Source organism: Mauremys mutica, chromosome 14 (genome assembly GCF_020497125.1).
Source record: "Mauremys mutica isolate MM-2020 ecotype Southern chromosome 14, ASM2049712v1, whole genome shotgun sequence".
NCBI lineage: Eukaryota > Metazoa > Chordata > Testudines > Geoemydidae > Mauremys > Mauremys mutica.
Genome location: NC_059085.1, coordinates 29131647 through 29253542, shown reverse-complemented (window position 1 = coordinate 29253542; position 121896 = coordinate 29131647). Strand labels below are relative to the sequence as shown.

The 121896-nt window shown below is 42.0% G+C and overlaps 2 protein-coding genes and 1 long non-coding RNA gene across 8 annotated transcripts in view; 1 reads left to right on the top strand and 2 right to left on the bottom strand.

The window, feature by feature from the left end:
* Positions 1-568: 568 nt before the first annotated feature.
* On the top strand, positions 569-91954 carry LOC123349272. 3 transcript variants are annotated; one of them, XR_006573450.1, is made up of 4 exons: positions 38264-38433; positions 50943-51119; positions 83504-83580; positions 91882-91954. It is a non-coding gene; the product is annotated as an uncharacterized LOC123349272 (long non-coding RNA). The 3 variants fall into 3 exon arrangements; XR_006573449.1 differs by lacking the exons at positions 38264-38433; positions 83504-83580; positions 91882-91954 and adding exons at positions 569-603; positions 54364-55595; XR_006573448.1 differs by lacking the exons at positions 83504-83580; positions 91882-91954 and adding an exon at positions 54364-55595.
* On the bottom strand, positions 48232-112190 carry CDH16 (cadherin 16). 4 transcript variants are annotated; one of them, XM_044987191.1, is made up of 18 exons: positions 112162-112190; positions 104088-104145; positions 100402-100500; positions 97281-97427; positions 95161-95299; positions 91262-91420; positions 87270-87466; positions 84782-84907; positions 83303-83381; positions 81492-81722; positions 79869-79945; positions 77308-77496; positions 69976-70223; positions 66288-66421; positions 62590-62829; positions 58847-58963; positions 49959-50075; positions 48232-49630 (listed from the first exon to the last, which is right to left on the bottom strand). In XM_044987191.1, exons 1-18 carry the CDS (start codon positions 112188-112190, stop codon positions 49536-49538), a joined length of 2481 nt encoding a protein of 826 aa, XP_044843126.1. In that variant the 3' UTR covers positions 48232-49535. The 4 variants fall into 4 exon arrangements, with proteins under 4 accessions (XP_044843126.1, XP_044843122.1, XP_044843123.1 ...); XM_044987187.1 differs by lacking the exon at positions 83303-83381 and adding an exon at positions 82541-82691; XM_044987188.1 differs by lacking the exon at positions 83303-83381 and adding an exon at positions 82541-82691 and having other exon boundaries at positions 97281-97421.
* Positions 112191-119747: 7557 nt separating this feature from the next.
* Positions 119748-121896, bottom strand: part of RRAD (RRAD, Ras related glycolysis inhibitor and calcium channel regulator) — a 5461-nt gene continuing 3312 nt past the window's right edge. The window contains exon 5 of the mRNA XM_044987194.1: positions 119748-120624. Coding sequence (XP_044843129.1) covers positions 120347-120624 — 278 coding nt within the window. The 3' untranslated portion in view covers positions 119748-120346. The remainder of the gene's footprint in view (positions 120625-121896) is intronic.

Here is a 121896-nt window from a genome sequence, read left to right as displayed (position 1 = left end):
GCTGTTTAGAAATGTTTTTCCCATTGTTGTTGTGTGTTACTAGAATACCTAGTTGTGGCTGTCCCATTGATCCCCGTTGTGGTATTCACTGTATAAACACAGAATGAGAGACAACCCTGCTTCAAAAAGCATACAATCTAAATAGATGAAACCAACAAAGGATGGGAAGGGAAACAGAAAGGTAGTGGCAGCACGAGGAATGGAAGCCAGGATCCCTGACTTGCTTTCTTCTGCTCCACCAAGCTGTGTCTAGGGGCCAGAGCTCTGGTCTGGGAAGTGGGCTGCTCTCTTCCTCCTGCCTGAAGGGTTTCTGTGGAAATCCTGTTTCATCATCCTGATCACAAACTAATGGCCTGTGTCTTTCGCATCAGAACAATGGAATATGATTTTTACAGCATAATCTGAAATGCAAATATTCACATATGTATCCTGTGTGGACACAATTCAATATTTTCTCATTTTAAACTTCTGCTAATTTTTTTTCTAGCTGTCAGGAAATTGATCCTCTGAGGGCACTATTTAAAGGAACTCTGTCCAGTTAGAAAACTGTTGCCAACACTGATCACTTTAAGGTTCAAAGAACAGATGCTGCAACTGCAAAAGGTAATAGCTCTCCACATTTTAAGAATATTGCCTAACACTTTCCATTGTAAGACCATGTTTTCAATTGCTTATGTAGTATTTGTACTGGATGCTGACCTGCATGCAGGGCCGGCTCTAACTTTTTTGCCGCCCCAAGCAAAAAAAAAAAAAGGCACCTCCCCGCCGAAACACCCCCCCCGAGCACCGCCCTGCCCCGCCAAAACAACTCCCCTGAGCGCCACCCCGCCCTGCCAAAACAACACCCCTCCCCTCCCCCCGAGCACCGCACTGCCCTGCCAAAACAAACAACCCCCGAGCGCCACCCGGCCGAAACAAACGAAAAAAAACCCCTTGAGCGCCGCCCCGCCACCCGAAGATTGGCCGCCCCTTACAAGGTGACGCCCCAAGCACATGCTTGGTCAGCTGGTGCCTGGAGCCAGCCCTGCCTGCATGATAGCAGATTAGATATTTACATCAGTGGCCCAATATAGCATGTTGTAACCTGGCTCCCCTCAGATTTAATTGGGTACCATGGGTGAGTGACTCATTTCAAATAAAATAAGAAACTGCTTAAATTTTTCACTGAACTGAACCTGAACTTTGATTTTTTCAAAATGTCTGGACTTTTAAAATCATTATTTTGTGCTTGCATACTTACTGGTTGAAGCAGATATACAAAGGGAAAGACTCTTGTAGTCTTGGACCTGACTAATACCAAGTAGTGCTGGGGCGGGGGCGGGGGGGGAACCTGATCTCGTAAGGTTTTCAAGTGGGTTTCAAAACCAAAACAAAATAACTTGGATAAGTTTGAGATAAATGGTAAGAACCAAACCTCCTAATTGTTTGGGGCTCACCCATGTGTGATATTGAAACTGTCAGCTCAGAGAAAACAAAGAATGAGGCTTTTGGGGAGTTCGTAACAATATTATATTGTATAGCAATGTATGTTGTGACTCATCTTCAAAACCTTTATGCACTAATGGGCCTCTGATTCATCACTGGTCATACTGGGAATAGATTTTATATGACAATATAATTGTTCACACTTTTTAAAGATTGTCTCATTATTTCTATTATTGATGTCTACTTTCAGTGGTTTATAACATGCCTGTAAAACTTGCTCTGTGCTTGAACTTGGCACAGAAGACCTAAATCTGGAAGTCAGTTAAAACAAAAGTGGCCATTTTTAATTTATGGGAAGATTTTTCTAGGAAAATAAATCAAGGTTTCAAAAGCAATGTTGTGCCCCATCTGTATAATAACTCAGAGACTTATTTGAAAGTGAAAGAGGTCATGGTCCATTAGATGAATAATGTTTTCCAAATTAGCCCACCTACCACAATGTGTTAACCAATTACATTCTGCAGCCCTATGCATCCACAATATTTAAAATGAGCCAATCATGAGGGCGTAATTCCACTGCAGCTGCGGTAGTCAAACCCAGGGTGAATTTTTCCTTACAAGTGGAGGTTTGTGCATCATGCCAGTCTTGCCAGGATGGAGCCTCAGCAAGCTTGCTGTCACGTAAGCCACTCTTGGCCAGGCACTGGAGAAGCAGACACCTCTTCATTTTGTTGTTGATGAATCCAGGTGGCATAGTGTCTGCTTCTCCAGTGCCTGGCCAAGAGAATGGGTTACATGATGCTGGCTGGCTGAGGAAAGCATCTAAGAGTGTGGTGAGGACTCTCTCCGCCCTCATGATGGAGGGAGTTTTCTCAGTCTTTGTCACTGAGGTGCTGCTGGAGTCCTTAGCTCTCCGGAAATACCTTTTCTCATCTGCTTGATGTGCAACAGTTCTTTCTGACATGGACCCTGTCACAGCCATCCGTTCCTTCGTGACTTACAGATTGGATTACTGTAATGCAGCTGGTCTTGAAAAACGATAGGGGCACGTCGACACCAGCCTCCCAGGGCAGGTAGACAGACTTTCGCTAGCAAGGCTTGAGACAGCACGCTAAAAATAGCAATGTGGATGTTGTAACTCAGACTCTCAAGCCCACCTGCATGTAAAAGCCCATCTGGCTTTTCCAAAAGGAAATTGGAGCAGTTATTTATGTTAATTGGATACATTCTGGCATTGTGGTTATTTTTAACTAACAGTGATTAATTCTATAATATTTTTATAATTTGTGCCCAGAGACAATTATGGTGGTATATTTTTAAAAACTGAAGAGGAAAAAATCAAATAGATAATATGGCATGTGTAATTAGGTTTACATTCATACTCACGCATACATGCTAGTAGACTGAAATATATGATTTAAAAGTGAAAACCATCTGGTGGCGCTCAACTGAGCGTGAAAACTGAATAAATGTAAAATGACGTGCATTTAAAAAAATTGTTTTCACATGAGGCATTCAGTAGTTGAGACACAGAAGCAAATGAAAAGAGCCTCAGAAAATGATCACCTTGACATGTTTCAACTCCGTCTTCAGGGTTTGCAGCCCAAGGAGATATGCAATATATGGGGTAGCGTTTGTGGCTACCTTCAAAATGCTGTACTGAAGTTAAGGTTGAGAATCACTGTCTATTCTAAGTTTCCCCCATCATTCAGTTGTTCATAACTTTCTCAAAAATCCTTTAGGCCTAAAAATTTCCATACTTGATCTCAGGTAAGAACAGTGTGTGAGTGCGTGTGTGTGATGGGGAGAGAGAGAGAGAAAGAGAGCGATGCAACTCTTTAAAAATAGTTTAAACTAAATCTTTTCAATTTTGGAGCCTGATCTACACGGCCAAATTTTTCACCAAAAACAGCAGAGGTGTACACACTGCAAAGTCACTTTTTGCGATGAAACTCCTCAGTTGCAGTGCTGTAATAAAACCACCTCGACGAGAGTGATAAGGCTTTTTTGCGCAAAGGTTTTATCACCAAAGTGCCGGTGTAAACACCTTCCTTGCTTTTATCGCTGTAATTCTCCAGAGGTGTCCCACAATGCCTGCTCTCTGCTCATTGTTATGAACTCAGCAGCCCTGCAGGCACACGCCCCGCCCCTTTCAAAGTTCTGCGTGCTGTGCTGCTCTGCTCTGGGAAAGAAAGAGCAAATCTATGGGTGGCAGGAGAATGCACCCTTCGGGGAGACTAGTCCCTGCCCAAGGTCCTGTCCTTCCCCTTCTCCCCCTCCCCCTCCCGCTGGAGCCCAGAGCACCCCCCACCCACTACCACCCCCCTCTTCTTACCCTCAGCCCCAGCTCACCGGGCGGGTGGCGCGGCTGGAGCGCCCTCAGCACCAGCGTGCTGGGCAGATGGCATGGCCAGAGTGCTCCCAGCCCCGGAATGCCAGGCGGGCGGCACGGCCGGAGAACCCCCAGCACTGGGTAGGCGGGTGGCATAGCTGGAGCGCCCCTAGCCCCAGCGCTGAGTGGGTAGATGGTGTGGCTGGAGCACCCCCAGCCCCAGAATGCCGGATGGGCGGCGCAGCCAGAGTGCCCCAGTGCTGGGTGGGCAGTGCGGTCCCAGCATTGGGCAGATGGGCAGAGCGGTGTCATGGCTCCAGCCCCCCAATCTTGTGTGCATGCCACCAGCCCCCCCAGTTTGCCTGCCCCAGCCTCTTGGCCACAGAAAAGGAGAAAGGGATGGGAATAGCAGGCAGGAGGGCTGGCCTGGGCATGAAGCATGGGCAAGGCCGCACCAGGCTGTTTGGGGGAGGCGCAGCCTTCCCCTGCCCATGCTACCCACCGCCCATGAGCAAATCATTCTCATGGAATGCTCCTGCTGTCTCCCACACTACGAACACAGAGGCAGGCACACTGTCTGTGTCTCCACCCCACCTCATACACATGCTCCCTGTCACACACTCTCCCACCACACACTTCAGTTGAAAAACGGCTGGCAATCTAGTATGCCCATGGAACAATGGGATTGAGAAACCTGCATCATGATGCTGGGCCTGTTCCATGAGGCTTTGCAAACCCTTTCCAAAGCACCCTGCTCCAGTTTCACAGTGGGATAGCTACCACAATGCACTGCTCTCTTTGTCGTCGCAAAAGCTGCTAGTATGGATGCGTTCCAGGAACACAAGGAGCACAGTGTGGACATGCAACAGTGATTTAATTAAAGTGCTTTAATAAAAGTGGTATAACTTTTAGCGAAAAAGCTTAGCAGTGTAGACATAGCTTGAGTTATACATGGGAGAAAAAATATTCTTCCAACTTGAAGAATATTTGTCCCAGTTTTTGTTTTGCCTGTCTTCATCTGGGGATCTCAGCCCTTTATAAACATTAATTAATGCTTATCAAACCTGCGAGGTAGATAAGTACTGTATTATGTCTGTTTTACAGAAGGTTGCTTGACTTGCCTTTCACACAGCAAGCTGGTGGCAAAACACAGGACAAGAACATAGGAATCCTTAGTTCTGTTTTCCCTGCTCTCACGACTACATTCCTTCTGTATGCTAAATTTCACATCCACAACTGCACTATAACAAAAATTCTGTAGTCTTATTCCCCTCCCCACCCCACATCAGAGTGAACTAATGACTGGTGTGCCAGCCCGAACATTTAAATTGCTTGGGTTTTTTGTAATGCAAACACTTTCTTTGAAAACATATAGAACAGCTGTTGTTTAAATGTTTTGGGTGCTTAATATCACCTGTGTAGTTACATATTGGCTCACATATTGGGGAATGGACTAAATGTTAGAAAGTTTTAATAATGAATTTGACTCTTATCACATGGCATAACAATCTGATCTGAATGCCACTAAACTTAATTCTGGATGTTTGTTTCATGGTGTATTGGAATTAGGCTCCAATTGTATCTTGTCCCACAGTTGGAACTGACTCATGTTACCTCCCACCCAGTGGAAACTTGGATCAAATCTTGTTGGAAACTCGTTCATATCAAGCCCCATTGTGAATACACACCAGTGTCTCTTCTTATATTAGAGACCATGGTCTGTTCTGTGCTGTTGCATAGTTTACTGCATTGTTTGAGGATTCCAGGAGCCTAACATACTGTTGGGGGAACTGACTAATTGCACCATATTGTGAACGTTCTTTGATGGCATCTCATATGATTAGGGAAACTGACTCATGGCAGGACACTCTTTTATTATGCGAACGTGACATTTCGTGTTTATTAGTCCTGTGACTCAGTCAAAAGAGGTCTGTTTTGATTTTGGGTGCTCTTTGGCAGCAGTAGTGCTTCATACTACTGTACCATGTTGAGAATCCATGCCTGGACTTGAGCTTGTTTACTAAGCTACTATGCTGGCAACTGCTCAGAGATGACTGTGTGGGGAGGGAGGAATTGGTGCCATGGCAATGCTGGATGTGGCAGGTATTGGAAGGTAAATAATCTGAAAAGCCTCACCCCATCCTCGCGACCAAGGAATCCGCCATGCTGTTACTGCTATTAGAAATATCGTCCTCTGAAAGATTCAGAGGAAGAGATCTACAGTCAGTGGGTGGAAATCAAATGTTAAAATTTGGGTTTTTCACGGAGACAGCAGTAAATCATTTGCCTTCTGATACCCAGTCTCCACAATCTGCATCTGGTCAGAGATGATAATTTCACTCAGGAAAGTTACATTGAGGGGTCAAGCCAGTAACCAGTGGAACCTATGCTGGGAGTGGATGGTGGCAGGGACTCTTCAAGCTGGATCACTTTTTGGCTTCCCAAATATTTCCTATTCTTCTGCTTATTCGTACCACATGTCTATTCCTACAGCAGGCTGATATTTCAACCACAACATTCAAGCACTCACTATAAGAGTGTATTGCTGAATCCTGCTATGGTTTTCATATAATTTGTTCCTCCCCTCCCTGTAAATATGCCATGATCTATTTTCTTACACTGAAGTATTGCAAAAGAAGAATTGCAGTGTAGCTGAAATAAAGTTGTTTGTGCATTTTCAGAATGTATTGTCTCCCATGTTGTGACCAGTGCAGAACTCCCAAAACCTTTATGAAGTCCAGTTCCCACAGCATATTTGTATAGTCTCTGACCTCTTACTCTTACCTCTATATGTCAGCATCTGGGAAATCTGGTGACAACTCAGTTTGGATTACATCATGCTTGTCGCTTATTTCCCATTGCTTCTTTCCTGCTGTCCTCCAACTTTCTTTAATGAGGCCATATCTACACTACAGACTTTGGTTGACACAAATTATGTTGGGGTAAAGATGCCAAAGTTAGTATATTGCTTGTGTGCATGCATGCTTGGCTCCTTGTGTCAGTGTTGCACATACTCACCAGGAGTGCTTGTGTCAATGCGCAGGGTGGTGCACCATGGGTAGGTATTCCAGTGTGCAACCCACCACCATTCAGTGCGCTGTCTTTTGGGAAGTCTTGGCAATACCTGATAGGACAGAAATCAGTCATGAAGGGTGACTGGGAGCAAGGGGTCAATTTCCCAGCGTGCAACTGTCCCCACCACAAACCCTGATGGCCCTTCTTGCTGTCTGCCATCTCAGACAGAAGAATGGAACCTGCATAGCTCTGCACTATTGTCATAATTGGCATTGGAGTTGTAGGGGTGGAGATGAGGCCCCTGATATCATGTGGAATGTTGAGGGGAGGAGTAGGGGGGTGATGTAATGGAGTTCTTAATGGACTGCAAGGGGAGGTGAACCCATGATTGTTGAACAAAAGTCTGCTGCATCTGTGTTTGCTGCTGGAGAAGCCCCATTATGTCCTGGTGCATCTCCCTTTTCTTTTCCTGCTGGGCTCCAAGGCCTTTCTCCTGTTTGTTTTTTCCTTCTCCAGGCTGTCTGCAGTGTTCACCCTCCCGGCCCTTTGCTTGCAGTCTGATGCAGCACTGGGTTGCAGGATCTTATTAAACACGTCATTCCAAGTCCTCTTCTTTCTCCTCCTTATCTGGCACAGCTATTCTGTGAGTCTGGAGAGGGAACCCCTCGAGGCTGCAGTGGCAGCAGCTGCAGATAAAACATACAGAGAGGTATGCTCACAAAGGAAAGTGGAAATTAAGATTCAAAACTCCCTTGCCGTGTTCCCCATAAATTTTAAACAAAAAAGACTTAGTGATGCTTCTGCTTTGGAGTGCTTGTGCACAGTACTAGTCACAGCTCCAGCCATGGTGAGCATGGCCTGCCAGGGGTAAGGGAAAGGAGGAGGAATTGCTTGGCTGCATGACATTATAAGTAACATAGGCACAGAGTGCACAGCTGCTGCTGGCGTCCCAAAGCTGCCTAGGCCCCTATGCTGCTAGTCGGTGTACTGCAATGGTGCTGCCAAAGTTATCGCTGATTGGTTTGGGGAAGTGTCCTACTGCAGAGGAAGAAATAAGACTGCCATCCCTCAAAACCTTCGGCAGAGAATTGCAGAGTATGTCCATGAAAATTTCATTGTGATCTCTCAGGAGAATTCAAGGGACATCCCTGTGTTCATGAACAAACCGCTCCACATGCCCCCCCCCAGCCCCTGCCTAACTCTACAGGGGAATGAAAGCAGATAATAATGCTACCTGTCTTTGTTGTACTGCTATCTCTTCTAGTATGAGTAAATTGATGAAAAGTCGATATCTGTGTCCTGTTAAATTGGGGGTGCCAACGGTACATCATTCTAATGGAAAATACAATTACACACTTTCCCGAGGTTCCTTCCCTTGCATCGGGCTCGCCCATGCTCGACTGCTGGGACTGACTGGACTGTGGTGGAATTTCAAACAGGTTGTGGCTAATGACACAGCGGGATCACCTGGTCGCATATCCCCTGTCCTCCTCCACTTCCTCCTCATCCTCACTCTTCATGCCAGAGGCCTGTGATTTGGGCTCCTTGGAGGTAGCCAAAGTGATCTCTGAGTTAGTAGTGGGGTCTCCACCAAATATGTTATGCAGGTCTGCAGTTCAGCTCTAGGTTGACTGTTTGCCTCCCTGGGCTTCTGTTGTGCCTGACACAGTTCTTTTGCTTGCATACAGCACTGCTGCTGTCTCTGTTGTACCCCTTCTTCTTCATCCCCCGTGCAATCTGCTTGTAGATGTCCATGTGTCTATGGCTGGTCCATAGCTGTGCCTGCACATCCTCTTCTCCCCTCCCCACATCCTCAGGCCCAGGAAATCCAATATCTTCTGTCTACTCCAAGCCAGAGCACGTTTGGAGTATGTAGCCGGCATGGTCAGCTGGGCAACTGTGCACAACAGTGTAGGGCTGCTAGATGTCCTCACCAAGCTGGGCAATCAGGAAAAGGCATTTAACAAAATCAAGGGCTTTAAAGAGGAGGGGGACTGTCAACTGCTAGGGTTCTTCTCCTAACTGGTGCCCTTCAATTCGTCTACCATTAGACAAGACTAGAACTTCTTATGTTGAATTTATCAGTCCTTAAATGCCAGGTTTTTCAGTGTCCTTTAGTTTCTCTGTCACGCCTTTCTGCCTCTGTTTCCTTTCCATCTCTGTTCTCCCTCCTTTATAACTGGGCTTTTCTTCTTTATTGGTCACAGCTGTGGGTGCATGTCTCCATGACTGGTAGTTCTGATGGCTGCACGGGCTACGTTCAGCCTGATTGCCTGTAGGCAGGGGAGATTCTCCTCTCCCTTCTGCCTATGCTCAGTATGGGGTTTCTGATGTCCATGGCCCCTGGGCAGTGAAGTTCACAACTGTGACCAGAGTGGTCAGTGTTGGGCATTGTGGGACAGCTGCTGGGGGACTATTATGTCAACATAAATAATGCAGTGTCTACATTTGCACAGTGTTGATCTTGGAACATTGACCTTGGCTTAGCGCCACTTGGGAAGGTGATGTCACTGCATCGCTGTAACGGGGCAGACAAATTGGTGGGAGACAAATTTAAGTGTAGACTGCACACATGGCAGCTTACATCAACCTAACTTTGGTGTGTAGACCAGTCCTGATCTTACCATCTAGGTTTCTCAAGGGGAAATTCCATATCATGTTAATATTCTTTGGGCTATAAAAACACTGAAAATAGGGATCAGATTTTTCTCTGTTACCCCTAGAAAGCTCCAATGACTGAAGTCAATATGGCTACATGGTATAACCATGGGCAGAAATCAGTTTAAGGGGTCTGAGGGCCCCTTAACATTGAAATTGCTACAGAGACTTTCATAAATACTGATTGGGCATTGCTGGGACCTTTATTGAAAATTGGCATTTTGTGGTACTGCAGTGTTGTTTGATTTTGATAGCTGTTATTAATATAATGTGTATGCCTATTTTGTTTAGGATATGAATTCCATGATTTTATAAAACCAATCTTTATTTTAAATTCAATAAATCTGAGAAATAAAAACTTGTATTGCTATTGTAGGTTTTCTATTTATTTTTCCATCTTTATATTATTACATTAACACCAATTATTGTTTCTGAAGACAGACAAAAGTCAAATCATGTCACATCAGGCGTATTAAAATGAACATACTTAAAATGTAGAGCACCTAGAACACAAACCAAGCAAAATAAAGTACACTCTTCATTTTAAGAACGAGATATATATAGATATATAAACACTCTGCTGGTATAGTTTTCTGTGAAGATCCCAGATCCTTTACAGACGTTAATAATGTTCAAAGATAGAAATATTTCAGGAGTTGTATAAAATGTGACATTTGTTTGAGTTAAAGGCCAGCTGGGAAATATGGAATGTGCCAGTTCCTAACTTTAGCATTGCACATTATGAGAAATTTGTTGCCATTAAAAACAGAATAAGTAATGTAGAATTATTTACACCCAATTGTCATTCTAGTGTAGTGTGCAGGTGATGACATATACTGCAAGAGCAAAGCTTGAGTAGTTGTCATTATTATTATTGTCGTTTATGGAGTTTCCAAGATGTGTTTGGCACATTCCAGCCACACAAGAAGGGATAGTTCTTGGCTAAAAGAGCTCCGTTGCCATTGGGACCCATTGGAACCACAGCCCTATTGATAACGAACATGATAATGAACACTTTTCTTTTTTTGCTAACATTTCCATCTCTCTCCTGCTGCTGCAATCATGACTTCTCCACTTCTGGTCTGTGTTGGTCTCTCTCTCCTTCCTTTGTAAACCAAACATGCTGTTGAGGTTTTTTTTTTTAGTCTAATGAATTTAAAAATATATTTATAACAAAGTTTGTAAAATCAGCAATCTGATAGCTCAGAGGACTAATACATTATGTTTCTGGGCAGTTAGTCTGTAGAAAGCTTTGCTGACACACCTAATCCAACCTCTTGGTATTAAGTTGAAGTAGTTATTTTATTACCAGAACCTCAGGTTCCAAGCCTTAGTGAACCTACGGGACCTTGTTTGTTTCCAGACCTCATAAACCAAAACTTGAAAGGTCAGTTGAGAAATGTATCATCTGACCTAGACAGTATTTTCTCAGTTCCAGACTGTCTTCTTGGAGAGAATGCAGGCATTAAATGGGCCCTGATGATCTGCAAAGGACAGTTATTAGCTATTTTGCTTTTCATTGTTACATCATGTTCTTGAGGCTGACATTCCTCCTCTTTATCAGAGAGAGAACAGCAGGAATGGCCAGATAATCAGATCATACAGGACATTGAAAAGGGCAGCGTAATAGGCTGTACTAAGGCCTCCTCTGACCAAGTGTACCAAGGATTTAAAACCTAACGTTTGTGACAAATATTGTAATGGGAACAGAAAAAGGCACAACATGAATCCAGTTTCAAGGCAACAACTGTAATAAGAACAGGGAAGTGGCAGAAAATGAACTCATGCTTTACAAGCAAGGGATAGGTTTTTAGCTAAGGGCACAACAAGTGGACTCATAAACAAACACAAACTCTAACTGTCCTTTAGCTACTATTCATATGCCTGGTTACTCAATCTACCTGTGCAAATGCTGTGTTGTGTGCAGTGCTGGGTTTTGCATGTTCAGAGAGGTAGCAATATGGGCCCACCTGTTGCAGTCATGACCGAAGAGCTATCCCAAGACTTTTAAGCATTTGTCTCTCTTGGATACCATAGAGCAGTGGCTCCCAAACTAGGGACGTCGCTTGTGCAGGGAAAGCCCCTGGTGGGCTGGTTTGTTTACCTGCCACATCCACAGGCTCGGCCAGTCGCAGCTCCCAGTGGCCGTGGTTCGCTGTTCTCCGCCCATGGAAGCTACAGGAAGTGGCGCGAGCTGAGATTTAGCCTCACCCCCATTCATTCATCTCTTATCTTAGTAAAATATGTCTGTTTGTTCCCCCCCCCCCGTCAAAATCCCCAATCTTGTTGATGGATATCTTAGTGCTAGTCTCTTTTAAAACAGAGATGACTTAAACAGAGTCTGTGCTTACGACAAACTATTTTTGGCATTTGTTTCTAATGACAGCAACAAAAACCCCAAACCCAAACTCCGATGTTTTTCAACAAGCTACACAAAAATTCTCTTGCAAAATGAGTGTGTACCAAGATTCAAACAGAAATGTGATTTATCTAAAACTATAAACTCCCCAAAACAAGGGGATGATCACAAAACCTCTACTGCTTTCTCCTTCACCATGGCTCAGATGCAATATCCTAATTCACTACAGATAGTACCAGTTTCATTCTCTAATAAAACATGGTGCAACCAGAATGCCAATACCCTTTAACTGATCTCACTGGGAATGGTAGTACCTTTTCACTGGCACCAGAGAAAATGATAATGCCTGTTAGCTGACATGACAATGTTTAACTAAGATCTGTGAATGTAATTCTGCCCTGTCATTGACGTGACTTTGAGGGAAAATTCAAAAACTATTCATGACTCATTGAAAACTTTTAAAGAAAAAAAATTACAAACAATTATGGAACTACATATGTGTATAAACACACAGACAGTGTATTACATTCTTCTTCAAGTGATGGTCCCCATATGTATTCAACACAGGGGTACGCATGTACACCATGACCCTGAGTTTGGGATTCTTTTTACAAACTGTGTCCATTGGCCTGCACGTGTGCTCTAGCTCTCCTCGTTCTCCGAAGCAAGGGCTGATGCCTCTCCAGTTCCTTCTTACTGCCGTATGGTCCAAGTTGGAATCTTCAGTGTCCCGAACTCCTTTCTTCTGCATCATTGCTGTAAAGACATTGTATACAGTTAGTTTTTGCAGTGTTGTTGTAGCTGTGTTGGTCCCAAGATATTAGAGAGACACAGTGGGTGAGGTAATATCTTTGATTGGACCAGCTACTGTTGGTGGGAGAGACCAGCTTTCGAGCTTAAATGAAGCCCTTCTTCAGGTCTGTGAAAGGTACTCAGAGGATATGTCTATACTGCAATTAAACACCCATGGCTGGCCCATGGCCGCTGACTTGGTCTCGTGGAGCTCAGGCTATGGGGCTGTTTAATTGTGTTGTAGACAGTCAGGCTGGGGGACGTCTACACCTCAATTAAACAGCCCAGTAGCCTGAGCCCCACAAGCCTGAATCAGCTGACACGGGCCAGCCATGGGTGTTTAATTGCAGTGTAGACATACCCAAAGTGTTGCAGCTAAATACAAGATGGAACAGATTGTTTAGCATAAGTAGTTAGCACACATTTCAAGAGACCATTCAAGGTGAAGTGGACAGTTAACAACTTTCAAGTCATAGGGGGGAAAGAAGATGGGGGGGAGCTGGGGTAGGGGTAGTGGGTTATAGATAGTCATAAAACGCCATACAGCCAATGTCTCTATTCAGTCTATGATTTTTAGTATCTAGCAAAGTTATGAATTTAAGCTCCCAGGGTTGTCTTTTTTGAAGGTGTTGTATAGGTTTCCTTTGAGGATAAGGGCTGATGGATCAACTATAGAGTGATCCCTTTGTGAAAAGGGTGATGTGTTGTTTTTTGTCTTTTGTCATTTTTCTGTGTATGTTTATTTGAGAGCATATTGATTGACTCTTTTTACCCACAGTTGTTATTGTTGCATTTAATGCACCGGATGAGCTACAGCTGCAGCTTTCTTTTCCCTTGTGTCATCTCAGTTCTGCTGGCCGGTGCATGGCAGAACAGAACCCAGATGTAACCCATTGGCTTACAGGGGTAGAACGAAGGGAGGCAGAAGTAGCCCTGCAAATTCTTCTTTCCTCTCTACCCTCATAGTCACTATCCAGAAAGGCTGCATAGGGGTGGGCTTTATGCACCTTCCTCCTCAGAACAGGTATCTATGGACAAGTGACAGCTTTGTCCTACATGAAATACTCCAAGGGCCTATGCTGGCTTTGTACCTGGTTTTCAGGTGCCCCATATGGTGTATATACACCCTTTGTTTTTGTAAGTTCCCTGTTGCAAGTTGGTTCTCCCTGAGAAGCTATAACTGAAATGGACTGCATTCAATATTAAAGTTACCTAACAGGAATCTTTGACAATCAAATTATGCTTTCATATCAGATTGTGGCTATGCACGTTTACTAAATCACCCAAAAGTTATTTGCTTGACTAAAATGCTGTAACAATGCATCAAAGAAGAAATTGAACAATTCTCTCCCAGTGGAGTGACTAGCATATGAAAACCCCATTAGCGGTGAATTTCATTATGACCTATGCTAACCGTGTTTGATGGCCTCTGTGCCCATTTCCCACATCTAATGTAGGTTTGTTCTCTTTGTTAAATGGACTGTACATCACATTAGGCCTAATCTGCCTTTATGAGCATGAATATGTTTTTCTTGTTTGCCATTCCACTCTCAAAAAACCAGCCCACTCTCAGTTTAATTCTTTGCAATTCTTTTGAGGGTTTGTTATACATATAAGTGGAAAACGGGTGAATTAAGGATAAAGGTCACCTGGAACAGTCACTTGGGCAGGACCCTAAACTCTTTGGGAGGAAAGGATCCTACTGGGAACAAATTCCACAATGTGTCTGGCTATGGGGTGACAGAAGGTTTCAGTCTGTTGCTGCTTTTTTGTTTTTTTAAAAGTCTGCTAGTCAGGGGTGTTGCTGGGGAAGGAAAAATGGGTTCCCCCTTCTCTGGGCATTGGTGTCCCGCTTCAGAACACAGAAAGCAGATAACTCATTCAAAGGATGGTGCTGAGCACTGTCAGCTCTAATGGTAAAAACATCATAGCTCTTCCTATAATAATGCTAATGAATCTGTTGTCAAAGGCTTGGGGAGTGGTGGGGGAGGGGAGGAGAGAATGATTTCTGGACATATTTCTGTTTAAGAAAATGTTAAAAATAATGCTCTGATTTACGACATTGCAGTCAGAATGCCCAAGCCTTCCCTTGCTTTCGGAGCAGAGTAATAGAACATCAAATATAGATGTGGATCACTAGGTGGATCCATTAAGTTGTGCATGAGTGGTACAAGGGGTCAGGGTCTGGGGAAGGAGCCCTAGTGATGACCATTGCTGAAAATGTATATTTAAAGTGCAGCTATTCCTTTTCTGTGAGAGGTCAGCGTCTCAAAATAGATGCTTTAAACTTCTGTAGTTCCTGGTTATGGAAACACTTGGAATATGCTAAGCTTACTCTGATTCCAACCCACATACCTCATGTATAGAATTTCTGGCAATATACTTTGTGTTGGCTTCTCCTAAGTGGTCTATTTGTGTCTCCTCCTGGACATGGGGAATTCTGCCTTTGTGAAATAATAAGGGTGAAACCATGTGACACCGTTAGCCTGGAGGAATCTCTGCAGGCTCCCATTGATAGTTGGCAGGTGCACATATTACACAGATGAATAGAGCTATTCAGTTCTGAGTAAAACACCTACTGACTACTTATCTGCCTGTTGCTTGCTAAATGTCAATTACAGCAATGTCTGTGTATGTATGGGGAGCGGGGGGAGATATCAAACTTAGTGCAAAACATGTACCTTATCAGTCATCTGTGCTGCTCTCAGCAGAGTTTTGTTCTCACCCATCTCCTCAAATGAGGGGGACAGGAAAAAGCCTTCCTAAAGGTTAGTCTCCTGTCAGTTTGCATTGTGTATCCTTTAATAGCAAGGTTCACCTTTGGCACCAGATTTTTAAAAAAGGTTCATAAATGAACTGATAACATGTGCATGAACAAACAGCATCACGACATTCAGCTGTACAGTTTTCATCATTAATGGTTATTTTAGTACCTTCCCAGCCAAGGGTAAGTTATAAGAGAGTTTCAGGTATTGGTTCTGATCTCCCTCACACTATGTGTAGTGTAGCTCCACTGACTTCACTGGAGTTACTTTCCATTTACACTGGAGTGAGGGGGCTTCAGCCTCCAGTCAGCCTCTGAAAATCAGTCTTTCAGTCTAGCCACTCACCTACCCTTGCAGAGTTGTGTGCAGCATGCTGCCAGTACACCATCACTTGACTGACACATACAAGGCAGCCCTAGGGTAACATTTATGATATTGGGGAAGATTTCTGTTCAAAACACACACGGAAACTGGAGGAGAGAGGCATGGATCCAGGATTTGATCTGTTACACTGGTCTGAATCCGGAGTCGCTCGGATGCCACTGGGGTTATTCAGGGTGCACACCAGTGTAAGGGAGATCTTAGTGTAAACTAGAGCCTTTTACAATTGATCACACAGCACTTCATAATAGTATGTAGCTACTTCCTGGTGTTTAAAGTGAGCACTCAAGCCTGCTAAGGGAAGGCTGTGTTGCTATAATAAGAGGAATAGAAGGTAGAATAAGTCCAAAGGGAACTCTGGGTTCTTCTAGTAAACTGTGGCAGAAAAGGTTTCTTCGTATGAAATAAATGTAAATGGTGGGTTAAATTCAAACCTGGTGTAAGAGGGTGCAACTCCATTGCAATGATCACTGTAGCTCCATTGAGCTCTAATACTTTCTTAGACTATTTCCGTTTTTTCATTGACAATTTTTCGAAGCATGAGTGATTGATTTATTTTTAGATGAAGCCTAGAAAAATTCCTCACATCCCTTTGAGACCTTGAACAAGTCACTTCATCTCCTTTTGCCCACCTACCTATTGTCTGACACGTCTCATTAGACTGTAAGCTCTGCAGGCTGGTGATTTTCTTTTGATCTGTGTTTATATATCACCTAGCACCATGGGGCTCCAACTCAGGAAAGAATTCTTCCCCCGCCATGGCTAGATATTTTTCTGTACTTCAAATTCTGGTTGGCTTAATATATTCTGACTTGCTAGTTATCTTTGTCTAGCTCCCCCACCCCCTCTGAGATCTGTACAAATGAATTACTTGGTGAAAGATGCACTGCAGAAAGATGTAGGTAATAAAACCTACAATAAAACCAATCCTCCAAGATTCCATTCAGGCAAACCTTTACACCAGAACAGAGTCCTAGTTAAGTCAAGGGGCTATTCATGGGTGCAAGGGTGCAGCCACACACAACTGCTTGTAGGATCGAACCTTTATTTCTGTCCACTTAACTTTTGAAAGACTAGACTTTGCCACAATTCTTTGGGGTTGTTTTTTTTTCAATTCAGAGTTGATTTAGTCCAGGAACAGCTTTTAGAATTGGACAAATGTTAAAATGAAGGGAGATTTTGTACTGAGAAAAATAACTCATTCGCCTCCACCAATAAATCCACAGGACAAAGGACTGGGGAGAGGCATTTTATCTACAGGAGGATTTAATTAACTTAATGATCAATTGCATCTACATTATCATGCACCTAAAATAAATAGATATGTGAAGTTCTAAATTCAGCTGTTGCAATGGAGGACCTACGCTTAGAAGCTAATTAGGTCAGATTTCTAATCCTTTCAAAGTAATTGTGAATGAATTGCATTCAGCAGCTTTAGAATGTATACCCTGATGTCTGCTACAATAGCACTGGTTGGAATCATCCTACTCTCAGATAAGCAACCTTATCACACTGGTACTTAGGAAAACATGTATTTGCAAGAAGAAATTAGGGCCTATGAACTGACTTTATGTAAGTGTTGCTTTTAGAATGGTTTCTATTCCTGCCTGTGCTGATGACCTGCCATGAGATTTTGGGCAAGTCACTTCATCTCTCTTTGCTTTCCCAGCCATTTTCTGACATGTCTCATTAGACTGTAAACTCTTCAGGGCTGGTGACTTTCTTTTGCTCTGTGTTACACAGCACCTAGCATAATGATGTTGGATCTAGGTGTTACTTTAATACAATTCTTTAACAATTAGTAAACAGTTCCAATTCCTAGTATTACAGCTGCCTCATCTTACTGCAAGTTGAGAGAAAATTTGCAATATCTGAAGAACTCTGAACTGGAGTGGAAATGAGACCTAAGTGAGCTGAATGAGAAATATGGAAGAAAAATATTTGCTGAAAATCATAGTCATATAAGTAACAGTTTTAGCTCATGCGGGGACTAGACAGCTATGTACATTGATATGGGATATTGTTTTTTGACTTTTAAATCACTGTTTCAAATTCAGTTTAGTTCCAAAGAGGCCAGGTGTCCGTCTTCTGGTGTTTTAGATAAAATGACTTTGTAGTCTCAGTTCTGTTTCTAGCAGGCAGGTTGCAATTGTCATGAAAATTGCCATCCTTCTTGGTAATCTCAGCAGAGAGGTCATCCTCCATCCCCTATTGCAGGTCTCTCCAGATAACACCAAAGGCATGGTATGTTGTATCTCCATCAGCAAACTCAGCTTGTAGTAATAGGCTCCCTTGCATCCTGGCATTGACTACACTAGCAAATTTCATAGTCCTAATTCACCACTGGTGCATGCATTTCCACTGGTGGGGGCAGTGATGGAAGCTGTACTTCAGGCAGGGCCTCCAGCACGTTTCCTAACTTTACCGAGCTGACAGCTTCCACCTTTGCCATTCCATCGCTGCTGGAGCTGCATTAGTAGTGAATTATGTTTACAAAATGTGTAGCAATGACAGGGCCCTAATATGAGGAAGCCTGCAGCTGTCTATCTTATGGATAAACATGACTTTGGTCTCCAGAGCCGTGAATCTGGCAGCTGTCACTAGTACCATGTTCACTTATTTAAAAGATATTATACAAATAAATTGTCACCGTGTAGTTAACTCAGAAAACATCTTACGGCTGGGTGATAACCAGCCATGGAATGTAGCTGGGCAGTTCAATTCAAAGCTACGCTTTGGTGTTGCACTGAACCTCAAGCCGTTGGATAATTTAAAGCCTCTTGAAGTGACAAGTCCTTAATATTGCAGCAGTAAAGTAGAAAAGCACGTGTGTGAGAGCAGTCTCCATTTTCCAGGTCAACTGTTTCTCTAGTGCATATAAATGTCTGCTAGAATAAACATATTCCACTATCTTTAACAGAAGCCATAAGCTCTGTGACAGGGTCCAAGCTGTGCATGAAGCTAGTCACATGGGCCAAAGGTCCTGGAAAGTTTCTCCAAGTCTTTATGCCAAAAATAGCAAACGCTCAGTATCTAAAATCAAAGGGTTGCTATAAATAGACGCCTCTAAGCCTGCTGAATATCCATGTCATTTGTCAGGAAGGTTTATTTTTGTTGAGAGCGTTGACACCACCACTTGAAAATCGAGGCTGATAGAAAGACAGCGGGTGAACCTTGAGCTCCGAGAGTAACACTGTACAAAGAACAACGTGACTCTCACGTGAACTAAGCAGGGGAAGGCTATCACTCGTGAGCTTTATGTAGTTATCTGGTCTCTTCAGTAGTGTAACATGGACCTCCCCTCATTTTGGTTGGGTCCTCTAGCATCCCTGCATTTTCCTTCATTGAAAGGCCCTGCAGCGGAGTGACCCTCCCTCTACCCCAGAAGGGCTGGATGCTGCACTGTGTGTCGGCCACACGTTGTTAGATATTTGAGTGTCACCAGATACCATTCTACCAAGAGCTGAGTTTTCAGCTTCTGCATTATCCCAGCCCTTTCTGACCTGGAAACATTGAACTCTGACTCAGTGATCTGCTGCTAGACTCCCTGGCTCCCTATGTATCTTCTTCAGATGGTTGATGTCCAAAGCCATGCTTCAGGAAAAAGTCTGAATCAAAGGGGTCTTTATCTACTTGTAGATCCATCATCATGCTACTCATATGAGCACCTCACCATCTTTAATGTATTTATCTGCACAACACTCCTGTGAGGTAGAGCAGGGCTATTATCCCCATTTACAGATGGGGAACTGAGGCACAGAGCAGTTAATTGAGTTGTCCCAAGTCATACAAGAAGTCTGCGGCAGAGCAAGGACTTGAATCCAGGTTTCTCAAGTCTTAGGCTAGTTGCCTAACCACTAGACCATCCTTCTTCTCCCTGAGGAAAGGTGAGTTCCTCTCACATGCTGATGAGTTCAGTACAAGGTGGTACAGCAGAGTTGGAAAATTCTGTGAACTCTTTGAAAAAGGAAGCAGTCAGCTATTTTCTTTTTTCTGTATTCTGTGGATGTCGTAGATGTACATAGCGGTTTGCAACACAGATAAAGAGAGACTCCCTACCTTGAAGCTCTCACCAATCTAAAGAACATGGATGAGCACAGCAGGAACAGATGACACAGAGCAAGGGAGGATGAGAGAGAGGACAGTATAATGACTGGTCACTTGGGAAGCTCGGAGACAGGCCTTGAAAGTGACAAATAGGTTACATGAAGACTCCCCTCACCAGAGCAACCAAAGCTAGGACAGACACCATCTGGTATGTCCTCTGTGACAGGAATCCTTTGGGTGAAGGGCTTCATCCTGTGAGCCAGGCTGGGCTTCTGAACTCGAGCCACATCCACCCACTATCTTCTGGCTAGAGCCTGCTGCTGATGGCAGCACACACACTGTGCTGCGGTGGAGCAAGATTCGTCCCTTTGAGAGCGTGGTGTGTGGGATGGCAGCTTAGCTAGCTGAGCTGCCAGTGCATTGCTCTGTGCTGTTGATTCATCCTGCCTGACTGCTTGTGTGTGTGATGGGGAAGAGGGTTCCTGTGGCCTCTTGGCACATCGACTCTACAGAGGGCAGGACTAAGGCCTTAATTTCCTTCCAATTGATTAAAAATAATGAATTACCGCACTGGAAATTCCAATAAATCAGGCAATATTTCATGCCGATGTTGAATGAGAGCTCCATGGACCTGTCCTTCCTCTGCTTTCTTACCTCCTTATAATTTTTTTTTAAATCTCTTTTGAAACCAGACTCCTCTCCTCCCCTTTTCTCACTGCAGGAGGCAACATTTCTGATGAGCCAGGAAGCATGTTAAATATAGTGCAACTCTGTTGGAAGATACATAGCTCAGTCTGGCCTGGAAGTCTAGCAGCAGGGTTTCCAAGTTCCCTATGCCAGCAGTGCCAGTGTGGAGGCAGGATGCTCAGCCCTTGAAGTCAGAAAGAACTTCACATGGCCATGGAGCTTCCCACCAGCAGACATGCAGAGTGTGAGAATAGTGCAGGATGGGGTCTTTTTGGAGGGGTGATGGGGAAGTAATGGGCCAGAGGGGAAAGGCCACACCTATCCTACAAACTAATAGACGTAGATAAGTCTCTGAGTAAGTCTTTTATGCAAAAGTCTCTCCGTTTGGTTTTTGGGTTATGTAAAACAGATAAAATGTGGAGAAATCTGTGCATCCGATGCTTACATAAATGAGAGCCTGCCTTTGCCTCCAGCCTGAGAAACATCCTTACAACCATGCAGTCCACACAGTTTTGAATGTACTTTTTGCTGCTTATATGAAATGATGAAATCAGTTAAACTAAATCTCTTTTGTATGAACAAAGTCATGAGGCGTGATTCTTTTCTTTTTACACTGGTGTAAATCTGAAGGAACTCCACTAAAATCAATGGAATTAAACCATTACAAAACCAGTTCGCATGACAGCACAATCAGGCTTTATAGCCTACATTACCAGAGGGAACACAACTCCAGTTCTCCTTAGAGGCTCACAAATTCTTGTAACACTGGTTATGCAATTTTTTTCTCCATGAACATGGGAAAATTCAAACAAGTCTAAAAACAATACAATTGATTTGCCCCTGAGTTTTTGTAAAAGTGAAGCCCCTGCCAAGTTTCCAGGGAATGTGTTTGATAACGGCTGGGCATCCTTGTGACCTTACTAAATACTACCCTTAGTGTGGGAATATATCTTACACACCATGCTGAATAAGAATAGTAACAAACAGATAGCTAAAAACAGACTACTTCACACCTTGCGTAAATTATTCCAGTATCTGGTGGGCGACGTGCTAAAACCAATGTGTGAGACTGGAAGTTTGATTTAAAAATAAAGGAGTATAAAAAGAGTGAACTCAAATGGTAACTCTAGGGTAATTAAAATATTCTCTTACCTGGCTTCTTTCTGAAGCTAAAGTTACACATGCAGGCTTACATTGCAGTTCACCACATTAACTATGAATAATAGGATAGACACTGGGGAGCTCAAGTGTCCTTCTTTTCCATAGGTTGCTAATGGAAAAATAGCATTTCACAAATTAGAATGTCATGAAGTGAAACTAAAAGTATTGTGGTCACCACTAAAGAAAAACACAACAACATTTCCCTTCAGTATCACACCATGGCATCTGAAAACACCTGTTATTTCTCATGTTAAATATAGGGAAATAAGACAGTTTCTCAGATACTACAGTCTGGTGACTTAATAAATACTGACTTTTTAAATTATGACACCTGCCTGGCTTGGCATTTAATGAATAACTAGAATTTCATTCAGTACCAAAATGTGTACAGAGAGCATTGCCTGTATTTGACATAGTCTATCTTTCTCTGTTTCCCAATTCCACCTGCCAGTTTAATGTCCTCTCCTGCTGTGCAACAGTTAATATACAGTAACCAGGCCAAGTGAAAAGGTACATATAGGGGTTTGATGTTCATTTCAGTGTTTGTCAACTGTCTGCTTTATAGTGCACTAAAAGTCTCATGAGAAAGTTTACAGCAGAGATCAGGCTATATTGATAAATGTAATTCATTATTGACGATAAATTTACAGACTCTTTGTAAATATGTTTGATTGCCATACTGCCTAGTTCCCGTGGTAACAAGGCTTCGCCATTATGTAGTAAACTACAATAAAATATTACAAGAGTACAATTTGTTCTTATGTAGTGTTGACAGCCAACCAAACTGGTTAGCAGCATCTAGAATGATTCAACTAATCCAAAACGCATTAGCACACCCAATCAATGCATCAGGTTTTTTTCTCAGTCACGATTATGAAGAATGTCAAATTACACTGACACGGAAATGCTCTTTATTGTTTAAATGATCAATTAGGCTTCTCCCAAAGCAGTGCCTCTATTATGTTAACCAATGAAAACCTGTGCAGCTCAGCGGTAACAAACCTTTGAGATATAATTAGGAGTCTCATTATTTTTTTAATCAAATGTAGGTTTTTTGTTTTAAATTTCAACCGTCTCTTGCAGGAATACTCACAATTTATTCTTGTTTTATTCTATCTTAAATATCATTTTTTTCTAAGTAGCATTTTTTCTTGTCACACAGTTGACCTTCCAGCTAAAGCAACTAGTTTCAGCAGTATAAATAGACACAGGAGCGCCTTTCATTCTGGTTGTGAACAGGGCTGTGAGAACATACTATGATTAACATCACCATCCACTCTAGACTACTGGAAGCTGAGGCATCTGTCTGACAATAGAAGAAAAAGACCTTGATAGATTATTTGTATATTAGAGGTGATATAATTTAGTTCATCTTTCATAATCAGACCAGTATAATGCTTTCTTTTTTATAATCTTATTTTTAGATTCCAGTGATTTCCTCTCCGCCTCCCCCCCCCCCCCCCGCTTCTTCCATACACACCAAGTTTTCATGAAAGATGCTTTATAGTGAGCACAGAAGACCGCAAACCCTTCTCACTCTTATCATAGGACAGGTACAGCATGGACCAAGGAAACTGGCCAGATTTTCAGCAAAACTCAGCCGTACTTTCAAATGTGCTCAGCATTCATTACTCGGTTCAGATTTTCAGAAGTGCATGGCTCCTCTTTAGGCAACAAAATCAATTGTGGGTGATGAGCCCTTCTGAAAATTCTGTCTAATGTGCTGAAAACCGTAAACTATAGGGCCTAATCCTGTAAGATGCTCATCATCTTCTGAAAGTTGGTTAGTCATTGAAACCAATGAGTGATGAAGGAGCCTAGCAATTTGCAGGAATGGGCCATAAATTAGGCAGGTATCTACGTAAATAATGTGAGTAGGGAGTAAGTAAATTATGCAGAGAGAATACAGCCACTGGGAGAGCATTACTGGGTCCTAGTAGATGGTGTAAGATGCTTTGGTTTCTATAAAGTTATTGATAGACTATTAAAAGCTTCGACTCCAACGCTGGTTGAGACAGCGCCAGAATGGATATTAAGGGCCTGATTTAATGCCTTCTGAACTCAGTGGTAAGACTGACATCATTTAATTGGGCATTAGATTGGGTTTGAGCCCTAATTCAGGAAAGTTAACCAAAATAAATCAATTTTGAGGACGGATTATCCATACTAACCTTAGTATCTCTGCTTGGTCTGTTGAGATCCTTATATCAGTGCCAGCTGTGATTGTGCTTCTGGTGATGTGTGGATAACTAAGAAATGGACTGGCCCCACCAATTTCATAAACTATTAAGAAAGTCCGGTGATTTATTTGTTTTTCTTTTAAGAAAACCTGTACTGTTCTCCTTCACTCTTATTCCTCCTTAATCTTTCTAAAGCCTTGACAGTATCTTATGTGTCATTGCCTTTTTTATTTTTATTTTTTGTGTTATCGAGTTAAAAGCTCTTATTATTAGAGCTTTATTTTCAAATGCAGAAGTCAAATACATTATTGACATTTGTTAATGAAGCAAATTAAATATTGAAACTTTCTATCCCATGGCTGAGTGGGTTGCAGGATGTTTACTTCTGCACTTTTTTCTTTTTAGACAAAAGTGATGTTAAATTGTCTTTAAATTCTAACATTCACATTATTATAAAATGTGGCAGAAAAATCTCACTTTCCTATCATATGTTTAAGTATATGACTTTGCACTTTAAATGTTCCCATGTAATAGTTATTTTGCTCTTTAAATTATATTACAAGATGCAATGATTTACCATTCGGAATCAAGACAAAATAGACTGTACTGTCTGACAATAACTTTTCATATATTCCCCATTCGCTCCACCTGCGAGGCACCCTTTCTGATAACAATGGGTCTTTTAATATTATACTTTCTACTCCATCCTCTGCAGATATAACTTTCAACTGGAGACTGCAGTGTTCTGGGAATCCTTGCAGACTCTGGAATGTGCCATAAATAGAGCACGCACTCAGAGATAGGAAAGCATGACTTACTTTGTAACTATATACTTGCCACAGATCCAGCTTCCATCCAAAGTCAAATTGTTCTTGTCAGGGATGCCAAGTTGTCAGTCATGCAGAGAAAGCACTTGCAGTGTGCAAGGTGACTTCTCAGACCAGGGAATTGGAGAAGGGGGAGTGAGGTTTCCCTTTTGCTGAGTAACTGCTTTCAATCATTTCACCAGGCTTCGTTTGTTTTTAATTTGAGTTACCTTCCCAGGCTAAGATCAGACTGATTTTTGCCTGTTTTCAAGGAGGCTGCAGTACACTATTCTGAGGTGTGATCTCTGATGAGCCCATATTGGGAGCAGCGGTTCTGCTACTGAGAGGAAAGCGAACCCCTTGCCCTCTCTCCCGCCCTCCCCCGCGGAAGATGAGAATGTAATTGGACTAAAAAAATTAAGTTGCACAGAATTAAGAGGAACCTTCCTCTTAATTCTGTGCAACATTCTCAGCGGTTAATGTAGTAACCCTTCTAGCTCTTCTAGAGGAAGGAACCGATGTGGGGATAGCTGCTCCAGCACCTGACTACATAGGGCGTATATTCATATTCTAGTAGGGGGCTCCAACACCACAGGACTTCATTGAATTGCTGAGCAGCCAAAGCAGAGGCATAAGCGACATGCCCCAAAGTGCCCCTAATTAATAAGCATTGGTGCAGTTGAAATAGGGAGGAATGCCCCTCTTCACATTGAAGCTATGGAGAATACTGAAGAGTGGAATACTGGAAAAATCTCTTGTTTCTCTTGGGGGGGCAGAGGGGCAGAAGGGGGGAAGAAAGATTCCATTGAGTCCTATGTATTTTTTGTATAAACAAATGAAGAAAACATTCAGTACAAATGTTGGGGAATCATGTGACTTTATAGGGGCATGGTCTAGTCACTAGACTCTAGTGGTCAGAGCACAGGACTGGGATCCAGAAACCCCTAAAATTTAATACTAGCTCTGGCCTTAGACAAATCAATTGTCTTTGCTTTAGTTGCCCTACCTTTAAAATAGGAGCAATATTATCATCCCAGCTATCTCCTAAGAGTGTTGTGAGAACTGAATAATTAATATTTGTGAAGAGCTCCAAAGATGAAAATTGTTATGCAATATCTAGGCTAGAAGCTGTGGTACCTCCTGAATTACTGAATATCAGAAATATGTAAAGAGGCAACTCATAAGGGCTGCTACTTACCCAGCCTCATCCAAAAAGGGCAGGTCCAGTTCTCAAAGTGAAGCTTAGCAATAAAGGGAGCAGCAAACACAGAATAAATTGTCTCTGGGATCTGTTTTCTTGGTCTTTTGGAGGATGGGCAGTGGTTCCCCTTCACTTACTCAAGTCTGTGACTAAAAAGCTGTGGGATTCTGCTTTTACCTCAGGAAAGTACCTGGATTTCATTTGCTAGATATGAATCATTTGTTAACATCACCATTGGGGAAAATTATTATACACCAATCTGGTCCCGTGAGACTTTTTGTCTTTCTCCTCAATTTCTTCTGTGGGTGGGGGGGTGATTACCCTCCTCTATGCAGCTTTAGTATTGATATTGGCACTTCTGGCCTGTAAATACTCATTACTTAGCTCATCAAAGTAATTACTCCTGCCTTTACTCCTGATGAGCTGAAATGAAGAAATCAACCCTTCTTGTCTGATTTCAGAAAAACAGCAGGATCAAGAGACCCAGTCTCTCTGAAAGTAACTCAAATCAAGTTCGGGGAGATGGCAATCGTGTTCTGAGTTATTGCTTTCTGAAAGTGTCACCCATGTGATTCTGAATTTTGAGACAAAGATGGAGACAGGTCATTTATGGGTTTGTGTGGGCCCCACTAGTGCTAGTTTTGTCTTTAAAACACCAGCATCCTTTAAGGTGATTTAGCTAGCAGCCATACTAGAATCACCTCTGCCTAGGTGATCCTCCAATAGCATGGAGCAGGTATAACGGCTCCTACACCTCCCTTCACCCTTCTGCCAGGAAAGGAGGTGTGGGTGGGGAAGAGGATGTGATTGGGCTTCCCCCATGTCATAATGATTCCTGGTTTTAATATCAGCTCCTTGGGACTATTGGCAGTCAGTGTAACTCTAAGCAGCCTTCAGGCTGCTGTAACTTACACTGGGGGGAACTTGTCTGAAATGCATCCACAAGACCTCCTCTGCATCCCCCTCCTCATCTGAGCTAGATGTAGCTCAGGATCTGGGCCAATATTATAAGATGTGAGTAAGCTCCAAAAATATTTGGGACCATAGCTTCAAAGGGATTCCCAAAATGTGGCACATTTGAAATAAAAACTGTGCTGATGATGTGAGGGATTGTTAGTGGTAGCAAGAGCCAGGTATCACGCAAGTAGCTTTCCTTGCTGTTGAGCCAAGGTTCTCAGTCCTAGCCTGTCACAGCCTTGCTTTTCTAGCCCTGGCATCCTAATGATGCTGAATTATTGAAGCACTGAAACACAACATACCACCAACCCTCCTGTATATTTAAAAGCTTTTTCTATTATTCTTTTCTTGGTCATTCCATTGGTTCTAGTTAAAGCTTGGCCTGTCTCCTGAAGTAAGTCAGATGGGGCCTCTTTCCAGTCTAGTCAGCTTTTTGTCTTTTTTGCTAGTGGGAGGCACCATGAAAGTTTAGTTTGACAACTGTGGTTCTGCTACATGTTACTATAGTGCTCTGAGTTTGGTCCAAATGACAGAGGAAAATCTGAGGCACATAAAAGAATCTTTGGGTACATCTGTGGTAATAAAGCAATAATACGTATAGCCTCTGGCTGGACCCTGCAACTTCTTCACTTTTCATTGGCTTCTATGGGAGCTGAGAGGATCGGGCCCTTGCAGAGCATTTCATCCGATGAGCTCGAGGTATGTCACAGAAATCTTGAAACCCCCTCTGCCAGGCAGCAAAGTCTTATCCCCATGATACGGAAGGGCAGGATGAGTGCCAGAGAGGATAAGTAAGTTCCTGGCAGTCATACACTGAGTAAAATTCAGCTGTCCAGCCTCCCGCGCTAACCACAAGGTACATTAGAAAGTAGATAGGAAAGACTCAAGAGGAGAAACCCAGGCAAGGTGGGAGCATATTTCAGTGCAGCCACATCAGGAAATACAATCTCCTACTTAGGCTGAAGAGGAAGCTTTAAAACCAATTTGTCTTTTATTGTGAGTAACACATGGCTCAGGGACATCATTACCTTTCACCTAGAAGTCGTCGTAAAACCTACTAAAGAAAGAAAGCCACACTGACGACAATGGAGTTCTGTTGGGGTACATGACAATAAACCAGTAGGTAGAACTCAGATCTTAAAGAGACAGGGATATTCAAGGAAAAATTAACAGACACTTTGCCTGGGATTTTCAAAGGGACCAAAAGGAGTTAATTAATAGAAGTTCATTGAGAGTTGGGTGCCTAACTCCTGTAGGCTCCATTGAAAATCCCACCATGCAGACTTTTCTAAACTATTATCCATTCATAGGGGAACTTTTTTTGTGTTATCGGAGCACATGCACTATTTATTCTTTATTCACATATAGAAAGCAGCCAGTCAGGGTCTGAGTGCTGGACAAAAATTAAAAAGAACATGGCTTGGGTCAGAAACGCCCTAAACAGACCTCCCCACTGTCCACAATGAATCATTCTCTTTTGTTCTGCCTGTCAGCCTTTCCCAACTCCCTGTCCCCTCCCTCCCCCCCTCCCTCAGCTATGGAAAATAGAAACATCTTGCCGAGTGCTCTGGAGGTCAGCACACATGGGCTTTGCTGGACTAGTTTGGTAGAATTGCTGTCCTCTGGGACAGTGGTTGCAATCTCTGGATATTCTGAGCAGGGAGGAGAAGTGGGCTCACTGGTCCTCTCCCTAGGACTGTGCACAAGAGAAGCAATGAGCCAGATGAATTCCTGGTGCAACTCCATCTAACTCAGTGAAGTATCCATAATGGGGCAAATCCATCCCTAGTGTAATCTTCTCCATAAAACCCTAAAAAAAATACAAATTGGTGGGAACAGCTCTTCCTCCTGCCCCCAGTGTTCCCAGGGCATGGCCTTGCTTTGCTCCTTCTTTTCATAGAAATCCTGCTGTGCCTGTATTTATTTCTGGTTTGTTCTATTTCGATACAGCTACAGTAGATCCTTACTTGCTGGGAGGGTTACAGAGAGTTCAGCCTTATAGTTTCTTTGTATAAACAGCTCTAGCTTTAGAAAAACACTCCGAGCCTCCTTTTGGAAAAGGATTTTTTTCTTGAAAAGGGAGACCCCCTCTTTCCTAAGGGCACTATCCAAGGCTGACAGCGATTCTCTTTTTCCACTGCTTCAACTGAACTAGCCCTTAGAAGAAACCTGTGTAGTAAATACAGTCAGAGCTGCAGTGTGGTTTCATTTGAAAACATGCTCTTGGAGGTCTATAATCCCTGCGAATTACTGCACTGTAACATGAGAGCCAAACGCACATAGTTCTCATCACCTTTGTATGGCATTATGGCTCTGATTTGGCAAGGTACTTAAACGCATGGCTAACATGTCTGATTAGTCCCACTGAAGTCAGCACACACTTACATCAGTTGTTAATTAAGCACATGCTTCAATCAATGAATTGTGGGTGCAGTACTGGGTACACAAATTTAAAGGCTGACTTTTAAAAACATGGCCCTTTGTCCTCTAGGCAAACAGAAATGCCACAGAGCTGTCTGAATAAAAATAAAGTTACAGTGGGTTCTTACTAAGCAGCCATACTAAGCATCCACACAATAGATAGCAGGGAACACATTTGGACAAAGGGTAAATTAAAAGCTCTTTTTGAAAATCTGACTCAATGGTGTATTCTTAGTAATTTGGGACCTGATTCAGCAAGGTGCTTAGGCATGTTCTGACTTCAGTGAGGTTGTTCATGTGCTTAAAGCTAAGCACATGTTTAAGTACCTTGCTGAAACAGCCGTGATGCATACAAAGGAGTAGGTAAGATTCTGATCTTTTATGGACCAGCTACATGCCTGATTTGCTCTAGATTTAACTTGAACAACTTTTATAATACTGGTTTTTGTAATTTTTTTCTAAGATCTAGATAAAAATCTGAATCTTGTGTAGGGCTTAGAGACAGCCATATCCCTGCCTTACTCTCTAATTCACTTTAGACCGAAGTCAACTTCATTGTTCCAGTTACTGTATTTAAAATGTGGTGCCCAAAATAGCAGGAGGCTCACAACAGACCTCTATCTAAACAGAACATGTTTTCCATGTTATCATATATACGATTTGTAAAGAAGGATGCTGGGTTGCTGTAATGGGAGAAGAGATGTTACTGCCTCTGTCAGGGTGAAATAATAAAAAGGGGTTCAAAATAAGTGCTAAAAGGCAGTAGGAGAACCCACTGGTGTTAGTGAAACAAAATGAATTTTTAATAGTATCACAGTAAATAGGCAGCTTTGGGATTGTCACCCCCTCTGGTGCAGAGTGAATCTCATGGTACCAGAATGGCCCATTTCATTGTAGGGGAGGGGAGAGTCATCCTGGGGGTAGGAGTAGATTTAATCCTGCTGGAGGTAGGTGGGCTTTAGGAGCAGCGGCTGCAAAGACAATGCAGTGACACTACCTCCTTCTTGACTGGTGCCCTCCTTATGGGGGCTGTGCTGTCTGGCTGTGAGCCAGCCCCGCAGGCACCATGCAGCTCCCTTCCTGGCAGACATTCCAGCTGCAGGAGCCCCCCCGCCAAAGTTAGCACCGGCTCATACTGGCACAGACCCTGCATTAGGGACCCTGGCCCTTTAAATCAGTGCACTGTACAGGATTGTTAAAGAAAGCTGATTAAACTAAAATCAGAGCATCTCTGGGAGGGGCCAAGTTGTGGGGTGTCTTGGTTCAGACCCATCCCTGCTCTGTACTAGACGTGCAAATCTTTATTTTGAATGTACTCAGTGTGCTGTGATTCCAGCTCACTCTCACCCATTCATTGGTCGCTCAGATTTTGTTTGTGGCCACAAACCTTTGCCCAAGCCAGTCATGGCTCTGGGTTTCATTTGGAGATCCACAAACCTCCTGAAGATGCTGTTTGCTGGTGGATTTATTGTTTGAAGTATGTTAACTGGCAAAGGTGACCTGGGGAAAGTTTCATGGTTTTTCTCCTGGATGGATCAGCCTCTCCCATGTGACCAGATGATCAGCAGTAACATTTTGGTTTGGTTTCTCAGAAAGAGAAGCTGGATTTTAGCTGAGATCTCTGATCTAGATGGGAAAAGCAAGGGGGAATCCTAGCCCTGTAACTGACTCATTCAGGCAGCAGCCTGAATTTGCATATCATTGTTCTTTCTTCCATTAGTTGTTATTATTTATATCATACTTAGTACCGTCATAGTTTTGAAAGAGAAGAGTTCCCTGAGTGGCTACAGTTTGGATTTAAAACGTCAGCAGGGAATTGCCAAAACACTACTGTTTAATGTCATCCAACAGAAGGCAGCCATGGGCTAACATAAGGCAGACTCTGAGACATGTCAGGGTTGCGACTGATTATACCGGAATGCAAATCTCAGAGCCTGCTTTTTCACATTTGGCTTGTAAGTAGTGCGTGAGTCTTGGTTTGTGCATGTGTGGCAGGTTGGTGCACACAAATCTGCACTTCAGAAGACTGGTAGCTGAGCAGTCCATGTACCAGTGACAAAGGCCCTTGGAAACATGAACGTTCCCAGTATTGTATGGAAGGACAGTGAAACAAGGCTCAGAAAGCCTACGTGGGGGATTTAAAAACAAACTTAGTAGAAATGGACTGAATAATAAACCTTACATAGAAGCATAGTGGAATCTCTTCCTCTCCCTGAAAGATTTATCTCCTGTGGCCATAATATAAATATCAAAGTACTGTGGAAAAAAGGTCTAACTCCTGCCTTGATTTCAGTGAATCTCTGTTGGAGTTACTCTATGCCCAGACATCTATGGCCTGAGGTGCTTTATTACTTTCAGATTAATTGAAATCCTGCCCAGTGTGTCAGGTCTGAAATCTCAGAATCAGGGTACAATATATGTAGAATATTTCCCAGGCACTCCAATACCATGGTAATGAGTACAGTATAAATACCTTGATAGAAGCCATGAGAATGTGGAGATTTCTGGTTTGCTGGAATCTTTTATCCTTTTGAGAATATAACAGTGGAAAGAGTCAATTGAATTGCCTTGCTTTTCTAAGTCAGTGCTCCTTAGCAATGAAATGATTAGGATCTGAAATAAAAAAAAGCAGCATTAAATTGTTATATTGTCAACTCGTAGGTGTCACTGTGGTTACTGGAACAAATTCCTAAGTGGTAGGGAAGGAACAAAAGAAATCATTTATAGTATCTATCTGGTTAGCTAAATATTTAGTAGGTCCAGACTTAGCTCTGAGCATAATTTATTAATAGAAACTGTTTCACCTTGTTTATTTCTGGTGGGGTTTGTCAGGAAAGCTTCAGGAAGATGTTTTGAAACATGACAGTGTTGTTGTTTATATCTGTTCTGCAGTGACATAAGCAGAACTTGCCAACTTTGTCTTCAGGGAAACCTCTGCCACTTGGGGCTTGATCCGTTTATGAGATTATTCATTCAAGGAGAATCTATATAAAGTAAATTTACTCCAAGCAAAAATAAACACGTTGCAGTGTTTTCCTTCTGTATTGTTAACAAGGTTGTTTATTGCTTTAAACATTTAATACAACTCTATCTTTGTGCTTCTTTTCACTCCACCGTATATTCATTTCTAAGCATCTTCACACCCTGGGCTATTGAATTTTTATCTTTTTTATTGCATTATGGAAGAGAATTCCTGTTCTAATGAAATTCTGCTGAGATGTTGTATGAATCAGTTATTCATCATGCTGACAGCCAGATAAATAAAGACTGCTACTGAAATACGCTACATTTTAAATAGATTCACTGAGAAAAAATCTTCAGTCTTCAATGGAATATTAGGTAAAGTGCGAAGGAGTGACAGGAGTAGGAAACTGTTTCAGTTGTTTACCATAGCATGGAAAACACAGGCAATGATTGTCAGGTTGAATGCTGAAAACAGCTGAATTACTACTTCTTCCTTCAGTGCTTTGTGTGAAAGCACATTAACAATGCTCAGATGCCAGAGTAGTGGGCATGATATAGTTAGACAGGCTGGTGATCTTGCGACCATTGGGTTTACAATTGTTATTTCTCTGCATTCTGTATTGAAATACAATATGGAAAGGGCAGAACATCTCTGGAACTAGGTACTGAATGTGGGTACTGGGTTGTGTACTGGGATGTGGCCTGAATAAAATATGATTCCAAAACAGGATTCTTTAAATAAGCTTTGGAGAAAACTGAGTCTGTGGGTCTACAATCCTGGAGATCCTGCCCTGGAAAACATTTTTGTTGCCCAACACTAAGACCATGGGATCATAATTCATGGGATTTTTTCAAAAAATACTTACTGTACAGAAACACCCAGTATTTCCCTTTTTTACAGAGATCCATGTAATAAATCTGTTCAGACACCCTAAGAAAAATCTTTGGCCCAATTCAGAACTACAGTAAATGAGTGCAGCTTATCCCGGGTCTTCATTTAGTCTTGTATCTCTAGGCCTCATCTTTCATTGGAAAGACCCTACTATTCCTTGGATGGGCCTCATGGTAAAAGATTCCAAAATAAGTTACATCGGCTTAATTATGTCATCTTCACATGGCTGATTAACATAATGAAACGAGCTTTGAGAAGGTAACATGCATGGAGATAGAAGGGGAAATATAGTGACTGAACTGGTTTTGAGAGGCCATGAAGATAACTGCAGGTTTGCTGACAGAAAGGCACATGCTCAAGTAGGAAAGATGGAAGCATAGCCAATCCTGTACTAGGATAACAGCATATCCATTCTTCTAACAGCTGTCCATACTACAAACACAACTGAATCAAGTGACATGATGGCAATACAGTTGCAATCCGTAGAGTGGACAAGACCTAACGATGTTTTAACTATGTTTACAAAGGTAAGGTCCTGTTTACATTACAGGCTGCAAGTGTGTTCCATCTAGGGGCTGGTCTACACTAAGGGGAAAAATTGATATAAGATACGCAACTTCAATACAAAAAAGAGCGGGGTTACAGATTGTAATAAGCCATAAATCCACTGTTCCTTTCCCAGACCTGAAGAAAAGCTCTGTGGGTTTGTCTACACATGTCAGCTAGTTCGGGCTGCAGGGCTGTTTTATTTCTGTGTAGACCTAGCAGGACTGGAGCGCAGGCTCTAGGACACTGCAAGGTGGGAGAGTCCCAGAGCTCAGGCTCCAGCCCAAGCCCAGAAGCCTACACTGCAAAGAAACAGACCTGCAGCCTGAGCCCCACGAGCCCGAGTTGACTGGCATGGACAGCCACAGGTTTTTCTTTGCTGTGTAGATGTACTCTGTTTGGCTCAAAAGCTTGTCTCTCTTTCTCACCAACAGAAGTTGGTCCAATAAAAGATATTACCTTCCTCCATTATAGGTTCCCTTCTGTGCTTATACTATAAGAAGAACCCGTGTGACTGGAACTTGAATATTTTAGTGTGCCCTGGCTTAGCCTAGGTTACTTGCTCCTCTCTGGATTGTTTATGTGCTGCTGCTTTGCCTTTGCTGTTGGGCAAACGCTAAAAATAAGATTTTGCTTATCTAATTTGCATGGATCTTGGTTCAGTGTGTATGATTTCATTGACTCCTTTTCCCCCAAGCAGTGCACAGATGTTCAAAGTCTTATGACTATGGACTATGCATTCATTTCTGTCATAAGGCAGAGGGGTGTTTTTTCTTCCAAAAGTGACATGCCAAATTGAGACAGCCCTGATTCTTTCTATGGGGAATAGTTAGAGAGCACAGTTCCTTGCTCTGTCTGAGCAGACGCTGGGCTCTGGGCTTTGGGGATTAATTATATTTATTCCCAGGACTGGAAATCTCATTAACAGCTTCTTAAAAATCTGTATTATAAAGATGTTTTGTAAAATGTGTTTTATGGGGGTTAAACCCATAATTTTCTCTGTGTCTTTGCTTTAAAATAAATGTAGGGCTTGTGAATGGCATAGGGCTGATAGTTGGAAGGCAGAAGGTTACTATTTACCCAGAGAGTGGTTATGGTACAAGTAGTGTCCATGTAAGCTTCCCCCAGCTGCCCCACATATGTACTTTGAGCCTTGCATGGAGAAGCCATCTCTGGGAATGAAAAGGGCAGCTCGGTCTCCAGGCCCATCTTGTCCCTGGCTGCTGTCAGGACAACCAACACAAGTACCTATTGGTCAATTGCAATATTGTTTTTCATTGTATGGACAGCTGTCTGCAAGGAACTGGACTTAGACCGCCAGCTTACATCACATTGGTCACCAAACAGGCCTTATATGGTAATGATGTGGGCTGGGTTGGAACCGGAATGGCCATGTATTCCATTACCAAGCCCTGCTCTAAACCACTGGAATGTTTTGAAATGTTACCTCGTGGTAGTAGTTTAGAGACAGGCACAGTTGTATGCACACAGTGGCACATACCTAATTGCATGCAGCTATCTAGTGTATGCACTGTTAAGCAGATAGCTATACGGGTTGCACTCATGATTTACACACATGCATTGGGTATATACATGCACTGCTAAGGCATGCTCAAATGTATGAGCATAATTGCATGCACCAGACTTCAAAAAGCTTAGTTCCTGATTGTCTCCTTCCAGCCAACTGGAAGCAAGAACTGTGAAAAAAAGGTCTAAGTAACTCCTGCCTTGATTTCAGTGACTCTCTGTTGGAGTTACTCTATGCCCAGACATCTATGGCCTGAGGCACTTTACTGCTTTCAGGTTAATTGAAATCCTGCCCAGTGTGTCAGGTCTGTAACCTCAGAATCAGGGTACAATATATGTACCAAGCCTAGGTCTTAAATAAGGCAGAGCAGCCATTTTATTTATATCTTTTGTTCTTTTCTGACCCAAATCAGTAAAAAGCCACACCAGGGTTGTACACCATTGATGCTTACACATGGCAGGAACCCCCCATAGATTGATTTCCCATTTTTTCTGTGGTCTTGCACAGCCTTCTGCACCTGCTTACAACCGATAGGTTTGTTTTTTGTAACTGAATTGATCTATTAATCATTGAGAAATATCATATAAATAAATGATCTTGAGCCAGATTCAGTCTCAGCCACACCTGAGTAAATCCAGAGTCATTCGAATGACTTCAGTTGATTTAGTCCAGATTTACACCAAAATAGCTCGGATTTATAATTTGGCTCCTGGACTGCAATCGCTTTTTCAGTCTGGGATGGGTCTGACTCTTAAAGGGAATAACGAAACAACTAAGGCAAATCGGGCAAATTTCCTCTCTGACAATGTGATGGCAGAAAAGGCCATTGTAACTTTGGGTTACGTGCACTGAGACCCCCCCCCCATTCTAGATCTGGGGCAGATAATATGGTATCCTCCTAATACAGCACTTGTGAGGGTACCAGCAACATTGTATTCAGTTATTACCAGGGAGGTAGAGACAGACGTAAGGAGCTTCAGAGAGGAGAAACTTGTTAGGCCTGAATAAAGATGTAGCACAAAACCAGTTGTGCCAACCTGACTGAAGTCAAGCATCTAGAGGTTTCTGGGTAATCTCAGAGTGGAAAATACTGAGAAGCAGCATTGTCTCACAAAGCCCTGGGAAACAGTGAGATCAGTGAAGGGGCTGGGACCAGCTGTGTTATATTGAGAAACACTGTTTGAAAAACTGATAAGAAACACAAGCATCTCACAGTTCTGACTCTAACTCCTTGGTTTAGTGTTCGGTGTGTTTTAACTCCCTCGCATTCCTAACCTTTGGCGCTTGTTGAGATATTAACAATTCAATATTGTAGAGACTAGGCATGCGTATATATTAAAAGGTGTCTAATTTCTAGTTGTTAGACAAAGGGGGTGGATTGTTCTAGTGAATGATCTATGACGTAATAAAACTGTCTATATAAGCTAATACTAAGCTGTAAAGAGGGGCTGGTTCTCTTCGGATACGAGCTGTTCTTTTACTGACACGTGCACTTGTCAATAAAGAACTTTTGATCGGACCTTGCTGGTGTTGCCTGTCTCTCTGCGGTCAGACAACGAACTTCGCTGTTGGGGTTCGAGTCCCCGACAAACTCAAAGGATTAAAGGGCTGCAAAGATGAGCAAGATTAAAAGAACTAACTGTCTATCTGATGCATTAAAAAGGCGCTGATAATTATATGCAAATATTGAAGCATGGAAACACTGAGGAGGAAGAAGAATTTTTAGCAAGGTATTTTGCACACTGACCAGTGGTTTACATACTTCCTCTGAAGAATAATCAGAAGGGAATAACCAGAGGCAGTGTAAAGAAATTAAGAAAAGGACATTTTAAATTAAACACCAAGAAAAATTTCCCAACAGTGCTCTATGCTGTAGTCTCTCTTGGGCAGTGATTGAAGCCCCTATTGCATGAGATATTTAAAACACCTTCCCATCTTCAGTTTCTATAGCCTGAGCCTATCAGGCTGTGCAGGTGCTACCTTGAAGATTCCAGGTGAAATTCTGGCCCAGTTGAAGTCAATGGGAGCATTGTTATTGTCATCATTGGGGCCAGGATTTCACCAACAGTTTGCAATAATAACTTCTATGTATGTGGTTAGAAGAAGTGGATAACCCATTATGGGCCCAGAGTTTCTTAAATATCCTCTGTGTTTAATGAAAAAGTGCAAGATAAGTCACAAATGGCTCTAATAAAGTCAAGGCCTACCTGGATGTACCTCATTTGGCTTTAATGAAAGGACCTGGATTTACCCCATTGATTGTACATCCAGGCTCTGTGCTTATCCTCATTTACTTAGCTTCATAATCTTTCTACAGAAAAGAGCTTTCAGAAAGACATTTCTGAACTTTGTAGAGACATTCTATGCTCAGAACTGGCAACGAGGAAGTAATGTAATAATTACAGTTATGCAATGGCACTTGATAAATTAATGTGGACTCTAATGGAAGAAATAAAAGCTAATGCTATTTCTGAGATGCCACTTAGTAAATATCTTGAATAAAGACATGGAGCATGGTTTGATCTGGAGGTCTGAGGGAGGTAGATTACACTGAACTTGCAAAGGACAGGGGATGTTCTCTCTTTGTTTCCCAACTCCCTGACCAGAAGGACACATTTCACCTGAACATTTTTTAAAACTTCAAAAAAAGTTGGGTGAAAGGTGCTGTATGGAGAACCCTTGAGAAGCAACTCCTCTGTGTACCATAGAACAAGGAAAGCACAGGTAGGGTTCCCAATACCCATGTGCCTCAGCCTTGCCTCAGTAATTCTTTAGTTCTTGTCATCTCTGCTGGGCTGAAAACAGATAATCAGTTAATTCCAATTGTGCTGGTTAGCTAGGTGATGTGGGAACTGATTACTAGGGACTTGAAATGAGACCATCAAACTAATTGTAGAACCACCAAGCAGCTCTGTAGGGGAAAAAACTATGAGTTCCATTTTGTTTAGGCACTTTGCCATTTTGTTTGTAAGGAGTTGTTGTTTCTCCACCATGTTGGTGACCTTCTTCTTGAGACAATTGGTGCCTTTTTCTCTCTAAGGCTGGAAAGAGCAAGGGTCACATGGCCTGTGTTCTGCCTAGTAACAAGAGAGCATAAAAGACTCCTGCACCCAAGAGGAGAGGCTGTCTTTCCTGAATGGCAGCGCAGTACGTGTCCTAGCCAAGACTACAAGGGATCTACAGAACACCACAGAAGAAGATCCAAATTGCATAGTTCCAGCTATCAGTTCCTGATTGATTCCTATGTCCTCACCTTGCTATCCTGATGTATTCCATCTGTGATGTCCTCTGTCGTGGGTCCATTCCTCTGAACTAGGTGTAGTATGCTGTGTACCTCTGTACCTTACCTGCAGTAAATTCCCCTTTGTCCTCATGGATTTGGGACTTTGACTTTATGTCAGTTTGTTGTGCCAACTTGTACCTGTCCACTCTTTGTGTATTGTTTTGCTGGGGGTCCTATAAATATCTGTTTCCTGTTTGAGTCACTGTTTAATAAACCAGTTTGCTTTATAGTTAATCCTGTCCTCCATTGATAGATGCGGTTTAGGGGAACAGGTCTTCTGGGTGGGGATTCTGAGGTGTGGAACCTAGAGCACATCCATCCACATTGCATCTGAAGAAGTGAGGTTTTTTACCCACAAAATCTTATGCCCAAATAAATCTGTTAGTCTTTAAGGTGCCACCGGACTCCTTGTTGTTTTAGAGCACATCCAGTTCCTGGTTAACAGCTCCAGGATGCTAATAACATACAGCTGCTACCAACCAGGGCACATTCCCAGCTGAAGCCAGGATATACTTGTGTGTGGATAAGAAGAGGACTGCAATCTCTGGGATTATTAATCCAATGTGTATTATGAGTACTCCATTCCTCTATGATAGAAGTGTGACCATTTCTAAAGCTCATAAATGACCTTGCAAGGGCAATTGCACAACTCCAGGTGGACAAATTCCAAGCATTTCCTGTGTGGTGCTTGCCCCTGATACCTACATTCTGAAAGAGAGGCCATGCGAAAGCCAGCACTCCTGCAGGTTAGGGCTGTGTCTGGATTGCTCACCCTGAGAACAGCTGTGGGTGGATGGAAATCAGAAAGGACAGCAGTGTCTGAACAAGCTATCCCAATGACTCAGATGAGGAGCTCCCACTGATGAGTAGGGGAGTTGGAGCTGACAGGTAGAAAAGCCAAGGCATGAATGTGTGGGCTGTTTAACAGACTTTTGTCACAGATGTACGAGTTCTGACACTGAAAGAATCAGTCTCTGCAGCAACAGAACTTGATGTCACAACCCAGTCCTTGCATGTTGTTCTTCTCATCTTTGTCCTCAAAATTGAAATGCAAATTAATCTTCCTTTTTTTAAATGGATCAACAGAACAATTCTATTCCAATTTAATGATTAAGAAGGATTCTGCTAATCTCGTTGCCTGGGTTTTGGAAATTTTACAGTAGATTAAATTATTCCTGATCATTACATTTGCAATGCAGACTAAATTTATGACTGTATATTGTGGGGTGATTATTTTTTTAAGTAAGGCTGCTTTGATAACATTTCCACTATATTATCTTTTACAATTTCATTTGTCCATTTACATTGCTTTTTAAATTCCTTCCTCCCTTCACATTTGACTGACAAAACTGAGTAACAAATTTGAGTTGCTATTTATAAATTTCAGTAGGCGAGGTTGTTTTGTGTTGATTACATTGTATAGTTCCTTCAGTTCTGTTCCTTCAAGTTTATCCAGTTCTTGTTCCTCTCCTAACAAATCAATTGTGCAATAACAGAAACAGCTGCACTGATAAGAAAAGCTGCTGTGCGAATCCTATCTTGCACTGGGGATCCAATAGCACATAATGCAGTGGCTGATTTGTTTGCTTTCAACTATTTATTTTTTAACTGCATGTGTTTCCTGTCCTGAATGGGGAGCAGCTTCAATAAGAGAACCAGACAGCCCATGCAATAGACCTGAAGCTTTCATCCATATACATTAAATGCATACATTTACAAAGCTTGATTAATGTTGTGTTATCTCTGCTTTCCTGTATAAGAAGGGAGTTTGTATATAGCACGTCCGCTGTGTAGGGTTCCCAACTTTCGCACAAAATGGAACACCCTTGCCCCGCCCCTTCCCCAAGACACCCCCCCCCCGCTCACTACATTCCCCCTCCGTCGGTGGCTCGCTTTCCCCCATCCTCACTCACTTTCACTGGGCTGGAGCAGGGGGTTGGAGTGCAGGAGGGGGTGAGGGCTCTGGCTGGGGGTATGGGCTCTGAGGTGGGGCTGGGGATGAGGGGTTTGGAGTGCAGGATGGGGCTCCAGGTTCGGGGGTGGGGACAAGGGATTCGGAATGTGGGAGGGGGCTGTGGCTTGAGGAGGGTGTTGGGGTGTGGGCGGGGGTGCGGGCTCTAACTGGTGGTGCGGGCTCTGGGGTGGGGCCATAAATGAGGGGTTCAGGGTGCAGGAGGGGGCTCTGGGCTGGAGCAAGGAGTTGGGGTGTGGGAGAGAGTGAGGGCTCCGGATGGGGATGCGGGCTCTGGGGTGGAGCTGGGGAGAGGGGTTTGGGGTGCAGGAGGGGGTTCCAGGCTGGGGGGTGGGGCTGAGGGATTCGGAATGTGGGAGGGGGCTGCAGGTTGAGGCAGGGTGTGGGGATGGTACTGGCTCTGGGCTGGGGGTGGAGGAGGGGGCTCTGGGTTAGGGGCAGAGCTCAGGGCTGGGGTAAGGGGTTGGGGCTTGGGGTGTGGGCTTACCTCAGATAGCTCCTGGTCAGTGGCACCATGGGGCTAAGGCAGCCTCCCTGCCTCTCCTGGCTCCGCACTGCACCCCAGAAGTGGCCAGCAGGTCAGGCTCCTAGGTGGGAGGGTCCAGGAGGCTCCACGCACTGCTCTCACCCCCAGGCACCGCCCAGCTCCCATTGGCCGCGGTTCCTGGCCAGTGGCAGTGTGGAGCTGGTGTTCGGGGCAGGGACAGTGCGCAGAGCCCCAGGGCCCCTCTGCCTAGCAGCCAGACCTGCTGGCCGCTTCCGGGGCACAGCGTGGTGCCAGGACAGGTTGGTACCAACTTGCCTTAGACCCACAGCATCGCAGACTGGACTTTTAATGGCCTGGTCAGTGGTGCTGACCATAGCCACCAGGGTCCTTTTTCGACTGGGAGTTCTGGTCGAAAACCAGACACCTGGCAACCCTACTGCTGTGGTGAAAGAATGGTGTCCCTAGCCTCTGTTCGTCAGAGGATGGAGATGGATGGCAGGAGAGAGATCACTTGATCATTCCCTGTTAGGTTCACTCCCTCAGGGGCACCTGGCATTGGCCTCTGTCAGTAAACAGATACTGGGCTAGATGGACCTTTGGTCTGACTTGGTACGGCCTTTCTTATGTTCTTATGTGTGATGCTATTGTGTTGCCTTTGAGAAAGGATTAAGTGTGTGGAGGAAAATAGCACAGAAAGGGGAAAGGTCTATGCTAAACAGACCCCTCATAGTCTTCTTGACTCTGTTCCTCTGCATTTTTCAGGAATATGATTTTTTCTGTGCGACTGGTAATGAGTCACTCTGACCGGCTGGGTAAAGGAACCCTGTGGACACACTTTCAAAATCTACCTAATTCTGCATCCATCTTTTTGCAGGCATACTCATTAGCACCTGGCAGAATTCTGATTGTGAGGAAAAGAAGTCAAGACTTTTTTTTCCCACTCCCAGGTGTGTTGTTAGCATCATTTGCCAGAGTGCCTTTGACATTAAGAAGGCAGAATCTGCAAGCTAGTTGACTACCCAGTAGGGCTGCCAACTTCAGATCCAGAGCCAAACTCTTCCAAAGTTTAGAGGTCTTTGGAACTGATTTTTTGTTGTTTGGGCTGTTATTTTCCAAATTTGTATGCATAAATGCGTACTCCTGAAGGAATTTTGCATCACTGAGCATGTGCAAAATTAATGGCCCCCACAGATTTCTTTGCTTCCCCGTAGAAAAATGACTCCTAACAGGGAAGCAAAGGGAAGCTGCAAGAGCAGTCATGCACCTCTCCACAGCAGTGTAGGCAGGTTAGTTTGGGCGCTTAGAGCAGCCAGTAGACATATAAATCACTGCCAGGGCGGGAGGGCTCAGCAGTCATGCACGTGAGAGAGAGACACACACACACACACTCTGTCCTTCTCGTTCGCTATTGTGGCATGCTCAGAGTGGAGAGTCAGGGCTTTGAGATGAGGTAAGTGTGGGACAGGCTCTGACCCTCAGGCAGAGCAGAATGTAGCAGCCTGCCTGCTTAGTGAATTGTTCCCATTGTTCTTAATGCATTCCCCCAGGAGTATAAAACATGTAAAGATGTTAAGGCTCCTTTACATTGCCAAAGTGGTGTAGAGGAGCCTTACTGTAAAGGACAGTATGGCCTTATAAATGCTTATGGTGCTTTAGCGATTAGAACTGGTCTAAATTTTTGGACTGAAAAAAATTCCTATCAAAATGTGCTCCATGAACTGTTTGCTACTGGCCTTTCTGGAGATGGTCAGTAGCCAGTATAAATTGTGAGTTGGAGTCCCCAGCCCTCACTTGCTCTTCAGTTGCCTATGATGTAACACTGAGAATATGGCTGCATATGTTTGTTGACTAATAACTGAAAGTAAAGGGTCAATACTAGCTATGTTACTATTAGACAGAGGGGGTTTGATGACTTCTTCCAATGCCCCCCACTCCCATTCTCCATCCATTGTTCTATAGTTTAAAGAAATTACCAAAATAATTGAAAAGGGCATGATTATACTTCATTATTTTAACAAATAAAATATGCAGAATTTTGCAGAATTTTAAAATATTGTGTGCAGAACTTTTAATTTTTTGGCCCAGAACTCCTCCAGGAGTAAATGCTGTTTCAGTGTGGTTAACTCACATGATGTTAAAAGCGCCTCAGCAGCAGTTAACGTAGCTAGGATAAGGGTGTTTGTGTGTGTGTGTGTGTGTGTGTGTGTGCACGCACGCATGGACGCACATACAAGGTAGGAGTGTATTTACATATCCACAGTTGCATCCATGTCTACCTAGCTGGTCCAGGGGCAGTTAATTGAGCAGCGTGCCCACTCTTTCACCTACACAGCAGTTATGTATTCAAGTCAGATGCACTCATGCATAAACCAAAAGGATCAAGAGAGAGCTTATAAACTTTTACATCTGTTTCAGGTCTAGAGAAAACAATTACCATATTTAAGGTGTTATAGCCACTCTGGGGATGGAAAAAAGTTTAAAAATACACTTCATGTTTACATTCCTTTTACAGTAATGGCTCTATTCTCATTTTTGGTTCATTTGTTTAATGGCTGATTGCTGATTTTAAAGCTTATTTTGGATTGGAAACTGTCTAGTTTCGGCCCCTCTTTAGTTGCGTACTATATATGGATCTGAACAACTATCACTCAATTTCTGTTTCAGCTGTGACTGCAAAAATTGTATGAGGATTGTGGGAGTGGAAACGGATGTGCTGTCAAAGTCATCAGTGTATAACTGTGAATATCTTACACTTTTAACAGTCTGGTTTTAGACTTTAACAAAGTACGATTTCTGTTCCCCTTAATTGCTTAGCTGCTGAATGTTAAGGTAGGTTCTGCCAGAATGCACTTTCTGTGCTGCTAAAAATAGCAGGTATGTCCTAATGATTTCCATGGAATGTTAATGGTGTAGTATAGACCCACTAGTAAAAGAATTAAGGAATTTTGCTGCATTTGGCTAAGTGAAATCTGACTGCCCAAACGAAGGCTTTCCACAAATCAGACAAATCGGAATGTTTTACTCAAATATGGAGCTACGATACTGGTTTATCACTACGGCACAAGAGACTTTCATCTGACTTGTTCCTGAAGACGGACGGTGATATAATCTGTTACCTTTTGTGCTGCATGGCTCCTGTTTATGACTTGAGAAGCACCTTGGGAATTAAGTTTTATATCAAGAAGAACTTAATTCCCACTTAATTCTCAAGGAGCTAATGCATTTTTATTTGCCACTCAATCTTTTTTTTTTTTTAAATCTCTTACTCACTAGAGGAGACATCGATGCTCCATTTGTTTAATTATAGCTTTACTTTTTTTTTAATGAATGCAAGTGTTCTTACAGTTTGAATTATAACTGAATATACTGTATTCATTCCATGCTGCAATGCATCTTACATGATTGCAAGGAGTGGGTTTGTGTGACCATCTCCTGAGGACACTCTTTGAAACAATGGTTCAGCTTTTATCACTGGCTAAGTATTAGCAATTACAGTACTCCTCAAAGCACCTGCTTGAACCTGGACACTATTCCGTGAGCTAGGAAAGAGATTTATTTTACTCATAGGTATCATCTTTTTAGGACAGGGGATGAATATGCATAATGCAAGGACAAGAAGAGCAGAAATTCAGCTGGTTTTCATGCAGTGAGGTTGCACATTTATTATGGGAAGCTTTACTTAGCTATAGCAAAGCCATTTATAGAAATGCCTTAGTACTAACCCCACCGCGCCAGTGTTTAGGGTTCTAGGACCTAAAGATCAGTTCTGCATCCCTGTGTAGGGTGGTAGAATCCGGCACCCTTCTGCTACGGGATATCAGTTGTCTTGGTTTGCTAGGTGGAAACTCCACTGGAGTTTACTCTCTTCAGAAATGGAATGATGGGCTCATGGAAGCATGCCCTCCCCAGGAAACCAGCAAAGCATATTTTGGTCTCAGATTTGACTTCTGTGCAGGGTTCAGTCCCAAGTCTAAACTGAACAGGCTGTACTGCATGCCCCAGTCACGTCAGCCTCAGGAGGTCAGTTTTATTTTTAAAAAAAAGCTACTAAAAACAGGAACAAACAACATGCAGATGGTGTATTTAATTATTATACAAGTTACAAGCTTTGAGATCAGCTTCAATTGTAACAAAGGTCTCCTCCCCCACCTTCTCTTTCAATAGAGCTTTGTTACAACAGAACCAAAACCCGCTTCTGATCCCCGGGGATAGTTGTGTGTATGGGGTTTTTGCTGTTTTAGTTTTGTTTGTTATGAATTATAAATCAAATATTTGGACTGGCAAAAGGCCCCTCAGCCAATTGACTGCATTTTAGTTTCTAAAAATGATTGTTCATTTTTTATTGTTTAGACCAGAAGGGGGCTGAAATTTCACCATGTGAGCATGACCATGTAAGAAAATGGCCTTAAATGCGATCATAGGCACAAGCTGTGGTTCTTAAAGGTTACTTTCAACAGGCAGTGAAATGAAACTTTCTGCTAATCAAACATAAGCGGATTATATCCACAGAAAGCCGATGAGCAACTCCAGCTGTAAACCTAGCTAACAAGGAGGTGTCTACAGCTACCAGGAAAACAATAGGTGGCTGGATTTCTTTTGCTTGACTAGGAATAGTTCGTGCTGCTTTTGCTCCTTCCTTTATCATCATGAAAACCTAATTGGCAGTGACATTCTCAGTATATGCATGTCTCTGTATTTGCCACCTTGGACTAATAAAACAGGACATCCCTGTCTAATTAAAAAGACAATGTGTAGCTTGTGGTGATAGCAGATATGTGTCCAGAGGGTGCAAAGAGGGGATGTTCGCGCTTGCTCACAGAAAGCCAAAAAACAGTCAGGGAAAGGCCAGAACTGAAACCTCCTTAATTTTAAACATAGTTTGAAAGGGGAATTAGAAAAGGGAGACCGAGTTGACAGAGTGGCCCCTCTGTGGATTTGCTCCATCCTCTGAGTTCTCCCACGTGGGTTAGTGTGTGAGCTCCTATAACGATCACCATTGGGGGGAAGAACGAGAATCCTTGCTGTGCATACAAGAGCTGTGCAACAGAGCTCCTTCCAGAAGGTGACACGATGACTTTCAGGACAAAATCTGTTATGGCTAACAACGTCAAGTGGCTACTTCTTAGAATTGCCTACCCTTGGCTTGAGTCTGGGATTTTCAAAGGAGCCTAAGGGAGTTTAGGTTCCCAGCTCCCAGGAAATTTCAGTGGGAATTGGGAACCTAATTCTCTGTCTCCTTTGAAAAAACCTAGCTTTACACATTAGATTCTAGTGACTGTAAGGGATCATTATGGAGCAATGGGTAAAACCCAGATCTTTTCAATTGACTGCCTAGCCCACAATACATAGACTCCCAATACCACAGCAGGTTGTGGAGAAGCCAGGCAAGACTATCAAGTAAATAACATGGTTTTCGGAAAAGTACAAGGTTGTATTTCTAGTGAGGCCTAAACCCAGCCTCCTGCTGTGTGCATGCAATCTTGAACATACACCTGCATGCACACCTGTGAACCCTGTTGAGATTCTCGCACCTGCATGTCCAGGTGATAGAATTGTCATTTCCTATCCCATCAGCTGAGTGCACAGGGGGGTAGAGTCTAGGTGGTGCTGCATCGCAGTGTACACTCAGGAGTGTTCCTGTGCAAAACAGTGCAAACGCAAATGGGAGCCAGGCTCTGAAAATCCAGGCCCACGCGATGTAGGTATCTGATTTTTGGTTACACAGCAAAAATAAAGGAAATCACGAGCCAACAACCACATTCAAATAACACTGATTACAAACAACCCTCCCAGAGAGTTGAAATGCCACCCACACCTTGTCTCCCCCGTCACCATCGTTGTGCTGAGGAAAGTGGCTTGTTATTACTATCAGCAACTGTATCAGCATCTGCCAGGCATATTGTTACCAGTGAAATGCAAGAACTCAAACTTTTGTGCTATTGTTGCAATGATCCAACTTTTGTACATACCAGTTTGGCTTAATGAGTTATAAAGTGGGTTTTGGGGAGAGGAACTGTTACTATCAATGTCCACACAAGTCCTTACACCTTTCCACCTCTCTTTGTAAGGCTCTGCTTCACATAACCTGTCTACACTGAAGGCAAAGCAGAAGTACAGGCCATCTTAAATAGTCAGTATTTTAATAGATTGCTCTATGAACTGCTGCTGATTTACAGGTAGTTTCTGTGGTTGTCTATGAAAGAGACATCTCATTTTTCTGGCTAAAATCCAAGTTATGTGTTTTAATAGAATCTCAGTAAGCTGTGCCACCCACAACTAGGAGACACGGGGGGTAACATTTTCAAAAGTCACTGAGGCCTGGTGTACACCTAAAACATAGGTTGACCTCACTACATTCCTCAGGGCTGTGAAAAATGTTCTACTCTGTGCAACGTAGTTAAGTTGACCTAGCCCCCACTGTAGAAACTGCTGGGTTGACAGGAGAATTCTTCAGCTGACCTAGCTATCATCTTTAGAGGGGGTGGATTTACCACAGTGATGCAAAAACCCATTCCATCTCTGTAGCAAGTGTCTATGCTGCAGCATCACAGTGGTGATGCTGTAGGATTTATAGCGTAGTCAGACCCCTGGGTAACTTAGGAGACCTAGGGGCTGATATACAAAGATAGGCATCTAAAGATAGGTACCTATCTTTACAAAAGCACCTAAGCAGTTTAGGTACTTAACTCTCCTTTACTTCAATCCTGATGATGTCAGTTAAAGTCAATAGGTATGCAGAGGCTGTAAATCAACACAGAAATTGTCCCACAGCTTTAAGTACCCAAATGAAATGTCCATCATCATCCATGACATTAAAAATCCCTAGAAGTAGTATTTTAACCTGTAAGAGACAGCTCGTAGAATCACAGCCACTGTCAGTGAAAGTATTTAGTGTGTGTGTTTTATACAGAATTGCATGAGTGTCACATAACTACAAACAATGGGCTAGATCTGTGACTGTGGCTGAGATACACTTGGCGCAGCTGGGCTGGCTGGTGAGCAAAGTTACCTTTGTGTGCCCTCAGTCTTGGAGCCAGGCCAGTCCCCAGTGGAATTCTGGGTGGCATTAGGGTCAATTCTGGCAGCCAGGGATCATCAGGGTGGAGGGAGTGTTGGAGCTATTCTGGCTGCTTTTCTACCACCCAAGGATTTCACTTACACCAGGGATTTCTCAGGAATTCAGTTCAGCCAGCTTCCCAGCAACTGGGCTAGACCTGAGATTCAGGCCCAGTAAATATTAAATCTCCATGTTTATTGGCAGTGTTTCCTTGCTGATGTTTCACGGCCATGGGAAACAATGCGAAAAGCAGTATCTTCTCCTTATGTAGATTTAATTGAATAGCAGAGATCTGAAATGAGTGTTAATGTTGTTGCTTTAATTTCTTATAGTGCATATTTATTTTCCAACATCTGGACATAATATAAAGACAAGCAGAGAAATACTTTAGTGAGCAGAGTCTAGTTTATAGGTCACTTAACTTATCAGAGAAAACAAAAGGGTCATTTAATTATAATATTTAATAAACTCTATTGGATTCATACAATTTATAGCACTATAAAATTCATGAGCTCCAATCATCATTTGGCCTCCCAAATTGCTTAGTGCCCCATGAAAATTTCACAGCAGGTAGAAAATGATAGCTTCCCAGAAATCTACAATTCTTTAATATCTTTTAAAGCAAAAGTCATTATTTTTTACTTGCAGTAAGCTGGAGCAGAAGGAACAGAAGAGTATTTTTCTGCAGTGCTGAATGAGGCCACTAGAATGGTAGCTCTGAAAAGTACTTCAGCTTTCATTTGCAGTTTCTGATCTTGTCACTGAATAACTAGAACCCATGAACTTCCAAGTGGCAGGAAGACAAGAATCGAAAGTATTATTTGTAACAATGAACAGGGATGTAAAATAACTACTGATTGTTTTTCAGTCATTATTGTTAAAAATTCTGTCTTATAATGGGGGATTGAAGTGAATTATACACACACAATGTGACTGGGCTACTCTATTACACTGCAAGACAGGCTAACACTGCTGATCACAACAGGGATGCAAGGCAATTTTCTAACAATAAGTACCCTAGCTAAAGAAAAGAGGGAATAAGTTTCTACCAAATCAGCAAGGCTTCCATGGAGTCCAGACTAACCTAGACCTTGTGCTGCTCTTACTTGGGGCCTGATCCTGCTTTCATTCAAGTCATCAGGAGTTTCACTGTTGACATGAATGGGGACAAGATAGGGCTTTCCATTTGGGCTCAATCCTGCAAGGTGCCGAATGCCCTCAACACCCAGCTAAGAGTATCTATTCAGTACCTTTTAGAATCAGGCCCTTAAAGAGAGAAAGGAATCACATTTCTATTGCTGAAGATGATTCAAACCTGGAGTCTCTGGGACTTTGATCCTCTCTGTCTGTCCCCAATTTACTTTCAAACATTCTTACACTGACAAAAACCATTCTAGTTTGTTTTTTCTAGTTGAAGGAGGTTTCCTAGGTTAAAGAAATATGACATTTCAGTTACGTAGGGAGTTCAATCACTGCACTATTTGTGATGTATACTGTATATATCCCATATACTGTACCATATTGAATGTGATTAGACACACACACACACTGTGTCGGCTGACCTATCCATTTGCAAGTGTTTTGTAAAATAAGTCGGACCATTATTTTTCTGTGTCATGCTATGGACTATAAAGGTTGTCACAAGCTTTGCGTTTCTTCTTTTTATTAGCTCCCAGGAGGGTCAAATGAACAAAGATGATGAGCACGAAGAAACCTGGGGGGAGAAATGGAAAACAAAATGAGTTTAACACTAATGAGCTTTTTATCAGTGTTCACATTTTTGTATTAGAACAATTCACAAACTAGTCCTTGTTATTTTTTGCTTTCTTTGTTGTTGTTTTTTTGTGTTTGTAAATGATATTGGAAGGGAAGAAGAAAAAAATGTGAATATTATGGCAGGTAATAGTAAGAATATCAAAACAAAGCTTGTGCATCAGCGAATACTTCCACTGAAATGCTACCTTGGCTAGAAATGAGCAGACATAGAGTCTCTAAAACAAAGTAGACTCTGATTTGTTTTGTTTTTGTGGGCAATTCCATACCTATAGTTCCCAAGGTACCAACGATAACGCTCACTGCAGAAATCACTGTAGGCTTTCCTTCCATCCTTCCAACCTCTTGCATGCATTCTCCTTCCATGGTACACAAGCAAATAGTCACTGGGTTCAAAAGGAAAGACAAAGAATTCAGGATTAACTCCCATGAGGGAGATCAGAGATGAATAGGGACAATCCCCTGAGTTGAAAGAGCATTCTCGTCAGAACTCACACTGGAGGGGAGGATGATGAACTCCACATGGACAGATCTTGTGCCTGCCTGGACCAATCAGTTCCCATGTGGGCACGTTCTCTTAACATGTTCCCACCCTCTTCCCTCCCCACCCCTTATTTTGTTTCAGTCTGTACTAACAATAGCTGGATATGGCATACCTGCCTATACTGCCTCCTCCACCAAGTCTTGTACTGATTCTTGTTGTAAAGTATAGTAAAAATGTAAGGCAGGGTGTGACATTATCTGATTAGAGTATGACGATGCAAATCATTGTTGCTACCACTGTTCTATAATTGCAAGGAATCTTATACAAAGTGTGACGCGTGGCCAGAAAGGGTTAAGCAGCTTGCAGGCTGATTGACCCAGATTCAACCTTTAGGGACATATTGGTAGATAATGTTCGTGTTTTTGTGTGTTTGCATATATATTGTTATCAGTGTAATCGAGCAGTCCCTGTCTATGCTGTATTCTGTTAATTCAGAGATCAAAAGGAAATATTAACATTTAAATTAATGTAAACATAGGATATCGCTGTATTCATCTCTCTTTGAAATGTATAGCAAATCACCTGCGAATGGTGAAAACAAGCAATTGCCTTATGTTAATCTGTGTTGCTAATTACCGGTGATGCTTAGGAAATAGGTTTACTTCAGAGTCTCCATGATTGCCTACTGTTCACCTAAGGACTCCGACCTGTCGAGAGAAGGCCTGGAACTGTATAAAACCCCTTTGAATCCTGATCCTTTTTATTTCAGATCTACTTGATGCTTCATGCAGGGGAAGCTTAAGTCATAAGGCTGAGATCTCCAGTCCTAACTGGATTACCCTGAATATGGACATTGAACCTATGGACTAAATCTGAAAGAACCCTTTACAACTACAAAGCCCACCATCTCCACTATGAATCTGATCTCAGAACTGTCCTCATGTCTGTAGGTATACTGATTTTTTAACCAATACACTCTCTCTTTTCTTTTTTCATAAATTTTAGTTTAGTTAATAAGAATCGTCTGTAAGCGTGTATTTGGGGAAGGTCTGGAATATTCATTACCCTGGGAGGTAATGTGTCTGATCCTTTGGGATTGGTAGACCTCTTTTATATGATGAATAAGATTTTCAGTAATCCTCATCATATTTGACTTGGGTGTCTGGGTGAAGGCCTGGTGCTGGATTGCTTTTAGGGAACTGTGTTGGCTTCCTGGTAACCAGTAAGGTATTATAGAAGCTGGTTTGTGTTGGTTTGGTAAATCTAAGTGTTGGAATATCCACCAGCTTTGGGGATTGCTTGCCCCATTCTTTGCAGGTCACCCTAATTGAGTGACCTCAGTGCTGCTCCCCTGGGATCCTGGTCACACAAGATTACAAGGTTGGGAAAGGAAGAGGATCCTGAGTTTGCAGCTGAACTCAGCTCTGCCTTATTTGTAACAAAATAAACCCTCCTTCTTGACAATCCAAGAATGGGAATCAGAGAAAATTATCTAAAACTATGAAAGAAAAGGATAAGCAGGCACAGGCAAAGACCTGGTATTCATATGGGTAAAACTCAAACAGATGGGAAATCAGGTCATCTTCAGACTAGGATTCAGAGTTTATTTTGCCCAGATTAGTTCGCCCATCCCCATTCTCAACCAAATTTTTTTGATGACCCACCTCTCCTATCAGAGGTGTAAACAACCCTAAACCATTTCTCTGCCCTTACCTAGCTATTTGGCAAAAATAAAAATCATCTTCTGTATATTTTTAGCCCTAGCTAGCAATGTGACAGGGAAAGAAATTGCAAAGAAATCATTAGCAAAATTATTTTAAAATAGTAACGTCTTCAGTAATAACAACTTTCCAACCCTACTTAACACAGTTAGCTGTATAAACTAACATTTTAAAAGCATGAGCTTGGCTTGTATTCAACTCTGTATGTACCAACAAAGCCTCAATTCTGAGATATCAGTCTTAACCCTTTCATGAGAAAATCATTTGCATTAATAGAACCCAGTGAACAACTTACAACAAATACCGGTAATTTATAAGGTGAATTTAGTTCTTTTCCCTGTTCATAGATTGTCTGCAAACAGACCTGTGATTTTATACATTTATTTGAGATTCAAATTGTTTGACAAAAGCTTTGTGTGACCAAATCTCTGTGAAATTCTTAGGCACCCATCCTGCAAAGATTTATGCATGTGCTTAACTTACACATGAGTAGTCCTTTTGAGTTCAGTAAGGCTAATTATGTATTTAAAGTGGAGCATTTGTCTACCTAAACTTACAGATGCACTAGTCAGTTTCACTAAAGACCCAGTCCCAAGACCATTGAAGTCAAAGGGAATCTTTCTATTGACTTCAATAAGACTTGGATCATGGGACATTCAATTAAATTAAAAAGTGGCAAATTTAAAACTGATAAAAGGGAAGACTTTTTCACACAGTACATAGCGTGTAGATCTCATGGCCACAAGAAGTCACTGAGGCTAGGAACTTAGCAAGATTCAAAAAGGGACTTGTCATGTAATGGATAACAAGAATATCCAAAGATATAACAGTTAATGCTCACAAAAATTTTGGAAAGGATATTAAATCTCATACATCAGGGTTTAAATCAATGTCTATTAGATTAGATTGGTAGATTAATGGGAGATGTCAAATTTCCCAGGTCTGCCTATTGTGGGTTCTTAGACCTTCCTCTGAAGCATCAGACACTGGCCTTTATAGCTACGTCTACAAAGGGATAAAAAACCCACTGCTGGCCCAGGTCAGCTGACTTGGGCTCATGGGGCTCAGGCTCCAGGGATGAAAAAGTCTCTGTGGAGACGTTCGTGCTCAGGCTGGAGCCTAGGCTCTGGGACCTGCACGGGTGGAGGGTCCCAGAGCTTGTGCTTCAGCCTGAGCCTGAATGTCTACACAGAAATTTTAGCCCTGCATCCGGAGCCCTGCAAGCCCAAATTAGTTGACCCAGGCCAGCCATGGCCATGCTGCGGGTCTTTTATCCCTGTGTAAACGTAGCCTACCAGAGACAATGGAGTAGATAGACTTCAGTCTGACCTGGTATGGCAGTGACTCCGTTCATAATGTCCATGCCCTTAGTATTCAACGGAGCAATAGCTCAGTATCCTGCAATGCTCTTATGAGGGTGAAAGAGTCTTTTAGAGAACTCTTCTCTCCTGTCTTCCCAGCGCTATAGGTATGCTAGGATTTGGCCATTGAATTCACAGAATTCTCTTATTTGAAAGTAAGTGCCTGTGTTAATGAATGGTGTTACTGCTACAGTTCATTATATGTATTTACTTTCTTACTGCAGTCTTTAAAAAGGAGCTATGGAACAGTAGTCTGATTACAGACAACTGGGATGCAGCAGAATAGTGATGCATCAATATTAAATGTTTCCATTTATCTTTTCAGTGTGTTCGCACTTAGGATGTTCCACTTAATGATCCTTAAAATAGCCCTTCTAAATGGTTCTCTTTCAAATACAAGTGCAATGCATGCAGATGAATCTGTGTAACAATTTTAAATACAAAAATCAAAACATTACAGACTACTGAACCCACGCACATCTACTGCAATGGGCTCCCAAAAATGTAAGTGCCTGCTGACCTTATAAAATGTAACTGAGGCTTTTGAAACATCTTATGAATTCAGACAAAACAAACTACAGTACATTAACTATTTAGAAATCTCAATATACTGTGGCATCGTGTAGTTGATTCTGATCTTGCAACTGGATCTGTTCCATGTGCTCACAGCATCCAGTTACAGAATGCGTGACTTAATATAAAACTGAAACTATAAGAATAGCATTTGAAACATAAACTAGTACCCCGTGATTCCCAAACTGTGCTGAATAGGAATATGTCTGAGGTCTTGTTGTATTTTAGTTATGCTATAGGTTGTTGGTGTATATTGTGTGTTCCTATGTTTTGCAGTAGTGCCCAGACTGAAGAAATAAGAATGCACTCCCTTGAAGTGCAGACTGTCTGCTAAAAGAGGAAATGTCTCATTAAAATATAGTTTTCCCAACGATGTCGCTGATTCTGGAGTGAGCTCCAGGCAGGGAACCCCTGTGCAGAACCCCACTGACATTAACAGGTGTTCAGTGCAGGATCAGATTAAGTCAGTAAATGTTTTGCAGTTATTTTGGTGTCATTTGTTCATTGCTCACACAAGCCTGTGCTAACCCTTTAGGTTTGTCCCAGCACTCAGATGCCTGCACATTTATGTAACAGTGGTGAGCCAGAGGAGCACCCTGAGTACTGGCAGGGCTGTGAACAAATCAAGCATCCCACTTTGCCTCAGAGAGGTTGTATTCAGCACTGCCACATCATGTAGCTGCGTGAACCAGACCAGGGTTTTCTCCAGGCCAGATGCATAGCCAAGGATGTGCTTTATCCTATTAAGGCTCATCAACACATGGTACAGCAACCTGGTCTGATACTCCTGACCTATGCAGTGAGAGGAAACATGCCCATGAATGCACACCTAATGTGGGTGAACCCCATCCTGCTAGTCCTTGGAATTTCAAACTGTTGTAAGCCTAGATTGCTCATATGCATGCTCATAATCAACATACTCTCCTAGATTACATCATTTCTTAGCAGTGTTTTACTCACAGTAGCAACTTCTAAGTGTTAGACACTTTCAAGGATGGTCTTTGCACTGAGGAACTCACAGTCTTAAGGACAGACAGGTTAGGGGAAGGGAACACTAACAGTCAGATTATAAACTAGTTAACTCGATAAGCATTGGGACAAGAGGATCTTTAACAGGCACTTAAGCGTGGACAGTGGAGGAGCCATTCTGGTAGAGTTCTTGGTAGAGTTTCACACTCACTGCATCCAAGTTGCAAGGTTGCGCAGAGTCAAGTTTGAATGCACTAGTTATGTGTTTTCTGTGCTTGTACAGGTAAGTACTGCAGAAAGATTTCCCTTTCTTAGCCTCCTAATTTAAAAACATGCTCAACGCTAAGCTAGACAGTATTAGTCTATCCATATGTGTCCCTAACCTATCCAGCTGTCTCTGAATTTGAGCCCTTTATTATCTATTTAGTTGAGTGAGTGTCATCAGTAAGAGTGGCCATAAGGTCAATTGGTCATTCCTGTCAGACACTTAGATGAGTGAGCAGTACTGACCATCTGCCCATGGTGACATTCTGGGGTCAAGGGAAAGGAGATGGTTCAATTCTGTTTCTTCTGTACAGGGCTCAAACAAGCAAAATTGTAAGAACTGACACTAAACATGAGGACGATGTTCAAAATCTCCTCCAAATGCCAGATGGAGTCATTGCCCCTGGGGTAGCCTTCTGTTCTCCACAACAGAGTAAAGTGACAGGTTTCAGAGTAGTGAAGCTCATTCCACCAGCCCTTTCAAATTTCTCATGACCCTTTGCATAGCTCCTTGATTCGGAGCTGATTCTAAGCCCAACTCTCCAGCTCCTCTTCTTATCAGTCCCAATATAAGAGCAAAGCAGGCAGCTTCCTTCTCCCCTGGGAGAAGTTATCCCTCTCAGCTATACTGCAGCAGCAGTGCTTTGCTTCCCTCCATAGGTGAGTACAGGCCTGGGAGAACTCTCGAGCCCTGTTTGTAAATGGGTCTGTAGCTGCTTTCAGACAATGACCATAGCAGAACATCAGCAGCAGCAATGTCCCTGGTCTGCTAAAGGTGCAAGAGCAGCTCTTTAAATAGCAAATACAGCTGTCCAATCCTAGTTTTGTAAAGATAAAGATGCCCAGAGGCAAAGCTCAGTATAAAATATAAGGTACAAGGCCCTTTCTCAAACATACTGCTCATATAAGCTGCTCAGAATTACACTGGCACAGACCCAAAAGATGACACCTGTGATGATACTCCTGTTCTGAGCTGCTTTCACTTTTTAATGTTATAATTTTCTCTACAGCACTTAGAGCCTTAGCTACTAGCAGACTGTGCTGTGTTATGGCATGTGCCTTCTTTTGAACCTGGAGTAGATTATTTGCTGTGTTCAATCCTGTGTGTTCTGCTCATTATGCTCTAAGTAAATTCCACAAAGTTTATCAAATAAGATTTACTATTTATGTAGACTCATGTTTAACAGCTCATGTTTCTTCCCTGTTTTGTGATCTCATCTCTTATTCATGTGCCTAGGATCTCTCCTGCCACTGAAGTCAGACTCACTGGTCTGTCTTCCCTGACTCTTTAGACCCTTATTCTTCCTCCAGTCTCCATACTTCCCCCTCTCTGTCTCTAAATAGCAACCATTAGACGAAATCTCTGTTTATGGATCAGCAGCCACCCCAGCCATCTCTCACATGTGGTGCTTTTCCATCCAATTACCATAGCTTCATCTGGGTCTGTAGTAGGAAAATTACTGTGGATATTTACTTGGGAGAGGAGCAGTAAATGAACTGTTAACAGGTACACTGTTGGTAGTTAAAATATGTTTTGCACTGTTAATACAGTCCTTGAACAAGGCACCTTAATTATGTAACTCTTTGGGGCTCTAGCATCAGTGTTTATCCTTGAGGAAAGCTTTCATTTTCTTTACATGACATAACTAACACAAGATGTTCCACCAGACATTAGTTTGGTCTAGGTTCTTGGTAATAAGACACAAATAAGGTAGAGAATAAAATAATTGACTGCCTATCTTCTGTTGAAGTTACAAATGTTTTCACAAATACAAAGGCAACAGCTCAGATGCAAAACAGAAACATAGATTTTCGGTTCTTGGTCCAAGGCAAAAATATCATTCATGCATTCATGTACATACTGTCAGAGAAACAAAACTGCTCTTCCCAAAATGTGTTCTGGCACTCAGGACAGTTTGAAGGAAGGCAGCAAAAATAGTGTCAGTGGGAATGCACAGAACAGCCTCGGCATTAGGCCACTAGAAGCTCAATGCTACATGGTTTAATTCTCTGGAAAATTCATTTTTATTTTTGCAGAGGCATGTTCCTAACCTGGACACTTTGAGTAACAAGCATGAAATCTTTCTCTGTTATACTTAATAATTTGCACTGGCTGGAGAATTTTGAAATAATCTACAAGTCCTGCACATATTGAATAGCTTGCTGTGAATATTTCACCTTTTAGAATCATAGAATATCAGGGTTGGAAGTAACCTGAGGAGGTCATCTAGTCCAACCCCCATCATCCCAGCCAGGGCTTTGTCAAGCCTGACCTTAAAAACCTCTTACCTCAGACTTGTGGATTTTAAGGCCAGAATGGACCATTCTGATTATCCAATCTAAACCGCTTGTCATGAGTCTCCCTTATCGGCCAAATTATGGACTTGCTTCTCTCCAGGAGGTATAGGGAGAAGGTGGCTGACTGGAGATACTCTGAGGACTTTCATCAGTGCAATGCAGACACATGTACCATCCCACAGTGAACATGCTATATTGTGCTTACACCTGCTACAAAAAGGAACCGCATCTGCTGTCACACAGTGTGGCAGAACCCTGGCCATGCTGCTAGCCTTGCTGGCCATGCTGCTTGGTGTAGTCACTTGCCCCACACAGCCTGAATATTAGGTCTACGTTGTCTGGCTCCTGGACTGATGTGCTAGCTGGAGAGGCTCCCTGTGCCCGCTCCACTTCCTAGGGTATTGGCAAAGGGGAGCTGTAATTATTTAGCCCTTTATTTGGAAGTGACCAAGACAGGTCCAAAGAGTATCCTTGGATTTTCCTTTCTTTCTTTCTTTCTTTCTTTCTTTCTTTCTTTCTTTCTTTCTTTCTTTCTTTCTGTGTCTTCTCTTTGCCAGTCTGTCTCTTAGTGATCCTTCTTCCTTTCAGAGGGTTGCCATGGGGGCACTGTATCTCTAGCTGAGATGAGGAGCAATCACCCACCCCAAGATGTTCTGCTGCTGCTATTGTCTCTTAGCGGGCATGTCACCTTTACAGCCAGCATATCTGAGCAACCTTGTCAAATCAGGGACTTTCCTGAGGTTGCACTTGACCCTGTGTCTCCCCCTGTGCCAGATCTCTCTGCTGTTACCAACTCTTTATGCTGCCTGACGTGAGGCAAGACTTTTTTTACAAGCGGATGTCTGTACTGATAGCTTTAAAATTGAAGCTCCAGCGTGGCACATGGGGTGCTGTATATAATGAGAATGGCTTAAATAATAGAACACCAGTGTGATTATAAAAAAAACACCCTCCAGATTAAAACCCAGAAAACAAACTGAGTGAGTGCTATGTGAGATGACATTCCACTGCAGGTGCTACATTACAGGTGCCACATGGAAAGAGGGGAAAAGAGAGAGGCCGGTAGAGACCATAATTTACAAAGGAAGATCTTTATAATGCCTTAACTTACTAATGTGGAGAAAAGAGTAGATCAGGGGTTCTCAAACTTCATTGCACTGCGACACCCTTCTGACAACAAAAATGACTACATGACCCCAGGAGAGGGGACCGACGCCTGAGCCGAAGCCCGAGCCCCACTGCCCCGGGCAGGGAGGCCAAAGCCCAAGAGCTTCAACCCCAGCAGGGGGCCTGTAATCTGAGCCCCACCGCCTTGGGCTTCAGCCCCAAGCAATGGGGCTCGGGCTTCAGCTCTGGCCCCAGCAAGTCTAAGCCAGCCCTGGCGACCCCATTAAAATGGGGTTGTGACCCACAGTTTGAGAACTGCTGGAGTAGATCAATGGACTGTGTTATAAGAACCCTCTCAGCATGACATGCGTTCTTATTACCTGGTAGTTGAATGTGTTGGGCTTTAGATGGAGTCCCACTGTCTTTCAGGATAATGGTAACAAGGTACACTTTGGGTTCCAGCCAACTGATTCCCATGGTGAGATAAGCATGTGTGTCTGCGGAGTAACAGAGAACATGCAAAATGAAACAGAAGGACAAGTATCAGAGCTGGGGGTGAGAAGGGAAGGAGAGAGAGAAAAACAACACAAACCAGCTGTGGCTTGCATTCATTCCCTCTCTTCTAACCTTACAATGAAAATATTCAGGTTTCAGAGTAGCAGCCGTGTTAGTCTGTATCCACAAAAAGAACAAGAGTACTTGTAGCACCTTAGAGACTAACACATTTATTTGAGCATAAGTTTTCGTGAGCTACAGCCCACTTCATCGGATGCATGCAGTGGAAAATACAGTAGAAAGATATATATGCACACAGAGAGAACATGAAACAATGGGTGTTACCATACACACTATAAGGAGAGTGATCCGTTAAGGTGAGCTATTACCAGCAGGAGAGAAAAAAACTTTTTGTAGTAGTAATCAATATTACAACAAAAAAACTTCAAAAGCAGACTCCAACAAGAGACTGCTGAACTGGAATTAATTTGCAGAATGGACACCATTAAATTAGGCTTAAATAAAGACTGGGAGTGGATGGGTTATTACACAAAGTAAAATTATTTCCCCATGTTTATTCCCCCCCCCCCCACAAACGCTGTTCCTCACAACTTCTTGTCAACTGCTGCAAATGGACCATTTTCATTACCACTACAAAAAGTTTTTTTTCTCTCCTGCTGGTAATAGCTCACCTTAACTGATCAATCTCATTAGAGTGTGTATGGTAACACCCATTGTTTCATGTTCTCTGTGTATATATATATTTTCCTACTGTATTTTCCACTGCATGCATCCGATGAAGGGGGCTGTAGCCCACGAAAGCTTATGCCGAAATAAATTTGTTAGTCTCTAAGGTGCCACAAGTACTCCTGTTCTCTTTGAAAATATTCCAGTGGCTGCCAGAGCCACCACTTACAGAGCAGTCTCCAGTGTGATTGTAATCACAAGGCATCACACCACTAGTGCTCTTGCTGATTGAGGGCCTAGTCCCACAAGGTGCTGTATGTTCTAAACCAGTGGTTCCCAAACTTGTTCCACCGCTTGTGCAGGGAAAGCCCCTGGCGGGCCGGGCTGGTTTGTTTACCTGCCGCGTCTGCAGGTTTGGTCGATCGGGGCTCCCAGTGGCCGCGGTTCGCTGCTCCAGGCCAATGGGGGCTGTGGGAAGTGGCGCGGGCCGAGGGATGTACTGGCCGCCACTTCCAGCAGCTCCCATTGGCCTGGAGCAGCAAACCATGGCCACTGTGAGCCGCGATCGGCCGAACCTGCGGACGCGGCAGGTAAACAAACCAGCCCGGCCCGCCAGGGGCTTTCCCTGCACAAACGGCAGAACAAGTTTGGGAACCACTGTTCTAAAGGCAGGAAGCACTCTGCACCTTGTGGCACTAGGCTCTATGAGAGCCAAACACAAAAATCTTTGTTACAAAAGGTTGCCAAGTGACATCAATGCCATGGCCGATCACATCATTTATGAAGCCTAAACAATCAAAAGGAAGGAAATGGAGTTAAGGACACCATACAATTTACACTGCCCATGTAACAATATCCTGGCTGAGATACTGGGCTGCACCTCTAACTCATGCAGCACAGAGCTCACAGCCCAGGGGGAGGGAGGCTATGGTGGCTTAGCATTTGCCTGATCCTGGGCTGCTGAGGCTGAGGAGGCCCCAGTGTACCTTAGGAAGCTCTGGGGCTAAGTTATGGCAACCTCCCTGCGCCACCATATGGTCTGTAGCACTGCCTGGAATCTCTGCAGTACTATGTTCTGCCCTGCTTCTAACGTACCCCTCCCAGGCCAGCCCCTGCTCTTGTCCAGGGCTTGCAAAGGGGTGCTTGGGAGACAGCCTGACAGCTGTCTTCCACAGACCCGGCGCCAGGAGAATTTTCCCCCAGTTGGAGCCAGGATTTGTAGGCCTCCTTTTTGCTGCTCTGGCAATTTTACCTGGCATAAAGGGGCCAGAGGAGGAGTGATGATTTCACCCATTATTTTGATCAGAAATGAGTGTTATGTCACAACACAGCAACCTTAACTCTGACCCAAAATAACCCCCATTCCATCAGTAACCTCAAAATACACAAAGGAGAGAGGAAATACGCACGCGCGCACACACACACACACACAGAGGACACACACTGATCAATATCAACTGCAAGGATGAATACATAATGTTTCCATAATGATATACACTTTCCTATTAAACTATATTTACAACATTATTCTCAAGAAGCAGCAATAATAAGGACTTGCTAAAAAATCTCATTGTCCATTGACAAATACATTAAGTAACATTTCCTATTAACAATAGCCCTTAAGAGAAAATACTTTGATTTTGGTATCTGACTAACACAAATGTTATATTAAAATCCCTACGGACCCATCTCTCTCTCTATCTTAGAGTTTTATACAGCTGGTATTTGTGCATCTTCCATGTAAACACCTCATAGATCTATTTGCCAGATGTGAGAACTTCCTTTGACTTTTGAAAACTAACCAGAGGTTGAATTAGTTCAGAGGCTGATCACAAAACCTTTCTCTGTTGCTATAATTCCTTTCTCGGTAAGCTTCATCACTGAATGATAATCGCATCTGGCTTTCAAATATTGACAGTTTCTTAAACATTTTACTACTCCTGCCTTTGAAAACTGCCACTTGTGTGAACCAAAGTTTAAAATGTTCACAATTGTCTGTGTAATGTTGTCGAATGCGGTAGTCAGATGCACACAAACACACAGGAGACAATTTCCAAAAGTTTCAACAGGGAGCCATTTTAAAGTTTTTTGATCCCCAAGTGCCTACTCAGTTTAATCAGCATTTTCAGAAAATCTTCTAGTTGCTATTGAGACTTAACTGGAAGAGCTGGAAAATGTGAGACTATTACTCTTCTTTAAAAGTTACAAGGAGATCAAAATCAGCCTTATAATGGGACTGTATTTTCAATCTTAACTAGGAAAAAAACAACTCTACTGGTTCTCCCTAATAAAACAACCCTTATGTGCTGACTGGAGTGCTTGCCCCCTACCCCCACCCCAAAAATACTGCCCTCCATCACTTGAGTGGAATGGAGAACTGTTCACAGTCAGCTATGGAAAAATCCTAGTGCTGTCTAGGCTAAAACCAGTCAATTGAAGGAGCATGATCAAGTGCTGATCCTGCTCCTACTTGAAGCCAATGACAAAAACTCCCATTGGCATTATGAAGGGCAGGAATTGGGTTAGTAACTCCCATTGAAATCAAAGGGAGCAGGATTGGACCCTCAAACCACCCATAACAAACAATATTTGATCATTTGGCTTAATTAAAACTCCTCTCCTTCAAATACCTCTGAGCTTTCTGGGGGTGTTTAACCATGTGGAACGTTGGAAAGTGGAGTAAAAAGCTGTTAGTGTAAGACTCAAAAAAGAACAAAAAGCAAATTTTGAAATCAGAATAACCTTTTAGTGACCTGCAATGGAAAAAACATTTGCCAGCTGTCCTTCCCACTTCCCACAAACATTCTCCTAGGCCTTCATGTTCAACATGGAATTCTCAGCCCAAACAATTTTCCTAAGACAAAGTTAGAGGGGGACTAAAACAGGGCTTTCTATCACTTCTCTGTAATGACGCCTATAGTTACCATTCACAATCACACACCATTGATCAGGTTGATCCTCCAGTTTCTCCGAAGCATGGGGCTATTGGCAAGAGCAAAAATCAATGGGACACTGTTTTCTGCCCCATCGAGATCAAATGCACTGATAATGATAGATTGCTTTTTCCTCTGAGGTGTGCAGAGATGGGATTTGGAGTAGTCTCCTACTAGGAATGGAGAGTTGTCATTGACATCCAAGATGTGGATTGCTATATCAGCAGTGACCATCATTGATGGGCTACCTGCAAGAAAACCACAAAGTGAAGCAGATAAAATTGCAGTGAAATTACTTCTGAGCTAGAATTACTGCTGTTTATAATGTTTTCGTGCTCTTCTGGAAATCTGGAACCAGATCTTCAAAAGTGTTCAGTACCCAACTGGCACCCAGCATTCTGAGCTATTTTGAAAATCTGGCCCTGATTCTGGGTGCTGAGCCCTTTTGAAAGCTTTGGCCATAAAACTTGAGAAAGTGGGAAGGTTTGTGTAATTCCATGAAACCAGACAGTCATATAAAGGAAATGAGGTTCACAGAAAACCTTAATAGAATACAGTTCTGAATCAAATACTGTAATGCGATCATGGTCTAACATCTTAGGTAATATAACAGTTAGTATCTTGGAAGCTTCCTCACATTTTCAGCCTGGTCATACAGCATGAATCATTTGGTCTTGAGAACCTTCAAGTAACTTGTAAGGAGGAGTATGAAAGCACATCTCCTTATCTAACTTTGTCACAAGTTCTAACCCTTTCTCCCCATAGGAAGACCCCCATAGGAGGTCAGCAACCTTTCAGAAGTGGTGTGCCGAGTCTTCATTTATTCACTCTAATTTAAGGTTTTGCGTGCCAATAATACATGTTAACGTTTTTAGAAGGTCTCATTCTACAAGTCTATAATATATAATTGAACTATTGTTGTATGTAAAGTAAATAAGGTTTTAAAAATGTTTAAGAAGCTTCATTTAAAATTAAATTAAAATGCAGAGCCCCCCAGACCGGTGGCCAGGACCCGCTGAAAATCAGCTCACATGCCACCTTCGGCACCTGTGCCATAGGTTGCCTACCCCTGGTGTAGACTTTCCAGTGCCAAATTTTCAGGTGTTCTCAACCATTTATACCTATTGATTGCTAGAATACAAGTGAAATGCACTCAATTACAGCATCCAGTCTGCATGACCAAATTCTCATTTGTGCACACACATGTATGCATGCATTTTTGTGTCTGCACATTTAATAGCAACAGCTGAAAACATAGACCCAGCTTTCTTATTAGTGCATTGGTAAAATTAAAACCAATCATCTTTATTTTTTTAAACTCAGTACTTGGGTCTGAATGCAGTCTTTCGTGTGATGTATGATATAGATATCACTTGTAGGAGAGAGGTATAACAACACCTCTTTATGCTGCTTTGATACAGCAACACTCAAAGGAATATCTATAATTTTAAGCTCTTCATAAAAGGGATGTTCCTAGACTAGAGAATCTAAAGAAGGATGACAAAGATGTTCAACGGATGAGAATTTAAGTCTCAACCCATGTGAGGAGGGTGCTCTTAGGTGAACTGATTGATATTTCTTAGAAGTTGCAATAAAACAATATGCAGTGGCAAATACTTTCCAAATCTCAGACCTAATCAGCATAGTCATGAAACCCCTGTCAGAGTTAACGGACAAAGATACGCATCAAAGCTGTCCATGTACTCTGCCCCAACCAAATGAGCAAAAGCCAGAATGATTTGTATTGTGTGGCAAGTCTTGTGAGCCTCAAGTTGAGTCACTAGCACCTTACCAATATAAATTTGATAAAGTGGCGGTAGGAACAAAAGATCCCTTACTAAGTAGTAGCAGCCAGGATCTGTGTTAGAACTGTGGAGGTGATTCCACTGTTGCCCTGTTAGTACTCAGAACACTATGTGTATGGTTACAGATAGTTCTATGAATGGACCTTCCCTCAGTAACCAGGGAACACTAAGACATCAGGGTACGATCCTGGGATGTGCCAAGTTCCTTCCATAAGGTGCTGAGCTGCCTCAACTCCTACTGTCTTCGGTGCCTTGCAGGATTGGGTCTTTTGAGCGCTTGTGGCTATTTATATTTTGGAATGAATCATCCTATTTGTTTCTCACTGCAATCGTCTGTAAAGAAATCGTCTGATCAGTCATTTCCTTGACCTTGCCCCTTTAAATACATTCAGTGATTTACCATTCAGTGGTGGTGGTGCCTTTAGGCAATTTGAATGCCAAGCCTTTCATCCACTACACACTGCAGCCAGATGACTATAGCTTCATACGACATAGAAGATTTTTATATAATTACAATACTTGCATTCACATATGATTCTTTCATTGACAATGACAATAGTAAATTCTCTGTCTGGTGTCAGACACAGGTGTGAATCAGACAGGCTGAAAGAGGAATGTTCTTGTCTGAATTAGTTTTTGTTTTTTTTAAGTAAATTTGTTTGTGACATCATTGAAGTGTGAATCATTGCTGAGAAACAGCGTTTATAGGAATAAATGGTTGATATGCTTTACTTAACAGCTTTGGTCTTTCAAAAACAACCTCGTCATTTTCCATCCATACAATCAAACCATGCACCTGTGTTCACTGATTGCAGTGGTGGTAGAGATAGAAAAATTAAAATCAAATTATGCTGTTTGTGATGCTGAATGTGAATTGAATATCACTCAGCAAGCTCTCTTGTTAAATACAACTGAACGAGTTTAAGTCTGGACATTTCAATAAGGCCATCCATATACAATTCTTAGTGTGGAGGGGTATGGAAGACAGACTGTTAATCAAAGCCATTCACCACAGAAAAAGTAGCTAGCTTTTCTTTAGGTATGTTTCAAAATATTTGTTAAATAATTTGTTTTCTTGACATTAAGCAATTTCCCTTAAGTATCCCAGCTCTGTAGTGCTCACTTTATTTTTAAATTGACAAAACACCCGGGGGGAAAAAAGTGATATCTCAGGTTGGTTGGTTTGATGGTGAAACAAAAGATGAGATTCTTTTCTCAATTACATTGATGTAAATCTTGTGACTTAGTGATGTTACTTCAAATTTACAGCATGTAAATGAGAGCAGAATTTGGCTGTAACAGATCGTCAAAACTACTAATCCTTGCAGTCTGTATATCTCAGATACGGATGTGTAGATGACGCATAGGTCCAGGAAGTGCAACCTGTCCTCTTCAATAGTAAATGGACCACCAGTAAGTCCATTAAGGAAGGATTTTGGTGAAGGTGTGTTCTGCTGCACATTTCATATATGGTAATGATACAACTGTCAGTTTTTACCTCATAATGTAAACACAAGCCCACCACTGCTTACAGAAGTCTTTAGTCCCATGTCCCTAAAGTAAGCAGGAATGAAACCTTAAAATAGAAATCTCTCCCTCCGTGCTGTTTGCAAAATTAGTGAAATCATGCAAGGTTTCATAGACTCATGATGCTCCTGTCTTTGTAATCGACACATGGCCCAGTGTCTCTCCATGGAGTCTATCTGAGAGATGTGTCAAAGTTTAGAACAAGCACAACTTTTCTGCCCCCTGTTCTAAATGCATATGTTATGCCAATGTAGACTGAATGTCTTATTTAGACATATACCCACTTACAAACCTGTTTGCATCACCTCCGTCTCTTCCCTGTGCCTGAGAGCAAAAGAAACATCTCTCATCCAAAACCAAACACACATTCTTACCTTTGTCCTGAGCAATAACCTGCACTGTGTAAACATCCTGCATCATTTCTCTGTCCAAAGCCTGCATGACTCTAACTTCTCCAGAATGCTCATCAATGGAAAGCCAGTTCATTGAATCATTCCTTAGGGAGTAACTGCAGAGTGAAATGTGATAGTGGTGATCTATAGTATGTTAATTTAATATTTTATTAAATGAATAATAAGACCGTAGCCTACTCTGTTATGTTATTAGCCTGTAATATCATTGCAAGTTCACAACGAGCAGAATGATTTATTCCTCATTAGCCCGCCAATTTTACTATGCACATTTATGATGCAGCTATTAATTATATAATTCACTTCACCTTTTCCCTGAACAGTAAGATTCAGACGATGGGGTAAAGTCAAAATCACCAACATGAAATTAAAGGAAAAAAATTCCAATCTGCTAAATCAAAAATTAAGATGGAATTGACAAAATATCTAGTGAGTCTGAAATATTCAAGCCCAGAGCTTTAAAAACAGATATGTCATATAAATAAATGTGAAAATAACCCTGTCTCCTTTAAGAAATTCTTAAAGGAGCATTACCTGTAAACTGGGGACAGTAGATAGAAATTCTCCTGGGGCCATATTTTCCTATAGAGAGATAAAGGTGGATTTCCACTGAAGTCAATGAGAGAGCCTCTTATTCTGTGGAGTATGGGGGCTGTGTAGATCAATTTCAGTTCAATGAGTTATATCACTTGTGGGCCTGATTCACAAAAGTGATGCTTTTTATTGCTACGGGTGAAGAGTTATGGACCAGTTATGGGTGATGGGCAGAAGAGATGGGGGTGGAGAGAGATGCACACCACTGTTTTCAATCTGATGTACTGTCTGACTGATGGGCAGTGGTGGAGTTTTTAGGGCCAGATCATCAGCTTCATCAGCGCTCCATCCCAGCATATCCTGGCTCCAGAGTGTGCTGCAAGGAGGATTCCTAGAGCTGGCTACACCAAGTCTGTGCCAGCTGACAATTCCATCACACTGAAAGAAGCTCCACCTGCATATTCATGGACTTTGATACTCAGGATATCTGATATGGTGGAGAAAGGAGCCAGAAAATGAACCTGAGGGGGATGAGAGGGATGTTACAAAGGCCAGAGAGGAGAAGGCCGCAATAGCCAAAATGGGAGAGGATGAGACCATGCTAGCATGTTGTAGCATGCATTTGGAATAGAGCCAGGCAGCACTTTCAGAAGTTAACTCTGGCTTTCCCAGGGAAAACTGTATTTCAAGTACTGGGTACAAAATGGAAATGCAGAATTTTGAAGGCCCCCAGGAATCTGCTGGGTAGGATTCCCTTTGAATTTATATTTAATATTGAACACTACTAGACCAGTGGTCAGGGCCGGCTTCAGGCCCCAGCACGCCAAGCGCGTGCTTGGGGTGGCATGCCGCGGGGGGCGCTCTGGCGGTCGCCGGGAGGGTGGCAGGCGGCTCCGGTGGACCTCCCGCACGTCTGCAGGAGGTCCACCGGAGCCGCGGGACCAGCGGACCCTCCGCAGGCACGTCTGCAGGAGGTCCACTGGAGCCGCAGGACCGGCGACCGCCAGAGCGCCCCCCGCGGCATGCCGCCGTGCTTGGGGCGGCAAAAGTGCTAGAGCCGCCCCTGCCAGTGGTTAATCCATTTTAAAAAGGATCAGATTAAAATTGTGTCCTTACTTTAATGCTGTTTGGGTACACATTTACAGGAACAAATAAGAGGTAATTTGAACTGTAGACTGTGCTTTGAAGGAAATTATACACTGGCTCATTAATTTCTGCTTGCTTTCCGGCAGGGTGCCAGGGCATCTATAATTTACCTCCTCCATTTTAGCCAGAAATCCAAACATGTGCCTCTAAAACATGTGAGAATTTTTCATTCTCTCTTGCCGTGGATGCTCTTTAAACAATTACAATTTCCATTTTATGTTTTGAATAAAAAATGAACTGTTAAGCTTCCATTTGGTAAAAAAAAGCCAAACCCATGCTTCATGGGCTAATGCAGATGAGTTTAGCATTTTGAATGTATTCATCTATAAATATCTTTTTCTATCTACTGTCCCCAGTTTAAAGGTAATGCTCACATGCTGGTACATGCAGTTCCTGCTCATGTGTTAATTTGACAACCTCTCCAGCATCATTAGGGAAACAAACTCCACATGTCCGAATGAACAAAATTATCTTGCAGTTAGCGTTCCTTATACTTGGCTTTTACGTTTATTCAGATAGTGAAGGATATAAATGTGATCATATTTATGAAAGCGTGGGTACTGCATTGCCTAAACAGGAGCCAGATTATGGCCTACATAGGAAAAGCCCGAATAAAGTCTACATGTTTCAACTCAGTTTTCTACAGATCATCCCTTTAATTTAGGGGTGGATTTACTTCATTGCTACTAGCAGGAGAGGTGTGGGTATAGCCCTCAAAACCCCATAGGGAATTCTCATGGATCTTGGGGGAGCCAGGGAGGGCTGGGGCAGTTGTGTGCTCTCACTGTAACTCACTTCTATCTACCTCTGTCCCTCAGGTTGTTTCACAGTGCAGAGTAGTCACGGGGTTAGGAAACTGATAACACAGGGCTTGATCTATTGCCTATTCAACTCTGCAGCAGTCTGTCCATCTGGATCTGGACTGGAGATGGCAGTATCAGACATAAGGAAATCCCTACAAGTTTGAGTGTGGTATGGTGCTTTTCTTCTGCTTCTGCTTCCTCACTGCCCAGCCACATTCCTCCCAGTCATGGATCCACCCATGTGTGGATGTGGTGGTTTGGACTCAACCTTCACCCCTTTGGCTCCCTTCTAGGGGAAATTCACAATGCCACCCACTCCACCCTGCATGGGGCTTTTCTGAGGGTAGGGGCTGGCCCCATATGTTGGAAAGTTGCCAGGGTGGGGAATGTCCTTTTGGGTTGAAATAACACATTATTTCCCTCTAAAATCACAAGCATGCCAGCATCTCATATTATTCTTTTTGATCAGCCAGTTCTCTCCAGGCATCACCTCCTACAGTTCCTTAGTGTGATAAATTCCCTAGTGTGATTATTCTAGTTCAAGGTGTTGTCATTTCATGGTTATAGATTCATTACTGAAGGTGGTTGTCCCGTATATCAAAGAATGAGGCCAGGAGTGGCTGTCGCTAATGATGCCTGCCGATGGGCTAAACACAGAGGTGAAAGTAAGCCGGTACTGCTGCCACTTCCCCAGCCCTAGCCCGAGCCCTGCCGCCCTGGAGTAGCGGTGGCAGGGCTCCTGTGGTGATTTAAAGGGCCCAGTGCTCCACAGCAGCTGAAGCCCCAGGCCCTTTAATTTGCCCCTGAGCCCCAGGGCTCCCAGCCACCTCTGCACTGGTAGCTCTAGGGTGATTTAAAGGCCCTGGGACTCCCAGCCACAGCTGGACCCCCAGGCCCTTTAAATCTTGAAAGGCCACACCTTTTCTGGTTGAGGCCACGCCTCTTCCGGTTGAGGCCATGCTCCGCTCAGGACACCGGCGTACTGGTAACTCCTTTAAGTTACTTTCACCCCTGGCTAAACGCCATGTCGAAGCACCAGAAACAACCACGTTAACTGAACATATCATTTCGGGCTCTTCAACTGAGAACATTTCAGAGCACTTTAAAAAATCATCAGTCCCAAAGGATGCAACATAGCGCAATCTAATCAGATAATGGGAAAGTCTTACCTTAATGATGGTGTGTGGATGTCAGGATCAGTAGCCTTAACAGTCAGTAGCACTGTTCCCAACGCTATGCTTTCTGGTATGCTGACCTCATACCTTTTCTGTGTAAGCACTGGTGCTTCGTTTACATCCTTAACCAACACATGCACTGTAGCTGTAGAGCTGGCATCTTGCTCTTTCCCAACCAGTTCTTCATAATTTCTCACTGAGACAATCAAAACATACTCCTGAACAGTTTCGTAGTCAAATTCCTGTAATCAAATTAATTGGGTGTCTTTGTTAATGAGGCTGGTCAAAAATTTCCTGATGAATTTTTTGACAGAAAATCGGGTTTTGTGACTGAATGAAGTTTTGCACTAAAAGCAGCTGCTTTCGGTGGAAAACATTGTCTTTCAATTGAAAATCTGAACACTCAAACGTAAAGAAGTTTAAATTCAGAAATGCTGTTGCCTCATAGCAACAGTTGTAGTCTATCTGCTTCATGCCCCTATCCTCCTCTATGGGCCAGGTTCCCTCACCAGACTACATCTCCCATGATGCACCAACACTAAAGAATCCCATGATGTTCAGCTGGCTGTGGCTCCACAAGAAAGGAGATTGTGGTGCATTGTGGGAGATGTAGTCTGGCCAGGAAGCCCAGACCAAAAAAGAGAGAGGGGATACAAAGCATATAAACTACAACTCCCTTGAGGCACTGTGGTACCATTTGACTAGAAATTTTTGCTTTTAAATTTTTTGCCACAAAGTCAAAATTTTCCATGGGGAGAAACCATTTTCCAATTAGCTGTTTTTGTAAGTAACCATATTTAAAAGTAAGCCATTTCAATCACTGTGTTTTTGAATTATTTAAAAAAATAGGAATGAAATAAGTGTGTCATCTGAATCCTTAACAGAGATGCACTGAAACCAGCCACCTATATCTAAAGCCCTTTGAATTTCACTGAGTGGAAATTTGAATTGCCAGATCCAAACAAATGTCTAGATTTTTGTTCTGGGTTGGGTCCAAAACTAGAAGGGATGTAATTTGGGTTGTCTGTGAGTTAAATTTCCTGAGAACAGACTTTTTCCATGACAGCTTCAAATGGTGAGAATTTGAGACTTCTACCACTTAGGCCAAATTCAAACCCTGCCCTAAACTTAATCTCAATACCAGCCCTTCTCTAATTCTTAGAGCTGAGTTCTGCCTTCAGGTATTTTGACTGGGGGCTTACACCTCAAGGCATTTATGTTGTATTATGCGTAATAAATCTTTCAAGTCCATTCTATAAAAATATTACAGTAATTACTCTTGTGTTTTGGACCATTACTATCAAATATCTTAGTCCATTTGTGAAAGGGTTTCCCATTACATTATTAGCACTTGTGGTTTAACATGTAAACCTGCAGGTCAGCAAGCACAGCAGGAATAGCTGAGAGAGATGCCCATTATATGCAATATTTCACTAAGGCTTGGCTGTAGAAATCTCCTTTCTTCCTTATTTGGTCATGGCACAATACTCTGTGAGCATTCCGCCTCCTCTGTGTGCATTGAAATCCCCCTGCTAAGAAACTAACTTGTTTTGTAAGTATTCCTCTAGTATACTGAACTGGTGGAAACTTTGGCATACTGCCTCTGTCATAATGAGGCATATGACAAACATTACTGAAAGGAAGATGCAATTATAATATGGGATCTTTTAAAAGAGGCAAAATACAAAAATATAACACTGCCTCTTTCATTCCAGAGAGGAAGTGCGGTATGCTGGTTAAGCACACTACTGGGAGTCAGGAGATACTGGTTCTATTCCCAGATCTGCTGCTGAGTCACTTGGGGACCTTGCTCAAGTCATTTCACGTCTGTTTCATCTTTCCTGTGGGTAAAGTGGGGCTAATATGTATTTAATAATGACCTGATTCTGTGCCACTGAAATCAATGGAAGCTTTGCCTCTGACAACAGTTATCAAGCCCTAAGGAAGTAATTGATAATGTGTTTGAAGTGAAATCCTGGTGCTGTATAAATTTAAATTATTAGGCACTGTAAAATATTTCATTTTATTCTACCTATAAACTACAATGGTTGTCTGACGTTTTTACATATAAATATAGATTGCTACTGCCACTACTTAACACCGATCTAATACTTTTGTCTTCCAAGTTTTTTGGGTTTTTTACAGACATTAATAAATCCCGACAACCACAATACAAGGTTGATAAACACTATTATCCCCATTTTCCAGTTGGAAAACTGAAGCAGAGCCACTTGCCCCAGGCCACAAAGAGGAGTCAGTGTTAGGATATGTTTACATTGGCACTTGAGTAGGCATATCTGGGCTAGTTTTGATGGAGCTAGCATGCTAAGAATGGCAGTGCAGACATAGCAGGGCACAGGCACTGGGACGGGCTAGTTGCCTGAGTACGTACCTAGAGTTTCACACAGATTGTACTCGGGGCAGCTAACCCATTCTGACACCCATGCTGTTGTGACATTATTATAACTTTCCGCTCACTAGCTTGATCAGAACTAGTGTAGGTATGCTGACCCTTGCTGGAAATTATACATCCTACTCCAGTGTAGACATACTCTGAGAGACCCAACTTCTGCTCTCTTTTTAAGTCTGATTGTAGTTCTAATGTGTTTATTTGTTTAGATACAGAAAATGCTTTAATTTCTCACTTCCTTATATGTTAAAAATCAGCAAATTAACCCCCATCCCCAAAAAGCCCCTAAAAAGGAGAAGGGAGTAGGCGTGAGGGTGGGAGGGAGGGAGGAAAGGGGAAGTCCCTGCGAAGCCAACCAGGACTTCTGACAAGAAAACCAAGGGCCCCAAATCAGAGCTAGGGAGGAGGAGCACTCTAAAAACAATGATGACTTGATAGAATCTTGGTTTTACAACTCTCTTGGACTGGCAATGATTTACTTCCAGATGTGCCTGGCTTGCGTCAAGGAGCAAACAAACCATAGAGATGGGGTAGAATTATTAGTAACCCTGTTAGTTTACTAAACACTAAAACAAAGTTAACATTCCTCTCAAAGATTTAAAATAAGATTAGAATAATGTAATCATCATCATTCTGTAAGGGCAACTTTTAAAACACAGACTAAATAAATACAATCATGGATTGAAACAGCACTCTGGGATTGGCTGCAACTCACTTTTTGGTTCAGGATTTCTTCCTTTCTCCTACTGATTACCTTTGATTATGTGTAGCTATCTCTGTTATAGTATCTCTCTGAACTATAATCTTGTGAGAAGACAGGAAGATTGATAGATTACTCTCCCAGTAGGTTTAACCATAGTTTTAAGCATTCTCCGGCAATAATAATTACACTTAGCACTTACATTTTCAATAAGCTTCATCATGCTTTTTAACTAACTAATCCTCACTACCTTCTGAGGTAAGTGAATTGTGTAATTCCCATTTTAGGGATGAGGAAACTGAGACTTGAGACAAAGTGACAAGGCTGCATAGCAACTAGAAGTTAATGTCAGAGGATTAGAACTCAGGTGTTCCTGGCGTTGTGCTCAGTACCCTCTGCTTTGGTGCAGAGATACAAGGGGATTCTTCTGTGTAATTTCCATCTTGGCTATGAGCCGAATGCGGTCTTCAGATACGTGTATGTGATTTCAGCTACCCCATTAACTCCAGTGATATGCTAATCTGACGGTGGAATTTGGTCTGATATCCCTGTTATCCAGATTAGAATTTACCCCTTAAATTTTGTGCCGGGGCCTGATCAAAGCCCATTGAAATTCATGGGAGTCCTTCTACTGACTTCAATGGGTTCTGGATCATGGCTTGTAGTTTATGCCTATAGAGCATTGTAGGCAGGGTTAGTGTTTTGTGTTTCAGGTTTTAGGGTCTAGCACTCTCGGTGGCTGAATCCCACAAAGAAATGTGTTGATTCAAGAGCTGCTTTCTCTGATTCATTCTCATCACATTGTTCCTGACAATTGGGTTCTCCGTCCCCCTGCTGTTCTAAAGGGGGAGACCCTCACAGCAACTCAAGCGCTCAGATAAGTGAGATGTCTGCTGCAGTCTAAAGGCCAGAATTTGCAACTCATGACAATGAAATACTGACTGGCTCAAGCCAGGGATGGTGCAAGGTTCTCCATGCAGTTCAGCACAGTTCATCTCAAACTTAACTTGCCACATCCCCTCCTGGCTGTCTCCTGAGCTAGGACTCCCAACTGTGATATTAGAAGGTGTATATTTGTCCACCAGGTATTCAGCCGATACCGCCGAACTCTAGTATTTATGACCCAGACACTGCAATTTGGACAAAGAACTATTTGAACTTTTCCTATACTGCTTATGACCTCTCACTTCTGTGCTATACAAAGTCATATGCTAAAAATGAAGCTCTGTGCCACTGAGCCCCTAGTTTTTAAATATTATGTTTAACATTATGCCACTAACTTTTTTCAAGGGCTTAACTGTCCTTGTAAGTGGCACATGGCAAGTAAAAAGGTAAGGCTTTAGCTGACTTCACTGAAAGGAAATGATCACTTACTCTTCAGCAGACAGCAGTATATCAGCACTTGCAGTGATGACACTGAAAAGCCAAGCTTTTACCCTTTCACTGACGTCAATGGAAAGGTAAGACTGGTTTACAAAGAAATAAACCAATAAGGCTGTACTGCATTATATAATTACTAAAAGTTAATCTCCTTTGTTGCCTTTATTTATTAGTGACTCATATGGTCCCAGGACAGAACCCTGATTGCCTTCTTATGGCTTTGTTTGTTCCTTCTTGAATGCAGAAGAAAAATGGATACATGATAATATAGAAGGGCTCAATCATACAGTCCTTAACTAGGCAAAATTCCCACTGAAGTCAAGGAGTGCAGGGTCAGATCTCTAATGGCAATCTCCTTTCCTAGGGACGATGGCCAAATGACTACTTCTGTTGCTTGTTATTTAACAATGCAATGACTTCATTATATACTCAGTCTGTAGTTGATCACTTACTCTTTTAATTCAAGCCAAAATTGCCAGATTAAAGTGAATAGAAAAACCAAAACTTAATTCCTAGGAGTTTAGAGACTTTTTTTATAAGAAAGGAAATATTTTAACTCCAAAGTTCTAGAAAGTTGTGTATTATTGTCTTTTCCCCACCTTTCTCCTGTAACTTTATACTGCATTCTGCTGGCCCCTACAAAAGAGCAGAGTAAAAGGAATATCTGTCATAGGAATGAGGAGTTTGCTATAACCCTGCTCACAGCCTTGTCTGTTTTTCTTCAAATTTTCTGGGGTGTAATAGGAGCCTATATAAGAAAAAGACCTAAAAATCAGGACTGTCCCTATAAAATCGGGACATCTGGTCACCCTACTGGTAGGAGCACTAGTGGTCATTGATGTTCATGAGCAGCATGTCATGTAGACCTTGACCAGGGTTAGACAATACCATGCTTAAAACATCAGCAGCTGCCTAGAGCCCTGGCTAAACTAGTGCTCCCACAATTGGTACCAGTGGTATTTTAGTACAGAATTCCTCCCAGAAGTGTTAAGGCCATTGTAAGCAGAGATTTCCTAGCTCCTTTTTCCTAGCGCAGATGTTCTTTTTAGCTTAGTGCCCATTAACTCGACTCTTTTTGTGGATCCTCAGAAAAATGAAGTACCAAGTTAGAAGAAGAAAGAAGAAAAAAAGATAAGTTTCATAGTGCCTCCTTTTTGGATACGGATCGTGGAACATTAGACATCACATGAGCCTTTTAAAATACAAGGCAGATGGACAATCCTTTCTAGGGGGCTTGTCTAAAAAGATGCATTTTATTTTTTTATGTCAGGGTAACTAACGTGTGTAAGCTATCCTGAGGTAAAAACACAGTGAAGACAAGGCACTTTAGTTTTACCACGAGGTAAACTACATAAGGTCAACCCCAGGCGAGGATATAGTGCTGACTTCGCCTAGCTTAACTTGTCGTAAAACTTGCCTTGTATTCACTGTGTTTTTACCTCAAGATAACTCACGTGCATTAGATACCACAAGGTAAAAAATGCACCTTTTTTTTTTAGCAATTAAGACATGGCCTAGGTCTGACAGTTGGGCACCTTTCACAAACACTGTATATGCTTAAAAGAAATTCAGAACAAAAGCCCCTTGGATTTAATGTTTGGAGGTAGAGCTGGGCTGCTTCTAAAGTCTCAGTAACCCCTCCCCTCATTAAACCATAAACCAGAGATGGGTGAGACTGCCATCAAGATATGTTCATACACTTTGGGTAGAATCTGGATGTCATTTAGAGCTGGTCGGATTCATCCAGGTTCAGACAATTCAGTGCTAATGGCATTTACCTTATCATATGGTGCCACAAGACAAAGGAAAACTGTAGTGACTAGAGAGAGTGCTAAGTACTGACTAAATAAAAGTATATTAAATTAAAACAATTCTGTTATCAATATGGTGCTGTTGTCTCAGCAAGAGACCAACTGCCTAACACTTTTCAGGAGAGCCAGTCTCATGACACGGAACAGGACGTGACTGGGCAGATTCTGTTCTTGGTTCCACCAGAGTAAATGCAGAATAACTCTACTAAAGTCATTAGAATTACTCTACATTTACTTTGGAGGAACTGAGATCAGAATCTGGCACAGGGGTTTTAATTCAGAAGTGACACTAAACTGCCGTAATTTATACCTTATGAGTAAAACTAGCCAAGACTCAGTGTTTGTCTACAGGGAGAGTTAATGCATGGCAAGCCCACGTGTAAATCTATAGTGCACTAGCTTGCCATACTCTACTTGGCTGTGTGGATCCTGGTACCACACACTAAAAGTTCTATAGTGCACTTTGACATACTGCTGTCACTACAGAACTTTCAGAGTGTGTGGTAGCAGGATCCACATGGCTAGTTAGTGTATGGCAAGCTAGTCCTCTGTAGCTTTTCACTCTGGCTGGCCGTGCATTAAATCTCTGTGTAGACAAGCCTTTACTCTTTACATTCTCACTCACTCACTTACAAATAGGTACCCTACACCCAGTTACACATTGCCTCCAATTTTGGCCCACTAAGTCTAAGGGAATCTATATTAGTGTAATTGACTGGGTGGAGGAAAGGGGTGTAGAAGGAATAGGAGGTGGTAAAAAGGAGTATATTAAAATAGTGGCGCAGCCTACTGATCTGAGCAAATTTAAATTAAATGTAGTTCTTACACACATTTACAAATTTAAATTAAATGTAGTTCTTACACACATACATAGATATATATATATATATATATTTCTGTGACCATGTTCCACACATACACACATAGATATAGATATATATTTCTGTGACCATGTTCCACACATACACACATAGATATAGATATATATTTCTGTGACCATGTTCCAGACTAAAAGTACATAGTACCTTTTCAAGCCAGATGCTGGCTGTGCCATTTTGTGGATTGCTGAGAATTTTGAAAGTTTCATCTTCATTTCCTGATTCCACGGAAAAGTTTACGAACTTGAACTTCTTCTCTTCATCCGCGTCTGTTGCTGTAATGGTTGTTATTAATGTACCTACTTCTGTATCCTCAGGAAAACTGAATGGCCCATACTGCATTTAAAAAGATGAAAGAAAAACCAGAAGTTCTATTTCTTATTGTGCTACTGTTTTACACTTTCCCTCAGGTTACTTTTAGGTGCAGTAGAAGAAAAGAAGTTGGTATAAGACATGATGATTGCACCAGTGGTTATAAGTATAGGATGATTACTGGACAGTCTCTCTCTATTTATTTAATCTAGGATTGGTTTAACTAGGATTTGGTTTACCCGTATTATTTGCATTATTCCTATTATGATAGTGTCTAGAAGTCCTATTGTGCTATGAGCTGTACAGCCATGTAGAGGAAATTATCCATGCCCCAGTGATCTTACATATGAACATACCAAGTAGTTATAAAGGAAATGGAGGGGATGAGGGAAGAAGGAGGAGGAGGTTATAGTAATATAAATATGTTGCATAGACAAGCTATGTGCACAATTTGTAGGCAGCCAGTTTTTATATAAATGGTAAATAAGCACGGTAGTAGCTTAAGTCCATACCAACTCTCCTTTTTTTTTTTTTTACTGTGACAGGTCTTTGACTCTCTAGCACTACGTATCTGAATTGATTTGTAAATGCATTTGTTATTATAACCTTAGAAATAGTAAATTAACATTTGTGATGAAGTGCCAGGTCTAATACATAGACATTAAGGGAAGGATTTTCAAAAACACTTAATCCTGCTCCCACTGAAGTCAATGAGAGTTTTATCCCTGACTTAAATGAGAGCATAGTTAGACCAACACTGAGCATGTTTGAAAATCCTACCCTTAACCTTTACTATATCTATCTCCGTATGGAAGTGATTAAGCTACAGGGTTATTTGCATTATATTCAGTGCACCAGGGTGCCATTCTGTAAGATGTCAGCACTCCTTTGACAGCTAGCTATCAGAACAAAGTTTCCAACTCTGGTGTGTTAATCTTTGAATTCTGTCCCCACTGAGATCAAACATTGCACCTTCTATAATAAGAGTGACAACATCTTAACAGGGCTGATATTAATCAAGAGCACTTGGAATTGCTTCTGTGTTTTGTGCTGTGTTTATTTTACCCTTAAGCAACCCAGGGAAACATTGAAATTACAAGCAAAATCTGTTGTTCTTTTTGAAGTAGTACTCAGTTCATCAGCACCATTTGTGTGAAGCAAGCGAGCCTTTGCTTTTGTAAAATAATGTTGCAATCAGTAAATGGGATGTTGTCAAAGCTGCTACAGTCAGTCAAAACTCTGACCTGCCGTTAAAAGTTTCACAAGTCGCTTCTCAGTGTTTTACCAATTCTTTGTGTCTTTATACACCCAATTCAGTGTTGTTAAGGCTCATGATTTTGAGAGTCATGCGATATCTAGTGGTCTGCTTATAGCCCAGCTCCTAGAGACAGGTGATTATGTGACAATCTCAGCCTTTATTTAAAAAAATATGAAGAGTATGTTTTTGTTCTTTTATGTGTGAAAAGCTTAAAACTGTGACTGGAGTGTTACCTCCTACAAGTTCAAAAATTAGAAGGGGGGGGGGTGAAGAGCCGCATATTTATTTTTTCAAAATTTTGTGGTTTTTTTAAGATAATCTGATTTGCGGGGCCAGACTCATGGTTTTTGAACATCTGCTGTTGTCAGTACTGTCACTCCCTGTGCACAGAACTACCCCTACGTGCACACACCCTGCTCTTCTAAGAGGGTTCTGGGTGTTCCCTTAGTTATCAGTTCTGCGATGAGTAGGGGAGGAGAACAGTATCTCGAATTGGAAAATACAGACGTGTACACACCAATACAACTACATACCCACTATCTATGCACCTACACATACACAAACACACGCGCAGGAACCCACCCACACATACATCCACATGCACACCTGCATATACAGCCCAACCATACAGACACAAAGCTGACAAAACTACATGCTGCTTGTCAAAAATGCATCCTCACTTGAATGCAACAGTCCAAAACTGCAGACGCTTTTTATAAACACACCAATACACATGTACAAGACACAAATAAAACTGTGCACAAACACAAGCCCGCACCTACCCACCCATGCACAAAAATATGCATCCATGCACTCACATACCCATTCACAAACACAAGCATGCATGCATATACCTACCCAGGTGTGCCCCTGCCCACCTATGATGGACATTGGTGTATGTTCCTTCATTAATAAAGATGACATAATACCTAGACTACATTTTTATCTTTCTTGCTTGGACTGTTGAATCTAATGTGCTCTGGATTCCTTTCATCAATAGAACTGAGGGGAGAATACAGCATGTGTCTTTACAGTGCTGTAATATTCATCACTTTGTGGATGTCTTTAAGACCATATCATATCTTCCCAGTCACTGATCTACACGTATTGTAAATCACTCGCATACTAAGAGAGTTACCTTTGTCTGTAAGAATACAGGAGGGCTGTCATTAACATCCACAACTTTGATCAAGACTGTACAAGTGCTGCTGAGACCTGGAAACAAACAGAGGATTTTTTCAGATTTCTTGACCAAAGTAAATATTTGATGCAGAAGCAGCTATTCTGTAAGGAATATTGTGCTTTTGAGAGGAGATGATAATCTTGTTTCTATTCAGGGCCTGATCTGAATCTGAAGACTACAAAAGCCAGGAGAGCAAATTCTGGGTGCTGTGTGTAGACATCATAAATGGGAGTTGAAATAGCAGTTCCTTAATTCCAGAATTGTCTGTATTTCAATGTGTGTGCACACAAATCTAAAAAGATTATCTAAAACATATGACACACCGATCCACTTTAAAAATAATCTTTCACTCCCTCTCTTCTGTACCTCAGCCATTCCAGGATGAAATCCTGCCTCCCCCTCAGTTGTACGGTCTGGCTCTAGTGCATGTGATCACTCACAAGAGTTCAGGGACTATTTTTTTTCTCTCCAGGGGTTGCAATGTGTTTTAACACTATAATCTGCATGTGGGAGGGAGCAAGATATCTGGTTAGCAGATGAGACTGAAACCAGATTCTCAGCTGGTTTAAATCAACAGAGCTCCATTCATTTCACTGGGGTTACACCACTTTACAGTAGCTGAGAATCTGGCTCTTGAATTCTAGTCCTGGCTCTGTCACCTTGTACAAAGTGTTAATAATACTCATGTCTTTCCCAGGGAGGCAGGAGGTTAATTTCACTGGAGAGAGACTGAAACTTTACAATCCAGCCTGAGTAAGGTGCAGCGCAGAGCTGTTCCAGGAACCAAACTAGGACTCTAACAGACAGCCTGACCTGTGCTTGGCTCCTGGAGAAGGTCAACTGTAGAAGTCCTTTTATTGGTTTAGCTTATTGTTCCTCCCTTAAAGCTCAGCTGCACAGGCTGGCCCATTGCAGGGGCAGTCCTCAGGCTCCTCTCACTACTTCTGCCTGCCTGCCCGCCCACTCCCAACCCATCTCTGCAGCCTAGCAGCAGCTGCTCTTCCTCCCACCCCTTCACACAGTCTGGCAATGCCAGTACCCAGTTTGGGGACGAACAGTCGCTTCTTATTCTTTGCACGGGTGTACTACCAGACTCATAAGTGGCCTTTAGTATTTGTAAAGTGCTTTGAGATCCTCCCATGAAATGTTATAGAAACTGCAAGTGTGCAGTCGCTGAGCTGCACCCCGTGACTTAAACCAGCAGGTTCAGGACCTCCAATGGTGCCATGTCACTGGGCGATCGCTAACTAATCATCTCGATTCATGATAGTATGCCTCATAATAAATTTGTATGCAGAATGTGAATGCCACAGCTACTGTCTGACTAAATATTTACATGTAGGAGACCTACTATACTGAGCAGTTTCCCAGAAAAGGCAATCATTTTTGGACTTATTGAATTTCAGTTCTGGAAAGTGATGCATGTTGAGACAATTTCATGCAATCTGCAATTTGATCAATGTATTTAACTGAGGGAGTGTTTGTTTTAGATGAGGGTGTTTTGTTTTTTACATTGGGCACTGCAACAGGTTAATAACAAATCACTGCTCAGATCCCATGATCCTTCAGAAAACATACCCCCTTCATTCCCAGCAAGATCTGCTGCGAGAACAAGGAGGTGATAGTACTTTGCAGCATTGGTCATCAGTTCGGAATCCTGTAATGTTATCACTCCACTGTCTTTCCCAATATGAAATAAAAAGCCTTCCGACCCTTGAGGCTCCTGGCTTAATATCTCATAAGCAATTTTAGCATTGTTGGTCTTTGGGTCATCAGCATCTTCTGCTTTTACTGTGATAATCTCACTCCCTGCATGCAGAGAAACATCACCAGTTACCAGTGAATAAAGGAACTATAAACACAGCAATTAAAAAAATGACTTTTTAAAGCAGTGATTTATTTGTCATTTCAACTCTTCAGTTAGCATAAGAGATGAGCCTAAGTTGCAACATTTAGAACCAGATCCAAACTTTCCCCAAGATCAGTGTGTTTTGATCTGCAGTTTGGAGTAATTTCTTCTTAATATACAGGATTCAGTGAATATGTTGGCACATTATATCTTCACAGGAATACAACCAAAACAAGAAACTAGACAAAAGGACATTTTGGAACACGCCCATTTTAGGTAATATTAGTATAGGCAGTTACCATTTTAGGTAATATAGTTGACAAATTTTCCCATGATTAAATTACAAAGGTTTTCATTTCCCTTTTTTACTAGTCCTATTGGTTTATATTTAATTTTTATGTTTTAAGGTGAATACAAGATTCACAAAGTGTTTAGTTTGCCATAACCCACCTCTTGATGGAGCTCACATGGCGGCTTAAGGGAACAAGCACTCCCCTTTCAATGCAAGGGGACTGAGTTCAAATGCTCTCCTTGCATTTTATTTTAGGTCAGACTAGAGGATCCTAATGGCCCTTCTGGCCTTAAAAAATCTATGACCCTCTGAATTATACCTCCTGCCTCTTGTGCAGGCAATGCTCTCACTGAAGTCTTGCTTTGTAAGAACTGTATGACTGGGCCTGGGGTAGAGAATGGTCATCTTATCAGTATTGCTTCTATCCACATGTTGGCCACCATGAGCATTTTGCTTCCTGTGATGCCACAGACAGACAACTCTCACCTTTGGCTGTGTTCTCCTCAAGTTCTACCTGATAAATCTCCTGGGAGAATACTGGCCCATTGTCGTTCTCATCCATCACTGTTAGCAGGAGCTCTAGTGGCTCATTGTACAGCATTCCATCCTTGTTCTCAGCAAAAATCTGAATCTCATACTGACAATGTTCAAATGAATTCATAAGAAAATTTATAATTAACCTAAGATTTAATCAACTTTATTCATTTAATAGAACTTAACATTTATATTTGCCCTTTTAGAAAAGTCTACTCAGTGGAATGGGGATAGAACCAATATGCTTCTGTATATATTATATGGGAGTTCTATAGAGATTACCCTAAGTCTGCAGAATTCAATAGAGAATGAGATGCTTTCTTTAAGATTTTTAAGCCATGCTATAAACTATTATAGAAGGGATATAATTCTGTGACAAATTATATAGACTGGTTACCATTCTCTATTACACTATATAGAACTTTCCTATGAAACTTCTTACGGGTTACATAGGGCCTAATTTTGCACTACTTAATCTGGCAAATCTCCTATTGAAACCAATGGGAGTTCTGCTGAAGAGAAGAGTGTAGGACTGGACCCGTAATATTTAAAATTCTCTCCCCTTTCCTGTGCTACAGATTGTCCCTCCAGCTAGGGGAAGTGATCCATATGAAATTAATTCTTCTGAAACTCTGTGCTGCATGTGAACCATGACAGTGGGTACTATAAACAGCTGAGTTACCAGCACAGTCTGACTTGGAAACTAAGCTTTACCAAAACATGTTAATCTTGGATCATATCCGGAACATGAGCCTTTGTCCCATGAGCTAATCATTTCTGGACTAGCATGCCTCTGAAAGACAAAGCCAACATTTCATTCTATTTATAAACTATGCAGACAAGTATTGATCAAGGTTCAAATTACAATATGATAAAGTGGGTTGTTTTTGTTTGTTTGTTTGTTTTTTGTAACAGGTCTCTAGACCCTCACTTCATTGGACACGGTGCTATCAGCTTTATACATTCCAGGGATCAGAATCTAGAGTTTGAAGGTAAAACTTGTCTACTTTCTACCATCAGTGATACTTTAGAAACCCAAATGCCAGCTTGCAGGCTTTCCAACTATATGGAAGGTCCAGGCCTCCTGCTATAAATACTATGGCCATATGTTCCCTTAATACAGGAAAATCAGCAGACTCTGTTCTGAATAATCCCCTTGCCAAAGAGTGACCTGTGGCATTGTGGTCAGGACACTGCCTCCTATCAACATGTAGACCAAAACTGTGCAGACAATAGTGTCCAAATCCTTGAGTCCAGCTATGTTCCACTTGGCTCAGGATCCGCACTCAAACACCTCATAATACCCCAGCTGACTGCTGGGAGCAAATTCAGAAGGGACCCCAAAGGCCAATTACAGCCAGGGATTTCTTGAAAATAGTCGTGCTCCAGCCAGGCCCCCCTTGCCTCAGGAATGCCCCCATACAGCCATCTATACTCTCTATCCCAGGTGGGGACTCTGTGCACAACATAGGCCAAAATCTGTCTCTGTTCTTCTCAGTGGGCCAAGCCTGAGGTCCTTACTCAAACCTCGTTCAGGTAAATAAATGCCCATTGATAGTAATGACATTCACCAGAACCACGACTGAATACAATCTGGCTGAAGATCTTAAGATTTAGCCCACTGGGAACAACTACATGAACAAGCAGAGGTCAGAGTGATACTGGCATACAAAGACAGACCGTATTAATGCACGCCATTGTATTTGGATGAAAGAAAAACAAAATACTGGCTTATTTATATTTGGCAGTTTGCTGAAGGTGGAGTCTAAAGATGCTAGAGGTGCACTGGTATAAACAATAGCAGAGTCTATCACTAATAAGCGAGGAAAGCTAGTCTAGGGGATAAGGAACTGTAGGTTTAACTCCTGGCTCAACCACAGACTTCCTATATGAACTTGGGGAAGTCACTTAATCTAGTCCAGGCCTTATTTCCCTATCTATCTGTAAAATGGGGATAATAGTACTTCCCTACCTCCCAGTGATGAGGGCCATATAAGTACATAAATAGATAGATTCTAGTTGCATGGTTCTAACTTTAAGATACTGTTTCACATACATGCAGGTTTGTTAATGAATAAGTATCTAGTGAATTTTCTTGTTAGTCAAATCTTCAAGTGCTAATTAAGGGTTGGGTACTGAAACTTCGGACTTATTCAGCTAAACTCCCTAACTGATCACTATATTCATACATACCTCTGCTTGGCTTTCTCTGTCCAGTGCTCGTGTCACATAGATATTCCCTTCTAGGTCAATTGAAAAAAGGCCTTGAGGGAAGCTCTCCTTCAGATAGTAATGGACTTCTCTGCTGTTCCAGTTAACCTGGAATCAAGGGGACAGACAGCCACAGAAATGACAAGTATTCCAAATTTGACAGGAAATGGCAATAAAATAGGAAAGGCTCCATCTCCAGAATGTGCGCCAATGAAACAAGTTGGTGGTCTCAGTTCAGTCCTAGTGGATAAGAAATCACCCACAGTCACTATCACAATGATCACTAATTGGTACATTTGCTGGCAGTCTGAGAAGCAAAACAAGAGATTGACTATACATAGAAATGAACTGCCTTCTCACCCTATAGGTCTGCCATTCAGATATATTGGCAGAGCAGCATGGGGTTGTTTGCACAGTTTCCCTGTTTGGTGGATAAATGGAGGCTGTTGATCTCTGGAGTTACCAGTCCAGCACCTTTCTTTAAAATTATGTTCATTTTTTAAAAGGCAGTCATGGGGGCGTGTAACAAGCAGCATTGCTCTGACACCTAGACAACGTGTAGTATCTGTCATTAAAGCAGCTGTGGTTGGAAATCATGCCATGATACTTTGCTACAAGAGATTTTAAAAACAATTTATATTATCTGCAAGTGCTGTATAGATGTAGTCTGCTGGCTACAGCATGGTTCTGGGAATCAAGAGAATTGGGCTGTATCCTCAATACTGTCAGATTATCGTGTAGCCGTTGGCAAGTCACTCAGGGCCTGATTTTTCAAGGCTGAGCATAATTAGATTTATGAGTCTTCATCACCTGTAAAAATCAGGTCTTCCCTAGCCTCTCTGCATCTGTTACTGTGAAATAGGCAGTAGTTGCCTACCTGCCCTTTGGAGTGCTGCAAGGCTTAAATACTTACTGTTTGTAAGTGTGCTTTGAGATCCTTCAGTGACAAGCACTATAAGGTCATATCATTGTTAGTCAGACTGCAGACAAGAGATGGCAAATGTCCACTGTACCCCAATCAACATTTATATCCACTAAATTCAAATGGCTAATAATGCTTTGATCACTGGATGCTAAAAATAACTGAAATTCTTATAAAACTTTGGGACAGGTTTCCTTGTAATTCTGTGGTATAATCTGTACATCCTCTCAAGCCAAAGCAAAATCAAATCAGCGAAAGATTTGCCTGGCATCCTTTAGCAGACTGAAAGTTAAATCACTTCAGATTGATTTAAATCCAAAACTAAATTACTAGAGCTAAAAAGATCTGCAATATCATACCAGCAAAAAGTGATAAACAGTCTTAGGCCAGATATTATAAGGGAAAGTGGACAAGCAAACTCAGAGCAATTTTTTACTGTTGCCATAGAAATGTTGTAGCTACAAACACTTTTGTTTAGACTGCACAGCCCTGGTAAAATATTACCTGTCATTGTTTTTACAAGCATAAACCCTTTCAGCTCCATGGGTGCAGAATAGTTCCTAACAAGGAGAAAGTGGAATGGTAACTCTTATAAACGGGATGTGTGTAATGCTTCATCAAGTCTGAAAATAACAGGGGAGAAGCCATTACGGAGGCTGTATTCTAATTTAAACATCCATTTATTTATGCTAGCACTAATGTTTCTTGGATGACTTTGTTTAGATTTCATGCTTCTTAACCCATATGACTGTTCCCAAACTATATACATGGAGTTGTGTGGCTGAAAGCTCCCTTACTGCATTTCTTGACTAGCCACCAGAGGAGAGTAGGAGAGACAGTGCAGTCTGTGAGCAGTGTTTAAAATAAGAATGTTATTTTAAGCAACTTTTTTTTTACACTCTTCATCTGTTCATTCCTGAGGGATTCCCTTCAGAGTTCCAGTAAACAGAACCACAGCAGGTTTCTGACCATACATTACACAGCAACGGCGCTGCATTTCTGGAATTGCTGGAATGGGGAGAGCTTTACAGGAAATCAGGCAGGTTTGGCTGAAGAAAGTTGGGAAATCCAACAGTGATATCAGCTATTGTGTGTGTAGGGGTTTGAATGGCAAACACTGGTGTTGAGCTTTGACACTTTGATAAATAGCTATGGCAGTCTGAAAAACCAATGGGTGTTTAATACTATGGCGTGGATGAAGCACACATCCATCAGTCATCACTTTAAGATCACAGAACAAGAATCCTTTTCAGTACGCCTAATTAAACTCAGCCTGCTGGTTTTACTTTGGCTTTTTAGCTTTTTGACCGCAACAATCCTTTCATAAGGAAGCTACACTCCATGGCTGCAGTCTGCAAGTGCACGTGTAAGTAATATTATTGAGTTCATTGGGACTACTCATATACCCACGGTTGCTCACATGGTAGGAGTTGGTAGGATCAAAGCCTATCCTACTAATGCAGGAGAGTGCTCAGAAATAGTTCTAAGGAGTGTGATGTTAATTCAGCCAAGTAACATGAATTTGAAAGATCTGCTTCCTTGACTCACCTTTGAAATCTTCTTTGGATAAGTTACATTTAGGTGTTCTTGAAGGAGAACGGGACTTGGGGTTATCCAGGTGTTCTCCACAACTGCAATTTCAACGTTCGCTAATGCACGATATCCCAAAGACTGATTTCCTAGGTCTTTAACCTGCACAACTAGTTTATAATTGCTCACCTGGGATGAATCTAGCAAAGAGCTACCTGCAAATACAGAGAATCTTGTCAAATACATTTTTATATCCTTTAGCAGGAACATGAAAACTGGACGGGGGGACATGAAAACTGCCTCCCTCTTCTTTGGTAGGTTAGGCCAAACAGTTAGGCCAGTTAGTTTGCAGTGGGGGTCAGGGATTCTGTGACTTCCTATATTCCCCGCTCCCCCCGCTCCATGACTCAGAGAACACTAACTTCAGCTTTGCCATTCCCACAAAGTCAGGGGTAGAAGTGCCACCTCTGCTTCCCCTGCTGGTGATAAGTGGTAAGTACATTGTATTCCTGATATCTTTTGTCACTGGTAGTGGTGGGATATTTTCGTTTAAATCTTCTCTCAAAGGTGGTTTCTGCTGCTGAAAGCCACAGGAAGCAGTATTGCCTGGGGCAGACCATCCAAGAGCCGCAGACTGTAGAGGAACCTGCCAAGGGATGGAGATGATGCGTTTGGACTCCCTGGGGAGGGATGTAGCAAGGGGGTAGGTGAAAGGGAAAAATGAGAGTTGGAGCCAGGGGAGAATTCAAGGTGAATCACCCATTCTGCTCAGGACTGGGCTTTGAGCTGAATTTGCCATCACTTACCTGCAATGTGTCCCACAAATTTCCCAGATTTCCCATGACAGACTAACTGTGCTGTCTGCGATGTAGCACATTACTTCATCCCATTGCAGAAAGTCAAGATAAAGGGCTTCCAGTGGCTCTCATTAGGACTATCCTGTTCCCACTCATTAGGGCCTATTCACCCAATTCTGCCACATCTTTAGCTGTATTGTGTCCTAGGGTCTTTGGCCCCCACCATCCATTGGTGTGATGTTGGCTGCTCACACTCTAGTGCTGAAGGGGGTTGATGCCAATTTGCTTCATGCAGACCAACAGCTTTGTGGGAGAATAACTTCAGGATGTTTCTCACTATAGTGCAGCCCCGGCTGGGACGTGTCACACGCTTCCCCCATTACTCTTCTTTAACTGAAAACCACCATTCCCTTCTTCCCTAATTCTTGTCACACACCCACACTCCAGATCTGAACCCATCCGTTATTACCTTACCACCACCCCAGTGTACGTGCAAATGAGTCCCCCTTGCTGGGATGGCAGGAAAGTATGAAGCAGGTTATGGGGAGGAGACATTCACACATTGATTCTTGGGCCTTTTAGTAGGGGCTGGCTTTGCACGGGCCCCCAGATTTACTTTAGACAGCCCTTCCCGCCCTACAGCTCTGTCGAGTTGGACAGGAGGGTCTAAACCCACAAGTGATCCCAACCCAAAACAGCCAATACTCGAAAGGGCTGCCCTTGAGAGCTTGAGTGAAGCAGGATGTGAATCCAAGGAGCAGTACCGTTAGGGTTCCTGGGGAAAGGCAGAGGCAGCACTTTGCCCCACACCAGAGACCCTAAGGCAGGAATCTCAAACTCCAATCACCACGAGGACCACATGAGGACTAGTACATTGGCCCAAGGGCCACATCACTGACACCTTTTCATATAAAGATACAAAAGCCCCCCCCACCCCCACTCCACCCCTTCCACAAGGCCCCGCCCCTGCCCTACCTCTTCCCACCCCTTCCCCAAAGTCCCCACCCCAATTCCGCCCCTTCCCTGCCCCATTCCAACCCCTTTCCCAAATCAGAGCTCAGACATAAGTGAAGCAAACAAATCTCCATGGTTGGTCTCTGTTTCCTGATTGCCCCTGTGACCTTTAGCTTTTATCTAAGATGCAGACAAGAGCTCTCCTAAGGGGTGACCACTCACTATTTTCAAGGCAGATCTTGAACCTCAGTCAAGATCATGGAAACACTTAGAGCTACTATCTCAGCCTTGGGCTTGCTTTCAAGTGCACGTTACATACAGTAGCCGCTCCTATCTAGCATTTAAAAATGTAAAAATAAAAGTAATAAGTAAAACCAGGGCCTGGTTTTCAGACCTAGGTCTTGCATTTGCACAGATTGTGTGCAAATTGTGTGCATTCACTGCACTACTGCAGTAATGCCATGCACAAACAACCAGCTCTTGTAGCTTCATAAGCAGTTATGATGCAGTGTAACACTAACATTTGCACGTGTTGTTGAAACAATTGTACCTTTTCTTATGCAGACCTTTTTAAATCTGGCCCCACTATCTTTCTTATTTTTGTTATTTTCTACTTGCTGATCTATTTATTCCTGTATTTTTGAGGAAATTTTACTTTATAATAACCTATTTTCATACTTTAATTAAAATCATGGAAATAGTCTCTTTGGTTAGACAATATTCTACAACACAGGGCAGTTAGAAAAGAAAGGAAAGTCTAAGCCAGCAGGACCTGCTAAGAGTAATATCCATTGAAACCCACACAAGAAGATTCCTCCTTCAGCTGTTGTAGCATGGGATGAAAAAACTCTAAAGTTGGGTATTCTGTTGTGGGGGAGCAGCAGACATTTAACCTATTAAGGACTTCTCTTTGCCTACATTTAATATTATTCTGTTTTCTTCTAGGCTTTTTACAAGAGTTATTTTTCTCTTAAGCCATTTGGTTCTCCACTCCCCATTGATATCAAATAATAGGTTAGGCACAATTTGTGCCATGACTCGAATTATGGGTTTAAAAAAGCTGTAAAGATTGATTTAATCCCCTCTCCATTTGTATTGACTTAATTTAGCTGCACTTTCCTGATTTTTCTGACTGTTACATTCACATGGGCTTAGTCTTTGTAGCCTCTTTCATCCAGTTCATGATGACTGCTGGTATGTGCACAAAGTGAATTTCTAAAGGACCGTTCATTGCACTACAAAACCACGACTACAGCCTGTCATTACTGGCCATGCAGTACGTGGGTGTACACAAAGCATCTGGCTGTATTTTACAAGAGTAACAATGTTTAAGTGCTCAACTGTATTTTATAATCTGCAGCTTCAGAAAAATCTAGTACAAAATAAAACCTGGTTCCATGCAGGAAGGATTTTAATCACAAACCAGGTAGAAATCTGTGTGATTAAATAGTTTCCTACAGTACGGCAATATAACTGGGTAGCCTGGTGGCACAGGCGAAAGGCAACGGGAAACCAAGAGCAGGGACTCCATCCAAGATAGTAGACAATCTACTCAACTTGGAGGTTATGATGAAGTGATACTAAAATGAGTAATGGGATGGGATTAGATTGGCACTGTTTAGATTATTTAAAAATCTGAATCAGAGTCCTGGTGGAGACTCTTGGAAGGGGCTTCCCTACTTTGTCAAAGGTAAGGGAAGCTCTTGGAAATGTAATATATAAAAATTTAACAAGGAGTTTCGTCATGGAGTGGATATTGCACTCTGTTACTTTTCCATTGTGTAGAAATTTTACTATCCAGAAGCCTGATCAGCAGAGTGGGGGGGGGGTCAACCTAAGATACGCAACTTCAGCTACGCGACCACTGTTGACCGCTGCCACTCCCCCATCGACTCTGCTTCCGCCTCTCTCTGCAGTGGAGTTCTGTAGTCGATGGCAGAGCGATCAGGGATTGATTTTATTACGTCTACACTAGACCCAATAAATCAATCCCCAATAGATCGATCACTACCCGCCAATCCGGCAGGTAGTGTAGACATACCCTATGTTACATGTGCAATAGACTTGCATATGCAATGAGGCTTTCCAGTCTATTAGTACATAAACAATGTAGGTGCCAGCTCTCACAAGGAGTGCCTGCTTGCTTTCCGCGGGTATGCACACAAAAGGAGGCAACTGACCTCGGGCCCTTCAGCCTTAAGGACCAGAATTATTCAGACACTTCAGTACAAAGGACAAAGCTACCCAGCGTTATCTTACCTTCTGCAGATAATGAAATAGCCCCTGTCCTTGAATCTACCTGGAACATATTCTCTAAGGGTTGGCTTGGAGTCTGAGTGAGGATTTTATACCGTAGATCAGCATTTGGTGTGGAAGGGTCATCCAAGTCAATAGCACTGACCCTCATGAAAGACGTTCCTGGGTTTAGAAAGATCACAGATTGGGTTTGGTGGCACAATGGTTTATCTAAAAAAAATTTTAATTCAACATGGAAAATGTTTTCTGTCACAGAATTTCAATTCTCCTTCCTTAACTTGAATCTTCCCATCTAGAATCAATTTAACTGTGTTGTGACTATAGGGATTTTATATGTGATTTTTTTTTCATGTGAAGGTGACAGCGTAAGTATAGTGTGTGTAACTTCCCCTCAGTTGCTTTATTTAACCTGGCTTTGTGTATTCACGCTAGTATACTAGTTTCTTTTGTAAAATTACATCAATTAACATTTTAAATCCCATGGATCCTTCAGCTGGCTACCATACATGAGCTGGAATAATAAATGCTTTGCAGTTATGTAGCACCTTCTACGCAAGGCACTTGGAGTCCTGTACAACCAATGATTAAACCTCACAACATTCCTTATGATCCCTGTTTTACAGGTTCCATGTTTCCAGCCCTCACTGTAGTTGGTGTTTTTCTTAAAGCACCGAACCCTGGAAGCATTTGATCAGGTGAGGCTCTCAGCTTTCAATGGGGAAAAAGTAAATGTCTAGCATGCATGGTGGCAGAAACAAGTTTGAAAATGTGACCTAAGTGCACCGTAAAGGCTCAGAAACTGGAAGGCAAATATAAACTCCCCCCCCCAGATTATTATCTATTATTATTTTATTTTTAATCTCATGATTTTTAAGACAATCTCATATTTTTGAGGCCTGATTCAAGAACACCAGAGCTGACTGTCTTTAAGAGGTGGTCAGAGTAGAGCCAAGTTCTGCCCTGGTTTTACCCCTTGTGTAAGTGGGGTAAGACAGAGAGTGGAGAGCAGGAATTGGTTCATGGATTATACAATCAGTATTCATAAAGTGCTGCTGTCACACTGTCATCACAGTCATTTGGCGGGTTAACAAACACAGACAGACATTGACAGAGTCCCAAGCATCTGCCCGCTGACCTAGTTCCCTTCCTTCCTGGATAAGCCATAATGATGGTCCAATAATGTCTTTAAGGATCATTCCCGGGGATGAGCGGTATGAACTATCAGACTCAATACTTCTGCTATGTTCCATGTTACCGTGTAGTGGGGGAAACTATAGTTGCATAAGGGTTAACAGTTGGACTAATACAAATTGGAAAATAGAATCAGGAAAATGCTGTTAGGTTAAATGCCAGTAACGCATTCAGATTGCAGTAGTATAGTTCTCTGCCTGTTTTCCTCAGTCCTCAGTTTTTGTGACAAATTGTAGCAAATGACAAGTACCCATTAAAACTCATTTAGTCTTCACACTGTGAAACCTGTTACTGCAGCATGAGATTGCTTCCATGTCTCGCGCAATCATATGGAAATGCACTCCAAACTTTTTATAGCATTCTACAATACAAAGAATGCTCTTGTCAAGAACCCCCTCCTGGGATATGATACAAAGCAGCACAACCAAAGCAACCCAAATTAATGCATTGAGGAAGCTGTCACACTTAAGGCAACTACAGATTTCAGACAAAGAAATTGGATTATTAATTAAGGGCCTTATTCTCCTCTTATTTACACCTGCTTTACAGCAATATAAGCCAGTGGAGTTCAATGGAGCTACACCTGATTTTCAGTAGTGTAAGTACCACTGCCTCTTACCCGGTGTCCTGACTGACACCTGTATTAGCATAAAATGCTACCTTGCTTAGATGGGAGCTTTTTACACCTCCTTTCCTCTCACTTTGGAGGGGGTGAAGTCAGTGGAGAACCACCCCAGTGTTTAATCTAGACCCTCTTAGGGTATGCTAGGCAAGGATGAGCAGTGTTTTTTAAAAGGTGTTTGCTAACATGTTTTAAAACTTTACTGTAGATAGGACAAGATTTGTTTTAACACACATTAGCAGACAGAAGTGACCCATGAACTCCCCCTTTGGGATTCACCTTAACCGCTAACATTAAAATACAACTTGCCTGTCACCACTTGAAGCTTAAAATGTGATTTTTTTAAATCTTCTCAAGACTCATCCTTATGCACTGAGGAGCCAGAAGTGTAAGTTAAAATAGGGTGGGGGTTACCCCAACTTAGACCTCTTTGGCCTTGGTAGAGTGGATGTAGGTAGTGCTAAGCAGGGCCGGCTCCAGGCACCAGCGAAGGAAGCAGGTGCTTGGGGCAGCCAATGGAAAGGAGTGGCATGTCCAGGTCTTTGGCGGCACTTCGGTGGCGGGTCCCTCAGTCCCTCTCTTCCTGTTTGAGCTGCTGCTGAAGTGCCGCTGAAGAGGAAGAGAGGGAGTGAAGGACTGCTGCCGAAGAATGAATTGGCGCAACTGAGCTGCTGCTGAAGTGCCGCAGATTGGCTGTGGGCTTTTTTGTTTTTTGGTTTGTTTTTTTCTTCGCTGCTTGGGGCGGCAAAAAAGCTGGTGCTAAGGGAGTCTGTTAGCGTAACGGGAACTCACTTACACATCTTTTCTGATCTTGGCCCTCTCTATGGTACTGGGTGAGCAATTTAGGCCTAAGTGTTCAGAAGTGTCCACTAATATTGGATACCTCAGTTCAAGGTGCCCAATTTGAGACACTTACCCACTGTGCCTTGGTTTCACTCAGCTCTTCCACAGGGCTGTTGTGAGGTTTAATGTTTGCGAAGCACATTGAGATCATCAGTTGAGGGGCTGTAAGTGCAAAGTACCTCCACATCGACCACAAGATATCACAGCTCATGAGATGTCCCAGAGCAACTTGCATGTACTCAGTGGAGATGCTGAGCCAAGGTGGGGTGGCACTAGTATATCTGAGAGCTGAGTTTGGCCCCTATGTCATAGAATCAGAGAAATTTAGGGCTAGAAGGGACTTCAAGAGGTCACCTCGTCCAGCCCCTTGTCACCTCAGGCCATCATGACATATCACTTGGAAGATACCTCATTTCACTCAGGTGCCTGACTTTGGCGGGAGTAAATTTTCAGGAAAACTTTCTTGGTGTTTGATAGCCTAGATCACATTCAAATGTCTTTGTTGACATGAGGAGTTAGATTCACAGGCAGATTAATCTGATGGTTTAACCATGTCAAACTTTCTGACTCCCTGTAGGAAAGCCCTGAAATTACTTTGGGTTCCATTTTAAAAACATTGTCTTTATGAGTTTATGCTCAGCTAGGCAATAACGTTTGCTGTTTAAAAATATGTTGTGAATTTTATCTATAAAACTAATGATAGAACAGTCTAGCTTCTAAGATAGGCTCCTTTTAGCCTGCTTATCTCCTCCCTGACATTTCACTACTGAGCATCAGTGATCAGGAAGCTTTGTACTGACATCTGAAAGCAGCTACACAGCAGCCCTGTGCAAAAGGCTATGGAACAAGCAATCACATGGTTTCTATATTTTCTCTCTTGTTTACTGCATATATATCGGCCAAATGGCAAATAAAAAGAATGTGCTAATCCCAAAGAGAAAGGCACTCAGCTTCTCACATCCACACGTATGGTTATGGTTATCTCTGAGGAGGGAAGCCATTTTGTACTTGTTCATTTTCCCTCTAGCCCACTCGTCCTCAGAGAGCAGATAATCTCTGAGTTGTTTCTAATATAAACATGATACAATTTATATAAATGGATGGATGGTCTTAAAAATGGAACATTTCATCAAATGTACCAAGATTATCATACACAGTGTATAAAAACCTTGGCATGAGTTAAGCGGAGGAGGATAGTAAAAATGAAATAGATCTTTATAGAAAGGAGTCAAGGAGTCACTGTTACCTTGCTTTGTCCCTTTGCTAAGAATTCCAGAGAACATATCCTCGGTCAAGACTGGCATGTTGTCATTTTCATCTTTTACTGCTATTGTTATGGTTACAGGGTTAAAAACCAGCTGCTTGTCTTCATCTTTTACAGTCACCTGATTTTAAAAGAACATGTATTTCAATAGTACTCATTTGCACATGCTGCCTTTTAAGGTTAGCGTGAGGGTATGTGAACTGTTTCTGTAAATCTAGAACGTGAAGCCAAGAGGGGTGTGTGTGCTGAGGAAGGGTCTAGGCAGAAGCAGTGGGAAACTAGACTAGGTTTAGGGATAATTTATTTAAAGTTTATAATTTTATTTAAAGTTCCTTGTTCAGTGTTAGAAGAAAGTTGTGATTCTTTACTGTTGTCACGTGACAGTAAGATTAATATACTCTGTGTATATGCCAGCCAGCTGTGATTTCTTAGTGACAAATGTGCTGCTCATTGTGGCCACCTCTAACTTCACTGCAAAAGTGGGGACTTGACCCAAATCCTCCTGCACTGAAGGCACAGGCTACTAGCCCTTGAACTGATGGAGAAAGCTGTTAGCAGTATGGGGTCTATGACACTCAGCCCAGTTCTCATTCTATCCAGTAGAGGGCAATACTCAAAATGCAGAAGAACGAAACAAAACATAACATGGAGGTTTATATGATAAAGAATGGTGACCTCTGGCTCAAGCCGCACCTGGCCTCAGTGCTGACATAGATAATATGCCTCTGGAGTCTGTGGGAAGAGGTTGATCGGAGACAGCTCATGTACTTCTTTTTGTGAGGACGCAGTATACACCGCTCTTCTGTTTACTTAGGTCCCCAGCCGGTGCAGAAGAGGAAGGAGAGCACGGCCTTGCCTTCAGTCCACACTCCCCAGGCCTTTCAGGGTGTTTTGCACCACTGTCACTAGTGCTAACAGCCCCTCAAGAAGCATAAGTTAGGGGACTGTGGTTGTCCCTGACCAGGTGAACAATGGGAGGGAGTTCCTTGTACCCTCTTCTGCACCCAGACAATCTGGCCCAATGGGTTGTCCAGAAAGAAGGCTGTGTGGACAGACATCCCAATATCTGTATTTAAATTGCATTCCCATTTCATATGCAGAAAACAACCCACCTCTTTTACTGCTGGGCAGTCTATTGAAATGATTGTCTAAGTTCAGCTTGTCACAAATACACAACAACATCACCAAACCCATGCATGGGGAAAAGTACATTCTCTGCCCTACAGAAAAAAGCTCATGCATCAGCCACAGTGGAAGGAGGTCTCTGGATCAGGGTTGAGACCATTAGAACAGCAGTGAGGGATGTTAGATACTTATGATGAATCTCAAGAAGGATAAATAGAAACTCGTGTTAGGAATAGGTACTGTGCCTTTAAGAGCAGAGCACATGTTAGAGAGAAGGGGATTGGGCCAGGAAGAACCAGCTGGAAGCAGTCCAGATGGTTTCTTAAGCAAGGCTAGATATGGTGCTCAGCTACTGTAACTCCTGTAGAATTCAGTGGAAGTTGTCGGTTCTCAATAGGTGCTCAGGAAACCTCCAGATCTGGCCCAAGCTGCTGTAAAAGGTGGTACAAAGTAAACTCAATGCGCCAGTAATAAGAGTATTAATGCACAGTGCACTAATGCAGTTTTGTAAGGCTCAGTGTGTAAACAGTCTGTACATAAGCTTTACTTTGTGTAAATGCTGAATCAACTGGAGCAGATTAGATCTAATGCATTTAGTCTGTAAACCTTGGATTCAGAGAAGAGTGACAGACCTCCATGGAGTCAAAAACAAGGAGGACACAGTCTCCGCCCCCAAGCCCGGGGCCATTAGTTATTAAATTCAAATTAGGGCACCTAAATGAATGGCTGAAATGATTTCAGAGGGGCTGAGAGCACCCATAGCTTCTGTTGATTTCCATGGGAGTTTGCCAGTGTAAGGGCTGAATAAAAGCTGAGGGAAGGTCTTAGGAGTTGGTCCTTGAGTATTTTCCTTTTGGTATCTGGCAATATTTACTTCCAACAGAACAAATGACAATGGCATTAGACAGCTGGGGTGGAGAGGGAGGAAGTAGGGCAGTGAGATGAGATGGGGCTTGTGCCATCGGAGCGTGCCATACCTGAATTGTGTAGAAAGCTTGTTTCTCCCGGTCCAGGGGTCTACTGACATAGAGAATGCCAGACTCTGGATCTATTCCAAATAGACCTTCTTCATTTCCAGCCAACTGAATGTCAGCCTCCCCATTGAGCGTGATGTTTATCTGAAGTTGGAAATCAGGTAATTAAGGGAGTATGTTAGTGCAAAGCAAAAGGGGAGAAAACATTTTACTCCTAATAGATGCATCTTATTTGCCATTTGGGGCTTCATAGCTACTAATGCTCAAAGCGCAATGCCTGCCATTTGTAAGGGCTGGCCACCAAGGGCCATTAATTCTTCTTGGTTCATGCTCAGATTCCATGGATACTAATGTGAGATCACCACTAAGCGTGGCCCAAACAGCACAACACATCTGTGGAGTAGGCAGAAGTTGGAGAGGTCTTTTACCACTGGATACTTGGAGAGTCTTGTCATCTGGAAGTAACATTTGTCTCTGGGAGAGGTAGAATCCCCAGGTTCCACTTTCAAAATGGGAGGCTGTGGTGAGCCAGCAAGTGGGAGGGCAGAGGGGCATACTGGGGAATGATGCAAATGAAGGAGGCTCTGCTCTTCTGACAGGGGAGCACTTATGTGGCCCAACACTTGACATGTATCCAGAAATGGCCTTCCCCACCATGGACCCAGAGCAATCCTCATTTGCAAATCCATACTAGTCAGGTGGGGATTCTGGCTGACGATGTTAAACAGTTGCAAAGTTTTAAAATAATATTTGTTTCTAATTACTTTTGCTTTTGGGTTCCTGTTCTGTTACTACTACAAATTCTTATTCTTTAGATAGAGCTGCACGTGCACATGGCACTTTGCAACAGCTGATCTGTGTCAAATAAACAAATCTCTGTCTCAAGAAGAACAATAATACTTAGCTCTTATATAGCACTTTTCATCCATAGATCTCAAAATGCAGGGCTTAAAATCTAATGGTACAAGCAAGCACAATACACAGACAAACACAGAGTGGTGTCCGGTCATTAAGGGCCCATTCTTTCTATACTTACTCAGGTAAAATATCCAGTGACTTTAGTGGACATTTTGCCTAAGTAGGAAATTCAGGATTAGCTTGAATGCTTCAAGAAACAAGTACATTTTGTAAGTTATTTTCAAGGAGGAGGCATCGTGACATACAATAAGATACTGAGTTTATTATTCTCTAATTATTCTGATAAAAATTGAGGGGCAGATTTTCAGTCTTCAAAAATGTGCCTACAAATATTTGCAGATATATCCATTTGCGTGCATAAAACTTGAATTTGCACAAACAACTGGACAGTTGTTCACTCAGACAGCCCCATGACCATTACATGTTGCACATGCAAGGCTTATTTTTTCAGGCCCCCTGAAAATATGGCCTTTAATATTTTTAATTTAAAAAATGTCTCTGTCCCTGGCACCAATCCATGTGCCCATGTACTTAGAAGGTACCAGCTCTGGAAAGTGATACTGCTGTTACTATCGACAAAGTAGTTCTGACACCAAAGACTCGAGCCTGGAAATACCCATATTTTTGTGCTAATACTGGCTTTATCTTTACTGACTATCAAAGCTGACTTTAAAGCATCCGATTTGGTGGTGCAGAGAACAGCAGCTATAAAATGGCAGTGATCTGCTTGAAGTCATTTTAAGTACACACTGAGTCACAGAAAACACTTATTAAATGGCAGATGGTGCTTGTGACTATGAAAGAAAATGATGCTTTACTTGCTATTCTAACAGAGATCGGTTATTGAATTCAAACAGGTTGTTATGAATTTAAAAAAATGCAACTATCAGTGATGGTTATTGATCCTGTTTTGTTTCAGAAATGTGCTTTCTGACTTTTGTGTTAAAATGACTTAGCTTTTTATTTTCTTATACAGGTTTACGTTTTCCCCATTTCTAGAGAATGACTTTTTAGAATCCATTAATCAGAAGAATATCTATATGGCATGGGATTATTTAAAATACATATTTAACCTGAGTGACTACAGTAAATGGTGTTTACTTACAGATTTGGGTCAGCATTTTTTATTTTCATCAAACATTATGGAAAGACCACACTTAAATGGATACTATCATAAAACTAAGATAGACTGGATCTGCCCTATATTTCTGTGAAGATTAAGGGTATGGGCCATAGAAAACGGAAACATTTTGGGTATAAATCAAAAAATTTCTATTGGAAATGCCAGTGAGGTGCCCTTATAGAGTTTTAGTTTCAGTCCCTCGTGCCCTCATCCTTCTCTACGGACTGGATTCTCCAGACAAACATTTCCTGTGATGCACCATGGCCAAGAAATCCTATGATATTCAGCTGGTTGTGGTTCAAGAAGAGGGAAGACTATGGTGCATTATGGGAGACATAGTGCGGCTAGGGACACCAGCCCAGAGAGGAGAATGAGATTATGAGGCACCTGGACTAAAACTCCCAGTATGTAGTCCAGCAGCATTTTCAAATCAAAATTTTAAGCTTCCAACCCCTTGTTTTTTAGTTGAAACATTTTCAGTTTTTTATTTTTTGCTAAAAATTCAGATATTTCCATGGGAAATTTCAACAATTTTTTTTCATAAAATTAACAACAAAAAATAGAAAATGTCAATTATTGAGTTCTCAGCTCTTTAGGCAAATTAAGATAAATCGAATTCACATTGAACTCCCAACTTCAAACCACTTCACTAACACAAGACATGGCTGAAATAGTTAATCACTATGGAGCAAAAAACAGATTGCCAAAACAAATGTATTCAATTCAATATATTTTTATATGATGACAACAGCTGGCTCCTGTGTTTCCTGGATACTAGCACTTTGAGGATGGAAGAGAGCTACTAGGGATTAGAAAGCAGACAGAAAAAAAGTTAAATTGACCTTTTTATATATAGCAAAAAGGTCCTATTATACAATGGCCCATTGATAGAGGGCATAGTAGTCTGACTTTCCTCTCCAAAACTGGCACGAGTCCATTAATTTTGGTGGAGCTACTCTGGATTTACACCAGTGAAGATGAGGATCAAGCCAATGAAATCTTGATTAGGTCTTTAGCTGAAGTCTAAAGTATTTGAACATTTGTCACCTTGTTGGTTGTATGAAACAGTATTTAAATTCCTACCTTCTTCAGATACAGTGGGAATGAACCACCATAATTTTCAGGTACCTCAATGTGTTCTTCGCTGCTGGTGGGATATATTGCAGACAACGCTGGGAAAACCTGTGGAAGAGGATTTAGCCTCTTAGTTTTGTCAAAAGCAAATGAAAATATTTCTTAATTTATTTTTTTTCCTGGCAACATGTCCCTTGCTTCAAGATCATGGCCCAGATTCTGATCTCATTGACACCAATGTGACTCCATGGAAGTTCATAGAATATCAAGGTTGGAAGGGACCTCAGGAGGTCATCTAGTCCAACCCCTTGCTCAAAGCAGGACTAATCCCCAGACAGATTTTTACCCCAGTTCCCTAAATGGCCCCCTCAAGGATTGACCTCACAACCCTGGGTTTAGCAGGCTAATGCTCAAACCACTGAGCTACCCCTCCCACAAGTTAGTGAAGTTACTCTAGATTTACACCAGTGTAAAGAGATTAGTATGGGGGTCAGTGTCCTTAGACTTTTCCTAGTGAGAATAAATGTATATGCAGTGTCTGTAAGGTGTTACTCTAATCTGTCTCTGCTCAGATAAGAGATGTGGAGCTGATATGGAAATGGCAATCATTTTGCTATGAGTTAACAAACTAAATAGACCATCCTATTACATATCCATCTTCCTTTATGGTCACTGTCAGCAGCCTGACACAGAACAGCTAGTCTTAGCCAAGGTTCAACCTATTTCTAGCAGCAAATAGGTTAAGGTAGTAGGTCCTCATATAGGACCTGATTTTGAAAGGTGCTGAGTGCCCACAACTTCCATTGAAATCAGTGGAGCTGCGTGCTCTCATCACCTCTTAGTTCAGTATTAGCTTTTGGTCATTGTGATCCTAGCTCCCTAGCCTGACAACAAAACCAGAAACGGCTCCTCTCCCCACTCCCCTGCCCTTAAAGTGATAGCTTGCAATTGCCACACTGTCCTCAATATACCACAATCAATGTTTTGGAGACCTCTTCTTTGTCAGAGCTGTCAGCTATCATGATGAATACAATGCCTAGATTGACAGATGTCAGAGTAGCCTTATACACTACTTTTCCTTTGTTGTATTTTATAGACTTCATGGATTCCATCTTATATAAAATGCAAAACAAGAAAACTATGAATATGGCTATAAACACACCTTACTCAGTCTGTTTAGTTAATATGATGTCATCAGGACTCCTTGCTACGCATAGCATAGTTTCTCAGTTCTGGTGTAGTAGTGTCTTCAGTATAAAATGTCTCTGTGAAATTGGGTCCATATGTGTGTTTTGTAATGTGTGTGTGTGTGTGTACATAGAGCATATGCCAGCCTATAGAAACTGAAATCACAAGTAACACCTTCTATTTATTTGATAACTAGAGTTAACAAATGATATATGCAATAGCAATTGAGAAAGGAAGATACACTATTATTGCTCATTATTCTAATACAGAGACATAATAGGTATAGCCAAATCTTGAACCTCAGAGAATTGTATTATAATGTACAATGTTACTCTAATGGATGGTGAATGTGTTACAAAAAATCCAGAAAGGTACAAATGATTCACAGAACAGTAATATATAAAAAAAGAAAGCCTTGAATAGGGAAAGAAAGCCTTGAATAGGCAGGGACCGCTCTTATAACCCTTCACAAACACACAGAACATTTCCCACTGAATACAGGAGTACAAATAACTAGAGATGGGGAGATGTCACCAAGTATGTGTCTCTTTGGTACTAATGTCTAGATATCAATTCCTAACATCAAGACATGTCAATGAAGTAAATATTCTTCCATTGGAACTGTGTGTGTGTGTGTGTGTGTGGGCACGCACGTGAGAGAGAGAGAATATGTTTTGTCAGTGTTTGGGTGTATGTGTAAGAGAGATTTATTTTAACCTCTATAAGCTCTACATCATTAGCCTCCTGCAGTGTTTTGTACTTGTGTCCATACTTCTCTACTCTTGTTGGGTCATTGCCCTTATCAACCCGTTCCCTTTCTACCTAAGTATACAACAGATGCATTAGTAAGTGCACCTTGGTCAAATGCATTATGGATTTATTGTGTTCAGAGCGTTCATAATCCTATTTAGCTCCTCTGCTCGTGTATACACCTGTGACAGTTCACAATATGCTTCAGGAATAGGTTCAAATCAAAGTTCTTCCCATGCTCCATGAATTGTGTTTGCAAAGCTGAGGGTTCTTCCGAGCCAGTAATATGGGAAGATTTGTGTCACAATATCATGGGCCAAACAACATCACATCACAACACAGCACTGTAACATTATGGTTGTTAACCCCAAATTCATGGAAGTTTGTGTTCAGTTTGCTATTGCTCAGCCTGTTCTGGTGAGACTGGATTTTAATGCTTCCCAAACCATTACCCAGCTTCATGAGTATGAATCAGTTGGTAAATGTGGCAATGATGAGGAGCTCTGGCTTCAGCATTTGTAGGTGTGTTAGGTAGGCTTCACAGTTAGGACTTTTTTTTGTTTTAGATACTGCTGCATATCCAGAATTAGACTCTCTGGGCCCTATCTTCTGCTGCATTGCATCTTGTGTATGTAATACCAACAGACCCCAGTTGTCGGGCGGGATCAAACCTGGGACCTTAGAACTAAATGCATGAGCCTCTACAGCATGAGCTAAAAGCCATGTGGCCAATAGCTAAGGCTGTAGAGCAGATTCATTAGTGTGTGTGTCTGTGCGTGTGCGCACCACTAGATGGGACAGAACTCCACACCCAGGAAGTGTGTGGGTTACATGTAGCCATTTACACCTGAGTGCACTATTTCTGATTTGGTAGCATTTTACACCCACTTTGTACAATGGCTTCACTAGGTGCGTGACAGTGAAGAATCAGGCCCTACACACTTCATCTGATCTAACTTACCTCCATGTAAACTTGACTGAGTGGGGTAGCTCCTGACTGAGACCTGATTCAGCAAGATTCTTAAGCATGTGTTTAACTTCACACACATGAGTAAGGAGACTAGTCATGTGGGACAACTCGTGTGCTTAAAGTTAGTCATATGCTTAAGGTCTTTGCTGAACTGGGGCATTACATTGGTAAGCAAGGTCAGAATCAGCCCCAATAGGTGCTGCTGAGCCAGAAATGTCTCTAGACCCAGTAATGAAGAATCTAATTTCTGTTTCTTCTCTTATTAAAAGGCACAGGCCAGATTTATGGCATAAGAAATTTATCCTGCACTTGGCATCATAGTAGTTTAGAAACAAAGGGGACTAGGTGGGTGGGGAATTACAAAATTGTTCTTAAAGCTAAAAGTTGTTTTATTTAATGTACATGTCAATTTTGGACTTTAATATTGTTTTCCTCTTTGTTCTCAAGAACTATATCTGATACTTTATGATAGAATATTGTACTAGTCTACGTAGGGCGACCAGATAGCAACTGTGAAAAAACAGGACAGGGATGGGAGGTAATAGGTGCCTACATAAGAAAAAGTCCCAAAAAACAGGACTGTCCCTTTAAAAATGGGACATCTGGTCACCCTAAGTTTATGTTCATTCTTTTATAAGGGCCTTTTATTGTCTGACTTCTAGGTTATTTAGTATATGGAGTCTTGCAGTATGTACCATAATAAAGTTATTAACATAAGCAATGCATGTATGTTCATAGAAACCTAAGATGCAATACAAACACGATATGTGTAAAATATATCACTCACTTGAATAATGGAAGAGTAGATAATCAGTAGCCAGACAGGAAACATGCATTTAGACACCCTAAAGTTAAATGAAAGAAACCTCACATGAGTTGGAATTCACTTAAGAAACAATAGTTTCTCCTCCTGACTTAAATTCTCTCTTTTGCCTCTGAAATCACATAGGAAGATAAAATTGATATGGTGAAACATGGTTATATTACATATCTGAACCCATTTGAAATAAAGTCAGGGACCTAGAAATATACAGGACCTGACCAGGAAATATGTAGCCTGCATACCATCTAATGTAGAACTGGCAGATGTTCCTAATGTAATAGAAGGTGCTATATGATACAGCTGGTCACCCTCATTTTTGAAGTTATGTATTAAATCTATCTACAATTATCCGTTAAATGTTTGAATGTACGAAGCTCTACATCTAACCACAGAAGAGTTTAACTTTAACAAAGAGAGCTTTCCTCCCAAGTGTTAGCAAGAAATTCAAGTTAAATAGGTGTTAATAAAACTAAATAAACAATTTTTAAACAGTCTGACTAAAAATCCCTTCTCTGTTAAATTGCTCAGGTTTCAGTCTTGTGAAGTTATAATCCAACTAGTTTGTTAAAGATTCTCTTCTCCTTCAATGCACAACTGAGAAAGCTCCTACTCAAGTCCAAGGAGTTAAGTAGTAGATAAACAAAAACCAAGACTTAATATTCCTGATGTTTGTAATGGAAAAAACACAAAGCAGAAAAAAAAAACTTTTAAAAAACTTTAAAGCTTTCTTTATGCAACATAAAGAATCAAAAAGAGGCACAAACACATTTTTTCTTCTGCAGGTCACCTTTAACATAATCCTACAGTATTCTTATTTTCTCTCTCCCTGGGTCCAAATACCTTGAGCTGGCAGTAGGCCTCTTACTATGCTAGGTTCTAGTTAATACTATGCCAGGAAAATATTGGCTCACGCAAGCTCAACCTGCCTTAAATACACTGCTCATGTCTGATGTTAATTTACTTGCAGACCCTTAAGCCAAAAATTAAGCAGAAGACCAAAACAAAGACAAAAAAACCCCAAACCAATACCAAAACAACCAAACAACAAAACAAGGGTGCCAGGATTTCTAAGCTATTATTTATGGTTTCTAAAAAGCTTTGCCTCCTTTCAAGGCTGGGAGTTTCAATCTAATGTAAAGATACCGTGTTAATGTTTTCAATGTTCTAAACCTTGAATACTGCTAAACAGAAATACCATATTTGAAAGAGGGTAAATATTTATAAGGAATCTCAGCTAACAAGGGAGGCTGGTGTTGCTAATGACATTGGAATGCTAATGTGAAAGATTGTTATAGCATAATAGCCCTTAAGTTAGATTAAGTGATGGTACTGTGGACACAAATTGGACAGATAGAGCCCAATTCTCAGTTACCTCCAAGACAGATAAAGGGGTTGCAGGGTGTAACCAAGTTGTTCTTATTCTACATGTTAGAAATATCAAATATTAAAATAACAAAATATTTATGAATAACAAATACATTTCTTATCCACAAATAAACCCACTATTAGAGAATTCCAAGAGAGAGGAGGATATTTGGGCTTAATAGAAATGTTTAAGTTTATTATAAGGCAAACAGCAAGGGGAATAAAATGGGAAAAAATGATTCTTCAAAAGCCAGTTATGATTTGCTGTTAGGCTCAGTGTGAGAAACTTGGTGTATTTGTATCCCTGATGTACAATATTTTAAAATAGCTGACAGTTCCCAGGGTATAGGGCAACAAACCCAACAGCAGATGAATCATTTTCATTTCTTCTGTTTTTATATGTGTACTGGACATAGTAAGTTATTATTCTATCCCTGTGTCCTGATGCCTTTAAATCTATTATTTATCAGGGAAGGAATATTGGATTGAACACTGAGAAGAGTAATGCTAAAAGAGAAAGAACAAGCTGATAACAAAATTAATCATGAGGGCACTAACCCAGCAAAACCCTAACTCACGTGCTTTAATTTAAGTGCCATTGACTCTTATGTGAGTAAAGTTAAGCACCTGTGTAAGTGTTTGCAGGATCAGGTCAAATTAAATTCTTCTGTATGTTAACTTTAGTTTGGATTTTTTGGTTGTTCAGTAAATTGTAGCTTGGTATGTCCTGGTCCTGCAAACACTTAGACGTAACTTTACTCACATGCATAGTGCTGTTGAATTCAGGGGACTATTCATATGAGTAAAGTTAAGCAGTGCATATGGTACATCTTTGCAGGACTGGAGCCTTAGTTTCTATTTTTAATCAAATAAAGCCAAGAGCTTTACAGTAGTTTTTGTTGTTGTTTATTGCCTACCAGACATAGAAACATAGTTTCATATTTAGATCATTCAAATATTCAAGACTGTTGCAACAAAACTAATCAACAAATCTTTGCTGGATTCATTTTCTCAGTTGCTCTGTTTGGGTGCGTGCATCTGTCAAAACATTCTTGCCCAAAACACAGAGCAAGAAGAAGTATCAGATGCTTCCTATTCATAAGTTCATCTCTTTCCTAATTTTCACAACCCCCTTTTCCCCCCCAAAAGGGCTTTGAGATTGAATAGACCCAATCCTGCAAGGAATGCAAAATCAGGTTTTATTACATCTGGGACTGCAAGGAAAATATAGGATAGTTGGGGGATGTTCTGGCCCCATTGAAATCAATGGCAAAACACTCACTGGCTACAAAGAGGCCAGAATTTTACCCACTTTATTTGTTAAGCATTAGTCACTGTCATGGCTGGCTGGCCGGCCCTTTGAGGCAAGCTGGGCTCAGCTTTGCCCATGATTTAGCACAGGGGTGGGCAAACTATGGCCTGCGGGCCGGATCTGGCCCACAAACCATTTTAAGCCAGCCCACGAGCCACACCAGCAGCTCGGTCCCGCTCTGGCCGGGGTGCTGGGTCTGGGGCCACATCATGTGGCTTGGCCCCGCTCTGGCTGGGGTAAAGGGTCAGGCTGCACCACACGGCTCCTGGAAGCCGCAGCATGGCCCTGCTCCAGCTCCTACATGCTTCCATGGGAGCTGCAGGGATGGTGCCTGCAGATGGGGCAGTGTGCAGAAACGCCTGAACGTGCCTCTGCATAGGAGGCTGAGAAAGGACATGCCACTGCTTCTGAGAGCCGCTTGAGGTAAGCCTGAGGCTTCTGGGATCCTGCACCCCTGAGCCTCTCCCCACACCCCAATGCCCTGCCCCAGTCCTGATCCCTCTCCCACTCTCCAAACCCCTCAATCCCAGCCTGGAGCACCCTCCTACACTCTAAACCTCTCATCTCCACCCCACCCCAGAGCCCGCACCCCCAGCCAGAACCTGCACCCCTTCCTGCACACCTGCCCCAGCCCTGATCCCCCTCCCGCCCTCTGAACCCCTTGGTCCCAGCCCAGAGCACCTCCCTACACCCAAAACTCCTCATCCCCAGCTCCACCTCAGAGCCTACACCTCAACCCCAATTTTGTGAGCATTCATGGCCCTCTATACAATTTCTATTCCCCGATGTGGCCCTCGGGCCAAAAAGTTTTCCCTCCCCTGATTTAGCAGCTATCCCTCATTTGTGAGCTGGCAAAATAAGAGCTAATTAGTGGTCCCAGCTGGGTGTAATGGTGCTTAATTAGAAAGTCTGACCCCAGTCAGTGGTGTTGAAGCAGGGTGAGCACTGTTTAAACAGAGATGGGAGCTCAGGAAGACCCTGGAAGGAAGTTTCCCTCTGAGTAGAGCCTGAGATAGTCAGGCTGTCACCCACTGGGCTAGCCAATGGAGAGAAAGACTCACAGGGAGCAGAGTAGGCTCCTGTGGGGTCTCTGTGATAGGCCCTAAATGACATGGGGAGATCATCAAAGGTAAACTGCAGGAGTCCTTAGCAAAGGGAAGCAGCTGAGGAAGAAGCAAGATACGAGAGGCTCTGTAGGGATGAGAAGGGGTGGAGAAGCCCAGGACTTCAGTAGTACCTGAGAAGGGCAGAGGAATTATTAGTCTGAGCATTTGATTTGGACTTTAAGTTGGATCTTCTTTGTTGTGTGACTTGGCCAGAGAGCTGAGCTACAGAACTCCTACAGAGGGAGTGAGGAGAAGACAGTGACCGGGACTGGCCATAACAGCCAAGGAAGTGCCCACTGAGGGGAGTAGAAGAAATGAAGTTCCTTGAAACATGGTTCCCAGGCTTGAGGGCCTACCCTAGAGGTAAGGGCACACCCATGACAAAATTGTAAATGATACGGGATTACTTTATACCATAAAATCTCTAAAATCTTCATAATCTAATATCTGTCAATGACTTACATAAATGAAAGTAAAACCCAGACCTCAAAATAAGGAAAGAGTGTGTGATGTACTGTAGCTCAGTCAGGCTTTTCTTTCCCTCCTCTTTCCAAATGGCCGTGGGTAAGAGCATAACCATCTCTCCAGTTAGAACATTGGTGATGCCCTAACATCCAATTTAGGTCTACCGTAGGTTGTCTTTTCTCCTAATGAGGAGCAACTGATGGGTACTGAATGAATGGTACACTTCATGATGTATTGAATCACTGTGAAGAGTTAATAAAGGAAGGTTTGGGTGGAAGGAGAAAAAATGTAGACCAAATTCTACTCTGAAGTCAACAGGGTCACTCTTGATTTACTCTGGTGTAATTCAAAACAGCAGTGAGTTTTAAAAAGGCATACTGGGTCAGACCAAAGGTCCATCTAGCCCAGTATCCTGTCTTCCAACAGTGGCTAATGCCAGGTGCCCCAGAAGGAATGAACAGAACAGGGAATCATCAAGTGATCCATTCCCTGTTGCCCATTTCCAACTTCTGGCAAACAGAGGCTAGGGCCACCCTCTATGCCCATCCTGGCTAATAGCCATTGATGGACCAATTTTCCATGAATTTATCTAGTTATTTTTTTAACTGAGTTTATTTTCTCTCTTGAGGGAAAATGGACACTTTCTACTAATTATTGCAAAAATCCTCAGATTGCCAACCCCAAGTGTTCAAAAATCATGAGTCAGGAACCAAAATATTATGAGATTTAAATTTATTTATTTAGTATGTCTGAGAGTGATTGTGTGCAGGGTGGTGGTGGTATTTTGTGTGTGCCTTTTGGGGTTCATTCAAGTCACATTTTCATGCTTTTCTCTGCATCCATGAGGCCTAGGAAGCTGAGTGTCTCACATATCACTTGTCTCTAGGAATTGTGCCTTGAAGGAAAACACCATGTATTGCCAGACTCATGATAAAAGAATGAGAGCTGGCAACCCTGACACCCCTAATGCTGAATCATGGCCTAGTTCTCCTTTGTAAAGTTCAGTCTCCCAATACATTCATTTGCTGAGTTGATGATTTAACCATTTCTTAATGATTTTTAACTATTTTTAATGTACCATGCAGAACTATATTTGCAGTGAATATTGTGAGAAACAATGTTTAATTTGGTATAGCTTAATTAAAGTTCCTCCTTGTCCTGGTGATGTGTACCTGATAAATCTTCCCCTTTCCACACCCCCATAAAAAGGATTGGGTAAAATAAAAGCAGCAATTTGGTGAAGCAGGACAGGGGTATAAACTGAAGTATCCTATAGAATCTCAGGGTTGGAAGGGACCTCAGGAGGTCATCTAGTCCAACCCTCCTAGCCTTGTTCAGACTTTCCCCAGACTGATGCCTGCAGATTTTGGTTTTATTCCAGTTCAAAATATAGTGCCTGGCCCTGCAAACATACCATATAGTCACAGGAGTGCTACTTACACAAACAGCCTCACTAGGCCAAATTCTGCTTTCAGTTACCCCCTTGCACAGCATGAGTACAGCCCCAATCCTGCAAAGATTTAAACATGTTTAACTTCACACACAGTGGGTAGTCCCATTGATACAGTGCATGAGGTTAGGCATGTTTTTGTCTTTCCAGGATCAGGACCTAAATCCACTGATTTACCCTGGTTTTACTAGAAGCAGGTTTGGCCAATTACTTCAATGAGATTACTTGCATAAGCACTACTCACAGGAGTAAGGAGCTGCAGGGTAGGGGCATAAATTTTGAAATAAAAAGGTTATTCCTTTCTCTGTAACTGCCCAGATAATGATGTTAAAATACAGTATTAAGTAATATTAGGCTTTTCAGCTGAGCTCTTCCTTGTTCATCCTTGTGGAAAAATCTAAAGTTGAAAGAAACAGGAAAATTAAAATGCTCTACATCTACTTAGTGCATTATGCACCAAGTGACCCTAACAAGCCACATTCAGTGTCATGTAAAATGTTGAAGATGTTTATACAGTTTTGACAGCTTTCCTCACAACCCCCTAAAGATGAATTCAAGGTAGTGTCTAGGAAGATGCCTAAACTTCTTCACAAAGGTTTACAAACCTATCTGGAATTTGTTCCCTGAAATGGATGTTAGGAACCCTTTGAGTCTTAGTTGCACCTCTATCTTGCCTGTTTGGAAAATGAGTCTTGCAGTCAGTGAATTAAAAATAGCTTGTTGTTTCTTAGGGGGCCCTTTGAAATACGCAGTATAGAAAACCTCCCGCAATGCATGACACTGTGAAGAAAACAATTATTCTGGCAACATCGAGCCTCCTCATTCGCTTACTCTCAGTCAAAGCTCCCATCGTTTGTCTGAGCTAAATCCAGACCCTGACTTATGCAGCAGTAAAGGATAGATAAGCTCCTTATAACTGCATAAAGCAGCAGCAGTCCAGACTGACAAATCCTTCAGTGGGTGCATGAGGGTGCGGCAAGGGGGACCAGTGCCTGCTGGGAGTAGCTCAAGGGTGAGGTGTTAATGCAAGTGACCCCTTTATTTCCTGTCCCCAACCCAAGCAGCTCCATGTGTCTCCAAGCCTGCCGACTCTGCTCCTTGGGTTAGCAGGAAAAAGTAACCTCTGCCCTGGACTGGGACCAAGGCTCTATATTTTTGAATATGGTACTGGGAACAGGGGAGTCTGGGGTCTTCTTATACCCCTGACTGATTGCCTACAGAGGGGTATTCTATGGCCTATTGGTCCACTTGTTCCTTCCCTGTCCATGAAACAATATCTCTGGGGCTGGGGTGAAGCCAGAAGGCTGATTGCTGCATGGACACTTGAGTCCATTCCCTGCATGGAAGCATCAAGCTGTCCTAGCCCCCACAGACCATGTCTGTTGTCACTCTCCCCCTCCTTCCCCCACCCCCGGTCCATGGTTACGCAGTGCTCAGTCAGGTTACTCAGGCAAGGGACTGTGGACTGGTTTGCCCTTGCATTTGGTCAAATCCTGAGAGCTGCTGAGCACCCCTGACTGCTATTGACTCCAATCAGAGTTGCAGGAGCTCAGCACTTCCCAAGATTTAGCCCCGGGCTTTTTTTTATGTATTTTTCCCTTAAATCTCTAACGTGCCCTTAGCATATTTGTCTAATTTTGCCATTTTTGTGTTTACTCTTTTTTTACCCCCCAACATGGCTTCACTTAGCATTGTGATAAAACATTTTGCCCTTGTTTTACACCCAAAACTCTGACAGAAGTCATTAAAAGAAAAATTCCAGTTAAAACAAATGTGATTTTTTTAATATAAATGACCTTAGCTTTGATTTCTGATTTAGTTTGCCACCTCGCTGAATCACCTCTAGCGCAAAACTAAAACCCTAACGCACAAACACTTATCAAATCATTAAAATCAAACTAACAATATTGGTTGGTTAATATAGTAAATGTTCAAAACTTTTACCCAAGAAAGACCTGAAGTTTACACCCAGAATAGTAACTTGTCTACAATAGTCACGAAGTTTCCACCCCTTCCAAAAATTGTCAGCAGTTTGTTTTTTCTGTTTGACATTTGCTCGCCATCACATCCCCCACTTTAATACTTTGTTAGCATGTTTCTAAGCATATTTGCAAAACAAGAAGCTTCAGAACCTAAAATCCAGGCAAAACTGCTAGCTTTAGGGGTGGGTTTCAGAAGACCAGACTGAGGCTGCCTTACCCTTGGCAAGTGGGGGACACACATCCCTTCAGTGGGACCAGCGTGAGTAAGGAGTTCACAATCTAGCTCTGAATCTTGGCAGGAGGATGAAAAATCTAACCTATTCCATGCTTTTCTGGATAAAAGGAAAGTGCTCCTTACCTCATCATGCTTCTTGAAGGGCAGAACATAACATTGAGAATGAAATAATAAAGGCCTGGTGGTTAATTATTTACTTTATAATTAAAAATGTACCAATCACTAACCAGGATCCCTAGAGGTTAACTGTGCATTTAATTTACAGCTCATTTTCCAAAAGCTGGGTATGAAATTGTTCATCACAAATCTGTTAGTATTTTGGGAATTCATGGGATTTTTAGAAAACAACATACCTTCTCTTAAATGCCCATAAAACCATGGGAGCCTTGTCATTAATTTAACTGGGAGCAGGACTGGGCCTTAATCATGAATGATAATCCAAGATGAATGTTAGTGCAAAGGAAACATTGAGGATCATTAGAATGAAGAGTGTGTTGTTGAGTGTTTCCATACTATATCCTTATTTTCAGGGATTTATCCATTTCAGTTTTTGATCTGACATTTAATTAGCTATGCTTTGCAGTACAGGTAGTTGTGTTAAGCATGCATGACTGACTTAGTTATCCGGTGAATGTGTGCGTCTTGCAAAATGTGCATTGAATGAGATGGTGTTCTGCAGGAGCTGTTATTGGCTTGACCACTGCCACTTATTCCTTGAATTTAATATTAATTTGATCTCTGCACCACATTTATTTGAAAGTGTTAAAACTGTGTATTAACTTAACTATGAAAAAGAAACAACAGAACTGTGTGGTGGTGGTTTTTTTTAAGTGGGACATTCCAAAAACATTGTTTACAAAGCAATGACAACTCCAGCAGTGCTAAGCGGTCTCCTAGCAAGTTTAACTGTCTAGTAGAGAATTCCTTGCTTCACAGACAAATTCTCCAATGGTGCAGGGTTAATAGAGTGACTCTTATGCTGGCTTTCTCCTAGCACGCAGTACAAGCAGCATATCCTTTGCCTGGGTTCCCAGGAGGGAGTTTAGCAGACAGGGATCACCAGGCATGTCAGTTGTAAAGTAGCACAGTCTTGAGGTTCAGGTTGCCATCTGTCTAGTTTTCACCTGGACAGTCTGGGTTTTGGCTTGTGTGTCCAGGTGCCATTTGACAAGACCTGATCCCCAGTTTTTTTTTTTCCTCTGTGGGGGAAGCAGAGCAGGCAGCGAGGCCTCAGGAGTCTGGTTACCAGCCATTAGAAAGGTGGCAACCCTACTTGAGGTGGCTCCATTTTACACTGGTGTCTAGCCTGTCTGCCAGGAAGACTCGGGATTTGGAGGCAAGGTGGAAGAGAGGACATAGACATGTACCCCTTTGGATACCTTCTAGTTCAGCATGAAGCTCAGTTCAGCTAGACCATAACTGGATCATTTTTATTCTTAGAATGTATGTTTCTTTATACTTGGTATCAGGCTCTTGTGCTGCTGCCTGTCACTGTGGTATCTTGTCCACATTAACTCTTATATTGTAAGCTCTTTAGGGCAGGGGTTATGTTTGTTCTGTTTGTACAGCTCCTAGCACAGTGGTCCATCACTAGGGCTCCTAAGCACTATCACAATACAAATAAATAGTAGTAACTCACATATGCAGGAGCATGCACACACTATATGTATATTAATATAATTCCATTTCCTTACCTATGTTACAAGTTAAAACCTTCTTATTTGTACTGAAAGAATTAAAAAGCCTAATCTACTTTTCACTACTTCTGCTTGGTGATGTCTTTGCATTTCAGCATGGGCAGTGAATAGGGACCAGGTGCTCAGATAGTACATAGATTGGTAGACACTAACCAGTTTTGTATTTTCATAGTCAGTTCCCATTTCCAGATTCTCCTGGAATAGCACAAGGCTGCAATGTGTGGGTTGCAAATCCTGCAGAGAAACATTGATTTGTTGAATAAAATGTTTTAATTGGAATTTTTAAAAAATCATGGAAACCTTTCTACTGCGCCTGTGACCTGATAGCAATTCTTTAGGATCTCGCATCAAGCTTCTAAGCATATTTTCCAAGTTGGACTGGGTAGCCTGGTTGAGCTGCAATAGTATGGTAAAGCACTCTGTGAACAGTGAGTGCAAAAGAGCATATGCAACAATGGCCTAAAAGATTTCCACTGCAGAATGGACTTAGGGTAAAAATGAGGGAAGGATGTCAGATTGCATTAATTATTAAACGCTCCATCCCTATCCATCAACAGATTGGCTACAAGTGTACCATTCCCCCATTGCCTTGTAAACACCCAGGACCCCTGACATTCAAGGAGAGTGTAATTTAATTTTCTATGCTGTCTTAATCATGGATGGATGTACAGCAAAATCTGACATTTTTATCTAGACTTTATTATGTAAAACAATGGGCGGGGGGACCCAGTTAATATTGCAACTGTTGACAACTGATGTTTTTCAATAATTTTTGTAGCAGCGGAGCAGTGTCACTCTCCTGCTCCCACAGAGCTACTGCTGCAAAAGTGACAGTACCTAACAATGGAGGGTGGATAGATATAGTGGAAGTTGGCATAAAATGCTGAGCATGTGATAAATGGTACTAGCTTAACATCTGACATATGAAAAGAGCATTTCATGATTGTTTGTACTAAAGCAGGTCAATGAATAGATCTCATTACCAATTCCGGCCGTAAAAAGTCATTGACTTTAAAATCGAGTGCATGTGAGTTGGTTTGCTTTTAAAATGCATTGTAGGTTCTAGTTCAGCCATTTTTTTGTTTGATTGTTTAGGGATTTGGGGGTTGTTTTTTATAACACCTGGATCTTGGGAGGTAGTGAATAGATCTTTGCTTTGATGCCTCATAATGTATCAAGTCATTTTGAGCTGAATGTAAAAGCAACTGTTAACTTTGTTAAGCAGAATAAAGTCAGGAAATACCACAGTTTTACACTAACTTCAATGAGCTTTGCAGGTAACAAGAAAAGAGGCACCAAGAGGAGGCATCCTCAGTGTTAGCCAGCAAAGGCTATTTACAACTTTCTAGATAATCCTCTGCTACTTGCATTGCACCTAGAAATGTATGAAAAGCCAGGCCAGAGCACAGAAGTTATGTGCTCCTTTTCACCTGACCAATTTAATTCATCTGGTGATATTTTCTGCTAGCTGAAGCTTCTGGATGTTTTGTTAAGCAGAGCACATTGCAATAGTTCAGCCTGTTCCTCTGCCATGGCATCTGCAAAGTATAGACTCTTCTGAGTGGGGGACATCATGGCACAGGTTCTGTGCCCACTGCTCAAGCCCTGGCTATTAGCTACCTCCCAGGCACCATTTTGGGGCTGAGTGGAACTGTTTTTTAGGAGAATGGGAAAACAGATATTGTATGTATAAAATACATGTTCTTGGGCTCAATCTCTTTGCCAAATTGATGTCAGAGTCAGATCTTTTACTATTCATGTGATGTGATATATGGGAAATAGAAAAAGTTTGCGAGCTCCCAATTGGTTTTCAGCTGATTGTTTTAAACAGAACAGTTTGAGGAGACAAAGAAAAAAAGAGAACGAGATGAGAAATCCTTTAAATGTTTTCCATCTGTTTTTGTCTGTGGTGATAATTCACTGAGGGTGGGGGGGGAGAGTGAGTTTTCAGGATAAGTGATTATTAGGGCATGATAGTTGTGGGAAGATAAGAAGTCCATAGCTGTGCCTTCTAGAGTCGAGTGCTCGAACTTTGTGTAGGCTCCTAAACTGAATCAGCAGTTCCCCCTTTGATTTTTAAATAGTGTTTCAGTATAACTTTATTTAAGGATAAATATTAGATCCCTCTTTCTGTCCTTCGAGGTGCAAACTGTCATTGAGTGGGTGGGCAGTTCAAACCAGTCAAACTCTTAATTTTTTAAACTGGAAACTTGTTTTAAATGTTCAAAAATTTCAGTATTGGCAAGGTACGGTTATTTTTATTTAAAAAGGAAACAAAATTGTCCTAGGAATGATAGACAATAACAAATAAAATAATAGACAATGTTAAGACACCTTTGTTTAGGGATAGAGATGCAGTGAGATCTTTGAGATGTACAAAGTAACCATACATAACAGTACATCTTATTTTTTAATAGAATTGGCCATTGAACTTTACCTAACTTCAGCGTAATATTATTATCCTAACTTCATTGAACTCCTGGTGAGCATTCCTTTGGGTTCTTAATCCTTAGTTCACTGTTCATTCTTCTTCACTTAAGAATTATCATAACAAGGGCTTAAATTCAGCCAGAGCTGTCCAGATCAGAGCTCTGGTAAATATTTTTAAACCTGTGGGGCTAAAGCCCCAAGCCCTGGCATCCCTCCTCCCTCACAGGGCTAAAGCCCTGAGACCTCCCCAGTGTGCAGCTGAAGCCCAGAGCCCCAAATGGGGAGAGGGAGCATGGGGAGCTCTGGGAAATATTGTTTGAGAATTTAAGCCCTGATCATAACCATGTTCCACCACTTCTTTATGGTGATGGTGGGATGACTTTAGTAACACCTTTTTCTGAGAAAATATTCCTGAGTGAAACTATTATTTGGTAATGCTACAATTTACCCAAGAAATGGGCATTTAGGGAATAATAAAGCATCCAGGGATTTGACTCTTTCTATTGTAAATATTTTTGGCCCGGGAAAGAAATTATACTTGTTTAGCATCTTTCCTATTGTAAAGCTACAGTGGTAGTTTAATAATAAATTGAGGAGACTTCACTTTGTTTACAAGTTAGTTGGATCAGATGTAGGTTGGATATTAGACTATTTCCTTCCACCATAGAACATAGGTGCTGGAAGTAGGGGTCTGCCACACCCCTTGGCTTGAAGTGCTTTCCATCATACACAAGTTCACAGTTCTGGTTCAATGGCTCTCAGCCCCCCAACTATACAAATTGTTCCAGCACCCATGCCATAGAAAATGCTGATAAAACCACTGTGATCAATTGTAATTATGCCAACAACACAAAAGCCACCACTGAATAATAAGAGGCCCTCTAGTTAGCAGTCAGCAAAAAGGCAGAGGAGTAAAGGTTGTGGAGACTGAATTACCTTCCTATCCTAAAGCCTGTTCCTCAAAGTCAGGGCTGATGTACCATGGCAAAGCAGTACAGGGAAGCTTGCAATGCCATGGCCCATGCTGTGTGTGTTCTGGAAGTAAACAGAAGACTTTGCTCCCTGCAGATCTCTTTCTGGTAACTTTCATAAGCACTAGATTCACACACACTAACAATAACATTCTGAGCTGACTTTCCAATTGCAGATCTCAAAGTGCAAAAAATTAGAGATGATACTGATGCTCAAAGATGTGGGGTGGAATTTTCCAAGGCATTTAATAGAATTGGGAACCCAATTCTCATTGGCATTCAGTGAGTTGGGCACTTTACTCCTGTAGGTGCCATTGAAAGTTCCACCTAATAACATGAGGCTGGAGGAACTTCATGTTGTATTTCATTGATCCCACAAGTATTGTCCCTAGAAAACAGCAATTCTTCTGTTACAGGAAAATGAATTGGGATTAAATTACTATTAATTATCCTATTGTGGTAGCACCTAAGGGATCTAGTCATGAATTGGGATCCATTGTGTGAAACCCTGTACAAACATAACAGACAATGAGTATTTAGAATAAGCATCTTTGTACATATTTCAACAAGGGAGAAGATTAGACTGGTCATGGTCTCTTTAGACCAACTTGGTTTGTTTCATACAGTTCTACCATGTGACAATGCTCTCTCTATAAACAATTAAATACTTTGCATTTTATAAAATCTCTGCTAGGGTGTTCATAAATATGTCAGGTTAAAGACTTATCCAAAATCCATTCTTGTGAATTAATGAATACAGAAAAATGTCTGATTTACAATGCACAGTATTCATGAGCACAACTATTAACCATGACCTTGAGGAGGCTTTGCTGCCACATTCATGTCACAATAATAATACATTGTACCTTATGAGACCCCACATTTTAAGCAGTGAGCTTGCAGCACATTCCTTGTATTTGTTAAAAATGGAATTCAGAGCCCACATTCAGTGAAGCAACTTATCTAGTATGTCCTACAAACAAAATAAGTCTGCCAGACTATCAACCCTCCAGTGGTCATTCTGAAAGCACAAGGTGACTAAAAGAGCAAAGCTTCATAAAACATTTGTAGTTTTGGCATTGAGTGCAAGAGGAATATGCTCAGACTCTGTGCCACAGCAGGTGCATGTGACTTGGAATGTTTTGCAGCAGAGTTAATGCTCCCATGTAAATAGATGCAGCTGTTTTGCCACTGCTGAGCAGGGTTAGATGAGAGAGGCCATAGTTTAGTGCAGTGAAGAATACTGCAGTCAGTTGAAGTTTCAGGGAGAAAGAGGGCTAGGGAAATGCATGGAATCACCTGTGTTGGATTTTACCAAAACACCAAGGTTAACATCTCTTATGAAGATTGTCATGGGCTCTTTACAAGCATTGGATAACTTGGTTTTATGTGTGACCCAGGATTCAGTGGTGCCGGGCACCATTCTAGAGCATTGATTGACTACAAAGAAAGTGCTTTTGCAGATGGCAGATTTCTCTTCCTGCAGTACTTAGCTTTTCCTTGGAGGGCTCTTGTATTGACCTACCCCAACCACACTTAGCTTATGAGCACCAACAAGATCCAGCAGTAAGGTGGAATGGATATACACTAGTTATTCTGTGTGTGGAAAAAGTAAAAGCCACCTATACAAAAACTTGGGCATGGAAGTTTGAAGCTCTTTTGAAAATATCATGCTAGATGGGAGGTGAGGGAAGTAGGAGAGAACAGGAAGAGTGTTTTGGTCAGAGTTGGAGTTATGAATTTACTCCAGAGAATAAGTTCTATGCCTGGAAATTAAAACTGATGCAACAGGTGACTTAAGACAACAGCTCGACAAGTCATCAATAGGGAAAGTCAGAAATATTAATAAGCAAAAAACACTAAAACTAAGTGGAAACAGCACTCTAGACCAGAATGTTGTCACTCATTAGCCACAATGCTTCCAAGCTGAGGCTTTTATCAGAGCTTCTCAGAATTCCCTGATCTGCCTCTTCTGCAACTGTGGTTCCCAACTAGGGGGGGGAATGAAGGTCATTTGCTCCTTTAACACCATGTAAGGCCATAAAGCACCTTAAGAGTAGCACAGCATGAAGTTCAATATATCATCTATGTCAGACTTGCATCTGGCTAAAGCTTTTTACACAGCAGGCTTATTCCTGCTCCTGTTGAAGCCCATGGGAGTTTGACACCTTAAACAAGTGAAGGAACAGGCCCTTACTGACATGACGTCTTAGTGAAATAAATGGGTCTACTTATGTATAATGGATCTCTGTAAAAGAATCAATCCATTATACATATTTATATCAAATACTCTTGATTCAAGATGAATTACATCCATTTTTAAAACCCAGAATCTTATCTGGTGTACATCTGCATAGATCTACTCAAGTTTATTTTTACCAGCTGAGAAAGTTACTGACTAACTCCTTATCTGGACACTTATTCCATTTTAGTTTAATACACTTCCTTATTCTGGAATAAGATTGTCTGCTCAGGAATGAAAGTCCATGTGTAGACAAGCCCTAATTAGGCTCTGTTCTTGGTAGATTTTTTGGTACAGTAAACACTAACAGAAAAAAATACTGCTGTCTCACTTTGTGCTTGTTATGAGAAAACACACAGCCTAATAGTATAACAGGAAATAACTTTATTATAAAATCTGCATGTAAACAAGTAACAAATTGAGTAACAGTTAATGGAAGTGCAAATTAACTTCATAAAATGATTTATTCTGTATCTAACTATATATATTTTGCTAACTCCCATTCTAATACTGTTTGAACTGGCCCCCCCCCATTTAAATTTAAAAAGTATTTATCATTGCTTATTTTATACTAAAAAAGTGTACGAGCCTGCGTACAAACGTTTTCAAGTTTTGCTCTGCAAAGGAGACAAGTTTATGGTGATTTCACTTCCTATCATCCTTTATCTTTGCATCTCTGGTATCCACAGGACAGGAGGACATGCAACAAATGTACACAGTGAAAACGAGGGCATATGAAGCCACTTGTTTAAAATTAGTTCATTTACTTGCACACTGATGCTTAAACCATTTACCACTGAAGTGAACATGGTAATACAACTTCCAGGTCTTGCTTATGAGCCATAAGGCATTAGGGAGAGTCCCAAATAAGTCATTCATTTTTATCACCACGTAGGTTTGTCCACACTTTTCATAAGTCAAATGCTTGTTCACAACCCATGGGCAGCATCTGGCCTTGCCGAAAGATTCTAAAGCACAGATAAATCATGGCAAGACTTTGACTTTGCCTTGAAAGCCATCTTCTTATTGTTCTTTGCCACAATTCTCCCAAGGAATCGCTTTGCCTTTTTGCTTATGCTTTCTCTTCTTTTTGTGTTGGCCATTCTCCTGGCGTTGTCTTCCTTACTGTCTTTGCGAAGTCTGATTTGTCGAATGATACCTTCAAACAGGTCCTTCACATTATGATGAAGAGCAGCCGACGTCTCAATGAATTTGCAGTCAAACACCACAGCGCAGGCCCGTCCCTCTGAAAAGACAGAAAAAGAGAGGCAAGTGAATAACAGTAGAATGAGATTTTTCCCTTCAAGTGCATTGGCATCCAAAGCTGCCATGTGACTTAAGGTGTGTGGGTTGTTTAATTAGGGGAATATGGCCTTTATACCACTAATGTACTTTGATGCATGTTGAGATGAATATTTCCAGTCACAGAACTGGAAGGGACCTCAAGAAGTCATCTAGTCCATTCCCCTGCACGGGCTGAATCCTCAGAGAAGACTGTCCCCTGTCTTTTCAAAATAACATGCTAGGGTTGGACGTCTCAATTCCACCAATTTGATGGAACATAAGGCAACAGACAGTCCCTCCAGTAGATTGACACACTATTGTTCAGTTTAAACGAGGTGTGCAAACATGCTTGTACAAGAGGGCATCCAGCATAAGGCACAGAGAGCAGGTATCACCATTTATTTCAGGTGAAAGCTCTGGTGCAGTTGTCCTGCCACATTCTGCAAAAGCTGTAACCAGTGAATTTTCTAAGATAGTTCCAAATAAAGCATGTTACAGCTAGGAAGGCCAAATCACCAGACCCATAGCTGGAGGTCAGGAAGGCATAGGTCACTGATGTAGTGAGGTCTGCATCCATAGTAAGAGGTTGCAACTCTAATTTTTAATTTCAGATTTAAAAAGCTACTTTTCACCACTGCTGAAGCATGAATTTCCATGTTCAGAATGTGGTAAAACAATGACCCTGAAGTTGTAAACTTAATTAAGTTGAGCAGAGTTAACCACACCAATAAACAGGATCACCACTGGGGCAATAAAGAGGATCACCTTCTGGGCCCAGCACCAGCCCACAAGCAAGCTATTCCTCCATGTTGCCTGGGTTGAGCTCCCTGTGCAGACTAGTGGGCAGGGACTGAGACAACACTGACAGAATCAGACTGAAAGAGCTAGAATGTTACAAGATACTGATGGCATCTTGTAACATTCCACCTGGTGAATATTAAAAATGAATTTTTAAAAAGTGGATTCAGTGCTGTGGGTAGATGCTTGGTTGACAGTCTTGGACACTGAAACACACAGAAAAGTGTCAGCCTGGACTCAAGTAGGGCAAGCGTCCCCACATTGCCCTGCCAATATATCTCCATCCCATCATGAGATCACTTTATGGGAGAAAGGATTGTTCAGTCTATATCGTCTTGCCCTCAGCAGGAGTTGCCAGTTGTGGGTTTTGTACCTCTGTGCATTAGAAACAGGATTGAGACATCAAGTAATTTCATAAGTGTCCTTGGGCAGCCAG

Excerpts from the sequence above, each read along its gene's own strand:
- CDH16 (XM_044987187.1), bottom strand. The coding sequence starts at position 112,190 with ATGTTCTGCCCTTCAAGAAGCATGATGAG. Across the intron at positions 77,497-79,868 it reads CTGTATTCTTACAGACAAAG|TATGGGCCATTCAGTTTTCC; the intron begins GTAACTCTCTTA and ends TTTTAAATGCAG. Across the intron at positions 49,631-49,958 it reads TGGTACCTTGGGAACTATAG|GTTTCTTCGTGCTCATCATC; the intron begins GTATGGAATTGC and ends TTCTCCCCCCAG.